The 121,602-nt window shown below is 48.1% G+C and overlaps 5 protein-coding genes across 7 annotated transcripts; 2 read left to right on the forward strand and 3 right to left on the reverse strand.

The window, feature by feature from the left end:
* Positions 1–27,094: 27,094 nt before the first annotated feature.
* On the reverse strand, positions 27,095–35,888 carry MRPL22 (mitochondrial ribosomal protein L22). Its single transcript, XM_084295601.1, has 7 exons — positions 35,795–35,888; positions 35,647–35,692; positions 34,253–34,388; positions 32,243–32,308; positions 31,679–31,756; positions 30,837–30,906; positions 27,095–29,609 (listed from the first exon to the last, which is right to left on the reverse strand). The coding sequence occupies exons 1-7, from the start codon at positions 35,856–35,858 to the stop codon at positions 29,398–29,400; spliced, it is 672 nt and encodes a 223-aa protein (XP_084151727.1). The 5' UTR covers positions 35,859–35,888; the 3' UTR covers positions 27,095–29,397.
* GEMIN5 (gem nuclear organelle associated protein 5) lies at positions 35,888–54,869 on the forward strand. 2 transcript variants are annotated; one of them, XM_084295599.1, is made up of 28 exons: positions 35,888–36,092; positions 36,238–36,392; positions 37,028–37,209; positions 37,977–38,128; positions 38,351–38,470; positions 38,661–38,793; positions 39,243–39,402; positions 39,930–40,142; positions 40,843–40,928; positions 41,377–41,471; positions 42,098–42,231; positions 43,364–43,437; positions 43,833–44,014; positions 44,116–44,255; positions 44,811–44,982; positions 45,242–45,469; positions 45,971–46,081; positions 46,498–46,626; positions 47,249–47,344; positions 47,638–47,775; positions 48,328–48,475; positions 49,025–49,144; positions 49,993–50,203; positions 50,904–51,161; positions 51,816–51,978; positions 52,401–52,977; positions 53,425–53,521; positions 54,246–54,869. In XM_084295599.1, the coding sequence occupies exons 1-28, from the start codon at positions 35,930–35,932 to the stop codon at positions 54,399–54,401; spliced, it is 4,593 nt and encodes a 1,530-aa protein (XP_084151725.1). In that variant the 5' UTR covers positions 35,888–35,929; the 3' UTR covers positions 54,402–54,869. The 2 variants fall into 2 exon arrangements, with proteins under 2 accessions (XP_084151725.1, XP_084151726.1); XM_084295600.1 differs by having other exon boundaries at positions 38,354–38,470.
* A 1,209-nt stretch (positions 54,870–56,078) lies between these two features.
* Positions 56,079–61,915, reverse strand: CNOT8 (CCR4-NOT transcription complex subunit 8). Its single transcript, XM_084295385.1, has 7 exons — positions 61,823–61,915; positions 61,110–61,311; positions 59,682–59,875; positions 58,844–59,005; positions 58,466–58,610; positions 57,718–57,828; positions 56,079–57,397 (listed from the first exon to the last, which is right to left on the reverse strand). The coding sequence occupies exons 2-7, from the start codon at positions 61,224–61,226 to the stop codon at positions 57,248–57,250; spliced, it is 879 nt and encodes a 292-aa protein (XP_084151511.1). The 5' UTR covers positions 61,227–61,311; positions 61,823–61,915; the 3' UTR covers positions 56,079–57,247.
* Positions 61,916–68,199: 6,284 nt separating this feature from the next.
* On the forward strand, positions 68,200–76,033 carry FAXDC2 (fatty acid hydroxylase domain containing 2; the record flags this gene model as incomplete). The annotated part of the gene is made up of 8 exons (XM_084295017.1): positions 68,200–68,247; positions 71,028–71,119; positions 71,222–71,325; positions 72,066–72,187; positions 72,518–72,723; positions 73,428–73,533; positions 74,550–74,716; positions 75,877–76,033. The coding sequence occupies 8 exons, from the start codon at positions 68,200–68,202 to the stop codon at positions 76,031–76,033; spliced, it is 1,002 nt and encodes a 333-aa protein (XP_084151143.1).
* Positions 76,034–76,869: 836 nt separating this feature from the next.
* LARP1 (La ribonucleoprotein 1, translational regulator) lies at positions 76,870–120,836 on the reverse strand. Of its 2 annotated transcripts, none has more exons than XM_084295346.1 (20): positions 120,337–120,836; positions 105,529–105,555; positions 93,954–94,015; positions 92,617–92,682; positions 91,535–91,703; positions 90,733–90,864; positions 90,427–90,570; positions 89,508–89,670; positions 89,130–89,274; positions 88,734–88,908; positions 88,049–88,218; positions 87,526–87,885; positions 86,428–86,551; positions 85,665–85,870; positions 85,466–85,572; positions 84,934–85,085; positions 84,515–84,659; positions 84,265–84,374; positions 83,674–83,801; positions 76,870–82,631 (listed from the first exon to the last, which is right to left on the reverse strand). In XM_084295346.1, the coding sequence occupies exons 1-20, from the start codon at positions 120,761–120,763 to the stop codon at positions 82,410–82,412; spliced, it is 3,234 nt and encodes a 1,077-aa protein (XP_084151472.1). In that variant the 5' UTR covers positions 120,764–120,836; the 3' UTR covers positions 76,870–82,409. The 2 variants fall into 2 exon arrangements, with proteins under 2 accessions (XP_084151472.1, XP_084151471.1); XM_084295345.1 differs by having other exon boundaries at positions 91,535–91,706.
* Positions 120,837–121,602: the final 766 nt, after the last annotated feature.

Consider the following 121,602-nt stretch of genomic DNA (forward strand, 5'->3'; position numbering starts at 1 on the left):
GCCCACCACCACCCCAGCAGAGAACGGTCACTGCAGAGCTTCCTCTCCTCACACCAGCGTCCATCTCATTTGCTGTACTGCAGTCTTCAAAATCCCTGCAGAGCAGCTGTATTATTTTTTGCTAATAAGAATGTGACGTTTCATTGTTGACTTCCACAGACACTTAAATATAGCTTTAGCAAATTAATTTTGCAAAAACAAAAAGTGACTAGCCAAATAAACTCCACCACAGCTTGACAGCCAGTGAAATTATACAAGTTAATGTTTAATTCGAAAACAGACCAAGAAAGCACAAGGGGGAGCAAGGAGGAAAGGAAGAATAAACTACTCAATACATGATTGACTTTTAAATCAGTGCAAAAGATGGGGAGGGCAGCCCCAGCCTGTGTTGTCATTGCTTTTCAATCAACAAGGAAGACAGCCATCTGCATGGGTTTGCACAGCAATTTGAACACCAAGTGTGAGCAAATGCCCTTATTTCAACCACTGGTGGTACAGGAATGATCCAGTCACAGCAGGAATTCCATGTCCCATGGCAAAACAGATCAGCAGTGGGGTAATACATGGTGGTCATTGCCTCCAGGACATGCTGCTGCCCACACGTGTAAACAAACAGGCGTATGCAGACATGGCAGAGGTTTGTTAGAATTACATCATCAGTAATTTACCTGCAAAACCTAGTGGTGAAGAAAAAACTCTGGACTAGCTATTTCTTGCTGTCATTTCGGTTTCCAAATATATACCGTCTGCCTTCCCTGCACAAAACCCAAGCAAACTGCCAGTCCCATGTCATTAAGAGAGCAGCAGCAGCATGTCCAAGACGACTCAGAAGTCAGCAAAGAGAGCAGACTTCATTAAAGGGGAAATTAACATAAACCTGTTCCCCAGAACCTTGCCCTAAGACTGGGATGCTTAAGGCAGGCGGTTGCACATTTGCTTATTTCATGAGGTACCACTGCAGGCTTTAAGAAGGAAAAAGGATGACAGATTAGGTTCACAATCAAGCAAATCTGACTCGGATAAAATGAACTTTGTTTTAGTGAGGAATGCAGACTGATATCTGAAAGAGGTTAAAAAAATAAGTCCCACAATTGACCTTCTTTAGCTCTGTGCAAGCACCATCCCTTATGACATTACCAAAAGGCACAGAGGCTTAGGAGCAGCAAACTGCATGTAATAGAGCTACACGGACCTAAAGGCAACCACAGCCCACCTCGGAGAAAGGAAATTAAACAACATTAGCAATGACCCATTTCCTCGCTCAGCAGGGAAGAGTGAAGCTAATCTGGCACCGAGAAGAAACACGCTGTGGGCTTTCCCACGCAGTGAGATCACTCGCTGCTAACGTGCACACAATGCTTTCACTAATCCACCTCGACCCAAAAGTGTTGGCCATTTCTGCTAAAGAAATAAGCGGGGGATTAAAAGGAAAAAGTCTGAAATGGTACAGACTTGAAATTAAAATCTGGCATGGAAAGTGAGCTGTTGAGAAACAGCAAACTGCACTGGGGAGGATCCACAGAGGTGCTGCAAGCTGGGGGAGTTTTATGGAGCGGGTGCAGGAGCAGATCCCAACGATCCCCTCTCCAGCATGGGTGTTTGGGGCTCGCCCAATTCTTTACACATTTGCCTCCAAGGGAACATGCTGAAACATAACTTGAGCCCCACAGCCAGGTGTTTTCACTTAATCTAAATTGCAGTGGCACCTACTTCCAGTGTTCGCTGTTATCTTTTCCCCCACCACACTTCTCCAGTTGTAAGTTTGGACAATTAAGCTAAATTTGAAAGGAGTTTAAAGCTACTCAGAGAAAATCCAACCATAGTAAACAACTGAAACAAGAAAGGGGACATGTTGCACACCCAAGCATCCAGCACAGAAAAGAGGGTTTCATTTTCCTGTTCTTCCTTCAGATTGCACAACCTTAGCATGAATGTTCTCCTATCTCTCAGTGGAAAAGACTGTGCAAGACAAGATGAAGAAAGGAAGCCCAGATTCCACTGAACATTTCTTAAACAGCTACTTTTTCAATACGAATATGCAGCAATTACATTCAAGATCCTGCAAGACTGCCTTCCAAGTACACATGGTCCAGCCTAAACATAGATTATTCTGTAATTTCTGTCTTTTGTAGAAGGGTAGACTTCTAGGGAGAGCTCTGCTATAGGACACTGCATACCATGTCTATACCCCTCTGCACATGAGTCAGAAAACAATGTTCTACAGAAGAAATACCTCCCTGGAATATTAAACACACTTAATCCTGCCACTTTAACCCTATTCAACTACTCTCACTAGAAGAGGCCACTACTATTTCGCCAGCAGTGTTTTTCAACACATATGAAGAGCCGCACGTGATGAGAGCAGCGCAGAAACCAGCCTCAAACCAGAGCTGTGCCGATGTCACTTCATGCACAGGCTAAAAAAGAGCCCAACCCTGCAGACACTGACAGCAGGTTTTCCTTACTAGAGAAATCAGCCAAAACCTGACAAATATAATTAACAGGTGAGGGAAGACATGCCCAAGACGACAAATCCATTTATTTGTATACTTATTTTTCCATTAAGATGATGTATTCTGGCATAACTTGCCACATCCAGCAATTCTGCCCCTATCTTTAACACATACACAAGTCTCCCTGCTGGCCTGGGAATATGAACAGAGCTCTTTTCCTAAGCAATCTCATTTCTTTCTTAGTTTGCCTATCACTATTAATGTCTTGGGTTAACTAATTGAATTCAAGTTGCTTAATTGAAACATGTTAAGTGCAGAGCCTGTTTCTAATACAGCAGAAGGAAAAAAAAAAGTTCCAGAGCTGTCTGCATTTGTTGGTAGTATTTATTTTTATTTTTATTTTTTTTACCTTGATATAGAATCGGGTGTTCGAAACAATATTACTGAGGCTATTCAAATTTCTGCCTAAGAATGAGAGGAGATATTCTTTTTGTACAACACCATTTCTGTAAATTTTGTTTAGCTTGCGTGGGATACAGTTAATTACAGTAATTTATCAAAGTGGCACAAGGTAGTATTCACACACAAAGTTTTTCCTGCAGTCAGAATCCCTAGTTTTATATGAGACTGGGTTGTGCTAATTGAATTTTCACTTGGGTAGATAAAATCTTTAACAACTCCGGAATAACTAAGTGCTCTTTGTTCACTGATGTGGATCAGAATGATTTACAGCACCTTTCACATAATCATGTTAATTTTGCTTTCATATGATTAATTAAAACAATATGTTCTTTCTTCGTAAAATAGAATTAGTGCACCCAAGGAGACAGGTTTTATTGCAAACTTCTTTTTCTGGTAATAAAAGCAATTTTCACACACCATCTTTTTGGCAAAGAGAAGTAAACATGCTTAAGTGGGCAAGAAAACTGCAACGGGGGTCAGATCCCTTCATGGTGCATCAACAATGAATTTAGCAGATTGCACCAAATAGGTTGTGAAGCAGAAAAAGGCCAGCATGAAGCTGGATATTGCAACTCCAAAAAAACCCTTCCCACCTCAGCACATCTAGAGCCAAATCAAACAACATACCTGCAACAAAAACAAACCCAGAGGCTAAATCGGATCATGCCTGTGGTCCAAGCCCTAGATTCAGCCCAAAAAATGATTTTCCAGCACAGTTTAAGCATACTTAGGAGGTTATCTGACCACAATGGTCATGCTGAGTCTGAACAATGTGAAGAAAAATAGGACTGACTTAAAACCCTCTGGTAGAGCAAAGCCTATGTGCCAACTCCTTGACTTCCCACTCAGCTGCCAGGGTGTGAAGCATCGTTGAGCCCTATAGATCAGCTATTGACAGGTCTACAGATCACCTCAGTGCTCATCCTATGCCAGACTGCTTTTGATGTTATATCGACATTTCCCAGCAAGACCAACAAACCCAGAACATTGTCAGCAGCATTAGAGTGCCACACCTCATCACATCAGTGCTCGGTAACAGAAAGGAATCAGCAAAGGAAAGACAATAAAGGAAAACTTCTGTGGAACCATGGGATGTTTTCCATGATCCGTCTCACCATTACACCGTGACTGTGTTCCTTGATCAGAGGCTGTGCAGGCACCTCTGTATTAAAATTCACTGAAGAAAGCAAGAGACTTTCAGGTCTGATCATCAGTGCATGGAGGCAGAGAGAAAAATATCTTCTGTCATCCATATTCAACTCAGCAACCTCCCCTGTGCAGTGCTTACCCACTCTTGGTTAAGTGGTTACTGAGAGCTGCTGGTTAATCTTACATAGGCACAGTGATTGATGGTATGAACGAACTAGGAACTATAACAAAGATGCATGACAGAGGCCTGAAACCACCCAGCTGCAAATGATCAAGCTCAGCACAGGTTAACTCACCCAGAAGAGAGCCCATGCTGAGCTGAAGCATCAGAACAGAGCAGCATGCTGTTGCATTTCACAACCCTTTCTGAGGCTAGCAGAGGGGTTTCTGCCCAGTGGTGTAACCTCCCAGGAAGGCAAACCATGAACTCCTTGTACTCCCCTAGCAGGCATGGAAACCAGAACCTAAACTGGGTTTGTGGAAAGTTCTGTGAATTAATAATTATGATTTCAGCAAGAAAACTAAGAGCAATGCAACTCAGCCTCCAGGCTGTGTCTGCAGGTACCTTGGTCATCACTGCCCAGGGTGGTCCAGGAACCCCCCAGCTTATCTCTACAACGGAGTGACACACAAAGCCGCCGGCTGTTACAAGACTGGAAATTTTGGACAGTGCTGGAGATGGCCCCAGGCAGCTCGTGCTATGCACAGATAAATTGATGGACACCACTTGTGGTGCAGATTAACCAGCTGCCTGGATTAACCCCCTGGGTGGAAAGCCTGGCAGTCCCCAGCAGTTCCTGCTGCTGAAGTGACCACAGTGTGCATAGGTAACTACATAGTCAGTAGGGATTCTTCCTGCAGATGCAGAAGTGGTCACTTAGGATCCATGCAGATGTCATAAGTGAAGGCAGAGGGGTCTTGCCCAGCATATTGGGTACCAGAGAAATAGAAATTGTTTTAAACATCATTGTTTTGTTGTGTGGCATGTTTCTTTTTTGTTGTTGTCTTTTTTTTTTCCCTGATTGTTTCTTCCCATTTGTATTATTGTGCCATGACAGGATTATTTATATCATCTCCTTAAGGTAAATACTAATGAAATACCCTGGATAACAAGACCTGTTACATGAGAATGGTGAAGCAGATCCCATGGGGGGCTCTGGAGGAGAGGCAGGTGCTCCAGCTGATGGCAAAAAGGGAAGAGGGAACCTTAAGAGACTCTTGAATGGCACCAAAGGGGTAATTTTGCAACCTGATGCATGAGGATGTAAACTCACAACTATCATTACCATTAGTGGCAATCATGTGGATGGCTAAACTCCCCACATACAGCACTGAATATTTACCTCCAAGTGCTCCCTTTGGTCTTATTTCACTTCAAGCCTGGACTGAGGTGCTAGCCAGCAAAAGTTACACATTTCAAAGTTTCAAGCCCACTGAGGTCAAGGTGTGACGTCTGACTACAGATCTGGACTGAAGATTTTCTTTAATGCATGAAACAGTTGCCTATAGGATTTTTTTGTTTTTGTTCTTGTATTTACTGTAACTGAATATTCTAAACAAGAGTTTATTTTTGCCAATCACCAAACGATCTCAATTACTTTGCCTGAAGTACACACACGTACAAGCAAAATGGTGAACAGCCTAGCAGAAATGGCAAGTCACAAAGAGCTACCCAGGTGTAATCCTTGGAGCCCAAATAACCAGAAATATCATCATGGCAGAAAGCATTTCAAGCAGGTAGCCCACAAACCACTTGGCCATACCACACAGAGAAACCTGCATAGAAACAGAAATACAAGGAGTGGAAAGAGTCAGAGCAATCACTTGGGGAAAAAAAAATCAGCACTGGGCAGATTGAAACAAACTATGAGTACTTGAACATAACATCAATGCTAAAATACAGCTGTAAGGGCTAGGCAGAAAACAAAATGCCTTCTAAAAAAAATGTGAAAAATTTAGACTTCAAATAGAGACAGTCCATCAGCAAGTAAAGGGACTCAAGAAATCAACAAAAATTAGGACAAGCTGAGTGTAGATGGAATAAGCACATCCACTGGTGCAAGGAAATACAAGTGCCCCCAGTGAACCTGGAAAAAGCACTTTCTCAGGAAGGCAGCAGTTAGTATGGATACTGAAATAATAGCATTTAGACCTAGTTCTGATTCTTGTAAAAAAACTGAAAAACAGGCCAACCAATGAATAAAATGAAAAGAGCTACATACGTGTGTTTCTGTACCTATCCAAAACTCTTCAAGAACTGTACAGGTTTTCTGACAGAACTACTAGTAAATCCTGGGACACTTCAGCTGGAGAAGAACCTCTTGGCACTAGAGTGCCCGACAATTAGAGGTAGCATGGCTTCCCCTTCTTTTTGTACTGTGTGGATTAAAATATTTATACTGATTTTAAATAACTAGACAGTATTTATTGTAATCTATACTGCTATATTTGTCACCTGACGGACTATCACTGTTTTGCAAAAAGATGAATACCCTACTTAGGTCAATGTGTTTAAAACACAATAATGTTTTAAACAAGTCAGATTTGAGCTCCAGCATGGGCAGACTTTTAAGAACAGACAAGAAACCATGCACACTTATGTGGCTTCTCCAAGAGCTTTGGCAAGCAAGTGGTTAGAGACCAAGGTATATGCAAGCCTGCAGTAGTTATGTTAGCAGTGATGCTGGCTTTGGTGGAACAGCCAAACAGCTTCACAGAAAGCAGGTTTATTTGGGTGGGTTAGATGTAGATGGCCATCTTCTCAGGAACTAATTAGAGCCTATGAAGTAAAATAGATTCTCTGTGACTAAGGGACCATCACCACACTCTGCTGCAACTATCTCCACGTTTCAGTTTGCTTTCTCCAGCAGAGATGGGTGCATGGTTGTTTAAAAAAAATAAATAAATGCCTACTGCTACAAATAACTCACTGTGCACACACTTGTCTCCCGGGCAGAGGATGATCAAAACAGCAAACAGCATGTGACAGCTCACTTAATGCATTTCATGGTGGTGCTCAGGGCTGTAGTCAAACTACCTACTATCAGACTAATTTAGGTGTCAGAACTCCTTCCCTTTAGCAGCTGATGAGCAAGCTGCTGTCTGGGAGCCCTGGCCAGCTCCTGCTCCTATCCTCTCCAGGCTCTCCTGAACTCAGGTGACAGAGCAGCTGCAGCAAAGGAAGATGTTGAGGCTGGTGCGGGTATAGCCCTTGGATGCTCTTGTGCTGAGAGCAGTGTAAAAACCCCACCTGTAAAAGCAAAGGAAGAACAGACCAAGGGGCTACTTTCAGCTAAGGGTGGTTTGGATACAACCAGTGGTTGGACACAGTGGTCCATCCTCATGCCCTGCCTGCCACAGGCCCACCAGAGCCAGATCCCGCCATGTGCTACAGGCCATAGCCACCTCCCCCAGAGCCTGGCATCCTCCGCTTCCATAAAATTAATTTGATGAATGAATTAAACTAATAATTGCCTCGTTTCCAAGTATGGTCTCCCAGTACACTTGACTTAAAACAGACTTCTCTTGGGAGGCTCCAGGGAGATCTAGCTGTATTACTTTATGGAATCTCAGCTAAGTTAATTAATTTTTGAGGGAAAGTGCTCAATTTCACAGATGGTAGCTGCCTGTTTCTTGTGTAGCCAGGGCCACACACAGTCACTGATATCTGTACTGCCACCAGCACCCAAAGTAGCCTTGAGGTCACTGCTAGGGCTTCCAACAAGCTCCCTAGGGAAGGCTGCTCTTCTGCTCTTTCCACCTTAGATTCCCTAAGGAAAAGGGCACATCTTCAATATCCAGATCATTTCCTACAGGTCAAACCACTAGGTACATACTGGACCCAGTGCTGCAAAATAAACAGGGGCTCTGATTTCACATGAGATTAGATACTAGTGTGACACGCAAAACAAAAATAAGCCAGTGTTCAGTGTCTTGTCACCAAACAGGGTGGAGAGGACCATCTCATCCCTACAGCTCACCAGAAACCCCAGCAGGTACTTCAGTCAACAGAGAATGAATCTCAGCAGTAAAAATGCATCTCAGAGCTTAAGACAATGGTTCATTCTAGACACTCATTTTCACTAATGAGGCTAAGGACCAGAAAATCCAAAAGCCAAAGAGTGAACCCACTCACCCAGCAGCAGCCAGGCAAGTCAATAGCAGCCGGCCTGGTACCTTACTGCAATCCACTTGTGGCTCCCCTTGGGACACAAAGGAGGGCTCAAAGAGGAGTTCTTCTCAGCAGTGCTGACATTATAAGGCCTCCAGCACACTATTAAATTAGAGTCATGGTACTCTCTCTAGGACCACATACTGTTATTTGCAATACAGTTGAGCTACACTTAAAATGAGGACTTGTGAAAGGAATAGGCTACCATAAAAAGAATTAATTTTCTGTACTTCAGATCAGAGCTGCAGCACTCAAGTGAGTCCTTTGGAAATGAATAACTGAAAAGCAATAAACCTATTAAAAGAATAAACTTTTACTGCACCAAAAGGGTGAAATAGTGACCTGTCACATGAACGGCTCAGTTAAATGAATACATTTTCTGTTTCACAAATCAAAGCACATTTCCTAGGGAAATGGACCTTTTTTGAACAAATGCCTCTTTTAGGATTAGGCAAGTTGAATCGTAGCTCCACTTTACAACATGGTTATGCATTAAGCAGATTTTTACTAGAGCAAAGTTATGGGTGTAGTTAGCAAAAAAAATTAAAAGAGGATGATCGGAATAGTTAGGTATTAAAGACTGAGTGAGACTATTCTGCATGCAAAGTGCTCAAGCTGGTGCCTTCGGTCCATGACACACTGCTGTTGGCAGGTGCCCAGGATGCAGGGCTTCAGGTGGAGGCACCGACCACTTAAAGACTGGTGCTCCATTTCCCAGGGATGCTATTGCTCTCATCTGTTCCTGGCCAGTGACAACCATGGAGTTTGCACCTCCAGCAAGGGCACATCCAGTTCATTTAAAGCTCTGCTGCCCCATTCCTTAAGTGTTACAGCAAGGACTGACCGCTTTCACAGTTGGTTCTGCCAACAGGACCTCCACCTGCTTACACAGGTCCTGTGCACCGGCTATTTCTCTCTTCAATATTCTCAATAACAGTACTCTAAAACTACACACACTTAAATAAGAAGTCCCAGGATTTCAGGACAATAAAAGTTTTGGTTCACTCCCAGCCTGAAGCAGACAGGTCAGATACTCTCAATCCAGCTACATAAATGAACGTAGGAGGCTCAGGCATTTAAAAGCAAACAGACATTTATAGGAGCTACAGACATCAGGAAGTCATCAGTCAAGAACTCAAAATGGCAGAATAAGCAACGGTTACATGAACTCAACCCCCGCCCCATGATGGTGAGAGTGAAGTCTGCCTTTCTCACAGCCCACACAAATTCATCCACTCCCCCTACAACAAGATTTTATTTACCTAGAAATTATGTGTTCAGATTTTGATGAGCTCTCACTGCTTTTTAATCCATTGCTTGAGGATTTTCTCTTGCAGGGAGCATTTGACACAGCAAGGGGCAGCACTGCCTGGCAAAACCCAACTTGCCTGTTTTTACAGGGGCTGTGTTTGAGCATCCATCAGGTGTGCTGCTCACACAGCCAAGACATGCTGCTACCTGGCACGTTTGGCAGATATCACAGTGCTGTCTCTCACTCAGAGAGAATGTTTCTTCTTCTGTCACTACCCACACGAAGGAGAAACATGAGGAGACAGCCCTTCCTCCTCACACTGCTTTTGTGCTTCATGGTAATGGCATTGCTGAGCCCTACAAAGCCTCCAGCTTGTTCTCGCTATGAACAGGGTAAGGTTCAACATTTTTATTCCACCTGTAATAACGTGGAAACTGGTATTTAATTTTTAATGTTGGGTTAAAACCCAGGTGGTTGCTAGACTTTACTTATCAGCGAAATCTGTCTCCTTTATTGAGAATTAGAGAGTTCAGGAGTCCAGCACTACTGCTTGCAACTAATGCTTTCCTCCCTCTCTTCCTCTCTCAAACATCCTTTCAATTTTGCTGGACTAAAGGCAGGGGTAAGGTCAGGCATCTGACAGGGCTCCTGGGATATTGCAGGGGCCATAAGCCAACAGGAATTAAAGCAGGATATATATACTAGATTATCAAGCCCATTTCCTGGCCAGTGCAGTTTAGCAGCCCATGACACATTCACGTGTGCTTTATCTGCAGGTCCTGAAGAGAGCTTGTAGCTATTCGTTCTGGTCACTAGGACTTTGCAGCTCTTCAGATGACCTGCAGGCTGGCTTGATCCTACACCTGCAAAGGCTGTATTATCTAAGGATAAAAATCAGCATATAAAGGAATAGATAAGAAGATATTCCTGCAGAGTTGAGTCCCCAGGGTTTTAGGGTTTCATGCACTACCAGCTAGTTCATTGTACTTGTGAGATGTGCCCATACCACCAGAGTTTTAAAACCCACATTAGAGAACAACCATTTTTTCTTCTTTGGATTTTCAAAAGGGAAAGATCTAGAGGCTGGAACGGAAGAAGGGAAAGAAAAAAAAAAAAAAAAAAAAAACACAAATAGGACCAGTTCCAAGAATATCAGCTACTTGTCAGCTCTGCAAAATATCTGTTAATTTATAGAGGAGAAGTGTGTAGGTTCTTTCAAAGCCATACGTCAAAGCTTTCTCCTATGATACCTAGCTTTATTCAGCTTTCATATTATGGACCAAATTGGATTTCCCTGGTTCCGGATAAACCACATAAGAGTGATGTACACTGTGATTTATTGCTGTAAGTGCTTAAAATGCCTCCCACTAAATTTGTTGTGACCTTATCACACTATTAAAACACGAAGTAAATAAGTGCAGCGAGTAAAGGTTAACAACACACCAAATAAAACAAACAGCAAGCAGAGGGGATGGGACCTACTCGCTCACATCACTGACACGCTCCAGGGAATGAAATTGCTGCATGGTCTGGCAGCAGCAGGGAAGAGCCCAGAGGATGCAGAGCCTTAGAAATGGCAGAGATACAGAACAGGTTTTAAATTCCCCAGCCCACAGCTCTGCAGCCCTCCAAGCACAACAGCCTTGCTCTGCACTTTGCAAGGACATATTTTCCCAGATCAGGCCTCAAAAGAAAGTGGCACCTCTATCTCCAGCCCAGGCATGTGGGTGAAGAGTAGAGCAGCAGCACAGAGGATCACAAGGCTACCTCCCTGCAGGGAGCCTGCATCTAGGATCAAAGGCCAAAACCACTGAGCAGAACCCATTACAAAAGCATTAAGGATTACACATATTGCCAGGAGGTAAGTAAGCAGCTAGCAGCCTCCAAAGATGGGCCTGATGGGGAGTGTACAATTTATTTGCTTGCATCAGCCAAATCCCTCTTCCTAATCACGGAAAGACGTCCCCATCATACTCAAAACAGGCAGGTTTCTGAAGACCTGGATGCCACAGAGAGCTCTTCACCTACTCCTTAAAGAAGACCCTCTGAGGTACAAACTCCCAACACCCCCAGAGAAGCAGCCTCCACATCCCACAAGCACAACTCTGGCTAGCTAAAGCCAAAGAGCTGAACCACTTCTACACAAGAGGTGAGAGGGCAGAGCTGCCCATTTCGGGAGCAGACTTAAGCCATCAGATAGAAAATAACACATCAACAGAAAAGTTATTATTGTCTCTATTTTCAGCACACCCGTTAGCAACCCTGTCCAGACAGAATATTGAATTCTTAAGGAATAGCTGTGCTTCTACAAGAAGAGCCTTTAAAGGAACAAACCTCACACTGATTTGAAGGAGTCATCAAGGACAAATTTACCACAACATTTTAAATGAGGGTTCAGTCTTTTATCCGTGTATTTTCTCAAAAATATTTTTTTTCCAGAAGACCCCACCTAGGTCACACATAGATTCACACCCTTCCAGTACCTGAAAGAGGCTGCAGAAAAGTTGGAGAGGGATTCTTTTTCGGGAAGTGTATGGATAGGACAAGGGGTAATCACTTTAAAACAGGTGAGATTTAGATTAGATATTCAGAAGAAATTCTTTGCTATAAGGGTGGTGAGGCCCTGGCACAGGCTGGCCAGAGAAGCTGTGGCTGCCCCATCCCTGGCTGTGCCCAAGGCCAGGCTAGATGGGGCTGGGGGCAACCTGGTGTAGTGAAGGGGTCCCTGCCCACTGCAGGGGGTGGCACTGGGTAGGCTTCAAGGTGCCTACCTACCCAACCATTCTGTGATACCTTCTATTGTCTCCTCAGAGATTTACAGGTTCCCAAATACCTGAATAAGAATAGCATCATGAACTAGAGAAGCCCTTGGAGAAACATGAACAACATATGAACAAACCCAGATTGACCCAAGAAAGTGAATAGTGTAAGCCACTGTTTGAAATTTTTTCCTTGCTGTTTTCCTGCTATCTGAGGGAGATAGTTTCATTTCCAGGTGCTTTTCATCACAGCCATCAATTAATTAAAAAAAAAGGGGATTGCACAACTCAGAGCAACAGAACACACACACACCAGAAGTCAGAACTTTTTCAAAGTAAAAACAAATTAGAAAAAATAAAAAAGTCATTAAGAAGACTCAAAAGGAGTGTTTGAAGTTTCCCAGACAAAAGAAAAAAAAAAGAAAAAAAATGAATAAGAGTCGAAGCAGGCTTTGTTAGTTGGCCTCTGCGTTCAGCACAATTACAAAAGGTTTCTTGTTCTGTAATAAATATTTCCCTGACATCCTAGGTAAGCATGAAGTTCTGAAAGTTTCCCCAAACATTAAACTGTTTGAATATAAGAATATAGTACTCCAAACCATGCTTTCTTCTGATAGATCAGTAAAAGCAAGGAAGAGTCAGGTCATTAGAATCTCCTTTTTACTTATTCTAACAGCAGCTGTGATAATAAATTCATTACTTCCATAATTACTCTATTATAATTTAGTAATAGGTTTGCATTAATTTAAAAAATCTTACTATAAGGCATTATCCAAACAAAATAAGAAACAATTAAAAATAAATTAATCTAAAGTCCTACTTACAAGGCATTACCCAAGCAAAAAAAGCAATATATACCATGAAACATATCAAAAATTCTATTAAAGATGATGACTTGGAGGCCAGAAAATATCTTACTTAGAAGCATATATAAGATATAACTAGCTTTTTCTGCAGTATTTTTGAAGTGGGAACACATTGCCAGTAACAGTGATAGAAGAGAGGCCAGGCAGTGAGAGAGGCAACAAGTCCAGCCTCTTATGGGCATAACAACTCCCCAGGACTGGTCCCAGACTCCAGCCCACAACGCTGTTTCAGCATCCCAAGGGTACTGAGAGAACTGGCAGAGGAGCTGGCCAAGTCACTGTCCATCATTTATCAGCAGTCCTGGCGATCGGGGGAGGTCCCAGTTGACTGGCGGCTAGCAAATGTGACGCCCATCTACAAGAAGGGCCGGAGGGCAGACCCGGGAAACTACAGGCCTGTCAGTTTGACCTCAGTGCCAGGGAAGCTCATGGAGCAGATCCTCCTGAGAGTCATCACGCAGCACTTGCAGGGCAAGCAGGCGATCAGGCCCAGTCAGCATGGGTTTATGAAAGGCAGGTCCTGCTTGACGAACCTGATCTCCTTCTATGACAAAGTGACACACTTAGTGGATGAGGGAAAGGCTGTGGATGTGGTCTACCTTGACTTAAGCAAGGCTTTTGACACCGTCTCCCACAGCATTCTCCTCAAGAAACTGGCTGCTCTTGGCTTGGACTGGCGCACGCTTCGTTGGGTTAGAAACTGGCTGGATAGCCGGGCCCAAAGAGTCGTGGTGAATGGAGCCAAGTCCAGTTGGAGGCCAGTCACTAGTGGCGTCCCCCAGGGCTCGGTGCTGGGGCCAGTCCTCTTTAATATCTTCATCGATGATCTGGACGAGGGCATCGAGTGCACCCTCAGTAAGTTCGCAGATGACACCAAGTTAGGTGCGTGTGTCGATCTGCTTGAGGGTAGGAAAGCTCTGCAGGAGGATCTGGATAGGCTGCACCGATGGGCTGAGGTCAACTGCATGAAGTTCAACAAGGCCAAGTGCCGGGTCCTGCACCTGGGGCGCAACAACCCCAAGCAGAGCTACAGGCTAGGAGAGGAATGGTTGGAGAGCTGCCAGGCAGAGAAGGACCTGGGAGTGATGGTGGATAGTCGGCTGAATATGAGCCAGCAGTGTGCTCAGGTGGCCAAGAAGGCCAACAGCATCCTGGCTTGTATCAGGAACAGTGTGACCAGCAGGGCTAGGGAGGTGATCGTCCCCCTGTACTCAGCTCTGGTGAGGCCGCACCTCGAGTACTGTGTTCAGTTTTGGGCCCCTCGCTACAAGAAGGACATCGAGGTGCTTGAGCGGGTGCAGAGAAGGGCGACGAAGCTGGTGAGGGGCCTGGAGAACAAGTCCTACGAGGAGCGGCTGAGGGAGCTGGGCTTGTTCAGCCTGGAGAAGAGGAGGCTCAGGGGCGACCTTATCGCTCTCTATAGGTACCTCAAGGGAGGCTGTAGCGAGGTGGGGGTTGGTTTGTTCTCCCACGTGCCTGGTGACAGGACGAGGGGGAATGGGCTTAAGTTGAGCCAGGGGAGTTTTAGGTTAGATGTTAGGAAGAACTTCTTCACTGAAAGGGTTGTGAGGCATTGGAACAGGCTGCCCAGGGAAGTGGTGGAGTCACCATCCCTGGAAGTCTTCAAAAGATGTTTAGATGTAGAGCTTAGGGATATGGTTTAGTGGGGACTGCTAGCGTTAGGTCAGAGGTTGGACTCGATGATCTTGAGGTCTCTTCCAACCTAGAAATTCTGTGATTCTGTGATTCTGTGATTCTGTTTTCTCAGGGAGTTATCACAGCAATCACTTACTATGGTCAGGACAGCCAAGACTCATCAGGAAACCCTTCATAAGTTCCTACTGCCTTCAAGCCCTGGGTGAAGAAGTTCCTCCTCTCTAGCTGCAAAGAACCAGCACAACTCCTGTGTTCACCCTTATGAGCCCCAGCAGGCTCTGAGTCCTCCCCAGGTGATCACAAGCATTACCTGAGCCTCCCATCCCCCTTCCAGTGTCCTTTACCTCCTCACTGCTGGGCTAATCTGACTTTTCAGCACCCTAATCACCCACACCTTAGTGGGTTTGATGTGGGTACTGCTTATTCAAAACCAGAGTGTTTCAATAAAAAAAAAAATAATAATAATAATTAAACAATCAGCACCCAATGCATGTGTCTGCTTTGTTGAGTGTCCGTGCACATCTCTTGTAGAAATTGCAGCAGGTCTAAGACTGTCATTTGTTCCCTAAAGGTTTCTGAGGTCTCTATGGCACAATCTTCTATCTTGAATCATAAACTGCTTTATTGTTTGCTACTTTGGGGAGTGTGTAGCTAAGTCCTGCCTTAGACTGCTCTTTTGAATTTCCCTCCTTCAGGTTATAGCAGCTCTTAAATTAAAACCCTCCAGATTTTGTGTTAAGTGTGTGTCAAACTATTCTTGCTGCAGAGACATATTTTCTCTGCAGCAACGGAACTCAGTGTGTTAGGGCAAAACAGCTGTGCAACAAAATACAGTTGTAACCCTAATGCACTTCTATAGGATGTCTCAATAACTCGGTCACATGCAGTGTTAAGAAAAATGCTACAGATCAGATTCCCATCTGCCATGCCCCACAGAGGGTCTAGGTTCTAACAGAATCATGGTAGATGAGTAACTTGATCCCAGTGTCCAGTTTTACATTTTAGAATGTGTCCATGTTCAGAAATACATAAAAGCAAACATTTAACTCTACCCTTGTCAGTTAACTCCTGTCTCTGCCTTCCTGAAAAGAGTCGTTAACTGCATTTCATCTGTTCAGCTCCAAAATCCTCAAATTCAGCTGCAAAAAATGGAACCCCTTTGATCTCAGATTGCCGCTAATTCATAATTGATAACCCAGGCTGGAAGGAAGGGAAAAGCTTCGTCCCCATTAGTTGTTCCATTTAATATGTTCTGGTGCTTCAATTATGCAAAACCCAACTTTAAGGGTCTGACTGCCTTCCAAAATGTGAGTCAGTGGGGGAAAGAGAAAAACCCAGATCAAATTATTCCAGCTGTAAATCTTTGTAATAGCATAGATGTCATGAGAGTGATATCCAACGTTGAACAATTCTGTTTGTTTTCTGAGCTGTTGCTTTGTAGAATTCCCAAGGCATCCATTAATGACTTCAGAGAGCTCAGCAGAGAAGGACTCATTCTCCCCCACTTACATTTTTTGGTCAGGTCATTATGCTGCTTGCTGTAATGACCCTTTTTGGCTGAAGGCACTAAAAGCCTTGGAGTAATATATGTCCCGGTAAGTGAGAAGGAATAATTAACACAAGTCATTTTGTCCTTTACTTTGGAGAAGGCAACTGTCAATTCTTTCTGGAGACATTTAAATTATAAATGTTAAGAAAATGAGTGCAATGAAGAAAACAGTAACATGCAGACAACGCTAGGCCAAAACTTGTTTTTCTGCTGGGAGACTGACAGAAGCAAAACTATGCAACAGGGAACTTGGTTAAAATGGCACAGATGTATTCACCACCTTGCATAAATAACAGCAATGAAAAATATTTATATGGCTGTACCTGTGTTCTGTCACACAGCAGGCTGTTTTGCTTAAAGAAATGTCACTTGATTTATATTTCTCTTGGACAAAACTATACAGCCATATAGCAAACTCCTAGGAATCAGAGGGCAATTAAAGAATGCCTTTGCACAGGTGCTGTTTAAACAAGGTGAACTCATTTATTAGACAGGATGTCCCAGTGATTACCTGGATTACCTGTAGAGGACATTTAGGTTTGGTGGTTCTGCAGAATTCACCCACACTAGCACGGAAAGAAAAGATGTAGTTTCATTTCCTCTTGGTTTGTGTTAAGTGACTTCTGGAGGTCATGTTCTAGGAAAATGTGAACTCCAGTAGAAGGTTTTCCTGAATAAGGACGGTGATAAGGTCTCTTTTCTGGAGGTCATCGCTACTTTTTCAGGGGTTTATAGGATCTCTACTCTGCCTATCACTGATTTTCTAGAAACTTCATGCTCTTCCAGACTTCTCTTCCATCTGTGAAATGTGGTCAGCAGGTTCTGACACCACTGAGGAGTTTGGGAGATATGCAGGCAATGCAATAAGCTGGATAAGCTTCCTTTCTGTGGTAAATTATGCTTAAGAAAAATTTGCAACAGAACTTCACATTCTCTCTTTTCTTTTTTTATGGTGAATTTCCCATAGTGACAGAGCAAAGTCAAAAGCTTAGAGCAAATGGAGGAAACACCCTCATTTGTGCTTACTGTCAGAACACGTCAAAGCCATCACGTCAACATCCTTGCATTTTCTGTTACATCTTAAGGGTTAAGCCGTTAACTTTTAAAAGGCAGAATCTACTGAGTTCTCCAGGCTTCCCTTGCTTTGCTCTTACATCCCTGCTGAAACCTCATCAGTACTTGGAAGTTGTGGGGTAGGCCATGTCCTTTATAGATAACCAGATGCTAGCCATCCTCACAGGTGGCTCTTTCTCTCCTTCCTCTTTGCCATGTGCTGCAATCCACCTGCTGTTACTTTTGCCCTCCTGGCATTCTTCTTCCCATTAAAATTTCCCCTTATTTCTCAAGGGAGAGTTATGGCTCAGCCTTATACCAGTTGATGAGAGCAGCAAACTTACGGAGGCAGCCCAGGCCCTTCCCCAGACCAGCAGAGGGACCACCCTGCACCTTGCATGGGTTTGCAGCTCTGACAGACTTTGGGAATCACATCTTGTGGCCAGCAGGATTGGGGCCTTTGATCCAGGGCCAATTCTTTCCTTGTGCTTTGCCTCTTCTGTTTTGCTGCATGTTCTCCTGTTGTTGCTATTTTTCCATAGACGCCTGGCAAAAGAAAAACAACTCTGCACCTCACAGACATTTTAATAATTCATACTCAACTTCAGTTCCTGCAGTTTTAATAAACAAGTGCTTATTAGAATACAATAATTTCCTTTTAGAACAGGCAGTTTTTAAGGAATGAAATAGCAATAATTGCCTCTAAGAGTGTATATGAATAACAAACATTCAGTCCTCCTGGTTTTGTTGTTTGGTTCATTTGCATGGAAACCTTTCCCACTGTGCCCCTTGCCTTTAGTTTAGCAGAGATTCTGCTTTTAATTGGACACAATATTCAGCTGGGTTCAAACCAAAATTTGTATGTAAAAAAGCTACACATAACAACCAGCTCATCCTGGAATCCATTAAAAATATCATGAGAGATTGAAATGAGATTATTTCAAGAACTCTCCTGCATTCATAGGAAAGCAGATTTTTGGCACTTGCAGAGAAGTTCTCAGGTAAGAGAGATGGAGGTGATAGCATTGTCCTCTTGGTTCTTCTTCCTGCCCACAAACTCGGGGTGAAATAGGAATAAATGTTTTTATTCTAGGTTAGGATTTTTATTATTTCTTTCACTTAAAAAAAAAAAAAAAGGCTGTTTTCACATAGAGCAGCTTTCATACACTCCCACTCCCAGCAAGAAAATGGATAAGCAACATGGAGACTTTAGGTTTCTCCTTCTAGCACTTCACAGGGGAAATCTCCCAGAAAGAAGGAACCCATCCTTAACGAGATAATGATTTTTTTGTGTGTTCTGGAAAGTCTTGTAGAACTGCTTAATGGAAGAGAACATGGGGGAATAACTTCAACCTTTGCAGCAGGGAAAAACAATACCTTTACAAGTCAGAGGCATGCTCCCTAAGGATACGTCTGGATTTTTGAAGGGCAAGTCCTCCTGTGAGACTTGTCTTGCTGGCTGCCCCACAGTGACCTCATAAAGCATTCCCAGAAGGGGTCTTGAAGTAATCAGGCTACAGTGTGACTCCTGAGACAGCCTGCCCTCCCACAGAGGACGTACACCCAACTCTTGCACTGCTAACAGGTGTCAGGGTGAAGCAGCAGCGTATTCTCCTGTATCGGGTAATGAATAGCCTTTCACTTTTGTATTCACAGCTGTGCATCTTCCTTTGGACCACTGAGTGTAGCTCCAGCTCAGGTTCTTGGTGAAAGGTCTGTGCTCGCAGAGGCCATGATTAGTGGCCAAACGAAACAGTCTCTGAATTTATCCCATCTTACTAACGATCACACTCGCTTAAGCGTTGAAAGTTTGTTGATCCCAAAGGTTTGGGACACTAAGCAGAAGTTACAGAGGTCAAGGTGTTTTTCTTTAAAGCCTTGTTTCTAGTTGCTTGCAACTTTCAGCTCCCAAAATAAATGAGCTGAAGTTTGGCTCTCTGTAGATAAAGACATTTGCACTATACCAAAAGGGCTCCTAGAGTTCAGAGCAATTCCTCTGCGCCATGTGGTATTCCTGTAAGAATTAATCACTGGTAAAGCACAGTGGGGTCTTTCGGTGAAAGGCGCTAAAGAAGTAAATTGCAATTTCCTCATACAAATTCCATTTTTCAAGATTTTTTTTTTCCTAAGAGAGAATTTAAATTAATTGAACGTTAATATGGCTCAGTTCTAAAGCAGATCCTTAGCTGATATAAATTAACATAGCTCTGACTCTTTTTTCCTAATCCATACCTTCTTGCCAAGCCAGGAATGGATCTTTGGTGAAACATAGCCAGGACAACTACAGTTACCAATAAACACCTTTCCTTCAAGAAGGTTAAGGACCCAGTTTCCTCTGATTTTGGTAGTACTTGCTCCAGGTCTAGAAGAGGAAGCAGACTTCTCTTTCAGCATCCCAAACTTTGTCCATTCGTAAATGAACTCAAGCATTTACAAGAGCCTATGGCTTGGGGCTTCTCCCAACTCATTTCCCCTGGTGTATCACCATAGAGCTATGCAGGGAAAACATAAAAATAAATAAATAAATGAATAATGACTGTGTTTGGATCTAACCTAGTTTGGGAATCCCTAGGATGCAGTAGAATTGAACTGGCTACCCAGTTCCAGCTGTGTAAAAAAGCCCTGGCTTCTTTTTAAGCTTATTTATATACAGATCAAACAAACAGACTTCCAAGTGCTTTCATTTAACTTTGATGCCAAACTTTGATGTCTTCACCATTTACAGTAATCATTTTTATGTGCACTTTTTTTAGTCCAAAATGTTACACATAAAAAGACCAACTTCATTTGAAATATGCAGCATTTTTGCTATTCAAAAACTCTGCATTTTTAATTTGTTTCTTATCAGCAGAGTACTTCTGGGGCAAAGAAAGAACATCAACTTTTTAATGCCTTTCAGTTGATTTAAATTAATATTTTATGTTTGTATTCAAAAGAGCTAGCTAATAGAAGGGCTCTGACATTTTTTCCGGACTTTTTCTGGCATGTCTTATATGAAAAGCAATGGTTATTTCTCAAATGTTTGGTGCTTTATTCTATGATGAGTCCCCAACAGATGACATATCTACACAGTTTAATCCACTAGGATCATTGCTCTTAAGTCCCGTGCCCAAACTAGAGAGAAGTGGTACCCCAGTGTCTCGAGAATATATATCAGTCCTTTGCTTTAAATGTAAAGGCCTATTTGTGGGCACTTGAATACATTCTCTCCCCCTCCCTCCCCCAAAAATAGGGTAGCATTTTGCTCCCTATTTGTGTATTTCCATCCAGCCCTTTTCCAAGAACATTGAAAGCCACAGATAAGAGTGAAGCTTTTAATGAAAAGGGGGCTGAATGGTTTCCATTGCATTTAATAACCACTTCATCACTGTCACTAGATGAAAGGGCTGTATTGGATTCCATAGCTGACAACAGTAGTGAGGTAGAGGATAGTCTTCAATTAGGAAGCTATACCCCTCTGTGTTTAAAACTGTTGGAGGAGGGCAGTTTTTGAATTTAGCTTTCCACTGCAGAACACTCCAGCTAGCTCTAATCTAGCTAGCTCAGAGGCCAGTAGCAGTCTAGCACCAGCAGGATGCAGCTCAGCTTGTATTTATCACTGTATTTATCAGAATTAAGGTCACAGTGATGTCACGGTCATATTGCCCAGGAATCCTCTAAGATTCTGCTTGAGAAGATAGTACTGTGTGACTGCTAAGGAAGCTGAGAAGTTTTTCAGTAGGCTATCCAGAAACTGGCTGAGCTTTTTCTGCTTTATAACTTAAAGACTTAGAATTAACCTATAGGAATCACCAAACACAGAGACAAACCCTGGACTTCAGCAAAGAGAAACAGCTCTTTAAGTTGGGATTCCTGCCATCCTACTCCTGTTTAAAGCATAACAGCTAACCTTCAGCTCACTGATCAAGAACATACCTTCAAGCAGGAAGAATTACCACTCTTCCTGGCATACTCACATACCACACCAAACATTTTCTTCCTTTGTATCCACATATATGCTGTTTTAGGCTTAAACTTCCCCGTGGGAATGACTACTCTGAGAATTCAATAGGCACAGAAACCTCTTTTTGAGTTCCTCAGTTGAAACTCCTGGGGTCAACCTGGACCAGCTGTGCAAATGAGTCAGCAGAAGGTCACCACCTTCTTATGCAAACTATTAACTGTGATGCTCTGAGGCAAAGAATTTTAGAAACGTTCTAAGCATTAAGTTTCCTATCACTTTGGTTGGCAGAAAGCGGCTGAACAGCTCAGAGAGGATTCAGCATGCATATAAGCTCTCAGACTATTCCTGCTACAATTATTATGGTCACTGACTGGGTCTACAAATAAAGTCTAGAAAAGGAGGGAATTTAGAGAAGAAATGTAATTACATAGCTGAGTCCCACACAGCACAGACCACTGCGGTGTTATCACCACATCTTTACAGAAATAATCCGTTTAGGCCATTATCCAAGAGGACAGAATACAGGGGAGAAAGTTTTCCTCTCTAGGGCAGATGAAGGAGGAGAGCACTGAGAAGCAATCATTAGTAAAATAATTGGCTGCCTGCTTTGCACAGTTGCCACAAAATGTTTGTGCTGTCAGTGCCACGAGTGTGCTGGCCTGCCAAAGTCAGAGCTCTGCCAAGCCTGCTGCTGAGGCTGCTGTTGCATTTCACCTTGTAGGTATATGATGCACCCCTGGATCACTGTCCCTATTCCCCTGCTGTTCCAGGCATGACATCGGGAAAATATATTATTGGCCTCCCTCCGAAACCTAGAATTTTGGCCCCAAATATAACATCTCAAACTTAGTTTTAAAAAGTGGAGGTATTATGCTCTCTGATAAAGGATCTGAATTATTTTTTTTAAGTATTAAAATATTATTTTTTAATGTAGCAATAAGTCAGTAGTTTCTGTATCAGAGAACAAGAAATATTTTAAAAGTAACTTACTAGAGAGAAATCATATTAAAGGACAGAGTCTAGCAAGGAAAGACGTGCACTGCAGAGTAACTTATTCACATGCTTCATGTGTAAAAACAGATACTAACACAATCCTCAAAGATGCTGCAGGCGCCCTGCAAGTTACCAATACTCTCAGTTTCAGTGGTGTTGAACATACTCAGCACATTGCAGGATTTACCTCTGCTGACTATCTGATCCAAAAGCCAAACTGTTAAATTTATAAAATCCCTGCATGCTAGATCAGGACATGAGAAGATTGCCTACGTTGCTGAGACATTAAGATTATCAAATGAATAAATCTAGCAGAGATAGATAAAACAAATACCCATTAAAAATATAAATCTCTCAACACTAGCAAAAGAAATGCATTCCCAGCACAGACTCAGAAAATCTTCAAAAAGGCAGACATAGCCAGAATCAGAACAGATGGAGAAGATGAACACTAACTGCTTTCCAAGCATCCATCCCCACAAAAGTAGAGAGCATAGCAAAAGAGATGGATAGCAAAAGAAAAATAAAAATTAAGAGCATCTTTGAAAATTCTATGACTTGAGAACAAGTGGGAATTTCTGCATTGAAACGTGACATGCTACAGACCTTTGTAGCTATTTAGCCAGTAGTTTAGCTGGTATTGCCTCGTTTTCCAGTAGAAATTGCCACAGACTTTTGTAGGTAAGAAAGGTGTAACTGTACCACACCTCTTCCCCTTATTCTTGACTCCAGGCAGCCCACGGTAAACCCAAGTTCCTCATCATTTTATCCCTACCACCCTTTGCTGACTTTGAAGTCACCTTCCCCTTTTAAGGGCACTACATTTCCAGTTGTTTTACATGCAAATGTCTCCAGGAATCTCTTGGTCGAGAAGGTGCCATTTGTCTTCCCTCATTCAAATGTCTGCAACCACATTTCTACATTTACCTAATGCCCTGGCCACACTAGGATAAAAAACTAAGGAACAGAGTATTTTTTTTTTAATATTTTATTTTATTTTATTTAAAATTTAATTTAAAAACAAAAAGAGGGGGGTTGGTTTTTTTGTTTTTTGTTTGTTTTGTTTTTTAAAAAGGTCACTGCCAGCAGATCTCTGGATGCTTCCACAATTCACATGAACAGGGCAGACAATACATAGCTAGAGCATAGGCACAATTACGCTATTCTAACATAGTTCTGCTACTCTAATATAACCTCTACACAGAGCTCTTCCCCAGTGACTGAACCTTTCCAACTTAAGGTTCAATATTCCCATTCGTCTTCTTCTTGCAAGAACCATGCCACAGGTTCAGGGCACGTCTGTCACAACACAGAGGGCTGCAGGTTGCTGCTTGCTGCCAGTGCTCTGAGCTGAGAGAACAATGTGAACTCATCCACGGACCTTCAGACAATCCCACCCTGCATAAGGAAAGTTCTTGCTTGAAGACAGAGCAACATTCAGGCTCACTGAACTGTAACACATTCCAGCACGTTCCAGGCCTAGGGAAAAAAAAAAAAAAAAAAAAAAAAAAAAAAAAAAAAAAGCACTTTTTAAGAACAAGAACCGTAAGGGAGAGCTGAAAGCTAAATCCACTTAAGTTATGACAAAACACTATGATAAAAAAAAAAAAAATTAATTGCTGGAAAAAATCTCCTGAGAAGCAGATATCCTATCCTCCATTCTGCACCACCACGGAGCTCAGCTGCATCCTCTTTCTGTTGAGAGCTTCTTTCCTGATTTACAGCCCTGTAAGAACTTCCCAGTACTCTTTACTCCAGGAGAGATGGTAGCAGGACAAAGCTCATTATTAATAACTTAATTAGCCATTTGTGGGGGTTCTCTGTTTGTGCCAACACTACCTTCAGAGTTTTAGGACACACGCTGTGTAAGGGGAAACAGGGCTTGTGTGCATGCTCTCCAGCTGTTCCATTACACCTGATTTATAGCATGACACTACTTGTTCTAGCCCATAACCTTGAGCTTGTAAACTACACAGGGGAAAATTTACTAACTACTGAGTTCATCTTAATGCACTATGGGGAATTTTAAGCGGGGAAAACTAAGGCAAGGAATCGGGGACATCTAGAAGAGCTGGTTTTGAACAGCAATACTTTAATGGCCCAGTGCAGTGTGCCTCACAGTCCACTCTGTTTTCTTTTAATTAAAGCTTTAATTTACATGGCCAGCATACAGTAAGGGCCTATGTTTGTCTTCCTCTGAAGAAGATAATCGATAGGAGAGATGTAGACACGTTTCACTGCTTCTTAGCTGCATACATTGATAGAGGTTAACCACAATAGCGTGTACAAATGCTTTTATTCCACTCTTAGCTAGCCTAGGAGTTTGATTAATAACAGAAGCCAGAAAACTGTTTTGCAACTCTTCTATTGGGAAAGAAAGAAAGATCATCGTCCACAAAACAAAACAATTTCCTGGTAGTAAAGGAGTCCTCATTAGTGTATACAGCAAAGCAATGAGAGCTGGAACACAGGTGCCAAAGGTACTTACTGCAATTTTGATGAGCAACCTAAAAAGGAGCTGGGAGTTGCATGAACATCAGGTTGAATGTGAGCCAACACCACTCTCCCGTCACAGATAGAGCAAACTGCATACTTGGCTCCATCAGAAGCACGGCCAGCACACTGAGAAAAGTCAATGCTGGTGAAGGACTTGGTTTTGGACTCCCAGCTGCAACAGAGTGGGGGAAACTGGAAAGCGTACGGGTATGAGGCCCAGAGAGCTGGGTTTATGAGGAGAGGCTGAAGCTAGGCGCGTTCATCTGCCACAAAGGTTAACACCAATAGCAACAGGACAGTCACAATGGGAGAGTCAACCATGTCACAGTAACACCAGGCAACAGAACAAAGGACAGCAACAAAGTACAGCTTGGGAGATTCAGGCTGAGCTGTGCATGAAGTTTGCATAGGGAGAATAGCACAGTATCAGTACAGGCTACCAAGTGGCAGAGGGATTTCAATTTTTGCAGGTTTTCCAGTGTTGTTAGACAAAGGCATAGGTGACCTGATGTAGTGTTGACAATGGTCCCACTCCAAGGTAATTTAAAATAAATTATCACATAAATCTACAGTTTAAGGCTCCAATTCATTATTTTTGGTGAAGCGAAAAAGGGAAAAAATCTAGGTTCATATATGACAAAATTAATTCTACCACACAAAACCCAACGGTTTTACAATTAAGCAATACACAGCAGCAGCACCCATACATGTGCTAGCTAATCAGATGCTCTGCCCCAAGTTGCCTTTAATTGCAAGAATGCTCAGTTCTTCAAGTGTATTTCATACTTTCAGGTTCATTTCCCCGGTTAATACTCTGAGGTGGACACATAATTTGCCCAATATAAAGCTACACTCTCCTTGGCTTGTTCTCCTCAATGGCAGCCTGCCCTCTCTATTAGCGTACAACTTCCTTGAAACAACAAGAGAGCATTGATGGTATAGAGCAAATATAAAATTAGCTCTGCATTTGCTGACTAATCCCAAGAGATATCTTGTTCCTGAAACTTTCCCTTCCTTTGAAGTTATTTTCCCTAGGTAAGGCTCCAGCACACAGTAACTTGTGTGATTATTATTGCTATTACGGTCTCCTATTTCATTTAATTAGTAATTATTTTAAATTACAGGGCTGAAATACAGCTGGATAGCTGTCATTCAGCAATAAAGACTCATTCTTTGAAAAGTGAGAAATAAGGTCATTTTCGAGAGAACAATAGATCATATGGTGAAGAATGTCACTTTGTTTACATGGTTCATTGAGGATATTAGGAGTAACCTTATTCCCATTTAGAGGAGAATTCTGTTTGCAAGTGACCTTCCAACATCCCATTGATGGGTTTTCATGGGGATTGACAGAAGGCAAAGAGCAATTCCTATTATTCCTATGCTCCAGTGAGTGAAGGATTTCCCCAAGCATCTCTGCAGTGCTGAGGTGGCAGTACTGCTAGCACAGCTCTCGTATTTGTGTAACCAGAGCTAATCAGAAGATCTACGTTGCACGACCTTGGTCTAGCCAAATTCATGTCAAGTACTGCAACACAGCTGTTGTTAACACCACACAGAACAGGCCTGGCTGCCCATTTACCCTTCGAGCCCTAACACTGTCGAAGATCAGGGTCCAATCACTGTTTATCACTCCCATCTTTATTTTCCATGTTCTTGAGAAGGTCTTGAGAAGGCTGATGAACACTTTTTAAGTAAGTTCAAAAGTAGATTTAGGAAGATCCATAAATAATCTCCTCAGTAATTGCTCTGGAGTTCTAAAAAGGAAAACAAACCACATACAACACATGCAGAAAGACATCAGGTTGACTGAAGTACTTTGACTTTCTCACTAAATACTTTAAAATGTTTATGAACAAGCCCAACAGCAGGTTAAGTTTTCCTCAATTAAATCTCACATTGCTGAGCACAGCTCAAAGTTCTGCTCTCTTCAGATTTCCCTGAAGCCTTACTACACCTTCACGCATACTTGCTCCTCCTCCTATTTCTGCAGTGTCAGCACATACACACACAAGTGGTGAGTTTACACTGCCCCCAGATGTTATCACCAAAATTAGCATCAAGTAGAGGCCTAGGTCCCTCTCCTCCTCGTGTCTGGTGACAGCTCATTTAAGAATAACCTCTTATTGGAGGGCACAGTAATAAAAACATTTATCTTTTGGTGAAGTACTGTTAACTGCAACAAGTCTTTCTTTCTGAATCCATATAAAAAAAAAAAAATCTAACTTAAGTGTAGACATACTAATTACTAAGAAAACACAGTAGAATCAAAAAAACATTTCCATAGAAAACTTGATGGTATAAAGTTTTATTACTAGATTTTACTGATTTTTTAAACAGATTCAGGCAGGTTCCCATACCAATGCTCTGGTACACCCATCACTGAAAACACTTCAGACACTCTTACCCTCCTATAAGTGAAAGGCAGGGATCAAGTCAGTTCAAGCTCCTTATCTCGCAAATCTCCCATTGTACTGTTACAGCCAAAGTTGTGGAGCTTCTTTAGCCAATACCCTAAGAATCCACTGTGGGTCAAACACCTTTAAGAAGGAAGACAAGGGTACTAAGGTGTAAGTAAGGTGGGGGCTGAAAAGTATGTCAAAAATGAATCCTCCTACTTTTTGTTTTGAGGAAAACAGGAATGACAAGCAGCCAAACTAGAATGCAAGCATCCTGCCTTCTGCCTGAAAATTTTTAGAAGACCAAAACTGTTTGATCAAAGGAGCGTCAGGGCCACCTGCTGTATCATGAAGCTGGAAAGGACAGTCACATTCTCACTTCTGTTTCAGTTTTTAGAGAAAACTAGAGTAATGAATATCCATGTATAGATTCAATCTTGTCTGGAGGTCAAGACGGGATCTGAAGGGAAATCTACAGTATGCAGTAGAAAGAAGCAATGGGATAAAGTATCCAGGAGCCAGGTTTTACATGCTTAGATGACAAGCACTGTTAAACATCAATTATTTTGCAATTCTTTAACGTTTTCCCAAATCACTGGCTTCCCACAGCCCCCCCAAAATAAAAGCAATTCAAGTTTGCTACAACTTTTAAGAGTCAATATGGCAAAAGAGGTAAGGGCAGCTGGCAGAGCAAAGCACAGTTATTATAGCGTACCAAAAACAGTTCCTTAAACACATCAGGGCCTACAGAAGTTTCTTCCATCTTTCAGACACACCTTTCAGATAAAAGTTACTAAATCCCTACAATAAAACAAGTAATGCTTCTGTAAGTGCACTACAGAAAAAGAGTGCAAGTAAGCACCCATTAGTGGTATGATCTATGCGTGTACTTCTTGTGTAACTTCACAATCCCCTAGCACTCCTTTTTCTTTGGTAGCCCAAAGAATCAGCTGTATGACACCTTCATTAAGACAAAGAATTTGTTTCCTTGTGGGAACTGTCCCTTGACCATCATTCAAGTAGTGGTGAAAATAAAGCCATATTTTCACCACTACTTGAATGTAGAAAAGCCACCACTAATCAGTGTGGTAAAATGATCCAAATGATGTAAGCAATTCATCTCCCACTCTAATGTTCCCAGAATGGAAAAGGTCTAAATACCAGATTATTTTCGTAAACAAGCAACTACTCATTCTGTTTTTATGCTGATGTTCATGATCTCTGGCCATCTGGGTTGAAAATTTGACTGGGTAAAGACAGATTTCTCCCTACTGACCTTTTTTTGCCCCCTTTTTCACTTCATAAAAATTAGATTGTTTTCAGAGAACTGAAAGCTTGGTTCATATATGCAACAAGCTATTCCATATTAAATCCATACAGCATTTTACTTGCCTCAGCATTACAAAAGCAATTTGTTCCCAGACACCACAGAATAATTAGCTCACTCTTCACCAAGATAAGCTTTCCTCCCTATAATGCCTGCTACTCTTATTGAGTTTCTACAGAGAACAGCTTGAGCTCCAAATACATATCGGACTATTAATGCCATGGTAAGAATCAAGAACAGTTTCAACATGCTGAAAGTTTTCACTGCCATGTCCTTCTCAGACAAACTAAACAATGCCACCTACTGACACTGTCAAAACCTGAACTTTACATTTTTTACTTACTGCCAGACACAATGCCTAAGACACATAACAGACAGTAAGGAATCAGCAATGCAGCCCAGATAAAGGAATCTGAAAGTGATGCATGATAATCCATGATTGTTGCCAGCTTTGTTGAAGTGTTGTAATTACTCTGAGATGTTCAATTCTGATCATTTTACTCGAAATCCTGACCTTGCAAGCTGTCCATTGTACATTTTTACAACAAAAGACCCAAATGTATATAACAAAAAGATAGCTGCATCAGTTTTGTGACAACCAAAGTTCCTGAGAAATTGTGTAGGTGCCCTGTATGCTCTAGATTTGATAGCCCGGACAAGGTTGAATGCTGTGGTCCAAGTAACTCAAGATCTGTTGCTGCTTTTCCAAGATTTTTCTCTATTGCTTGAAAATTAAGAAAAAAACTACGGTCATTCTTGCAGAATCCAGCTTCAGCAGCACTTAAAATACACCCAACACATGATTTTAATTATTATTTTATATAACTACACTGTCAAACAAGGAGTACCAATACAGTCACAAAAGTTTGTCACAGTGTATGAACAAGTGTTCTATTTCGGAGCTGTTGCACATATTCTTTTGCTTGATCAAAACCAGTCTTTCGTGGCTCTGGAGGAGGAGGAGGACCTTCCACCAGCTTCACAAAGTAGTGGCACCTGACTAATTTCATGATGCCAAACATGCCTTTACCATGGTAACGGATCCGTTTCGTGTATTGGCCTCTGCCTGTTAATGACTCAGCTGAAAGAAAAAAAGGGGGAGGGAGAGAAAAGACTATTTAAGTCTCAGAATAAACTACTACATATCTGCAATTAAAACATTGTCTCAGTGTATTTTTCATGATTGTATAGGAAAAGTTTTTCCATTCATGATTCTCCCCTCCAGCTTACATTACTTTTAGCAGATACTGCTACAGAGAAATCCAAGGGTTGAGTTTACACTCTTCAGGAGCACCAAAAAACTGTATTTAGAAAGCATTCACATGAATATATAGTAAACAAGAAAACCAAGCAAAGCTACATAGTTAGACAGAAAGCTTGCTAGCTCATATAGCTCTTACAAATGTGGTACTAATTCAATTGCTTTTCAGTACTTTGTCCCATCTATTCCTGGAAAAGTCTTAATAGACTTTATTTTTCCTCCGCTTGACCAATATTGCATTCATTATAAGTATTTTCATTATCTACACATCCAGTCCTGCACTAGCAAATAAGCTGTCTTTATGGCAGAGGCCTGGAAGGGTCCAAAGAATTCTAATCAAATCTCTACAATCCAGGTTTCTTTAAGCTGATGAGGTGAATTTGATAACACATCATATTTGGCAAGATAGCAGATTTTTTTCTTTGAGACTGAAAACACCTATACGTAAGTATTTCTCATGTTTCTAGGCAAGAAAACATGGTAGTTTTTACAACCTTATTCCATAATTTTCTGTAACCAGTCTTATTATTAAGAAGTCTCCTGTCAATACCGATTTACTTGCACACAATGTTTCTAAGAGAAGCCTAAATTTCTGATTCTTCAAAGGCAGTAGTACTATTCCAGGACAAATTTCCGTGACCTATGTTCACTGGCTGCATTAAAAAGTAATACCAGCTTACTTCCTGCTATCTAGTCTTTTATACTCATGTCAAGCAGCTTCCTCTTTGGGACTGTTTCCACACTGGGAACAGAAATTCCATTCACAGATGAGTATCTTTAAAAACAATGCATCTAGTCAGTGCCAGAACACCACTTGTCAGAAATCAACTATGAGAAACTGATGGTCAGAAAACCAACAACCACATTAACTTCAGCTCTGCTTAAAATAGGGAGCACATGCTTTTAATGTTTCGCTAAAGACATGTTTAACAGAAACTATCCATCCACTTCTACTGATTTGAAGCAACAGAACCTTTAATAATAAACTGTTTCATCAAGTACATGTAAGATGGTATTTTCGTGTACAGAAAAACAAAAAAAACTTACCTATATGTAAATTTGATTTGAATTCCACATTGTGATTTTTTACTGCCATTTCTTGAGCTTCTAACAGAACCTGTAACAAGAAGAGATAGAAGTATGAGCAGAAACTGAAGCAATGCTGTTTCTTATCTCTAGATAAGATGGAGGAAATTGCAAGTTTAAGTCAGTTATAGAAAAGTATTCTAGAGACATCAAAACTATTAGAAAATAGACATCCCTTACATAAATATGTTCTCTGCACACACATTGAAAAGCTTCAGGACAATTATTACACTTTCAGGGAGGAGAGGACATGGGAAAGATGGCTCCCACGAGCAATTATCAGTATTCCATTCATGGACCTTCATCTAATTAGACATCAGACTAAAAACAAACCTCAAGGTAGACAAAAAAAAAAATGCCATTCAATATTTCCAGCTAATGTTTGATTCTTCTTTGTTATTATGCCAGCAAACAAGTAATTTGAGACTCCTAACAACTACTGTGCATGAAAAACTTTTATGCTTTTACAGAACTCAGTTGTTTCCCTGACACTATCCCTCATCGTCTGTTTTTGAAGAACCAAAACACATTGATATGGTGGACAGTGACAGATTCTGCATTATTTACTACAAACTTAACATCAAGCATCATTACAGAGAAGATGATACCCACATGTTATTTGTTATCATTACAAAATAAAACATTCAGCACAAACTACTTCTGTATATCTTTGTCACATTACATAAATGTGGTTTGAATGTGTTCCCAGTAGACTTGATAGAAACATCTCCAAATCTCCGGTGCTATTTATTGATTTAAATGTTTTCTTGAAATTAGGAGGGTTAGAGAATACTACTGCATACCTCTTTGATCACCTTTGCTCCCTTTTTATCATTAAACTCCAACTGAGCAAGAGCCTGATCAATGGACATTCCTTTTATCTGCAATTATAAAGCATTACAGTTAACTTTTGCAATTACAAATATTTCCATTCTCTTACTCAGAAAACAGTATCTAAATTACTTTACCACTACAAAGAGCAAGTCAGAAGACTTTAGCTTCCTTAATTATCATCATCTCTTCAATGCAATACCTCATATACAGTACTTCTCAACCAAATATTTAATTTTTTTAAGTGAAAAAAACAGCCCATTAGTGTTTCAAAGTTCCCCTTGCCATCTACTGCTAGGCCAAAATTAACATGATAATTCTTCCACAGCGCATGAACTGTGTATGATCCTGGGTATGCACTGAGAGCACACTAAGATAAACAAAGCTAAACAAAATTACGAACAGCTGCTTGCCTGCACTAGTGCATGCTCTTCCTCAGGACTCTGTTATTAAGATGGTGATTACTCTGACTAAACTAGGCAGGTAAGGCAAATACTGAATTTCAGAATGCAAAATTTAATTGCACTTTTGCTTACCAGTTTTGCCAGATACCACATCTTATCTTTGCTGTATTTTATGTCCCTCCGACAGTGATATATTTCCTAGGTGAAAAAAAAAAAGTTAGAGGACTGGTAATTTTGCTGTGAAAACAAGAATGAAGCATACATTCACTCTGCAACATATGCTCATTCTAGGAATAAAAGAAGCATGGCTCTCCCTGCTATACCATGGACACACCAAGTCAGGCATACCTTTGCCATTTTAACCTGAAAGCATTATACAAAAAAACAGCACACAGTGAATTTTAATACAACCTTGTAAGAATTAAACTAGGTTATAAACAGAGGTCCCTGAAAAGCCTAGTCAGATTTTTCATCATCTTTTCCTCTCCTCCTCCCCACCTTTTGAAGCAGCCTAAAACTCACGTGCCCATACAGTCTTTATTACTCTGACATCAAGTGAACTTCCTGGGAGAGCAACAAAGCACTATTACCAGAATGAAACTAATTAGCTCTTCAGAAGTGAGGAGGGTTTCAAGTTTGGCTGGCATTGAGAGTTGTCTCCAAAGAGCGATTTAACATTGTTACTGTACCAACAGGGAACAAAAGCAGCTAGTAAAATTTAACAGCAATACAAATTTGAAGGACGTGGCATTCTTCACAGAAAGAATTTGATTTGAGTTGGTTGATAACTCTTTTCATATATATTGCATTAGTCACTACAGTTCACAGCATGCATTTCTAAGTTCTAGGCCATAATGTTGATAGAAGTGACAGGTGCTCATGGTCCACAAAGCACGTCAGAAAGAAAAAAAATCTGTTCTTTTGAGATGTAAATACTTTATTTTGCTGAGCAGTATGCCTAACACAGGACAAAAGAGATTACTTCCCAATGAAGTATGATTATGAAAATGGAAATAAAAAACATCAGCTTTCAGGAATGATGAAATACTGAGTAATTCACCTAAAACTCTGCCAGGTTGATGTACAGAGAAAGCAGCATTGCTTATTCCCTCCAAAGGCGCAACACTTAACTTTCATGAATGACTCAAAGGACTTGCTTCTATTCACACTTAACTGTACTTCGCAGTTTTAAAAGGACCAGGAAGAGGAGACATGGAGAAACTGCATAAACTTGATGTTATCAAAACCTAATCCCATCAGTTATGACTGCATTTTAAAAAGCTGACTTTTCCAAAAATTCTCTTGCATGACCAGCAAAAGGCCTTTATTGAGGATACAGGTAACAAAAGGATTTTAGATTCTTTGCTTCCATTTATGGTTTAGCAAACACAAGTTGCTGTTCAACAGATGGAAGAGCAACAGCCCCACTGTATTGTGTTTACAAAGTGGTTTCCTAAGGAAAAAAAGACTTTTGCAATCACGTTATGCTTGACTCACACGTCCATCCCCACACAACTTCAGAACCCTCCAGACCATATCAAGCAAATGAAGCAACTACTGTGAGAGCAGACAACCTACAAACAACTCCATTAAGAGGCAGGCCGCAGTAAGAGGCAAGCATCAGACCTCAGAATTTATAAAGCAGGAAAAACAAAAACAAACAAAAAAGAAATGGAGAGCGTACACTATTTTACTAACAGTAAAGAGGCACCATTAGTTCCACTACTGAAGAAAGTCACGTTTGTAGTTTGGTGCAGAAGCAGCAATCCAGCTGTCTTCTTCCCTAGTTAACTGCTGATGTTATGTACGGGACAAGTTTATAGTGGTACATCCCCGACAACTTTCATCTCTTTGTAGTTCAGAGAAATTTTACAAGCAGAGGAAGGTGGCATCTTTGTCATGAGCAACACATTAAGCAAGCAATAAGCTGCACAGCAACTTGCAGTTTCAATATAATTTAGAAATGGAGAACATCCAGAGAGATGTTAATTTTTCCAATATCAACATGCCAAACAAACTAAAATGTTTAAAAAAACAAATGAATAAACTACCAGAATAGTGCCTTGTGAATATATGCAGAGACAATCTGCTCTGAAACTGCTAAATATGAACAGGTAAAGAAATTCACAGGTGTATCCTTACAGCTGGTCTGCGAGGTTCTCCAGGCAGCTGCGGAGGGTAAACGATCCTGTTCTTTTTCTCCCACTTCCCAACTTTCTGTAGACATGCACTTGTGTGGATGCATGACAGGGGGAAAACACTACTGGATGCTAACCACCTGCAAGACAAAAACAGAGTCTTTCCTGCTGAACAGAAACGTTCTTGCTGTTCATTTTATCTGGAAAATTGCAAACTTACCCGTCACGATGAAGAGAACTGTCACATTTGAATACTTTCAAATAAAACTGCTCAAGTTCTTCATGGTTCGCACAGCAAAGGCTTTTTAATTCAACAGAAAGCTTTAGGATTCCTAAAGTATGCCAGGAACCTTAAATGCATTTGTGCAGCATAAGATTCTACAGTTAACGTCCCCTGTTCATCATACTAAGACACCATTACCTTTCTGGTCTTGCGAGGAGTTCCTGACTCACATAAACAATTCACATCTTCAGTTTTCCAAGACTAACCAATACTTATTTAACTTCTAACAACATTTTAACAGTAAACATTTCTACCTTTTCAAGGGACTAAGTACCAACAATATTAGAAGTGTTTAAGCATTCACCCTATCTGAAATTTGAAAGGGAAAACCTCAACTGCTTTCAAAATGCAAGGAAATCACTGTAAGATAGCTGACCTCAAAAATACTTCTACAGTTTTCACTCCATTTGCTCACCTCAGAGACCAAGCTGCATTTTGCCCCCTGCTGACCGGACAGGGCAGCACCAGGCAGCCCCTCACAATGCCAAGAAATAGCCGAGATCAAGAGAAGACACTGAGCTCTACTGAGGCTTGAGCAGCTTTGTCTGGGTTGCCAAACGGTGTAAAGCATTTTAAAAAGAGACTGACAAGCAGAACACAAATTGTTAATTTCAAGAAGGCATTGTACAAATTGGAAAGCTCTCACATTGCATCAGTAGGGAGTAGGACACTATGCAAATGTAAACGTTATGGGTTATTTTTTTCAGTTATTATCGAAACAACTATTTAGCATCACCAAATATAACATCACCTATCAACGCAGAAAAATACTTGACGAGTACATGAACGTCATTTCGCAGTTTAACAACGTAACCAACGGTAAGTGCTGCCCTTCATGCCTCAGCAGAAGGCACTAACGCCTGACGGCCTGAGGAATTCCACATTCCGTGCCTTAAGGCGGCCCAGCCGCATGTGGAGAGCAACTCTATTTATTTTTGGAGAGGGAAGAGGACACAAACGCGTTACAAGAAGTAACAAGCAAAAGTTTCTATACTTCACGCGTAGGGGTTTTTAAAAATATATTTTATGCTATATGTGTAAGGCTTTATAGGACGACTCATACACAAGTAAAAAGCGAGGGCAGCCCCAAACGAGCCCCAAGCACCCGCACTCACCTCTCCGGCCGCGCCCAGCCCAGGAACCCACGCAGCCAGGAGCCACCTGCAAGAGAAAGCAGCGGGGTGAGACGGAGAAGAGCCCTGAGAACCCCGAGAACACCAAAGGAGCCCAGGGCTAGAGGAGAGAAACCCCAACCCCGCTCACCGGCACCCAGCGGCCTGCCCGCCGCCATCTTCCCGGCCGCGCTTTGCAGGCGAGGGGCGGGCATTTCGCGACGCTTCGCGGCGCGGCGCCCGACGGCAGCGCCCCCGGCCTGAGGGGAGCGGCGGCGGGGGCGAGATGGCGGCGGGGACGGCAGCGGGCAGGGTGCTGCCCGCCTCGCCCAACTGGTACTGCAGCCGCTGCAGCGACACCAGCGCCGACGGCCGCTTCTTCGGCTTCGCCGCCAGGCACCGCATCTGCCTGCTGGATGTCAGCAGCCCCGCCGCGCCCGCCTTTTACGGTACCGTGGTGAAGCGGGGGGGGCTTCGCTGCTCCCCCCCCGCCGCCTCGCCTCGCCTCACGGGGTGAGGGGGTTTGGGGAGGGGGATGAGGGGGGACCGGGGAGGCTCGGGGTGCTCACAGGGCTCGCCTCGGTGTCGCTGCAGGGGAGCTGCTCGGGCACACGGACAGGGTGGCCGCATTCGCCTTCTGCCGGCACCCCGCGCACGGCGGCCTCTGCGCCAGCGGCTCCGACGACGGCAGCGTACAGCTGTGGGACGCCGACAGCCTGGGCCCGCTGGCGGAGCACGACCTGCACCAGGTAAGAATTAAGAGGCCCAAACCCGCCCTTTTATACCTCAGGTCTCACCCTAAAGGTCAGGGTCTCACCCTAACCCGAGGGAGAATCCCCAGGTGGTGAAGTTAGAAGGGGTGAGTGAACGCTCCTGGGCAGGTTTTTGTCCTAGCCTTAGGTCTGTGTGTTGTTATAACACCCTCACAAGCAGTCATCAGAGCTTTGGGAGCATGCCTGTGCTTGTGGCACGTGCTCAATGCCACTCATCCAGACCCTGCCTACCTCAAATCTTTCCATCAAGTTATCATCCCGCACAGGACGGGGTAAAAACGTACACATGGACAGCTGTTGTGTCTCAGGACGCTGGCAAATCAGTCAAATGTGCAAAAGCCCAAAATAATTGAAAAAGTTTAGAGCTAACCCAACTGATACTGGGGAGTGCTCACAGTATTTTCTGCTAGTTGTTCACTGTTACGTGATTTCTATGTCGTGAATGAAGGCAGGCTGTTAAGAGTATCATTGTCTGTTTTCCATCCAAAAGAAACCACTGCTAAATGCACTTTGTTTTATTATGTGCTTTAATTCTTTAAACCACCTACAAAATAAATTCAGTGGCCAAGCATACAAGACAGCTTTAAATGTATTCATTTGTCTTTCTTCAGAATGCAGTTTCAGCGTTGCACTGGTCACCCCTTGTGAAAGATTTGGTTGTATCCGGTGATGAAAAAGGGATAATTGTTTGTTACTGGCATAGCAGAAGCGACAGCCAGCAATTCTTCCCAGAGCCTCGGACAATTTTTTGTCTCACTTGTTCTCCTCATAATGAAAACCTCGTGGCTGTCGGGTAAATATGCTTTGCTTCCCATTCTCCTGAAAGATTCTTGTTTGGATATTTTGCTGCACAATTGTAAGGTTATTTTTATAGGTTTTGTTGGCTGTTTTTTTCTTCTGGCATACAACAACTTAGAAATAACATTTTGATTAGCAAATGTGCAAGATGTAGAATTCTGTAACAATTCACAGGACCAGGTTTGGTTTGAATCCCTGAAGTTACTGAAAACTCATCTTTCTTGAATAGACTTCATTGGTGTTTATCCTATTGTAGCTTACTTCTGAACTATCTGTAGCTTACTATCTGAATAGAGTTGTGTATCTTTTATTAGGCCATTGTCAATCATTGCAATTCCCATCCTTTGCAAACTTGAGACTGTATGGAACCTGAAAGCCCTTTAGACTTCATACAGTTCTCTTGAGGGATAACAAACACAAGAGAAGTAAGGGAATGGAAGTAACTTGTGGTAAAGAAAACATGTTCCTTTTATAAAAGCCACTGTTAATTTTTAAATTTCTGAGAGCTGTATTGCTACTAAATTGGTGTCATTCTTGAAGCCAAATGTACTGTGTGGTTGCACGTCTTGAAGAGAAGGCAGCTGTATGTATGCCAGTGCTCTGCTTAAGCCAGAGTTGACAGCTATTCTCATTTTGCTTGTGAATTGACATCTCTTTTTGTAATACGGAGATAGTGATCCTGTTAAATAGCTTGCAGTCAGGTTAGATGATATTCCACAAGGATCCAAGAATCTAGTTTTTAATTGAAATCTCTGTTTTTAGCTACAAGGATGGCATGGTGATTGTAATTGACATCAGCAGGAAAAAAGAAATTCTTCATAGGCTAAGAGGTCATGACGATGAAATACATTGTCTGGCCTGGTGCCCTGTGCCAGGTGAAGAAAGGTTACCTGCTTGGCAAGATGAACTCCAAGGTACGTAGAAGTGATTAATAGTTTGTGAAGTGCTTTTTAGTTCACTTAGATGTCCTCCTAGAGGACTGAATTCCTTATCCATAGAAAGTCAGTAAGTAGCTAATCAGAGGCAACTGCTGAGTTCAATTATTTTCTGATACAGAGCAATGTATTTTCAGGTAATTTTTACAGAGCTTTGAATTTTAGAGTATAATAGTTTCACTTCTGTGGTATTTCCTTCAGAAGCAGGTGAAGTTCCAAACGGGGAGCTGAGTCAAGATGCAACCACGAAGAAAGGTTGTTACCTGGCTTCAGGAAGCAAAGATCAGACCATACGAATATGGAGCTGTACTAGAGGCAGAAGTAAGTACGATTAATACTGTGAGATAAACAATAGCAATATGGGGGAAGAGCTCCTCTCTAAGTTCAGGTTTCATTTGTAACCCAATAGCTTAAAGCGTGGGGAGTGTACTTAACGCTTCAGGTTTACAGGACTTCTTTTTCTGTCAGATTTTGACGTACAAGGTCTAGATGATCCCTTTTGGTTTCATAGGTGTTATGACTTTGAAGTTGCCACCCACAAAGAGAAGAGGTGGAGCTATTGATCCTGCTGTCAAAGAACGTATTTGGCTGACTGTTCACTGGCCTTGCGGTCGTTCCACAGAAATTGTATCCAGCTCCTTTGGGTAAGTAGGACACACAGCAGTTTGGGTACAGACAGTAACTGTAGGTTAATTTATTCAATACTGAAGGAAGAACTGGGTAGGAAACACTGACTCTCCCATCTTTTTCTTTTGTTGATCTAGCTGGAGACAGGACGGGCCAAGAGTTAAAGTGGGAGTTCAGACTTCTAGAATAGTATTATTTGTCCCATTATTTATCTTATCTGAGTATCAACTGCTAATGGTACTGATTGTGGTTTTGCCCATTTAATGGGGAAAAATGGCACGTCAGTCTTCAATGTGGTTAAGTATGGGTATCTATAGGGTCTTGTATATCTGTATATAGGGACATGTAGTGCATGTGTGTCTAGATTTAGTATGGTATTACTTTTACTCTTGTAGCATGTTCACGTGTTACCATCAACAACCTATGTTACTCTTCTGAAATGAATAATGCACTTTAAATTTTGTAGAGGAGAACTGCTGCTCTGGGATTTGACCCAACCTGGAAAACGCAAGTGGACACTTTTAGGATCTTCAGAAGGACAAAATCACTCCCGTATTGTGTTCAATCTGTGTTCCGTGAAGCATCAAGACAAAGAGCTGCTTTTTTCCATTTCAATGGATAGAGATGTAAGAACCCATTTTGAAATTCACGTAAAAATAGCAGTAGCTATACAGTATGACTGAGTGAAAATGCCCCTTTTCTGGCTGTATATTGTCTCTTAAAGTGGGTTTATCTCAGCATTTTATAACATGGCTTAAAATTTGTTCTGAGCACAGACTGTGTGTGTTTTTGTTAGTTTGTAAGATCAAGCTTTTACCATCATGGACCGAATGATTATCCCCCTTGTACAGACTTGTACAGACTGAAGTTGTTTTTTTTGTTGTTGTTTTTGTTTGCCTTTTACAAGCAGCAGAGGGCCTCCTGTTTTGAGGTCAAAAGAGGACCATATTATTAAAGCATAGTCATTTTGTCTGTTCCATTACAGTCTTCCAATTATTACAGCCATTTGTGATGTACTCCCCTGGGTGGAAATGGCATACATTGTCTTGAATTTGACCCTCTGACTCTTCCCCTCACTTCCTCTCGCTTTGTTTTTTTCCTTGTCATACCGGTCACTACATTTACCATTTATTCTTTATTAAATATTCTTTAGGTGAAGTGCTGGGACCTATCAACTCTTGATTGTAGCTGGACAATGCCTTCGCTTGGGGGATTTGTCTATAGTCTTGCCTTCTCCCCTGTGGACCCAGGCTGCCTTGCCATCGGTGTTGGGGACAGCATGATCCGTGTCTGGAATACTTTGTCCATGAGCAATATCTATGATGTTAAAACCTTCTGGCAAAGCATAAAATCCAAGGTTACAGCAGTAAGTGTGCTTTTGATTCCCTTTTTTTCTTGTCTCTTTTCTTCCTCTTATTCTGTTTTTCTCATTGAAGAATGTCTTTCACTCTGAAAAAGGTTTTTCCCAATCAAATGCATATAAAGCTAATTTATGGGTTTTGTGCTCAATTATTCTGGTATACAATACATTTTGGAATCAAGCAACACACTTTTAGACCTTTTAACAGCTCTAGAAACTTCCTTGCTTTTTTGTTTTTATGCACCTTTGTGATTGTTTCTTGCTTCATCCATGGTTCTTGCTCTGCTGGGAGGTTTATGACATGCACAAAGCCCAACATGGATATCTTCAGGTTGGGTATGACTAGTGATTTGCCAGAGGCTAATCTGGTCTGGTAAAAGGTGGCAGCCTTAAAACATGGTAGTTGTTCTTGTTTGTGCCAAAAGATTTCTCACTGTCCTACAGTATCCCCCATTTCTATTCTGTAATGTAGATATCAAGTAGTATTTTAATGATTTTAGTACCTTTCATCTCATCCTAATAACTGATATGGGGAGAATCGTTGATACTCATTGTGGAGTGATCAAATCAAGTGGCTATAGTTGGAAGAGTGGATATAAGGGACAGTGCTTGCTTATCAGTTTCAATGTTTAACTTTTTTTTATTACTTAGAAATAAATTGTCTGTGGCTTGTGTAATTTTGGGTCCCTTTCTCATTTTCTTGCAGTTATCGTGGCATCCAACTAAGGAAGGTTGCTTGGCTTTTGGAACAGATGATGGAAAAGTTGGCATATTTGACACCTTTTCCAGCAGGTAAGAAAGAAGCGTTCTAGTTCATTAGTGTCAGATCTTGCTGGTGTGTCACTGTGCATTAGGTGATGTGGTCATTCCTGAGGTATATGTTTGCTATTAGGTAAGAGATAGGATTAAATGAAAAGCAGTCAGATGGATTTTCAGTGTATCTTTTCATCTCTTCATTATGTCTGGTAGCTCTTAAGTAACCTTGCTCAAATTGCATAACCATCACCTCTTAGAGGTCATCAGTCAAGGAAAACTTTAACTAAACCGATGTTATCAGAAAATGAAGAGCAACATGCAGGTGCAGTTCATCAAGACAGTTTTGTTCTGTTTCTAGCACTGTCCTACAGAAGGTGGTGTCCATTTTCACCACTGGAATACAGTGCTTTGATTTATTTTATTTTCATCTGTATTTCCCTTTGCTGAAATTTGATTACCCCTTCTTCCTTATATTCCTGCCCAGTGCAAAGAACAAGCCACCTCAGATCTCCAGTACTTACCACAAGAAGACTGTGTACACACTAGCCTGGGGGCCTCCGACTCCTCCTCTGTCTTCTGGTGAGTCTTGCAATGTCTCATGACAAAGTAGGACATCTGCACAGAGCCCACAGATGCCATGAAACTTGCACACCATCCTTTGCTTGGTAGCCATCCTTTCAAGCCACTAAGGGTGTGTTCTGCTAGAGGAATCGTTAATAGTTTTGCAAGGGAGCAAAACAATCAGTTCTAGTTTTTGAATTCCAGTAGCTTTAAAGGAAGTAAGTGGGAGTAGAGTACAGCACCTCTGCACTTATCTCAGGGTATTACAAACAAGTAACTTCATGGGCTCTCTGTTGTAATTGTTTAGGGTCAGATACGGGTTCTGTAGCTCCATAGGTATGTTTCTAGCATTCAGACTAAACAGAACAGTGCCAGTAGCTACTCTTATACAGCTTGTTTCTTTTTTCCACTGACACAGCTTTAAAGGGAGTGTAAATATGTGAAGCGATTGTACTATGGAGATACCTAGAAATGAGAGGTCATTTCAGAGGATTCTATTGTGAGAATTTGTTGCTGCCACATCTCAGGCAATCAAAGCACTTACACAGCTTTTTAAAATAACATTTGATTTATAGTGGGAGTAATTGCTTTTGCTAAGACTAATGAACAACATAATATATTTAGTCATTTCCTCTGTTGAACAGGAGAAGGTGAACAACCCTCTGTAACTTTATATAGCTGTGCTGGAGAAGGTATTGTTTTTCAACACAACCCTTGGAAGCTTAGTGGGGAGGCAAATGACATCAACAAGGTCATTAGAGACACTAATTCAATCAAAGTGAGTATGATTTTATCTTTTTCTATGGATCTGCAGTAACCGTGTCATAGTTTTTGTAGCCTCCGTGACGAATCTGTAACAAAAAATAAATAAAACCCTTAATCTCTACCCGTGAAACACTTTAGACAGTTTGTGTTTGCCACTGAAAGAGTCTTCTCTTCCCCAGTGTCAACATGGCACATCTGTTCCTGGAACGAGTTACTTACCTTTCTATTTTTCTTTTATAAAGCTGTACATGGCTCTTTAAAATAATTGATTTATACAGAGCTTTCCAGTTACAACACAGCTGAAGTAATATCCTGAGTGATGTCATAGCTTAGACCGCGTGGTGGGCATGCATGGGTTAACTACCTCAGTTTCTCTGGTTCTTTTGTTGCAAACATTGACTTTTTCATTTTTTAAAATAAACATAGCAGTAAGTAAAGGCATTCGTGATTCTGCAGGAGTCTATTTCCTGTTACACTTCTGCTAATGCAGAGCAGTTGGTGATAGCTGACCATAACTAGTTCTTTGGTATGATTCAGTCATTTCTTAGTTGAAAGGATAAAGGAAGTGAAGTGGGTTAAGTCTTCAGTTGCTGTAAGACAGCATAATTCGGCTGAAGTCAGTCAGACTATATTGATTTATGTCAGCTAGGTTGTAGCTTCATGCTTGAGTAAAAGACTAGCTGGAAGTTAAGAGATTAATGTCATAAGCAATGAAATAATCATTTTTAGGCATCTAAATCATAGTTGTATTGCAAGTCACTTGCATCCAAACTAGAAAGAATAGGAAGAATTACAGTAAACATTGATTTCTTTTGAAGGGTAGTAGAATTTTCTTAGAAAGTCTGGGGCTTTCTAGGGAGCATAAGGAGAATTGAGCGTTAATGTCTTATTGGAATCCAGACAGACTTCCTTTGAGACATTTCACTGAACTGATAAAAATAGTCACTGGTTCTTGCATCATTTTGCAGTCCTTCTTAATTGTTCGAGTTTATGTCACTGCTACATCACTCAACCAGCAGTTTTGTGACTTTCATTTTGCAGAGTAATCGTAACTCTGTCCAGTTGCCAGTCTTCTGTTGAATGCATCCAAAAGAGACTTAAGAGTTTGTGTGATTGTTGGTAATAGTTGTGTCTTATTTCCACAGCACAAACTGCCTGCACGTACAGAGATTAGCTGGAAACCAGATGGAAAACTCTTGGCTCTTGGCAATGAAGATGGGTATGTTTTGCTTGTAGGTTAAGGTTGCGTATGTGCTGATCCTGAGTCAAGTCACTCTAGTGAAGCAAAAGTATTTTTGTTATCCTGGTTTGTCTCTTGTTTCATTGCCAGTGTGCCTGAATTGTGATAATACAGCATTCTTTGCTGATGTTTAGTTTAGTTGCTTGTGACATTGAGAATCCACAACATCACGTTAGGTCACTTTTACAAGGATCTACTCTGATTGAAACACGCTTTCTTGTATATTAAACCAGGGTGTGACTTGAATCTGGAAAAGAAAAACTCATTCAGCTATTCTTTTTCATGGATTGTCGTTTTTATGCAGGATAACAACAAGAAAAAAAATCCCATTTTCACTGACATAAATTTCTTATGTTGCTGTTCTTACATTTCAGGTCAATTGAAATATTTCAGGCTCCAAGCTTGAAGCTGCTCTGCACTATCCAGCAGCATCATAAACTGATTAACGCTATTCGATGGCATCACGAGCATGGGAGCCAGCCAGAGCTGAGTTACTTGATAGCTTCAGGCTCAGTCAATGCCACTATTTATGTGCATAATCTGAAGAGTGTCGTAGGTAATAGATTGCAGATTATATTCCAAGTCTTGGCATCTTGTTTTGCTCTATTCCTGGTTTGTATTGCCAGCCATACTTTATCATTTTCATTCTTCTTTCAGAGAACACTTCAGAAAGTCCTTTGACAATAACAGAGCCTTTTCGAACTCTGTCGGGGCACACAGCTAAAATCACAAGTCTTTCTTGGAGTCCCCACCATGAGGGCAGATTGGTATCAGCTTGTTATGATGGCACTGCACAGGTATTGCTCTACAGCCACTCAGAAGTGTATTTGTTTTGCTTTCAAATCATCCATTCTGCAGTATTTTAGAACCAACAAAGCTTTTGTGAACTTAACTTTCTTAATGACTGCATATTTTCCCCTGGCAACAATCTCATTCTGGATAGCTGAAAATGAGAGATACATTTTGCCTTATGTTTATTTCTGGCTTTCCTACACACTGCACAAATGAGAATGTTGCAAAGAAGGCTTTTAGTGCAGACCTATGAGAATTTGTAGAGAGAAGCTGGTCAGTGAATGTGTTTTTGTGCCTCACAAACTGATTTTTAAGTCCAGTTGTTTCTGTTTTCATATTAGCATTTTTGGATCTTTTAAAAAAGAAAGATATTACACAGATCTATCACTGCAAACAAAGCAAGCTCTTGAGTTTTCTCCATTTACCTATCGGTAATTGAAATATATCTGCAAGCTCACTAATAGAGAAGATCATAAAATGCAAATCACTGAAGAGGAAATGCAGGGTTTTAAGGGAAGATGAGACTTCTTGAGTAATTGGGTTTCTTTCTGGTTCGTAAGGTATGGGATGTTATGAAGGAAGAGCCACTCTGCAACTATCGAGGGCACCAGGGCCGGCTACTGTGTGTGCAGTGGTCACCAGTGGATTCAGATTCTGTTTATACTGGAGCTGATGACTTTTATGTTCACAAGTGGTGCATCTCAAAGCAGGAACATACACGGCCACCTCAGGGTAAGTGTATTCAAACAAAAGATCCTTTCCTGAAGAGGATGGGGGAGCTGGGAAATAGAGGGTTGCTATGAAATAGTAGTGAAGTTTTTATGTTAAATTCAAGCCTGCCTGCTACCCGTTTAGGGATAAACTTTCCAGTTTTAAATAGAGTCGTATCTATTGGAAAACTAAATGTTGGGAGGCAGTTTTGGGAGGCAGACAGCTTGTACACTAAAAATCTCTACAAATAATATGAAAGTAATTTTTGTGACCTTTATAGGCAAAAAAAGTATAGAATTAGAGAAAAAAAGAAGTATCCAACCAAAAGTTAAAGCCAAGAAGAAGAAAAAGCCTATAGGAAAGAGTCCAGCCAAACAGGATCTAAGTGATGTCGTGAATGGAGATGAGAGCATGAAGGATGTGTTGCTAGAGGAAAATGGAGTGTCAGACCATGAAGGAGAAAAAGAAGCTCGGGAGATGGAGTTGCCTGATAAAGTTTCCGCACCTGGTAATAATTAACTTGTCTTAGTTTAATGGTTCCCAGACTGCTCAGCCTTCAGGGCATCAGCAAGCTTAGTACTTTCATGCAGGATTTTCTCATAATGTTGTTTTATTGAAGTAGTCCACTTGAAGGAAATAGGAAAGGTGTTCTGAAATCATAACTTTATAAACTAGTTTGGGACTATTTGTCTTTAACTAAGAGATTCTGGACTAGTGAACAAAATTAACCATGTCTTGAAAAAGCATCAATTTTGGTCAGTGTTGCCTTCTGATGATAAGTCTTGTAATGATAGACCTTCATTAGTGCCTTCTGACATCTTCCTTAGCATTCTGACAGTTCTGTAACATTTTCTTCTTATTTACTTTCCCTAAAATACTATTAAGTTCTATGGCAAAGCAAAGCTTATTTTCTTTGTATTTTTAAATTATTGTTACAGAATGTGTATGTCAGGTATCTTGCTATGGGTTTTTCCTTTTTTAATCACTTTTTAATCACTTAACTCCACAGCATCCAAGGATATATCTTCATCTGCATCTGAATCTCCATTCAGTTTGTCAAAGCCTTTTGTTACCCAGAAAGCCACTCCCGTGAAAAAAGATCCACCTAAAGAGAAACCAAGTTAGTATGTTTCAGATTGCTTTGATGTGGGACTGCTAGAATGGAGTTTGGCTGTAGCTTCCCTTCTTAATAAGACACCAAATAAGTGGTGGAGAAAGAGAGAATCTCTTAAAATCTCTGTAATGTTTCAGTTTTCTTCTTTTATTTTCCCTGCTTGTCAGGTCAATTGGTGTTTAATGTGGGCTGAGATCCTGCCTTGTAGCTGCTAGTTCTTGTCCAGGCAAGATGGGCAGAAAAATATGCAAAATGATCAGTGTTGAAATGTTAGAATTGTCATAAAAGAGATGCAGGTGGCATTTAAGAATCCGCTTTTTATTTTCATATTTAAGGAACAGGGTTGTTGTTGAGTATTTCTGAGAGCTCTGCTGTAGACTTGTAACTGTGCAGCATGGACTAAAATGTGACTGATTTTTCAGTTTTTGATGCCTCTCTGAAGAAGAAGAAGCCTCGCTCTATTCTACCCTTCACCACATCCATGGATCACAGATCAAAAGACGAATTGCATCAGGACTGCTTGAGGCTGGCTACATGTCTGAAAAACAAAGGTATTGATCTTAAACTGCAGCTTCCTCCATCTGATCAACTGGGTAAAATACTTAGGGGGTGACTGCTCCAAAGTATTCAGAAGTAAGTGTCTAAGGACTTGATTTGGACCACTAGGCATTAAATTTTGGATATTTTGGCCTTTGTGCAAGGAGGCTTTATAGCCTCCTATCTCGCTTCTCCTGAAGTGTTTCAGCATTCTGTAGACGCTCCAGACAAGTTTTGTGTAGGATCCTGTATAGTGGAGGTAGGGGTAAAATTGTCTGTAGAGCTGCAAAGATTTTTTTCACCTTCAGAAGCACGACATGTGCAGGAGAAAATAAGCCATGTGGGAGATGTTTTTACTCTCACGGTGTGATTCCATAGACTCAGCGAATGCAAGGGAACTTGCTACGTTTGATTTGGAATAAACGTTCTGCTCACACATAGTCCTTTTAATCAAGCTCAGGTACAAATTCTGAGTAATGATCTGTGAGCACGTGTTAAATCTCTGTATGTGTAAGAAAGTGGAAGACACGGATATTTGCTATAGTTGAGTGTAGTGGAGCAGAACAGTGACTTGGCAGGTCCTAGTTCCCTGTGTTGTATCAAATCTTGAATGTTCATTCTCTTTATCTGTGTTAGATCATAATGAAGAAGTGTCCCCTGACCTCGGGGATCGTATCCACCTGGGGCTCTTCGCAGACAGAGCTTCTCTGCACAACATGATTGATGTGGAAGGTAAATGGAATAATGAGACCAATTTGACACTGTCACCGTGACATTCAAGGAGAAAACAGATTAGGAAAAACGCTTGAATTTACTGCAGAGCACAGTGTAGGTTTGAGAATGCAGGTCTTTGTGAAGAGAACAAAAGACTTGCTTTTCCCAAACAGTTTTTATGGCTTTCAGATGCAAATCTGCAATGTCTTACGCCAGAACAAATCCATTTTTGCCAATGTATTTTGCCATGGTGAATAACACTGTTGCACTCACGCTGATAGGTAACTAGGAAGTGTGTTTACTTCGAACAGGAAAGTATCACTTGGAGAATGGACATCCTGAGCTCTATCAGCAGCTCATGTTGTGGAAAGGAGATATGAAGGGCGTCCTCCAGGCAGCTGCTGAGAGGGGAGAGCTGACAGACCAGCTGGTAGCAATCTCGCCTATGGGTATGTTTGTTCTTGTAACACTTAAGTTGGTTGAATTAGCTGCTAAGGGTCACTGCATTATGATTTCATGAGTTGGAAACTCATGTTTTTTCTGGATTGGAAAGAAGTTGCTTCTTTAACTGCATGATGACAAAAGTCAAACACAAATCCTGCTTATGACAGAGGAAAAGACCTGGATGTTCCCACAAGCACCCTTAGGTTGCTGTAGCAGAAAATAAAGTTATTTCCTTTGGGACTTCTCAGAGGAGCAGGCATTACTTATAAGGATAAAGTTGGTACTTTGATATATGTAGCAGTCCCTCTGGCTTGCTGTTGGTTTAAATACCTTTTTGTGATATTGAAGTCTTACAGTTGTGTTCAAGTCCAAGCTTTTCCCTGTCCCGTTTCCTCAGTAGTTTGTATTAGAATGATTAAAAAACAACAACAACAAAAACACTAATATGGGGCAGAGAAGAGTTACATGTTGAAGAAACTAGTGATTATGTCAATCTTGCAGGAATTCTTTCAGTCTTAAAACTTTGCATGTAAATTGTATTGCCTTTTCTTTTGCAGTTGGATATCAGGCTTGGGTTTGGACAGTAGAAGCCTTCGCGAAGCAGCTGTGCTTTCAGGAGCAATATGTGAAAGCTGCCTCCCATCTCCTGTCCATCCATAAAGTATATGAGGCTGTTGAGCTCCTGAAAGTGAATCATTTTTACAGGTTGTTGTATATTTATGTTTAGATTTTTGTTACTTTCTAGTGGGGTAGATTTCCTTTGATGGCTGTGGGTTACAGCCATTGTGCTGTAACATCTGCACCGTGGGAGCTGCATGAGAGTATGTATAGAGAAGTTACCAACTCTACATACAAGTATGATGTAAAAAAAATTACCTGCTGTGCTACATATTAATGCTTAAGACACAATAACTGAAAAAGAATAGAATAAAACAACATCATTCTTGTTTACTCTGAATTAAAACGTTTTCTGTAGAATGTTCCCCATGGTGGATTGTGTAGCCAGATACAGGTATTAGTGTTCTGGAGCTTCTCAAAGTGTTGGGTGCTTTTTAAATAAGAGATAGGATCTCAGATGTAATGGCATTGGTTTTCTGATCTAATGAGACCAGTTTTCTTTTTTGTTCTTGGACATAAAATACTTGAGGCAGTTTCTTTTTAAGTGCAAGATAAACTTCCCTTACAAAAGGAGGAGTTATTTGGTTTTTATACAGTCAATCAACTTTTCTGTCCGGTTTCTCTTATGTGCATTAGGGAAGCAATTGTAATTGCTAAGGCCAGGTTGCGTCCAGAAGATCCAATTCTGAAGGATCTCTACACCAGCTGGGCAGCTCTGTTAGAGAAAGATGGTCATTATTCCATGGCTGCCAAATGGTAAGTGTTACTGGTAAGAAGACAGAATTGGTTTAATACCTGAAACACCTGACTTTTTAGCAGTAGGATCTGATGACTGGCCTGTTCGTTATTTGTCTAAGGTGCTTTCTGAGGCTGATCTCACTAGACTGACTCCCTGTAGTGCAGTATGAAAAGAAGCACCAGAGGGCAGTTCAGAGCAGAAGGCCCAAATTCCATACTATAGTGCAGCCACCTCTTCTCAGAGACATTAGTAGAAGTCTTGGAAAACTCGTCTAGCCGAAACTAAAATTAAGATGTACACAAAAAATCTGTGTGAGCGTTCTAACCTTTCCACTGGAAATGTGCAGTGCAACAATTGACTTGAGTTTCTTGTTGCCTTAGCTAACATCCTAATCAGTGGGTCTCCCTCCTCTAATTAGAATGTTTCAAATTTGTGACTACCAAAATTACTAATTATGCTTGAAGTATATTGGCTTGGACTACTGTAGTGGATTTGCTTGATGTTGATTGTAGCTCTGGCATTTTTGGAGTGTTTACACTTCTGAAAAGATTCACCTGGAATCTGGAAAAATGCACTAATTTTTGTCTCTTTAATCTGTTTATTGTATTACTCTTCTAAGCCATGCGTGGCGTGTGTACCACCATCCAGACTAGTAGGCTGTGTCACTTTCCCTCTGGAGCTTTGCATTGGATCAGGCACCTCTGTCTCTAGCAACCTCTTTTAAAGCAAAGTGATGAGAACTCTGACTCCTTGTGGAAAATAAAAGTTTATCTTCATTTGTAAGTTTGTGCTAGAACTATTGCAATGCAATTTCTAAATGGTATCTTAGTACTAACCTGAGATCAATTTGCTTGTATCTCTTCAGTTATTTGGGAGCTTCTTCACCCTATGATGCAGTTAAGGTGTTGGCAAAAAAGGGGGATGTGACATCCCTTAAAGCTGCTGCTGAGCTTGCTCTGATATCTGGAGAGGAGGAATTGTCGGCAAGTTTGTCTTTCAGATGTGCCCAAGAGCTGCTGTTATCCAGAAACTGGGTTGGAGCTCAGGAGGTCCTTCAACAACAGAAAACGTTATTTGTGAGTCTGGTTCTTTCCTTTCTACTTCATTTTAGCATTGTCTCTCTCCAGATTACCTTGATGAACTTTGCACCTCTGCCCATATATTAACAATCCACAGGAAGTCCTGAATGGGTTTTGCCTCAAAATATTTTGCTAAAAGTTTGTGCGATAATACTTAATAAATAAATAAACGCATATTTGCAGAGGAAAAGGATATGTGGTGGAGAGGCACGTAGGCTCTGTGCATATTAGGTATGTAAGAGAGGTAGTGGAGGTTTTTCTGTGGTTTTTTTTCTTTCTTTTTTTTTTTGTCAATGATGTATTGCATTTTCTTACTCAGATTCATTTTAATTTATTTATTATCAGTACATAATACTAATCAGAAAAAAGAGGTAAAAGAAGGTGTTTAGTGTCATTCAAGTCATTCAGAACGAACACACTCGCTGTAACTCCATCTGCTATTACAGGTTTAATCCAGGAATTCATTGTTGTATGGATTGTGAAGCAGAAGGTTACTTTAACTCGTTATGAGGCTTCCTTCTGACCTTAGAGCCTCTCAGTCTGTCAGTACTTTTCTTTGGTAGCTGCTGTTGTGAAGCATCATCACCAGCAAGCTGCTACTAGCCACGTTTTTAACTTTGACCACTTCTGTAGTCAGTAAGGGATTGTTTTTTGTTTTGCAACAGCTCAATGCTTTTTTTTTTTCCTCTTTTTAAAGGGGCAAAGACTTGTTTTCTGCCTCAATGAACTGCTTTGCAAGTGCCTTAGTGAAAGAAATCCCTGTAACCGAAAGAGCCCTGTGCCTCCCTGTTACCACAGCTGGGAGCTGAACAGAGACGCCTCATTTTTTGACATGGTGATAGAAGTGTGGCAGAAGGAGCTGGGCATGAACACCACTGAAAAAGCCACGTGTGCACAGGAGCAGCTACGGAGTATTGAGCATCCTCCTTCTACCAGCAACACCCACCCAAAGCAGGTAATTGGACTGGATCTGTATACACACTAAGCCTCACTACAGCATGTGCAGTAAAACACAGACATATTGTGGTGCTGTGTGAGCTGTTTCCAGGGGACTGCTCTCTGCATCCTGCTACAAGATGAGGTTATAGTCAGAAAGAGGTAGATGAGAGGCACCTGGGGCAGCTTCCATATCTACCAGTTTGTTTCTGCACAGCGTAAGAACTCATGTATGGCGTCAGTGATGAGCACTGAGAGCAATGACGTGCTGGCTAGGTGGGACTGACTGGCATAGCTGACTGTTCTCAGCAGTGATATGTGGTTTTGTGTAGAACTGTCAGGAGAAGCAGGAATGCTTGTCAAAATATCCTGGAGTTCAGAAAGTCTGGTCATAAACTGGTGCTCCTGCAGTTCTCTGACCTCAGCGAGTCACTGACTTTTGATGTACAAATTAGTAGGACACATGCAAGCAGAGTTGCTGATTATTACAGTGGCAAGTCATGTAAAAGCGCTCTGATTTCCTACATAAAGGAAACTATGTAAATTGCATCATTGTGAAAATTGCTTTTGAGTCAGTCATGTGCTTCTGGACTTTTCTGTAATGGTTTTAACCAGTGAGTCATTCATGCTTAGCAGTAAAATTATTCATTGTGCTTTCTGCTGCTTCCTCTAGGTGCTTTTCCACATCTCCCATGACCTGACCCTTGCAGCACTGAGCTATCAGGCTGCTGCTTGGGATGAAGCAGTGAAAGGTATTCTTGGTGCTGTGACCCGCAGCTACGATGCTGGCAATTTTACTTTGATGCAAGAGCTTTGCAGTATCTTCCTTCCTGAAGGTAAGGCTTTTCTGGTACACCTCCTGGCACTGACAAACAAGGGGACCTTCAGAGCTATGTGCCCATTTTTATTACTAGGCATAGTATCAGGAGTAAAATATTCCTATATATAAAGAAACCTGTGACTTTCGGAAGTGTACAGCTCCCATGCTGAGTTCATTTAATTGTCTATGGAATCAGGGTGATTCAAGGCCTCTGAAAATTCCTGACTGGAAGGAAGCTCAGCAACGTCACTCAGTGTTGGTGATGTTAGAAATCCAGCACACTCTGATCTGTAAGGGAGATGGGCACACTGGAAAGCTGTGTTCCTCTCATAGTTACAAATCATCTGGACCGTTCTTCTCTTTCTCCTCCAGAGCATGTCATGCATTTATCCTGCAGCTCTTGATCTATTTGTAATCCTTTTTTTTGGTCATTACTAGGCTGTGAGAACCTGAGAGACAGACTGGACAGCACAAATTCTCAAAGCATGGCTGCTTGCAGAAGTTTAGAGGGCTTTGCAGCTTACGGACTGCTGTATGACCTGTGGTGGAACCCACCCAAAGATTCCACCGTCTTGCAAAAGACTGGTTTGGATCCTGTGCTGTGTCCCAGTGAGCAGCCAGCTGTTGAGCAGAGTTCCGTATCAGCTCCCTCCTCTCCTGAAGATACTCCTGATCAAACTGCAACTAAGATGGATGAAAATCTCAGCAGTACAACTGAATTTCAGAGATGTGAGCCAGAAAGTGACTCGAGAACTAGCTCAGTCGATTTGGTAGACAGACAGTCAAAACTGAATGGCTGCAAAGTGCTTCTTTCAGAAGCGACTGCTGCTTTACAGAACACGCAGAGAGATATAGCTGAGGTCCAGCAGATTTTAGCAGACATGATACACCAGCATCAGCAGCAGAGGAACAATCTCCAGGAAAGCACAAATGGAAGCATCCAGGAAGGCAACGTGCCGCAGAGTTCAGAGAATGAATCAGATAAACCAAGCTCTGACAAGAGCCAGATAAACGGGTAAGCTTTCAGAACATGAACAAAGGGTTTGAAAGGTGTTGCTTTTTTTTGTTTGTGCAGCAGGTTTTTTGTTTAGCTCAGATGCCCTCTGATCTCAAGCTCATTGCCCAGGGACACTTTAACATACTACTGCTCAGAAGTTTTGCATATCCCAGGGGCACCACCACATGCATGAATTTAACACAGCTCAACAACTTTCTGATGCACGGGCTGTGTTGATACAGTGAGTAAGCAGGGCAACTTGAAAAGGGGAGGATAATGAAAAGGACAAACCATGATCTAACAGTGCTGTCTCTTTGCTGAACAATTATTTGGGACTTCAGCAAGAAAGAAGGGTGTGCGTAACGCTTGTCTAACCCTCCTGTGCTCTGACTACAGTAGGGAGGCTATGTGGTCATTTAAGCCAAACAGTAATTCATTACATTACACCTGCTCTTTTCTTGACAGTAAAGATGAAGCAAAGGAAACGATTACCCTCCCTGAGCTAACGAAGCGACTTCTAGAAGCAAAGCAGAAACTAGCAGAATTTCCAGACAGTTTAAAGGTAAGTTTTCAGAAGAGGTAGTATGGTTCTGAAAGAAGACAGTCTTCTCATAAGGGCAGTCTCATCATATAATCCTCCCCCCCTTTTTTTAACATAAGGTAAGGAGCAGTGACTTCGTGCCATGGTTGCATTCCAGATTTGTAAGATAAAGGTGTCTTACTCTGCTGTCTTGGTGCCAGCAGTGTAAATACAGGCTGGCTCACATACATGAGCAGGATCGTCCTCCTTTTCACTGAATTGATGCTGCGGCAGCTTTGAGAGTTAACAGGTCTCCATGCTGGTGGAGAATGCAGATAAAGCTTCTCAATGGGATATCCTGACTGAAACTTTCTGATGTCTTTTAAAAGTAATCCCTTGATACTTACTATGTTTGCAAAAACAGGTTTGATAGTTGAGTTGTGAATATCAAGTATAAAATGACCTGTACTGATCAGAAACTGATGAAACCACACCATGTGCTGCAAAACCATGTCTGCTAGTCTGCCTTGTCCCCTCTCTTCTCTAGTCTGTAAGATAACTAAAGGTAATCACAGTGATAGCACATGGGGCAACAAACTCGCTTAAACATGCTAATGTCCTAGAAGAACAGGAAAAAAAATCCATCTGACTCCTGACTGTCTCTTACAAGGCTACTGTAAAGCAGTTTTTAGAGCTGGCTGCTTGAATGTATTGAACTATTCTAACCGAAAGAGCAGACATCACTTCACCTTTTTTTTTCTTCCAGTTCTATCCCTTCCCTGATGTGCTGGAGTGTTGCCTTGTACTCCTTCACATCGGATCCCAGTGTCCTCCTGAACTCCGTGAACAGGCATTGGATCTCCTCCGGAAACACAGTAGTGCTAACGTTTACAAGAAGGCTGGTGAGAAATTCTTGACATGACGTTGTGAGACCAGGCACAGCTCCTTAGAGCTACCCTCAATTGCTTAACACCAATTAACACCGCCAAGGCTGTTCTTCCTTCAACCGAAGGTTTGTTTCTATGGATGTGGTTATTGATTACTACGGTTTTGGAAAAAAATACAAAAAAAAATCAGGTTTATATACAGACACTCATGGTCATCGACTACTATTAAAGAGACTGTTAGAGAACTGAAAAGCAGTAGACTATGGCCTTGAAACGGTATAGAGGATTTTTGTATTATCTTTTTTTATTTGTTGGAAGTTAAGCCAAGGAAAGCTCTTGGAATTTATGTTTAAGATAAACAGTTTTGAGCAGCTATATCAGTCTTTCAGCAGAGGAAGAAAAAAATAATGGTTCCTTTAAGTAGTCTGACCCTCCAACCAGTATTGTTCTTAAGAGCATTGTGAATTTATTTTCCCTCCTCTAAATAAAGTCTTCTACAAGCAGGAATTGGCATTTAATTTGATGAATATAAATTGATGTCAATCAAGGGTGAGTGCATTTAAAAACAAGTCTTTTTGTTGTTTTAAGTACAGGATAAATTGAACATGCTAGATAGAGTGAGTATTGTGTGCTATGACTTAAACCGTGTGGAATGAAGCCAAGTATACAAGTTAAAAGGGAAGGCAAGAGTTGTTACAGTTGATTCCAGCATAACTGGCAAGAGATAAGGGACTTTTCCAGGTCAGGAAAAGCAGAAGTACCTGTTCCTGAAACTGTTTGTGCCTAAACTTTTTTTTTCCCCCAACTATAGCAAGGGTAAAATAAGGTGCTAGTAAGTTCTGTAAAGGTGCTTTAACTTACGTGTCTAAAGCGATATCCCAGATTATGGAGTCTTGAACATGCAACATTTTTAACAGTCTTAGAGCCTACTTAAGGCTTCTCCCATCTTAACATAAAAACTAACTCTTCCTGACAAAGCAAGCCTGTGAAAGCCTTAGTGAATATAGCATCTTAGTAATTTCTAGAAGCAACTTAAGTACAGCAGAAAAAAAAGTCACAGTATAAGAGGACATAGATTTAGAAAGTTGGTAAGCACAAAGATTTCTCTTAAAAAAAAAAATTACGATCTGTTCTAGATTCACGTAGTCAGAACACAGACTTGACACTGATACATTTCCTGCTTCAAGGCAAGTACAGCATCAAAACAGTTCAAATAGCAGTAGATAAAAGTAAGGGGTTAAACGAAAAAAAGATTAATCCACCTGCAGAATAAGCTGGTGATTCAAATTTGCTTAAATTCTCTCTACCATGCACTTAAAAAACAGGAGGGGGAGCTACTGCTTAACCAAACAGCTCTCCTATTAAGCAAAACAAGTAGTCGAGATGAAGCAGTAGAACTTCACAGGAGCAAAATGGATTTGTCACTTCAAGTGGCTAAGCTGTGCTGAAATAGGCCATAATACTGCTTCCTGTGCTGACAGAAGAGTAAAAAGGGAATGAGTACATTTAAACTCAAAATTACTGTATAGTAGCTGACAAAAGTTAAAAGCCGATTTTATTAAGAACTACTGCGGTAGCATATCATAAAGAGTCAAAGAAGGAAGAAACTTGAGCATCTTCCCTCTTTAGGATGCAGGTAGCACTAATTCAGCTTACAAATCCTCAATTCTGAGGAATTTTAGTACTTGATGGAAAATCCAAAACAAAGCCTGTTTTAAAAAATTTATTTTACAAAAGTTAAAAACAAGTACTATTTACAAGCATTTTAAATACCAGCTCTAAACCGTCACTCCTAAGTAAGAGTTAAGCTTGTTTAAAATGCATTTTACGTTTATCATGTTCAAAAGATTTTTTAAAAAAAAGAAATGCCATTACAGAGCTGTTGGGGAAGAAAAAACTATTATAGAATGGCTTGCGTTTTAAAAGTCAGAATCCCATACTCTTCTTCCATCCTCTAGCTGCTTTTCAGCTGTTTATAATGAAAAGGAAGGAAGCTACTTTGTCACTTGTTAAGCATATAGTAAAACTGGGGACTGGAGGAGTAGGGGAGAAGAGGGACAAGTGTTTACCCACGTGCTGAACTAGCTGTGGTAGAACAAGAATAAAATTTGTAGGTCTAGCTGAAGAAGACTGAAGTCAGAATATTGGTCCTGTCAAGAGGTCCTCGAGCAAAGGTTAACTTAATCTACTTCCAGAACAGTTTATTAATGCCTGTAAGAACTAAGCCAAAGCCCAGCATGAGTCAAACCTGTACCATACAGAATTAGAAACTATGGAGCAGATCAAATCAATTCCAGTAATATCCATCCCCAGTGTTGTTAAAGCAAATCTCTGAATAGTTTTAGCTGCAAGGATCATTTTTAATGTTATCCTTTCCGAAACCTCCGCAGTGATCAAAGGGAACAATTTCCACAGGCTATACAAAGATAAAAGAAGCGAACCATGAGGTGAAGCTGTGACCCTCACAACATGCAGAAGTTTTAAAATAAGCTTTCTAAAGCACAATTTGCAAATTCATGTGCATGTCTGTGTCCGATTTCATTGGATTTCCAGACCCTTAGCTTTACTGGATATTCTACTCTGAAGTCCTCCTTGCAGATTCTGTACAGTATAAAGAGGGAAAAAAAAGAGGTATACACAGTAGTTGGTGTCTTTTGCCCTTCGTATTAAAAAGATGGCAAATCACAAATGCTGGCATTAGGAATTCAGTCAACTCTCTCCTTCTGGTTTTCAAATGAAGATGCAGCTCTTCATTCAGCAAAACTGAAGGTCTTCTGCAGACTATGTACTTTAGATGCCCTTTGAAACACGCTTAGGGAAAATAGTTGAGGACAGCAGCTGCCAATACAGTAACCATGTCCTGCTGAGGGGTACCCACTTGTCATGGCTGCATGTTGTTGATAATAGCCAAAATACTCATTTTTTCTTGGGCTGAGTCCACATCTTCATTTTGTTTCTGAGCCACTCCTGTGCCAAGGCCATACAACCGCCCGCAATACTTTGCATCATCGATTGTATCCTCAAAAAACAACTGCAGAGGGGAGAAAAAAAAAAAAGAGGCACAATTAAACAGTTCCTATTTCTTCCTAAACTGGAAAGCACCTAGCCTTAATCAAGGAGTTTGTCTGAAGTCAGCCACCTCTAGGATTCAGCTAGGGAAGTAAAATAAGGACTGGAAAGAAGCATGAACGGAAAAAGTGTGTGCCAATATCAACATTTCCTGTTACTGACATTTTGAAGTGTGCCAGCCACAAGGCTCAAACAAAAACCAAGAACGCCAACGACATCAATTGTATTGGCACTGGTGGATAGGGACTGGAAGAAGAACCAGAAAGAAGAATAACGCACTACCTCCTTCATTCTGAAGAATGCCATTCCTGTGAGAAGAGAATCCGATCCTGCCTGGTGCTGTCGTCCAATTCGCTGCAAATCCAGCTGATCTGCCACCTCTTGAAGGCCGCCCTGCAGTGAAAACAGACCAGACTGTTTTGTACAAGCCCTGTCTTACCAAAATCGCCACACTTCTCCAAAACACAAATTTCCAGCAACACATATGCCACCTGTGAGTGAACTCAAATGGTGACAACCATTAAAGAATGTAAAAAACTCTGCCTAGATTTAGGTACCTTGCTTTCCTGCTGCAGATACTCGAGATGACTGTGGGTATATATTCAGAGATTACAAATGCTGCACCTTTCCCACCCTTTCCTGAAACAAGGCTGTGATTCAGTAGATAAATTACTTTCTACCCTCTGAGTGTCTACCAGATAATGAAGTCATGCAGGTCACACAAAACAAAATGCCCCACCTTGCATAGGAAAGAATAAAGGATACTGAATTACAGCTGTCCTCTGAAATTAGATACAGAAGGTTATGCAAAAGTCCCCTACATGTTAAACGTACTTGGTATGCTTAAAACTGGGAAGGCAGCATCTGCTAGATACGAACTTAGCCTAGGTGTGTATGCATGGCTATTCGCTTTGATACGCACTCCAGTTTAGCGATGATACGCGTAGCAGTTCTGTCATTTGCCTTATTCCCCATTTGCAGCACTGCTATCTATCTATCCATCACTTGTTTGCTGGGGAGATACAAGTACCTTGAGGTTTTTGCAGCTCTTCATTAAGTACTTCACATCGTAGATAGATGGAAAGAAAAGGTTCAAGATATGGAAAAACTCGTGTTCCTCTTCTGGCAACCTGGAATCTGTCAACAGCTTCACCATGTAGCCAAAGTCATAACCACTGAAACCAAAAACATACAGGAACTAGATAAACAGGCAGCACCTGTACTCATCAGTACTAATACCACATTTTTCACAAGAAAGTAGTTTTCAGTAGTTTGGAGTTTGCTTTCTAATATCCTATAGTTTTCAAACCTTAACATAATCTGATATTCATAAAACTCCAGGCAACATGGAAAAGCAGAAAACCCTCTGAGGAAACCCTCTGAGTATCATTGATCACCTCCAACCTACCTGTGAAACGACAGCCATTTCACACTGTCACTAAGGACGACCCCTGAAGTCATGAGCAACTCAGCAAAATGCAGGGTATCGATCCCTTCTTCTTCGTGCTTCTGGAACTGCAGCCCAGAGCTTGCGAGGAGGTCTATGGAATCCTGAGAGTACATATCTTCCCTGAAGGAGAAAAGCAACTTTTTCAGAAAAATTCCCCACCCACTGCATTTTGAAAAACTGGAGTGACCATTAGGCTGTCTCTCCATACCTGTGTCTCTAGACAATTCATATCACATCACTTTCAATATCATCACTGCACCCTCCTAAATATGTAACAAGCTAATCTGCAATCTTAACTGGATTGCAGTTGAGATTTACACTCCCTTTAACAAGATTCATTCCCTTTAACAGATGTGACAATTCCACTGTTTTTTCTTTAGATGCCAGTTTATATTTTAGCATGGATCTGCAAAGAGAGAGATTTTCCTTTTTGCTGCAAACAGTATATCCATGTCTTTTTAGCAGAAAGAGATAGATTTAATTGTTTAAATGATTATATAATATATAGAGACAGGTAGATACAGAAAGCGTACAAAGCTTAAGGCACACAGAATTACTGGGCACAGGCTATTTAACAAGGGAAAGGGTGTTAAGGACAGCATTTTAGCATGGCTTTGACTTTCAGAAATATTGCAACTCCTGCCATGCCAAAATAGGGTCCCATAAAATCAGTATTAGCATCTGAATTGTTATTGCCCAGAACCAACCACTGATGACGAACATACAGGCTTCTGCATTTCCCAAAGACAAGCACCACTTCAGCAGCAGAGAGCAGACTACTCCCTAGAAGACTCACGTGAGGTTGAATTTGAAGTTAAACTGCCAGGTGTTGATCCCAGAAGGATATTCTCCTTTCTCATTTGTGAAAGTGAGGCCCAGCTGGATAATTTTCAGAAGGTCAACATTGCACCGAAGGAGCTGATACTGATAATCGATGGAGCTGCGGAATTCACCAATCGGCCTTACAACAACCCCCGGAAACTCCGTGTCCTGGGAAAGAAAAGCAAATCTTATTTCATCACTTGTTCCACTAGGACTATGTTCAATTCCACACTTGCAGGTCTCAAACGCTGCATTCTGTGACTTCTTCTATAAAAATCACTTATTTTTTAATCCTGTTTCATATTCTATTATAGATATTAAACTGTTACAAGTGTTCTATCATTTCCACCTATTATATAAAACCATTATTTTTTTTAAGGCAGTGATTGTCTGCTATCTTTGCTGAAACCCAAACTTTTAGACTATTTTTACTCTTAGATTACATCACATAACTTCTACAGCATACGCAAAAGCTTTCATAAATAACACAGTCCTGCATATCTTACAACATTTCTCTCTTGCCCAACATCTTTTTGTGTCCACTCCTACAACACAGCTATTAAAACAGGTGATGAACACTCTCAATGAGATGAAACAGAACAACAATTGAAGCGAAAGCTCATTTCCTATCAGTGTATGGCACCAAAAGATTCTATTTATTTGCACAACTTTGTTCTACATTGGATTCTACAGACTCTGACGTGTATTTTTATGCCACACTTTTATAAGGGACTTGTCACGTCTTTAAGTTCAGTATCCCCAATCAAAGGTGGTATAACTTACAGTACCATAACTAAGAATACGTATGTAACTGACCAGCTCCTGCCAAGTGAACAGAGACTATTAAGAGCAGAGATTCCTCCCAACTGAAGGATACTCTGGTCTTTTTAAATAAAACTTCCTGGAACACACCATCCTATCTACAACCAGAGCATTTTTCTTCCACAAGAACCAACATCTGACCACACCAAGAAAAGGCACTCCTGCTAACAAGCTTTCACTGGCAGGTTTCTTGTCCTACAGTTCTGCGTCAGTTTCCATAGCCAAAAGGGGAAGGAAATTCAAAGGACAAATAGGGCAGCAGAACACTAAAGACTTTGTACATCTGACCCGTTCCACTTTCTGTTCCATAAACTAACACACACTGAATGACTAAATATTGAATTAATTCAGTTGTTTCAGGTGCTCTCCCTCTTCCCTGCCTATCAATCAATAGGAACAGAACACTGCACATGCACCACATTCTGGAAACGAACATAAACAGCTTTCTGTTTTTTCACCACTTCTAGCTTAGTTAGATCAGGAACAGGGGAAATCATTTCTTGCCTAAGAACCAGCTTATTCCCCTTCCCCACCCAAAATCCCTTCACCGAGACAAATAGGTCAAGTATGAAACATTTACCATCGCGATGTAGCTGTAACTTAGCACGATCTCTCGAATCTTCCTCATCTCCTCTTCCAGGTTGTTTGCCCATACTTCGCAGATAACCTGGCTGTTCTCTGCAGGGGCTGCTGGCATCTTGCAGCAACCAGGGCAAGGACAGCTGACGAGCTCCGATGGCAGGGCAGAGCTGCAAACTGTGCGGTCTGATCAGTGTGCTCTGCTAAATAGGAAGAAGAAACGGTGTTTCACATGAAGATCTACGTGAAGGAAGGAGCGATCCGGCAGAGCAGCTCACGGCTCTGTTTGCACCTCCCGATAGCCCGCGTGAAGTTTATTAGAGGATTTGGGGGATTTTAGGAGCCTGCAGACACGGCGAAGGAGAAGCTGAGGTAAAACCCGCGGGGCGCACAGGTAACAGCGCAGCTCCCGGAGCCCCTCACCCCAACCCACCCCGGGCTGAGGCACCCGGCAGGCCGCTGGGCGAGGCCCGGCCTCACCCTGAGGCAGAGCCGGGCCCCAACCGGGCCCTGCCGCCCCCACAGCCCGGTTACGGCCCCGGGAGCGCCTCGGGGCGGCCCCGCGCCACCGGCCCAGGCCCGGGGGGGGGCTCCCGGGACAGGCCCGGGGAGGCTGTGGGGAGCTCGGGCAGGGCCGGGGGGGCTCCGAGGGGTCCCTGAGGCGCTCTGAGGCGCTCTGAGGGGTCCCGACCTCTCCCCTCCCCCCGCCGCTACCTGCCCGGAAGCCGGGGCCGGGCCTGTGGCGCCCCGCGCAGGCGCACTCAGGGCCTCCCGCCGGGGCTTTAAGGCGGGATTTCCGCCTCGCCCTGCCGCCGGGTCTCGCGAGAAGCGCTGGGGAAAGCCGAGGGGAGCGGGAGCGCGCGCGCCGCAACGTGCCCTGTGCCGCGCGCCCGCCGCGCGCGCCTGCAGGGGAGGGGAGTTGGGAGGGAGGAGCGCCGCGCGGGGAGCTGTGCGCATGCGCAAAGCCGCTGCCCTTGGGCTGAGGCGATGCCGCGATTCCTCCCCCTCAGGCTGGCGATGGACTCGCCCAAGCTCCGCGCTCTGTGAGCGCCGGGCGAGTCCAAAGGATGCGGGCGGGGGGGGGGGGGGCAGAGGGGTGCGGGCCTTTGTCACCCGGCCCGGCCCTGCCCTGCCAGCGCCGCCTCGCCTCAGCGGTCTCTGTTCCGGCCCCGTGTGGCAGCACTCAGCTGCTTCTGCCCCAGACACGTTATTTAAGTCCCATTAACACCAAAACTTCCCCAAAACAGCCCGACACGGCTTCTGGTGTCACGCAGCTGCCAGCACCGTTGCTTTGCGGGCTGATGGCAGATCCGTGATTGATCTGGAAGGTTCTCTGGTCACAGCGCTGCCATCGTATTGCCTCACGCTCAGGCTGCCAGCCTCCCCGGGCAGGGTTGCATCTGTTAAAAACAGATTACATTCCTCGTAGTGCTGCAGAATTACTTCTGCCCACCATTCGGGGTCAGCTGGAAGCCTTCACTGACTCAGCTGCCTGCTTACCAATCAGATAAATAAAAGTACCTGGAAAAAATACATAAATCTTGGTATCTATCGCACTCCAGGCACAGTTCAGTCTCCCAGATTTAGCATTCATGCCTCAGCAGAAACGTAGATGTAAAACGAGAGGGTTTTTTCTGGACACTGCTCTCTATCAAGCGACCTTGATGCTGTCAGCATCTTCTGAGCTCTGTTTTGATGCCACGTTTATCTCTGTAGGCGATAGTTCCCATTTTGCCTCCTCAGCTCAGAACTTCACTCAGGTTGTGCAAGTCACGCAACATGCTAAATTGGCAGAAAGTTATCACCTTTAACAGAGAGAAGTTATTTTATGAAGTGTCTGATCAAAAAAAGCATTTCTACTAAGAGAAAATCAGATTTTGTGCATTCCTCAGAGCTGAGCCTTGGCAGGGATTGCATTAACTGGAGGGTTTCTGGTGACGGTACCAGTTTAGGGCCCAGGCTAACCAACAGAAGCAGCTTTCAGGTTACTGCTGACCTGCACTAGACCCAGACTTGCTGCAGCAGGTAAATTAAGTTTACATCCTTATGACTAATGCTCTAATCTGTCTGTTACTACTGGGCATAAATCTTTCAGATATAACCCGTGTCTGAATAGAACAGAGGTTAAAAAAGAACACTGAGGTCTGTGAAATTCACGGGCTTATCACAGTCTTTAGCATATTGGATGAACAGCCCTCCCAGTGCAAGATCAAGTCCAAAAAAAGGACGGGACAGCGTTCATTCTCCTGAGATGCCAATTCCCACTTCCTCCTCGGTACATGTGCAAATAGTTTGGAGGAATTGCGTTACTCCCTGTTGAGTCTGCTGTCTACAGTAAATAACAATTAGTAGCAACAGCTGAGAACTAAAAAAACTCCCCACCAGGGAATTGATGCTATGAGTCAAGAGAAAGTGGCGATGAAAACAGCAAAGCTTCTAAATCTGAAATGAAACAGCAGCAAACGTGTACCATACTGATGACACACAGCACTGGTTGAGGGAGGGGGAGTTCAGGAATATTCCTTCAAGAAAAAGTTAATTGATAAAAATATAGATATAATGGTAGGTGCAAGAAGTCAGGCAGAGACAACAAGGCACCATCACTATTCGTGCTTGCAGATCTACTATTGTGCTATGCAGCATTAACTACTGCTAGCTTGAGATGTTGCTTACAACAGCATATATTGCTTCACACATGTATGGCCTTGCAAAGCTAACCGTGAGGGAGAGGAGATGGTCCTTGTCTTTCCTTGAGTGGAAAAATAAATCTGGTAATGTATGTCAAGTAACACCCTCACTTCTTCGGTTGGACTAGATGATCTTGGAGGTCTTTTCTGACCTTAATGATTCCATGATTCTCAGAGTTTAGTTCATAATAGGACACTGTATATTAGATAAGTAGTAGATTAGGGCCACATCTGCATAATAAAGACAAATACTACTGCAAATTACATCTTGCAATACTGTAATTACAGACTTTACGGTCTGTAAGCATATTTAAACACAACTGAGCCCAAGCACATTCTAACCTATTTGCGTCTCATCCTTACAGATAGAACCAGTACCTGCAACTGACTGAAGACACTATGCAGCAACTCATGGTGAAATCTGTAGTTAGGCCAACACAACGAAATCTTGGACTGCTGTTTTTGGCCATGATCCGCAGTAACCCTCGTGCTTTTAAGAAATACATCTTTGACTCATTCAGTTGCACTGGCATTAGCTATTTTGTGCTTAAAACATGAGTTAGGGCATTGCAAAAACTATTTATTTTTAAGGTGTATCTGCCTTCTTTATTCTCAGACACAGTCATTATCTCTTGGTGAAAAACCCTTACCTGCAGAGATGTATTCTGAATGCTGAACCGAGTGACAGCATGTGCAGGGAACGCTGCCAGTACTGCCAGTGACATGGCCCTGGCTTCACATGACTTGTCTGGGAGGGGACAGCCAACTCCTGCCTGGAAACACACCCCCAACTCCTTTGCCTAAACCCTCATAAAGTTTCCGCAGCAGTAGTGAAAGGTGAGGAGTTGAACTCTGGGCTCTGGATAAACACAAAGGACCTCTCCTAGGCTACACTTAGCAGGAGGTAAGCAAAGAGCGGGCAGCCAGAGCTCAGGGGCATAGTGGCTGGAAAATATATGATTGAAACTCTGAAGAAATAATTAAAAGGCAGTGTCATATGTACATTTAAAATAGGAACGGTAGTTGCCTTCAAATCTGTGCACTGCTTGGCACAGTAGGAGCCCCACCAGACACATCTAGTCTTATCTCTCTCCATACAGCGTGGCTGATATGCAACTTCAGGGGTGACCAGGTAGGTTATCCTTACTTTTCTCCTCTCTATAGGTTCTGTACTTTCACAGTCGTACTCTTACTTCTCCCGGGCAACATTTCCGCTGTCTATGTACTACAAAGGTTGATTCCAATGAAGTTCTAAAGTAGAAGTTTCAAGCAGGAAGGAAAAAAATACCAAACAACGGGGTTGGCAGCCACTCCATCACTGCAGACAGTTATCCAGCTGTACCTGACAGCAGCAGGACTTAGCTGGTGTCAGGAGGATGCGATGCAATAGGAGACTGGGTACAGTACAAGGAGAAGCAGGCGCTTGTGCAGTCTCAACTTGGGACTATCTGGGCGTCAGGAACTGGAAGGGGACAGCAAAGATGGGACTTGAATAATAATGTAAACTTTAAAACAAATGTAAAAAGTATGGCAGTTCCTTTATTAAAGCTGTGTAACTGTTTATTTTATTCCAGATTATTTTATGGATTTTAAAACATGACTTAGACAAACTAGCCTTTTCTGATAGTTGAAATGGAAAATACAGTGAAAGCAGATCTGATACACAGTTGTTGGAGAAATGATAAAATACATAGAAATTAAAAAAAAGTTTGTATTGGAATTCTTTACTGCCTGGTGCCTGTTTCCCTTTTGCCATTAAGAGCATGATCAGAAAAACAATTACATTTACTGCAGGATTTAGAATTTGGTTTGATCAGATTTTGTGTTAACTAGATTGAAAAAAAATAAACAGAGCCTTTATTTTACATAGCACCAGTTCTATCTAATGCTAGCAAATAACTGCAGGCAGCTGAGGTCCTCGCTGTTTGCTTCGGGGCTGTGTAATATGCCAAAAGAGATCAGTGCCAAGTACTTGGAAGGATTTTTTTTGTTTGCTGAAACAGCCGTGGTGACATGAATGCTTTTGTTTATGTACTTGGTGTATTCTGAATCAGAAAAGATATTATCCAGTGAAAAAAGGGGTAGGCAATGAGATGCTGGGGAAAGATATGGTCCATCAAAATTTGTCTTGTTTTAATATAAGTAACGTAAAATTTTATTCTGTAAATGTGACAGTAAAGGTAGCTGACTGAGATTTGGGGGAGAGGAAGGGAGGAAGGTTAAGCAAATACGTTTCAAACTAGAAGGCTTTGCCCAACAAAGACTTCTATCATAATCTGATTATTTTAAAAAGGAGGAGGACTAGAAATGCAATTACAATTTTAACTCCTTCCCAAACTCACACCATGTGAGACTCAGTCAAGCACTGGCTCTTTCTCTTCCCAGGAACTCAAAGCAGAGTCATGCTCTCACCTGTGCTCTGCTCTTTAGCCTTTGACATGCAAAGATTCAGCAGGGATTGAATCAGCACTGCTGTATGGTGCTGCAAATAGTAACTGAGATATCCACCTCTCTAAGATCTAACGTCTATTATGAGATTATCTAGGAGTAGAATAATCTCTTTTATCACAGATAACTACAGCCAATACTATTTTCTGTACTGCTGTAGCAGAATAATTCAGTGATGCTGTTTTCAGCTCCCTGCTGGGTGGTTGTAGGGAAGACAGGGAGGTGAACAGCAAAAGGACGAGGGATGCAAGTTATAACAGGGGAAATTCTGATGAGATATTAGGAAAAAAATGACAGTAAAGGTAACACTACAAACACTACAACACATTTCTTGGAGAAGCTGTAACATCTCCGTGTATGTACTCAAAGGTCAACAGTTCAAGGCTCCAAACAACCTGATCTAACTTTGGACTTGGCCCCATACTGAGCAAGGGGTTGGACCAAGGGGTCCAGAAGTTATTTCCAACTGATGTTGTGATTTTAAGTAGTGAGGTAGAGCATCCTTGAAGAATAATGAGTGTTAAAACAGGGTCTGGAATAGAGCAAGGTGCCCAAGAAGTAATGGATTATTTGACTTATTACAACTATTAGCAGTGTTTTCATAGAGACAGCAGGCACACCTGCACCGAGAGGACCTGTGTGACAAGATGGGAACACACTGCACATTGCATAACAGACTGCTTCATCATGATCAGGAGGTCTTTGCAAATGAAGATAAGCTCAGTTTGTCCGGTGGCAAATTATTTACCCTGCTCTATTCAGACTAGCAGGTTGCTTGTTACTGTAACTCTTAGGCATTCTGCATCAGATATGTTAGAGTCCCACGATATTTTATTAGTAAGATTGTGGCTGGGAAACTAGATATAATGGGGAAAAAACATACAAAAAAGATCTCACAGTCTGGCTCTAGTAGCTCACAAAGTCTAATAGAGGAGCTCTCGATCTGGGGAATGACAAGATGTACTAGGACATGGGGACTTCCCTAACGCATTCTGATTTTAAGCAATAGCACCTCTCACCCATTTATTTATTTTTTTTTTATTTATTGGCAAAGGGAGACAACATGAAGTTGTTTGTTTTAAGGTTGCTACCAAAAATTAGCATTTCCCCTTGGAGTATTTGCAACCCTAGTGTTGACATAGAGGGCTGGGAGTTGGGGCTTGTGGTTTCCAGTGTCAAATCACTTTTTGTCTGATTTCTTTTGTCTTCCCAGAACTGTTTAACATCAGTAGTAAGCAGAAAAGGCCTCACCTTTTTCTGTCCATGAGTAAGCAGGAACCCAAGCAGGAAGAAAGTGTCCAATTTTTCTGTCTCCTGCCCATTGACCTGCACACTAGCATGTTGTAGGGAAACAAAGCTGGAAATGCTTGTAAATAAACAGAACTGCATTTGGAAGACTGTACCCTGAAAGCTATCACTAATCCCTCTGCTCCTATGATGGTTTCTTTTTGGCAGTGCATTCCCCCTTTCTGACAAGCTGCAAGAGGAGCGCTCCCAGGAGGCCTGCTATCATCGTAAAGGTAATAGAATATCATCTGTCTAATGAATCATTTTCTGATTTTCATTGTACCTTAGACAGATGCCTTTGTATCTTCTCTCCACTTTCCTTTGTTACCTTAGGTAACACAGTGTGCCTGTGTTTGAATATTCTTCCAACTATGAAAAGCAAAATAGATTAAATTCTGCAGTCCTCAGTAAGCTGTCACTTACACTATTAGACTTGATGTGTTCTGTTCATAAAATACTAATACACATCGGGAAATACGGGAGGTGTGGGGGCTGTAAGACTTAAAGAGCTCGGTTTTGTGCCATGGACAAAAATGAAGGAGGGACAGAGCATAGAGGGTAACTATTGTACAGTTTTGCAATTGAGCTTGAAGTGATTTGCTACGGTCAGCATTGTGTTCTTCCACCCTCCAGCTGTACAAAGTTCACTTGTATCACTTCTTATTTCAGATGAAGACAGACTCTGGATACTCCACCATGGCTGCACAGCAGAAACAGGTAAAGACTCAAAGTTCACCTTTTAAAGGAAGTGTTATGCAGGTGCTTTGGAAAGCTGGATGTGTTGAATAACCTCCTAAGAGAAGTGACAGACAGATATCAACACTCCAATCGCTTTAACACAACTAGGAGTTTATTGCTCATCACTACAGCAACATTTTCACATTTTTTCACTTCCAGTGCACTGTGGCTACAGCACTATGTGGTGAAGGGCCTGTTACCTCTGCTTGTATGGCAGGAGACCACAACCCTCTGCTGTAGCCAGCAGCTCTGCTACCTAACCAGGCCCAGCGTGGTGGGCCAGCTGAGCAGTCTTTCCCAGCTGGTGCACCTCCTTCTCTTTTACCTTGCAGGCAGCAACCCTGCTCTGCACTTAAGGAATTTGTCACCTTGTACAAGCCCTTTAAGGCCAACGTCTCAGGCAATCAGTGGAGCAGAATTTGGAAACCGCTGTGCCGGAGCCGCTGGCATGAAGAGAAACAGGGTGTTAGCACTTGGACCTGATGAACAAGATTTTTTTTTAATGTAAACTTCTCTGCTTCTACAGCTCATGTAATTATACTGTGTGGGCTTCATTCACGTAATTACTTCCTCACGTGCAATAAAAGCACAGTCTCAAAACAAGACAGTTTCTGTCCAAATGGCTTTTAAAATTGCTTAGAGTGCAGAGCTGTGGCTGCTGTCTTAAAGCAGGGCATACGTGGTCTCTGATGTGTATTAGAAGTTATCAATATTTGAAATGATTTGAGATCTTCTGGCTGGAGGATGCTAAAGAATCTGAAATATTATTTGGTCTAACTAAAAATTCTGACTTCAAAGTTTTTCTTTGGTGTATTCTTTTGTCATCCTATGAAAAAGAAGGATTTAAAGGATACAATTCTGTTAAAAGGCTCAGAAACGTTTATAGCTTTTAATATTTCTTTCTAAAGAATACCTAAATGGTATGCCAGGGTTTAAATATTAAGAAATTCTTTTCTTATATCAGTATACATTAGGCGTAACATGGATACAACTGGAAGTCTGAAACTTGAGGGCAAACCTGCCGACCAAAATTGAGCATGTACTATCTGAAGCTGGAATAGATGGCTCTTTCACCAGCCTTGCATTTTCAGTTGAGTACACCTAGCCATAACGCTGGCAACTGAATGTATTGCTTCAAATACAAGCCTACAGGGTTCACAAACATGAAGCTGTAGGGCAAGAGTCCTGTAAATTACTTTCTCCCCAGTTGCTAATGTGATAAAAACTGAAACGATAGGAACAAATGTTTGTTTTAATGAGGAAAGTTTCAGTGCTAATGAGCAAAGTTCTGTCCTGGGACAGATAAACACTGCTGACAAGTTCTGGGCAATGATTAATATTCTGTAGCTGTTACAGAATCTTAAAAAAACTCTTCACACTGAAAGCTATGTCGAGAGGGTTTCCCTGTATTGCATTGCCCTACACACACCTGCATTCAACATGCATTAGTATGCATTAGTGAGCTGTCTCTCGTTTGGCCTCTTTGACAGGAGACAAACAGGACAGCAACTATGAATCATGCTATTTTTACTCCAGTCTGCTTTTGCAGCTAAACAACACAGTTAAAAAAAAAAACAGGAAGGACAGAACAAAACACTAGCTGGTTATTATGCTATAGTATTTTAGAATTATAATTTCTTTTTAAATCATCCTGCAGATAAATATAACATGTATTCACCCAAGAAAACTCAAACTAAGATTTCTGAACTGCACAACCAATCTGGGCTATGTTAAGACAGTTAATTATATATTTGTCGTATAATTGATAATCATTTTTGCATATTTAATTGTTCAAATATATCAAATACTGCTTTTTGAATATTCTTATTCCTAGAATCAAAAAGTCACACTGGTCTGATTGTTTTGTGTGGTTAAAATCCTTACTGTCCTAGGAGTCCTGTTAACACCACAGGTGCCATTATGCTGTACACGGGGATATTTGTTTAGTAGGTAACACTTCCATGACTGAGAACAGGAATGTAGTGAACTTCATACTTCTGTGAAGTTGTGTATTTTAACTTCTTGTTATAGGGCAGTTATTCTGTACAAATCACACATGGTACCTTCTAGACAAGTTGTACTCCCAGTACTAGAATCAAATTGTATCTGTGATGGGCTGTATCTGCAAGGCAAAGTATTATCCTCTGTTAGACCTCTGTTACAGTTAGAGGGGAAAAAAAAAAAAGGCTAAGCTTCTTCAGAAGCACTCTTCAAAGGTAAGAAAAAAGTTGAGAGAAGTGGTTCTGAATTAACTGGAGCTATTAATCAGATCACCTGACCATAACAGTTCTTCATTACTGCTGGAGGATAGCGTATTGGATACTGGGAGGGAGAATAAACTGGCAGAGTGAGGGAGATGTTGAGATGGAGCACGGTTCCTTACCCCCAGGTCTTCCATTGCTACTGTTCTGAGTTATCCAGAAGCCCTTTATATTACAGTCCTCCAGGTACTCAGAAATATACCCAATAAAAATGGGGAGGGAAAGATCAGTGGCCCATCCTCTCCCTTTGATTACACCAGAGAAATTCCACGTCAGTGACACTTCAGGGCTCTGTGAAGACATCAGGTGGATGTGGGTGAACTCTCCCCCCCAGTTACACACACTATCCCAGAACAGCCTGGTTACCGCATTCTTTAGAATCTGTAAAGCAAAACAGACCATCATAGGACCACCTCTAACTCATGCATTTCAAATACAAGAAAGCCTAGGACGGGGCCCCGCAGCACATACTTAATTACTCTTGTTGCTTGCTCACAGGAAGAGAAGCTCTGGGACGCCGTGAAGACCTCTGCCATGGTCCTTGGTACAGGCCTGCTCATATTCACTGCCTTCGTGAACTCTGCTTCTTGGTGAGATTGTTAGAACAAAGGGGCTTGAGGAGAAGCATTTCTGTGGAGAGGGGATAAGCAGATTGTGAAAAGATAAGTCACTAACAACACTTACTCCCACAGGTATGTACAGAAGATCTGGGAGACTTCAGGCAATTTCTGGCAAACAGCATGGCTAAATCTTTACAACCTGTTCGAGGGAAACGAATGGTCACTCTTCCTCTTTGGTGAGTTACTCAGATTAACAACCCTTTGCTGTACAAGGGCACGTATTGTATTTAAAATGGGACATGGATGTTCCATCCCAAACTGCCCGCTTTCCCTGCTGAAAAGCACACATAGGCTTCAAAGCCAGCTGTAAGTGACAGTGCAACGGTGCCGCCTCTGGAGTGGCTCCTCATTAGACCTACTACAGGGATTAAAAACCTGATCTTTTTGCTGCTTCTGAAAGTACAGAACAGCTTCCCTGTGTAAACATACTCTCTGCTCCTGTGAGAAATGAATGACTCAGTAGAACTAATTACTGAAAATTAAAGTTAAATTAGTAAATTTTACGCTCGCCGTAGTGTACAACCCTACTCTGTCTGTGATTAGCAGTTGGTGAACAGGCTCGGTAGGGATGTTGCAAGGTCCTAGGAATCAACTTGATCTTATCCAATGTGTATTTAAAAATAATGCGTGACAGAGGTTCCCCAACCTCCTAGAAAAATCTTTTCTTAGCGTGTTGTGGCAGGTTTTAGCCTATGGGGCATTTGCGCAGTTTAACCTCCTCACCATTCCCTAGATCTTACTTGGGTGCCAGAACCTACCCATATTCCATTTAAAAGCATCACAGGGCAGGGATTATGCACCTGGTATACTTAGGTCCAAGCAAGGTCCTCTGGATACTAATCCATTGTATCTCTTTTCTGATTTAGCCACAGCTCTCAATGTATTCACACATCTCTGACCTCTCCTCATGTCACAGGGGCTGCGTTGGTTCCTGCCCTTGCCTTCTGGTGCTTCAATGGAATCCTTATGGTGGCTGATGTAACAGGAAAGCCAACTTTCATTACTCGGTATCGCATTCAGCTGGGCAAGAATGATCCTGTAAGTAATTGTCACTGTGCGTCTTCTGCTGGCTAAACACTTCCTGGAGTCTCTTAGGTTAGGAGAGGGGAGAAGAACCAGTTATGCTTTTCTCTTCCAACCAGATAGGATTCAAGGAGAGTCAAGATGAGTCTTGTATATCCACTGCAGAGGGGAAAAATGTTCTTGTAATTAGGCTACGGATCAGATCTTGATAGATTGCTTGTTAAAAAGTTGACCCCTAAACTAACTAATACAAAAACATCCTATAAATCTAAAAGCTCTTTATTGTCCCTAATCAAGGACCCAGTGCTTCTGATGTAGCCTCAAATCCTGACTTCTTTTTTGCAGGTGGACACAAAAAAATTGCGACAAGCCATCTACACAGCGCTATTTAATCAGTTCTTTATCTCCTTGCCCATGCTTGTGCCCATGTTCCATGTCATGAAATGGTGGGGCAACACCTTCAGCGAGGAATTACCCACCTTCCAGTGGTTTCTTGTCGAGCTGAGCATCTTTACCGTAACTGAGGAAATTCTCTTCTATTATTCACACAGGTGAGCTGAGCACTGGAACGGGACTCGGTGGTTTGTCCCTCTGCCTTTAAGGTTATACCCCTCTCTTGAAACAGCAATAGTCCTAGGCCACCCTCTTCCAACAACCTTGTATTTGTATGGAAAACTCAGGTCCTGGAGCTTACTTATAAATTCCTATACTAGGGAACATCCATACTACATGAGGCTTGGCTGCTGCAATGCTGCTACAGTAAGCAGAAACGGATAAAAACTACAAATGTGGAACAGGTTAGAGATTCAGGAATAAACTAAACAGCTTTATACAAAAGCTGTTAAAAAAAAAAGCATTTGGACAAAGGCACAAAAAAAAAAAAAAAAAAAAAAAAAAAAGGAGGGCCATTTACTATTCTTTCTCTAATAGTTGCCAGTAGGAAAAGTCAAAACAGCAAAAAATATAGTGAGTCTTCCCCTAAGGGGAAGGTTTGAGTGAATCAGTCTTTCAGAGACTTGGATTTATGGGATGTACTTGAACCTAAGTTCAACATCAACCAACAGACATTGAATCCATTGAACAAAGACTTAATGATGAAGAAAGAGAGAAGCCAGGAGTGCTGCACTCATTCCCAGCTGTTCTAAAATCCATTTTCAAGAGGAGACATGAGACCGGCCCGAGGAAAAGTTGTTACATTACTCTATGTTCCTTTCTCAGGGGGCTCAAAACCTACATTTCTGTTTTCTCTACTTAGACTTGTTCATCTTCCCCTCCTGTACAAGCACATTCACAAGAAGCACCACGAATGGACAGCCCCCATTGGCGTGGTCTCCATTTACGCTCACCCGTTAGAGCACATAGTAAGTGATCTCCTCATGGTCACCTTCCACTTCCTGCATGGAGTGTGAGTTCCATGGGAGGAAGAGGAGTGGTAAGAGACAAAAATCAAATGCTTCCTTAGAATCTTCTTTCTGAGAAGAAGCCTGGCTGTGGAAGTATTGCAGTGCCTGTTTATACCAGACTCTATTAGCTTTAAGAATAGAGAAAGAGCTGGGAGCACAGACTGTGCTTTCAGCAAGAAACGTAACATTTACACAGGCTAGGTTACTGCATGGACTCAATTCTGTCATTATTTTCATGCTGGTGGCTGGAATCAGTGCTTGCAAACCCCCCTTGAGTGTCTCCCAGCCTTGCTCCAGCCAAGACTTCTCACAAAAACGCATCCCGCCTTCAGAAGATTCCTCTAAATACCTCTAAATACCACCTCCTGTTAATAACAGGACTGGGCTGCAGCTCCAGCTCTGTGAATCTCCCTAACTGGCAGCCTTTGGGTAGCAGAGGAGCTTGTTAAATCCAGGAGTCAAGCTGAGCCCCATCCGTGCAGTAAGCCTCATCTGGGCCATAGCAGCTACCAGTAGCACTGGTAGGACACAATGAAGTGCTGCACCTGGGATCATCACACCACTACTCTTGTCTGCTAACGTCCATAGGCCAGTGCCCCTTTACAGCTAGGTTTCCCTAGAGCAGCTTCAGCTTTTTTCCAAGAAGCTGCTGAAATTCTCACCTCTGACTCCAGGGTGAGGTACTAGAACCATGCTGCCCTCACCCCCCTAGTTTGCTCTCATGTCCAAGTTTTACTACTAGTTTGGGGAGCTTGTACTGTGACTATGTTTCAGAGTGAGTAAAACTCAGTTGGCTCAGAGCAAAATTATTTCTTTGGTGCTAAGTATGTACTTTTAGCAAGATGTTTGCAGAGGGATATGCCCTTTGTGCTGTTTGCAGAGAACTAATGCACCCCAGCGAAACAATTTGGCTCCTAGGCGAGAACCTGCTTGTTGTGGACCCATTAACAAGGCAGTTTGCTTCTCATTTCCAGCTCTCCAACACGCTGCCTGTCATGACTGGCCCGATGATCATGGGGTCCCACATTGTTTCAATCGCAGCGTGGTTCTCCCTTGCTCTTGTAACAACCAGCATTTCGCACTGCGGCTACCACCTGCCCTTCCTGCCGTCGCCGGAGTTCCACGACTTCCACCACCTCAAGTAGGTCCCCGCTCCCCTTCCCCCTCCTTCCTGCGCCCTGTCACTGCCGACAGGCAAAGCTCCTTTTGGAGCATGATTTGTGTATAAGCAGAGAAGCCTGTGCAGCTCACCTGCTGGCAGACCAAAATCAGTTCTCAGAGCAGTTAAACAGAGCTTTGGTCTCACCGGGTTCCTGCTGACTTCCCACCCGACTGCCAGCCACCTCGCTGACTTCTATGCTTCTCCATCAGCTGACTTGGAGACCTCCAAAGCACAAACACACAGCTGAGGCTGCATGGTTCAGGTTTCCCAAAGTGACATGGGAGGGAAGCAGACAGTGCTGGACTTCCCCCAGCACAAGTGCAGACAGTTCTCTGCAAGGCTCTTCCTGGAAGCTCAGAAGACACCGCATATGATCTGGATTCAAGGCAGCAAGGACAAATCACATAGCAAAACCAAATCTGCTGCAGGAGCCTCCCTGTCTGTCCCTTTCCTATACACAGGGATTAGCAACAGTGCTCAGATAACACCTTGCACAAACAATCTCAATTAACCCTTCCTGGCAAAGACTCCCAGCCCCCTTTTACACAGGAGTATCGTTTCAGTAGGTTGTTCAGGGATACATACCAAAATCGTGGAAGAGTTGTCCCCATCTGCCGTACTTCTTCGAACGCAATTTGCTTCTCCTGCAGAAATAGAAAATGGGGATCGTTCTGTTGCAACCTAAGCGCAGGGCAACACCCAGAACATGGAGCCAGTTCTTGTTACCAGTCATTTCCTCTGCAGCTCGGCTCATGTCAGGACACGGATCGCCGCAGAGCTCAGCTGCTGTCTGGGCAGAGCTGTGCCAGCATCTGCAGTGCTGGAAGCGCGTCAGCTCCACGTCTCTGGGCAGCCTGGGCTGGATGCACAGACATGGCGAGGTGGCTGCCCCACTGCTCCCACAGCTCCGAGCTGCTGTGGCCAGGGATGGCTGTTGTTCGGCGTCACCGTACCTGGATAACGAAGCAGCAGGAGGGGAGCTGCATAGGTTTCACCCAGGTTTCATTAGGGCTGCAAGGGAAACTGGTACAGCAGCAGCAATCACACGGATGGCTTATCAGGGCCCTGAAAGAAGATAAATAGGACGGGCAAGGTAACCTCAGTAACTTCCAGTGCTGTTTATTCTGTTTGGTTTCCAGGTTCAACCAGTGTTATGGTGTCCTGGGAGTACTGGATTATCTGCACGGAACAGACACGGTGTTCAGACAAACCAAAGCCTACGAGAGGCACAGGATCCTCCTCAGCCTCACACCTCTCTCAGAAAGCATCCCGGAGACACCCAAGAGGGCAGAGTGACCTCCAACCCTGCAGCCTGCATTCTTGCAGAGCCCAGCAACAAGGAGAGCTGGGGACAATTCATGCCAAATAGTACCTTAATTGGGAAACAAGTTACTGGGCACGAGTAACAGTTCCCAAAACTGAACTGAAACATGCGACTTGAGATGACCACAGTCACCGCCTGTTATTTTCTACCTAAAGCGTGAAAAAACTGCTCTAGAAAGCTATTTTTAAACTTGTATTGTTTCTTGGTTTTAGCCGCCTGCACATAAGCCACATGATTTTGGGGGTTACTGAATCCTCATTAAGGTTATAATACAGATCACATTTTGGCCTCTTTCAGCAGCATTGTGTGGACATACCAGGAAGATCACTACGGCTACATACTGTAGGAATTACAACCACTGTTCCTCTGAGACTTAGTGTTACCCAACCTCAGACGGCCTTGCATGTGGGCCTTACAAAAAGTCAGTGAAGCCATGGCTCTAGAAATACTACCTTACGCACACAGGCCTGATTTGCCCTCAGCAGTCTTTCATTATGCAAGATAGAAGTGCATCTGAGGTCAGGGCTGTCTCATCCTCATGGCCACTCCACAAACCAACACGAACAGCACTCACCCCTTTATGCAGATCCACAAGTACCTATACAATAAAAATCAAGATATGCTGCAAAGTTTTTTGTAGAGCTGACCTGCTCTGCACTTACCTGCTGTCAGCCCATGGAAGCCAAGTCTCTTCCTCCACCCTCCTCCAGTTCCTTCAACTGCACCTGCATCGACCCAGCCCGTCCGTCCAACCCACAGCCCTCTGGGGAGGGCACATCAGTTAGCAGAACAGACAGCCCAGACTGCATTGTCTTTTGAAGTTTTTATTTTTATACATTTTTTTTTGTATTAAAAAGGAAAAAGCATAATTACCACAAATTACAAAGGACTAAAGCATTACTAGAATAATGAATCACATCAGCCTAGAAAGCAGATACTCTGAATAATATTAATGTTATAATACAAGCTCTCATTCAAGTATTTTACATTTGTCTCTTTTCCTTTTATATGTGATGATGATCCTAGCACATGGGTCAAAGATTATGTACTATCGACAGAAGATGGATCATGTACAGCGGGCCATATTAACAAGATTTTCCTCCCAAGTGATAAATGGTCTGTGATGAGTCATTTTAAGTTTGTCTCTACGATAAATGCAGCTGAAGAAGGTTGCACACACTTTCTAGTTTTGGGAACAGAAGGCTGAGGTTGGGACACACACAGTTTGAGAAGGGCCAGCACATCGAACCATCACCCCTGTTGCTCCAGGCGAGCTATCGGAGGCCGAGCTCTAACCCACACCGCCCGAGCAGCTCGGAGCACACCGCCACCAGCGCTTGCTTCCGAGTCACAGATCTGAGGATTTCCAACCCCAACGGGAGCGGGCCAGGCTGGGAGAGGAAGGGGGAGCGGGATGGCTGCCGTCCCTGCAGGCACATGAAGCTCGGGGGGGACCAAGGGCTGCCAAACCCCATCCCGGCATGGGTGTCACCGTCCCTGCCAGCCCACGTGTGGGGCTGACGTGGTAGAGATGGGGACAGGAGAGGGAGCCAGAGGGACAGCAGGGGGACTTTGGGGTTAGCCCAAACACTGCAAGGGGGTGGCTGACGCCCGGGCCAGTCCACACTCTTCTGGAGCTTCCCACCGAGGGGATGTGCTTGTCACAGATACATCGGTCCTATGTTCAAGTGTCTGCAGAAAGTGAAACTGTAAACTACTCATTGAAACACTGCCCTCCATCCATCCACCCACTCCACGCCACTGAGATGAGAATTTTCATTTAGAGGAAAAAAAAAAAGTAAGTCAGTGAGGCATTTAACATCAAGTGTAGCAACCCTCTCTGAAGAAGAGCCTAGCATCCATTTCAAAACAGTGACAAAGTGACATAACCAGTCTCAGAGGAGAGACAGGAGAAAAGAAGCATTGCAAACACAGCTTGCTACATTTACAGTTTTCCTTTTTTTTTTCCTTTTTTTTTTTTTTTTTTTTTCCTTTTGTTAAAATAACTGGAAAGGCATTAACAGCTAAAAGGCCCCCTCCGCACCACGATGCTGAGCGCGCAGACACGTGGCAGGACACCGAGGTTAACGCCTCACCCCGGGCGACCTGGCCGAAGCAAAACGAGCAGTTGCCAAAACTCGAGGGAACCCAGGGGCTGCAGGGCAAGGCTGCTGACGGGGAGGGGTCCGAGGGACACAGCAGGGAGCAGGACAGACAAGCAAATGGAGCATCAGCAGCATTATTATTATTTTTTTTTCCTTTTTCAAATGAGCGTGGCTAAGCAACGAAGCCTCCTCTGAAACACACCGCCCACCTCCTCCACTGACCCGTGCCAGAGGTCTGGACCTGTCCCAGGTGCCTGGGCCCCGAAGGGGGGTGGATGTACAGGACCTCAGTGAGGAGAGGGCTCACACAGCAGCCAGGGGGAGACAGGACACGCTCCCCTGGCTGCCCCAAACTTTGCACCAGCAGCCAGGGCTCCCTCCAGCCATGCTGGGGGCTGGGTACCAGCCTGGTGCTGCCACCACAAGCGGCGTTGCAGTCCCGGCAATAAGCGTGCCTGATCACCCAGGCCATTAAAATTAAAAAAAAAAAATAATAATAATCATGAAATATGATTGTGGCGAAGCATCCAAGCTAAAAGCAAGGCCAAACTCCTTCCTCAGCTGGAGGGCAAAGCTTCCTCGAAAGCAAACCCCTCTCCGGACAGCTGCCCGCCTTCCCTGGGGGCGCAGTGCGGCAAGCGGCGTGTGCTGCCTGATGTGTGGCACCAGCACGTTTTGTGAGGGAGGCCAAACACCTCTGCAGCCCCACAGCTGGGCCCTGACCACACCACAGCAGTCCTGGCCCCATGAGGTGTCCACGTGCCATGGGGCTCACAGAGCCAGCCCTGTGTGGGGCTGGGCCCGGCAGGCACCGCAGCCCTGCTCGGTGGCGGCCTGCAGGCCCTGCTGCCCCGGGAGCCAGCTACAGCCGCCTGGGGCTGCTTCTTTCCCTTCTTTCCATCTCCCTGTGGCTCCCTGCAGTCGCTGCTGTCCCACAGAGGGCAGAGCGAGGCGCACGGCAGCACGTGGACGCTCACCCAGGCCGCTGGCACACAAACCCGGCCGGCAGCGCCGACAGGCGCTCCCCAGGGCCCTCAGCCACACTGATGCAACAAACCACTGACTATGAGGGGGGGAGAAAGGTCTTCTGTGCCTAGACTACACAGTCTCGGCCTTTGAAATTAAAGGAAGAATAATTTAAAATCAATTCAGGATTTGGGAAATTCTCTGGGACGTTCCTTAGCCTTCTCTACCACCCCGGCAATTCCCCAGCCTGCTCCACAAGGCAGAGCTCCGCAGCAGGAGCTCGCTTCTCCTCCTTTCCTATTTCGTTTGCTGCTCAAAAGCAGACCACTGGCTTCCAAAGAGAACACGCACCAACGAGAGGAATACAGGGAACACAGCAGCAAGGACCACCTGTGGCACATTCGAACCCGCTTCCACTTGCCAACAACCAGCAAAACATCTCCAACGCCCTCAGCCAACCCCCGGCTTCAGCCTCCGAGGTGCCTCCTTCCCAAATCAGGGCCGAACCCTGCCAGGTCCGTAACGTGAGAGATCTGACTCCGGCTCACAAGAGAAGAGAAATTTGGAGGTAACAGTCAAGGCCGCAGCGCTGTACAGACATTACTCGCCAGCCCGGGCCGGGTACCGCTCCGAGCCCCCAGAGCGCTGCTGCGGATTCGGAGCACGCCGATGGCTTGGGCACCTTCGTGCCCTGAACGGGGCCTCCGAGCGGTACCGAGCCGCGGGATGGCGTGGTAGGGGCAGACGGACCAGAACGGGATCACACTAGGAGGAAATGGCGAAGTAGCAGCTACCCAGCCTCGCTCAAACCCAAGCTGTGCTTTCAGTTACTAGCAGCAGGTCACGAAGCTGCTCCCCGCGGCCCAGCCCCGCTCCTCTCCCTTCCCACCTGCTCGGTGCAGAGGCAGTTCGGGAAGGTGATAACAGGGCCCAGCCAGCATCCGCAGCCACCCCTGACCTCCGGCTCCCCGCTGGCCGCTCTGGCCAACGTGCTCATGCTCAGCACCCCAAGTTCTGCTCCCAGCTCCCGGCTGCTCTTGTCCACCAGCCCCGCAGCCGTACGGAGGCAGCCCTGGAGGGATGACTCCTTCCTCCAGCTACCAGCTGCAGCACCGTATGGAGCGGATACTCGAGGAAGATGCTGTTCGTTACCAGCTTTGGATTTTGCCGAGGGTAACGCGACGAGCTGCATCTTCCAGTAGCCCCCACGCACAGAAGCACGCTCGTGGTACATGAGGCCAGCATGCCGGAGCCACAACCGAGCCAGCTGCAAAGCACACATCCCAACCCAGGAGACAGCACAGCAGCAGCAGCGAGGCCAGCACAGCTCGCTGAAGAGGGGCTTCCACCCTCACAGCAGGCACACAACCTCCCAGCGCTGCTTCTGGACCCTGGGCACAGATTTCACCCTGGAACTCGCCCCCTCAGCCACGCGCTTTCAGGGGAGCGCAGCTCGGGAGGGATTTGCCGGCCGAATCCCCCCTGGTGCCGCACGGAGGAGCCCAGGACACGGTGCAGCAGCTCTGTGAGCACCCCCTCGCCTCAGCCGAGCAAGGGGCAGCAGCAGGGCGTTGTCACAGCCCTCGGAGGGCTCAGCGCAGCCTCCCACTGAGACGAGACGTGCGATGAACCCCAGGCAAGAGGTCCCCGCAGCGAGTCCCACTAGCAGCGCCCCAGCCACAGGAGCCGCGCCATTCATCAGGCTACAGACAGGGCAAGGAGTCCCCAGGGTGCCCGCTGGATGTCCCTGCTCGCCCCCCGAGGCTGCCCGCAGGAGACTGAGCGAGGCCCCGAACGCAGTCACCGTGGCGGGGAGGATGCTACAACGGTATATACACAACAGAGCGGCTTCAGCTACGGCCCGAGCACAAGTCTTGGGTTTGACAGCCCTCAGCACCTTCCCCTGCAGGAGCAGGGCCAGCGGGGATGGTTCTCCACAGCAGGGTGCAGCTGAGCGAGGTCCGAGCGAGTGCGGGGCGGAGGAGAGGCCGCGGGGAAGCTCGGCAGCGGGGCCGTGAGGAGTCTCTGGGCGGGCGGGGAGAGCACCCAGCGCACCCCGGGGTGCAGGAAGCCAGCGAGCCTCCCTGTTCCAGCTCCACCGTAAGGCAACTTTTTTTTTGTTTTGTTTTTTTTTTTGTTGTTGTTTTCTTTTTTCTTTTTTGTATTTTTTTGTGTTTTTTTTTGTTTGTTTTGTGTTTTTTTTTTTTTCTTCAATTAATATTTCCAAGGAAGAAAGCAAAGGGAGATGTGTCTTTTCAAAGTTTTTTTTTTGTTGTTTTAGGGGGGGGTTATGTGTTTGTTTTTTTTTTCTTGGTTGTTTCATTTTTCCAAGGGAAAAGGAAGAGAAAGCCTCCTTCGGCAAAGTCCTGTCTTTGCGTGCGACGAGCAGCCCCGGGGAGGCGCACTGTCCATGCAGGCTCGAGTCCAGGCGCCTGCTGGCCCCCCCAAGCCATCCTCGCAGGAAGGAGTCAGAACAAACCCATCCTTGGCAAAGGTCCTTTGGTTGCTTCAAAACGTCCGTGATGGAAGGGAGAGGCGGGCGGAGGGAGAGCCAGACCCCGGGGAAGGATGGAGACGAAGACACCAGGGAGGAGGAGGAGGAGGAGGGACGGGGAGGACGAAGAGGACGCGTTCCTTCTGCGGTGGTCGGTCCCGAGGCAGCGCCGTGCGTGGAAGGGGAGCCGCCGGCGGGGTCACGGAGATCAGAGGCTCCGCAGCACCACGACGCGCTGCGGCTTCGGTCCCCGGCGGGGAACCTCGCTCCTCCGAGCTTCCTGATCGGGCTGCCAGCGGTCCGAGGGGGGGGACACAGAGGGGAGTCGTCGGGGCCGCAGAGAGCAGAATTGTTTTGGTAAATCTGGACAAACTTCTAGCAATAATTTAAAACTTGATATATATATATAATAATAAAAAAATCTCCCCTTTCCAACCCAGCCAGAACATTTGTTTTTGTTTTTTTAAAGACACTAAGACATGAGTGTGTGCACGAGAGGGAAGGGGGGCGGTAAAGAAAAGCAGAGGGTGGGCCTGGTGGGGGTAGGTCTGGCTCTGGTCAGGTTTGTAATAGCAAAACGGTGTTTTAGATGCGGATCGTCTTTGCTTTCCAGCCACAAGAGAAAAAAAAATCGTGTGCGTTGAAATTTCTCCCCAGCAGCCTATTCCTGGGCACCCACATTCCAACTCCCTTCCTGTCCCACCCCTCGGGGCTCCCCTTCTCTGAGCCAGTCCCCCACCACCCCACCCCGTCTCCCCGAGGGAAGCCAAAGCTGCAGCCCCTCTACTTCCCCACTGTCTGCAATTCTGCGGCTGCAGGGGCAGGGACTTGCTGGCTCAGGTTTTTGGCATCCTCTTGTGCAGGCTGGCTGGGCGAGGCGTGGGCTTGGCTGGCTGGGCACTGGCTGACCGTTTTGCTGGAAGACTGGGATGGGTAGCGCTTCCTGCCGTCTCCCCCCGATGTCGTCGGGTATCTCTTGTGTCCACCTTCCTCTCCCATGGGTGGCTGGAATGGAAGCACCCCGGTATCAGCACAGCCGCCTCCGAACGCATTTCCTCCCCCCGGATTAGAAGGCAGCCCTGCTGGAAGCCTGTCTGCAGCCTCTCTGGCCCACAGGGATCACGCGTACCCGCCCCACGCACACAGGACTAGGACAGCTGCCCCTCCTCTCCACATCTCCCACTGCCAGATTTGCTGGCAGCCAGCCTTCCAAGAAAGCACAAGGGGGACACCTTGCTCTTAGGCACCTCCCTCCTCCACAAAAGGGGCACGATCCAGAAGTCTGGGAGCCAAAGTCTGCACGAGGCTGGCTTCACTCAAGCCATTAAGGCTCGCTTTCTTCCTCTCTCTCCAGCTCATCAGGGAAGATGCACTCATCCTTTCCTCAGAGAGCTGCCCTGAAGTGGATGTGCAATATTCAGACCTTGAATATTCAACTGCTTTGCTTTAGAGACAGCGAGGCAGCAGTGACCGATGGCTCAGGCAGCATCCGAAACACCCAAGGAGCAGCAGGAAGAGACCCAGTGTGTCAGCACGGGCAGCACATGCTGCTCTGCTGCTCCATCCCAACCAACAGGCATCCTCCTTCCCCCACCGAATGGTTTTCTGCCCCAATCTGTCACCTCTCCTAACCTTCACCCTTGTCTGCTCATGTCCCTGTGCTCCATGGATGCTGTGCGAGCCTCAGCACCTGATCAGAAACGTCAGCACAACCCTGCCATGCCCAGCCTCACTCACTGCCCCGCCATGGCACAGGGAAAGGCCCTGGGGAAAGGAAACCACGCAGGGCTGCTTGAAAAAAAGAAATCCCAGGGGCTAAGCAGGGCTGAACATCGCTGTCTCAGCGATGAAGCTGCTGAGGAATGACAGGATTCAGCTGAGGCTGCTGGTTCCTGGCCCAGCTGCAGTGATGGGGCACGACACTAGGTGTCACCCACCCCCTGGCCAGCACTGCTGGGGACCGGGCCCCTGAAGCCCTCTGTCCTCGCAGGGGCTGCGGGGTGTTCGTGGGGGCTTTCAGCGTGGTGCGGGCACTGCTTCTACTCACGTCCACTCGGAAGTCCTCGAGGCGCTTGAACTTGCTGAGGTATTCTTGCAGTTTGCTGTTGATGTCCAGGTTTTTGGCTTTGGAATATTTTAGGAAGGCCCAGAACTTTTCCAGCCCGTAGAGCTGACCTGAAGGGGGGAGAAAATCAAACCAGGAGTCAGAGCTCTCTCCTCAAGGCTTACTGCTCGCCCCACAGGCCCTCCTGTCCCACTGGCTGGCACAACCAAGGCAACGCAGAGAACCTGGAGCAAAGCAACCTACACAGGCACTGGGAGCCCTCTCGATGGGGGTGTCCCCAGGCTCTGGGACTGGGTAGGTGATCGTGGTGAGCTGTGGGAAAGCCACAGCTTTCCATTATCTACCTCCATACATACCCCCAAGAGCCTTCAGGCCACTGAACACCCCCCATTCCATCTCAGAGCTCTGCATAGGAGCATTTCTCACCACCAGCAATGCTGAGGGACAGCCCGTCACTTCACACATCACCCAGCACTCCGTGGCTGCCATAAAGCCAGGAAAGGAGGCACGGGGCAGCCACACATCCAGGCTACGTCTCTGCTAGGCACAGCAGAAGCCAAAGGAGGCACTTACCAGCTTCGTAATCCTTGATGGTCTCTTCTTGAAAGTCCTTAAATATGTCTGGCCGGAATTTCTTCTCCAGCCCATAGCTGTAGTATCTGAAAAGGCACTCCAGACCGTACCTGGGAACGGGAGAACACGCGGTGCTCAGACACTGGTGCACATGATACCTGGGTCCTGCTGTGTATCACAAAAAAACAAACCACACCTCTTTTCCCTCACTCCCCTCCCAGGAAAGGCCACTCTGTCCCTCCTCTCCTACCTGTATCCCTCCTTTCCATCCTCCACAGCCAGCTGCTTGAACTCCTCGTACATTTTCTTGTTGAAGTGATCTCGTAGGAAGAAGGACCAGAATCGGAAGAGCGTGTTCATCTCCTGGGACTGACCAATGCCCAGTCGTTTCCGCTCTGTTTCGGGGAGAGGGACTCATGAGAAAACCGATCAGTGCACGGGGGCTCGCACACTGGAGGGCTCTGGGACTACACCCAACCCCTGTTGTTGGACACCCCGAGCCACAGCTCGCTTTTCTAGGCAATGAGGAAACACGAGCTACCAGCAGGGCTGTCCTGTAGGACCCCATTTACCTCTGTGTGCAAACTCTGCTGCCAAACCCTGCGCCCCAGCGCAGCAAATCAAAGGCACCCGGCCCCAAACCCAGTGGTGCCGGCATCCCACACCTACCGTTAAGGCAGCGCCGACGGTACTTGTGGTAGACGTGTTGCGTGAAGCCGTTCTCCTTGAGCAGCTCGTGGGAAGGGTGTTGGAACTTGGGCAGGGACTGCGGGGTGCAGCCGTAGCTTCCGACAGCTGGGGTGCCCTCTGAGGGGCTGGAGCTGTGCATAAAAGACCCCAGTCAAGCCCTTTCCTTGCACCCAGCCAGCAGCACAGCAGGATCCTGCTCCACCCCGCTGCACTCCTTTGTTGTTCCCACCAGCTCCCTGTGACTGCTTCTGCTCTGGGTTTGGGACCTGAGCTAATGGGGATCCTATTAGGACTGGAACCAGTGTTCCCAAACGAGTTTCTTACTGTTATTGCAAAGCCTCAGACTTCCCTCAGCTCCCTCCAGGAAGAACACAACAGGTCCAACCCCGTCTAGAGCCTAACAGGAGATCTCCCCTGCTAGACCAAACGCTGCCCTTTCCCTTCCTTCCCCTGCTCCCTCCCTTTCTTGTTTCAGGAGCCACGGGGTTGTGGAGGGACCTATCTCCAGTACCTGATAGAGGCGGTTCGGGGCCTGTGCTCCCGTGAGTCCATCACCCAGCCCACGTGGCACTCCATCGGGGGGTTTGAGCTGTGCCTCGTCTTCCTCTTCCGTGGGGTCTGCAAGACAAAGGGCATCAGGAACGCGTCCCCTGCCTCTCCAGGCCCCACCTGGGAGCTTCCCAGCCCCAGCCTCCCAGCCCTGGTCCCACCTTGGCATCTATTGTCCTGCCCTCCTTCACCACCGGGTAGAACCGGGGGGTCTGGGTCGGGTCCTTCAGCTGCGGCGTGCGAGGGGTCCGGGGGGTCCTGGCATTGCGGTAGTTGGGTGATTCTGGTACGGTTGTAGGCAAAGACCGGGCGATGGTGGAAGGTTCGGGGACTCCAAACAACTTGTTAGCCAGCGCGTCTGTGGGTACTGCAGGGATAAACCCCCCGCCGTGTCAGACGGAGCTCTGAGCACAAGAGCACCACCACAGCCAAGGAACGGGAGTTTTGGGGGGGGGGACAGGAACTCATGGGCACATCCCAACCCTCCTGCAACAAGCAGCTTGACACCCAGTCTGTGACCAGCCTGGCCAGACAGCCCAAAATCTGAGCTTCCAGGGCCCCTGCAAAGTATTTTCTAGGAGAAGGGCAGGCCAGCAGCTCCGCCTGGGCACCAGGCCCCACGCAGGGGCAAGCAAGGCCCAGCAGATCGGGTAACCCAGCGAGGGAAGTGCGATGGGAGGGTCCAAGAGGGAAGTCACATCCCTGGTGTTACATGGAGGCGTGCCCCAGTTTCCTCATGCAGTGGGGACGCTCCTGCTTTTGGAACTCCAAAATGTTCAGCTGGGACAACAACACTGCTCTGGGAAGGATGGTTCCCTTGCCCAGAAATACCCTGTGGCCCTGCTTCCTTCCTCCCCCCAGCTGCTGTTGAAGGAAGGAGGAGACAAATTCAGCCCTGCTTGTTCTTGTCCCGCTGTCTCTTACCTTGCTGGAACCTGGGGGGGCCAGGAGGGACCTCCTGGTTTGGATCCACGGGGGGCTCTGGGGTCAGGGTGTCGAACTGCTCCCTGCTGATCATGTTCACCTTCTTGAAGTTCTCCACCTCTTGCTGCATTGGAAGAGGAAGACGATGAAGCAACCAACTGCCCTCTTCTCCCCTCATCTCAACAGCTCTTCGTGACCACTGCTCTGCTTGTGCAACAGCCGCAACGGGGCCCGGGTGCCCGGGAGGGTGCCACGTTGCTCAGAGGTTAAGAGGAAACAGTGGACACACAACAGGGCCCTGCACGGACCATATCCGAGCTGCTTGCTTCTCCCATTAGGCCCAGGCTCCCGTTTCTCTGAAGCACCCTCACAGCAGCCCCGCTCACTTGTTCCCCTTGTACCCGCAGCGTCAGCCACCCCCAGGAGCAGCACGGCTTCAGCAGTGTGCCAGGGACCAACACGGGGACACGGAGCCCAGCTGGAAGCTCCCACCGGCCATTCCACCTCGTGGCCAAATAACCACGGTCACTGCAGGCTAGGCAAGTCCCTGACTGCGAGTGCCACCAACCTGGGACTCGAGTATTTCAGAGAAGCAGATGGGCTTTGTATAAAAAGCCCAAGTCTATGGAAACTGGCAGAAAACCGGGGAAGACGAGGAGCCAAGCGTGGCCCAGTCGTCAATGAACACATCCCCAGTCAGCGAGGTCTCAAGGGACTGTGTCATCAAGAGCTGGGCACTACAGACAGCCGGCTCCCTCCAGCAGGCTGGCACTGCCCGCACGCTAGCTGCTGGTCTCCAACAGCCCTGACCCTGGCAGACTGCACATTTTCCAGGTCACCTCGTTACCAGCACCTCGTCTAACTGGCTGCGGCCTTACAGCACTTTGCTGAGCTGTATTTATCCTCCGCATAGCAGAGCATGACACTGGGAGCCAGGAATCCTGAGCTCTGCGAGAGGATTAATCCCAGCTGAGCTCTACCCTACGCTCAGGCTGGGACCTGCTCTATCACCCCGAGCTGCCAGCGAGGCCAAGGCGCTGCACACAAGGCTCCCTGCGAGGAGCCACGAGCTCCATTCCCCGGATCAGCCGCCCTCACCTTGATCTGCGAGTACTCTGGCTCAAACTGCTCCGTCCACAGGTCTTGCTCGTAGTAGTACAGCCCGTCGTTGATCACCTTGGCCAGCTCTGAGCTCATTTTAGCCCTGGATGTATGGTTGCCAGTCCGGTCCCCGCCAGGATGCCGGCGCAGGTAAGGAGGCGTCTGCGTCACGATGAGGATCTTGTTCACATCCCGATCGTCGATTTCATAATCCGAATCCTCGTCTGACCAGTCGGTGAACGTGTTCTTGCGGCCGTCCATCTGCTCCATCTCCTCGTCGAAGAGGAAATCCAACTCCTCGGGTTCATCTTGGTCCTTTTGCTTCTGCTGCTGCGGGGTTTTCGACTCCTCTGGTTTCTGTAGGTGGGGGAGGCAATGGGGATGCAGTGAGTGGGGACTGGAGAGACCAGGACATCGCTCCCATGACCAATAGACATCATGCTGTGTGAAAACTGCTGCTTGCCTGCAGCTAAAGTCACTCAGACAACTGGCAGCCCCCACCCCAACAGCCGCTACACACCTTGGGCCTGGCAGGAGAGGGCCGAGGCCTCTTCTTCACTTCGATCCACGTCTCTGAATCCAGGTCGGGCAGGCTGGCGGACAGGCCCTTGGGCATCGTCTTCAGGTTACTGACCTCCTCCGTCTTGGTGGGCACCGGGCTGGCAGGACGCGGGGAGCCAGGAGCAGATTCTGGAGTTGAGAAGAGCCACGAGATGTTTTAGGAGGAGGCAGAGAGCCTGGGGAGCTGTATACTTAAAGCACCCAACCTAGATGGGGTTGTTTTGACAGCACAGCTTGTGGGACACGTCAACATCCAGCAGCCAAGGCAGGATCAGCCCTGCTTACCAGCGCATTGCCCCAGAGTGCAGAAAAACAAACTCTGGTTAAGGCTGTGATGCTGGTGGTGACCACAGAACTCTGCGGGCGTGGGTTTCCCAGAAATGCAGAGAGCCCTAAAGCAGGTGGTGACTTTGTTGCTCCCAGGGAAACCTTCCTGTGACAGCCTGGAGCCAGTGAGACCAGATCTAACAGATCTCCTGCCAAAACAAACTCTTACGACACCACCAAACAGATCCCCTGCTTGGCCTCTCAAGCCCAGACCCTGAAACGAAATGGCAGAGCCCTGACTCGGGGAACACTCGTGGCTCAGTCTCTCCCATCAGCCGTGTCACCAACGCTGGTCCCACACTTCCCCCTACACTCACCTGTCTCCTTCTGGAAGCTTTGCCGGGGCACAAACTCAGGGCAGTTGATGAACTGCGAGAAGTCCGTCTGTGTGTAGTCTGCCATGGGAGGGCCAGGCAGAGCCCATTTTTCTGGCTGCTCTTTTCTTCTGATCTTCTGGTCCACGATTTCCACCACCTTGCTGTCCTTCAGGGCCTGCAAGGAAGTGATACCGAGTTAACTCAAGGCCCTGCTTTGGCCCGCAGAGGCTCAGCCCCAGCCTTTCCTCCCTAGGTGGTCTGGGAGGAGGAGGGAGCAGGTGAAGGACAAGGGAAAGTGCCACTCAGATCTCACCCATGACCCAGCTGGAAAACAGTTCTCAGACAGGGACAGTAAGAAGCCAAAGAAGACAGAAATTCAGCTGTCCTTGCCCTCACCTTGATGATGAGGCTGATGTCAGTGGTGAGCGCCTGCACCCGGTGGAAGCTGGCAATCAGGGTGATGGGCAGGAAGCCGTCCGAGTCCATCTTGCGGCGCAGGAAGAAATCTCGCTCCAGGTTGTCCACGCTGAAGTAATATTCTCTGCACGGACAACACACAGTGAGAGGCACTCCAGTTACCTTCCTCGGGCCACCCCCATGGGGACAATCCCTCCCACGCCTGCTCGAGGCTGAACAGAGACAGCCCATGGCAGAGAGCAAACACCCCTCAGCCCTAACCCTGCCCCAGGGATCAGCCACAGCCTCGAGGGAGGGCAGCGAACAACCCCCCCCCCCCCCCCAAACAACGTCCCCATGAGGAGAGGTGGTGCTTACATCTGGCGCTTGATGTAGTCCTTGAGCAGTTCCTGGTCCACGCTGTAGAGCTCGGTGCTGCTGATGTTGTCGAAGTAGTAAGTGATGTTGCTTGCGTACTTCTGGGTGCGGGAGCCGTCCGAGCCCTCAAATTTCCGGTACCCATACTGGTAGTCGAAGTGCGCTGCAAAACAGCAACGAGGGAAGCCCCCCGGTCAGCACAGGGCCCAGGACCTGCCAGCTGCTACGTGGGGCCAGGCTCCTGCACCAACAGCTCCCTCAGCACCATCCCTGGGTCCCCGTGACAGCACAGAACAGGGCACTGCCGACCCATCCCTCAGCCTTTGCTGCAGAAGGGATCCCCGCACAGCCTCACCATAACGCAGGGAGGCCATTTACCCTCTCATCCAAGGGCACCTGGCTAGCCTAGATAACACGGCAAGGCTCTGCGCTGAAGCTCTGTCAGGGTTTGCACAGGCACAGCCCTACCAAACGCTGCTGCAGACGCTCTTCCCCATAAAAGCAGCGCCTCCTGCTCGGCTCTCAACGTGACAAAGCCCGTGCAGAGCACCAGCATGCTTTAACCGCTGCACAGGGCAGAAAACAGGTGGAGGAGCTTGGCCCGAGTAATGGAAAGACGTTTGCCTTTATTAAAATACTAACAGGAATAATTTGCTGTTAGTAAAATCAGCTCAGCAGGATGCCGCCTCCGCAGCAGCACGGAGCTCCTCGCGGGGGATCTCACATCTAGAGCCCTCCTTGGCCAGGGAACAGCAGCTCGCTGCCCAGCTGGGATGACCTGCCTCAGCACTGCTCTGCCCCCTGCAGCGCCCTGCCCTCCCAGCCTGCTTCAGAGCCCGGCTCACACGCACAGCCCTGCACGCTTCGGCACGTGTCCTGCTCTCTCTCTCTGCCATAAGGCAGCACAAACAGCAAGTACCTCCTCTGCCGCGGCCCCGGCCCCTGCCACGGCCCCTGCCTCGGCCGCGGAAGGCTCCTCGCACGGCTCCCCCCTCGCTCTTCACGCTGGAGGTCTCATCGTGGTCCTGCCAGCTGCGCTCGTGCTTGTTGTCCGGGTGCCAGCCTGCAGCAGACGGGGAACAGAGAGGCAGGAGGGGTGTTACAAGGGGGAAGGCAGCTCCCCGGATCAAGCCAGCTGCTCTCGGAGCTCTTTGGATGCACAAAAAAGTTTGGGTCCCTCCCCGTGGCCGGGGAAGGAGAGCGGGGTCCCAGCCTGAGCGCCCACCTTTCAGCTCGCCGCGGTTGTTGGAAGGGTGCCTGTGCTGCTCGTTCTGCCGGTTGTTCCGCGAGGCCGTTTTGTCCCGAGGCACCTCTGACTTCATGTCTATCTGCAAAGGGACCCACTTGTGTTTGTTGCCTGCAAAAGGACAGAATTTGGGTGTGACACAGATTCAGAAAGCGGACGCTTCTACCCCACAGACCCTTTCCTCCACACACACAGTATGGGAAGCAGCAGGGCCAAACCTTTCCTTGGACATCCCTCAGGGCCTTGCTGTCACCAAAACTGTACGTGGGGCACCACGAGGATGCTGAAAGGCTCCAGCTGGGGCTCTCAGGCTTGGAGCAGCACGGTACAAGACTCCACTGTGGCTTTGTAGCACTCGTCCTTCCTCCCCTCCCTTCCACTCGAGGAAGCTCAGGCTAAACCAAGCCCAAGTGTCAACCACAGGTGATGCAACCCAAAGCCAGAGGCTTTTCTGTGCCACTGTGGAACACACACGAGAAGGCAGACACTGCTGCCCTGCTCCCCAAACACAGATGAACCTACTGGGCCCGTACTCATCGCCACCCCACGCAGCCATCCGAGCCCTCAGCACCTGCCTGAGCCTCTCCAGTCACCGAAACAGCACTTGGCTCTGCTAAAACCTGCAAACACCTTCCCACCACAGCTATCCCTGCACTGAGACCGTAACCCTGAGCCCATAGGGTATGCAGCAGACACTTCCAGCTGGCTTTGGGCTGCAGAGAGGGAGGCAGGCTAAGCCCAGGGCCGGTCTGTGCCAGGAGTCTGCATCGTCCTGTGTTACCTTTCTTCTTCTGGGCTGACTTCTGGTTGTCGTCGTCACCATTCTTCTCCTCCCCAGACTCATCCGATTTGGTTTTCAGGCTCTCTTTGCCATCGCTCCCATCTCCTTTCTCCTGTTCTTTCATGTCTTTCTTGACAGGCAGTTTCCGGAGGGAAGGAGCTTTGTGTGGCTGCTGAGATATCAATACAGGAAAAATGTGAGGGGTGCGAGAAGCTGGAGGCAGAGCCCAGCAATCCTGGTCAGAGCAGGAACAGAAGGACCTTGCCCTAGGCTGGGGGCACCCCAGTTTCATGCTCCCCAGAGCTATCCTGTTCCTGGGGAAGGGCTCGTGTCTGAGCAGAGCAAGGTGCCCCACGGATGCTGGGAAGTGCCCAAGCAGAGGCACAAGTCCCAGGCACAGATGTTACAGAGAAGGGCTGCCAGGGAGGCCTGGTGCTCCCAGACGGGTGGTTCCTAGAAGAGACCAGACAGTGACAGGGGCAAGAGGGTGAGTGACCCTCATGCCCTGACACACGACCAGGAGCTGGCAAAGCAGCATCCCAAAATAGAAAGGTTTCAACACCACCCGTGTCTGCAGTAGGAAAGCTCCCCCTCTCCCCGTGCCCCAAGCCCTTTCTCACAGCTCTTTCCAGTTTCCCCACTGCAAGTCGCAGCTACTGCCCAGGCCCCCTTTCGCACTGAGCAGCCCCAAGGAGATCGGGTCCGGGAGCTGCCCTACCTGCTCTGCCAAGCCCAGGGCTTTAGACCGGGCTCCGTGCTCCCAGAATAGCGCCCAGGGAAGGAGCCCGATGCGCCGGGCAGCCCTAAAAGGCAATCCCCTGCACCCAGCTATTCCTGGATGCCTCCGCGCTGGCACTAAGCACCCCGAGCAGCCCGGCTCAGCAGAGTTCCCAGTGCCACAGAGGGACAGGGAGGTCTGTAAGGGCCTGATCCTGCTCAGCTGAGCAAGCCCCTGGTGCTGCTGTGTTGGAGGATCAGCGTGCAGAGGCGCCTGCCAAGCACGCAGCCTCCCTGGGCACACTACAAGGGGAACGAAATACTGGAGCTCGGTCAGACACCAGCTGAGGGTTGTGTGTTCTCACCTGGACGCTCTTGTGGGCTATTTCTCCAGGCGTAGGCCAATTTGTAGCATCACCAAAGTCACCAACCTTGTAGCCAAAGAGAAAGGTCTCGTTAGTACACAACCTGCGGGTGCCATTCCCTGGATCAGCAGCCAGAAGCCCTCCCAGACACGCTGCCACTGCCATCACCCACCGGTGTCCTGCAAACAGCTGTCCCCAGGAGGTTTGGGCATCACACCCAAACTGCACAAACCTCCCTCCCCACCCATGTAACACCCAAATTAATCCCCGATAGCTGCAGGTAAGGTTATGCCCATCACGGATTGCTGTGGGGCTGCCACCAGCCCTGTGAGCTTCCAGCTCCCACCAAGCTTTTTGCCTCAGCAAGAGCTTAAGGCACCAAGCTGCACAAGGTAACTCATCGTAGTCCTTGTCCCTCGGACAGGGAAAGCACACAACTTTCAGCATCCTTAATCCACCTGAAGCCCTGGCATCCCACCAAAGCAGCTGTCTCCACCTGGTGGCAGGTTACAGCCAGGCTTAGCTTCATTTAAGCGCCCAGCTGCAACCACGTGTTGGCAACAGCAAAGCAAAGGGATCTGGCAGCAGAACGACCAGGCCACCATCACCATTTCCACCTCCCCCAGTTTTCGGAAGAAACATGCTGCTGGAAGCAGGATAGAGATGAAGAGCTGCACAAGGACAGGGCCAAAGAACAGCTGCTGGGGTATGCAATGAATCACAGCTGGGCACTGAATTCACAATGATCTGGGCACAGAAACTCCTCCTCGCCCTTGAGGGGCCTATTATTTCTAATTTCATTTGGAGTCACCAAATTGCCCGTAAGACCACGTCTCTCCGTCCAGGTGCCACGCTTGTCTCCCCGGGAGGCAGGTTCCCTAGCTGTGCCCCAGCTGCACGCAATGCTCTCAAGGAGCAACTGTTCCTCCACCACACGTCGAGCCTCTGGAACAGATCGCCCTGCTTCTTCCAGAGCAGTTGCTTTGTTGCTCAATTTCCCTAGCTCTCTGTGTACCAGTAAAGAACAAACTGGAGAGGGATGAAAGCAGGCCTGCAGACACAGCCTTCCCACATCCAGCACCACGCGCTGAGTGCTCCCTTCAAGAGGGGACACGAACAGCTCTCCCCCAGCCCAGGTGGGAAGGAACCAGTCCATGTTGTGCAAGATGCTAAAATGCTTAAGAGGTGGAGAGTGAGGATGTTCTCCTGCTTGCTAACAGCCCGGTGAGCATATTAACCCCTCCACAACTGGAAGGGGTCTCCTTGCCAGCCCCCCGAGGTGCTCACACAGCACCGACACCCGCAGCAGGAGCTGGAGGCAGCAGGCACACACTTACCTTGCTTCCCTTCCGCTGCCTGGGGTTGGCAGCCCTCACCACTTTCGCAGGAGTCGTTTGCTCTGCAAAAGGAGGAGAAGAGAGAAGTGTTAACACCCAGCTGAGGGCTGTGGAAGCAGGCAGGGGGAAAGCGAGCCACCTCCCCCTTCAGCACAGGAGGGCTCCGAACAGAAAGGCGAACAGCAAGGAGAGCTTCAGAAGGGCCCGTCAGGATGAAGGGAAGGTGCCCAGCACACAACCTTGCTACAGAGGTTCGGGGCGAACCCATCAGCCTAAGCTGCCCCTCCTGCTTCACCCAGGTGGCCGATTCCCCAAGCAGACGGGGCCTTGAGTGAGGCCCTGGGCACCCCGCGCTCAGCTCGGCCCTGCCAGGCAGGGAAGAGAGGTGGCGAGGAGTTGAGGCTGCTCCACGCAGAGCCCGATGTGCTGCTGGGTGCAGCCAAACAAACATGCCCTTGACCAGGCGAGGCGTCTCCCCAGCACCACCGGCCTTCCCCGTGCCTGCAGCCACGTGGCCCAGCCCGCAGCACGCGGACGCCGCTCGCCTCGTGCCCCGCTTTGATCTCCGGTGCGTCCCAGCACGGGGCAGCGAGTTCACGAGAGGGAACGGCCGGAGAAGGAGCCGGATCTGAGAAGTTCCTCAACCCTGCCGCAGCCAGGAGCAATTAGGTAGCCGAGCGCCTCTGGGGTGCTTTGAGGTTCGTAGCCTAAAAGCCTGGCGTGGAAACTGCTGTCGGAACTGACCCTGCCAGAACGGCACGAGGTCAGGCGGCGGCACCGGTCCCAAAAAGGCTGGAAGGAGGCTCAGAGTGAGGCTCGGCCTCCACAGCTTTTCACCCAAGTTTTGTTCCAGGCACGGTGCCTCCCCTGGGCCCTGGCAGGACGGGGGAGGGAGCTCAGCACCAGCCCCTCTGTGCCCTGTCCCAGCCCCTGTTCACACACCACCTTCTCAAAACCAGGAAAAAAACTCCTCTCCTGCCTCCTGCTTTTGGCTGAAGGTCTCTGAGCAGCAGCAGGGCCGAGGGGCTTCGAGGGGCAGCCCGAGCCAGGTGCCAGGCACCCGCTGTTGGTGGTGCCACTGCTCAGCCCGGGGCCATCCCTCTGGCAGCAGGGAGCGTTTCTGCACAGCACCAGCAGCCCTGCAGCACCAACTCCGCTGGCTTTGTTCGAAACAAAAGCGCTCCAGAGCAGGGCATAGAGGGGAAGGTGAGGAAAAGAGCCCCGAGGAATTACTGGGGCTATCCGGGGACACCCCGGGACCCACCCCGGATAGCCTACCCAGCTCCATTCAAAGCTGGCTTTGATCTGCTGCATAAGCCAGGTCGACTTTGCCTAGATGATCAAAACCGGTCCCCTTCCTTGCCTCGAAACGTGTGATTCATCCCGCTGGCCCTGCCTTGCTCCGCGCTGGAGGCTTTGAAGTGTCACTAAGGCCGAGTCAGGCATCGAAGTACAGAGCCATCCACGCTCCCACTCCCCAGCCCCCTTTCATAAAGCTCCCACATGGCGATTTCACCCCAGGGAGAGCCTGAGCTCCCAGCTGGGTCCCCAAATCCTTTCCCTTTCCCCCAGGAGCAGCACAACCTGCTGGCACTGCCCCCGCCACCCAGCAGCGGCGATCCCACGTGCGCCTCACTTATTCCACGTGCACCTCAATGAAAATCCCGGCTCCGCGGCGCAAAGCCTGCCACGAGGCTTTTAAAACTTCCCTACCGGCGTAGGAAGAAAGAGCGCTTCCAAACCAGCCCCGAAAAATCTTCCACTCGCCGCCCACAGATGTCACCAACTAAATATAGCTTCAAAAGGCGCCGAGCACTACGGCACAAACCCGCAGCCAGCCCGGCTTTCCGCAGGTAGGGAGCACCTGCCTGCTCTGACACAAGCACCAAGGGACCTGGCACTGCTGAAAAAAATAAAATAATGACTGAAGTCAGTCTGCAGCCTTGGGGGTCCGCAGCACAGGGCTGGGGGGCAGCAGGGCTCCCCAGCCCACTGCAAACCTCCTGCTGGACGCCTGCTCCCACCCCACTGCAGCCCCGTGGCGATGGGGACGGCCCCCTGCCCTCTTCTCCAGTTGTTTCAGCTCCAGAGCTTCGCAGGCAGGGATATTTTTGAGCATCTTTGGGGGCAAGATGCCCTTTTGTGGCCCCAGAGCCCCCTCACCCCGTGCCAGGACAGAGGGAGGCAGCGCAGAGGGGTGGGTGCCCCGGACTCCAGCATCTTTGCGGGGGAGAGAGGAGCAGATTTAAGGCAAGCAGCAGAACTCGTTTTTATCAGCCAGATAGGCACAGGGAGCCCTTATCTGGCTGAGAGGCGCTGGGAGGACTCATTAGCGTGTGCAGAGCGCTGGGGAAGACAAAACACGCCGAGCACAGCACTGCAGCAGCGCGGGCACTGCAGCCCCATGGAGGGATCGATCCAGGGAGCGCAGCCAGGCCAGCGAGGATGGAGCCGAGACCCATCGAGATCTCTGACGGGATCAGGATGGGATCAGGGCTGCTCACACGAAGGCAGGAGACAGAGGGGGTGTGACCGTGCTGGCAGGCAGGCAGACAAGGCTAAGCCACGCGCTCAGGCTAGGAAAAAAGAAGCAAACCTTCCCCCAAGGACAGCAGTGCATTGCGTGGCACACGGCTGGGAGGGCCCCTGCTGAACCATGCTGAGGAAATCCTGCTGCCCTCTGTCACTGCTCAGCTGGGCAAATGGGGAGCAATGGGGTGTATGGAGGCTTCCAGGACAGAAACTTAAAATGAAAGAAATCAGAAAAAAAAAAAGGACACTTCCCTTTTGGTGCTTGGGACCACGTAAAGGACTGGCGGGACACCCCTGCAGGTATTTGGGGCCACACTGACCCCATCCAAGGCAGCAGCAGTGCCAGGGAGCAGGGAAGAGCAGGGGCAGCGAGGGTGCAGAGCACCCCCAGGCACCCTGCAGATGGCCCTGGGGACACCCAGCCCCACAGAGGTCGTCTCAGATGGATGCTCAGGGCACCAGCTCCTTGCTGAGCAGAGCAGGGGGACTGCGTGCAGTCAGTGGCTCTGCTGAAAACCTGCCTGAGCACCCAGGGGAGCTTTGGAAGGAGACAAACCATCCTCCTTCCCCTTCCCAGGGCGTGCAGAGCCTGCAGGTTTTGACTGCTGTGAATACTTGCAGGACATCGACCCAGGAGGTTTGTGCCCCAGCACACCCCACATCTCCTGTTGTGTTTATTGGGTTGCAGTAAGGTTCAGGTGCATTAGCACTGCCTGGAAACCTACACAAAGACCAGGGTGCCCCTTTGCAAGGGGATGGGCAGGATGGTTGCAGAGGGAGCCCCTGTTTTAGCTGTGCAAGCTTGGCAAGGAGACAGAGACCAGAGAAGGAAGCCTGAGGTCAAAGAGCAGATGCGAGGGCAGCCAGAAATAGAAAGCAGGTCCCAAGTTTTGATCCCGACCGCTGCCTGCAGCCTCCTGCCTCCTCCCTGCTCATCCTCAGCAGCCAGGCTGCCAAAACTGAGCCCCCCAGGCTGTGCCTGCTGCTGTCTGTGGCACCGAGGGGGGATGGGATCATCCTCCCAGCTGTTTTTGGAAGCCTCAAGGCAGGAAGGGAGCATCCAGGCGAGCAAACCCCTGGCAGCTGGGAGCAGAACAAGGACCAGGAGCCAGCACAGCAGCTCTGCACCTGAGGGTGCTCCCTTGCGAGGGAGGTGCTGCAGGACCGCTGCACGCAGCCTAGGAGCCGCCTTACCTGGGGAAATCAACCCCTCCAGCAGCCAGCCTGCTTCCCAGCCACCCCTTACATCCACTGCAGCTTGTGAAGAATATTTAGAAAAGGCAGATGGAGAGGGGGAACAGATCTGCAGGGCTGGGGCATTACGCAGCAGAAATATCTGCGTCTCCAGCAAGTGACTGTCCTGCCCGCTCCTGGCACCCCGCTCCAGCCTCTCAAAGGCAGCTGATGCTTGCAGAAATGCGGAGTCCTGGGGCTCTGCACATGCCCCAGCCCTGACACAGCACATCCTTCCTTCCCCTGGATCCAAGTCACCAGGACTCAAGTCCCCCCAAAGAGAGCTTGCCTGCCCCAGAGCCTTGCTAGTCCGCGGGCTGGCATCTAGGGAAAACTGCTGATGCGGGCGGATTTTCAGCCAAGAGCTCGGACTTTGTGCTGCAGAGGCTGAGGCAGGGGCAGGGGCACGGCTCCGTGCTGCGGATCCTGCCGGGGCGGAGGCGACGAGCTGGAAGCCCCGGATTCCCCGAAGCAGCCTCCCTCCTTCCCAAGCTGTGCAGGATGCTACTTCACTGCTCCATCACGCTGTTTTTCTGCAGACTCATTGTGCAGGCACAGAACAGCAGCCTGGGGGTAAGCTGCTTGCTCTGGCGGCAGCCAACACCTTCAGAGCCTTTTGGAGCAGGGCACGAGTCCCTCCAGGGACACGAGGTGCAGGGCAGACCCACAGAGCAGTTCCCACAAGAAGCGGGGATCCAGCAGGGATCCAGCCAGGGCCAAGCCCAGCTTGGTGCAGGAGCCTGACCGAGCCCAGGCACCAGAGGCCACAGCCGGTGATCTTTGTGCCCACCAGCACCACGCCTCCTCCAGAGAGGTTTATAGGATCAGTCCTGCAGGGCACACGTGCCCTGCAAGCTGACAGCAGCCTTCCCCTTCCCAGCGTTACAAGTGCTGTGACACTTGTCCCAAAGCTCTGCACACAAAGGGAAATTCTGGGACTTACAGCAGCATCTGGCTTTGCGTGCCCACATTTTGTTGGGGACACCATCAGGTGCACGAAACCCGCACGGTTCAGGGCAAACTGGGACAGAGAAGGCACCTCCTCCAGGTTCACAGCGCTGCTCTGCCTGCACCGAACCTCAGCTGTAGCTGTGCATGAGCGTGGAAAATCAAGGGAGCACCAGAACAGAGCTCGGCAGGAGTTTTAAACCAGATGCTGCCGCAAGGAAATGTTCCAGCTGTTGGCAGCTGGCATCTCCTGCTCCGGGACTGCAGGGAAGCGGCTGCAGCCAGCACCACGCTGCCCAGGGCAGCGGTCACACAGCTCCCAGCACACCTTCATGGCCAGGGCCAGGTGCTAGGAGGGATAATTTCAACAGCCCTGCAACTGAGAAGCTTCTCGCACGTGGAAGAAAAGCTGCTGTGCACGGGCAAGGATCAAGCAAAAGACATCAAACTGCAGAGCGGAGCAGGATCCCGCAAAGCACGTGGGAAGCACATTCAGCAGGAGCCAGACAAGCTGCAGGCACCACGGCTCAAAGCCTTCCCAGCAATTTTCTGCAGCTCCTCAGCAGCCAGCTCCACCTCGCAAGCCCTGCTGTCACAGGGAAGGAAGCGAGGAGCTGCCTACACTTCTCCGCAATGGAAGCTCTGCGACGGCTGCAAAGATCACTGGCTAAAAATAACTTCAAAAAGGGCATCTGACAGCGCTGCAGAGAGCACGGCAACGCTCCTACCTGCGTGTCCTAAAGCAGGATCCCGGAGCACAGGGGCTGGCCCAAGGAAATGCAGAGGGGCAGGCTGAGGGCAGGGTGATGGGAGGCAGCGGGACGGAGCCAGAGCTCCGGGCTGGGAGCACGGCACCAGAGCTGTGTTCCCAGCTCCACAACATCTTGCATCCCTTGGCTGATGCCTGTAACTGAGCTACCAGCTCCTGCACACACACATCCACAGCGTCTGACTCCAGTTTGCTTCCAGGACCGGTGTGGATTTACCAGCGCTGCCCAAACCTCTTCCGCAGCCCTCCAGCTCAGGGCAGGAGCCCCGCAGCTCGCAGCCAAGCTGCCATCAGGAAGGAGCGGGTAAGGAAAACGCCACCGGGAACAGCACCACTGAGGACACCGTGCGTTTTTTAATAGCTGACTGCTATTAAAGGTAGCAAATGAACCATCTGTAGGGCAAGTGACATCTTTCAACCACTTTTTCAAGTGACGTCCTTCCCCCAAGAGGATTTCTAGGAAACTTTCACTACCGACGACAAACGCGCACGCCCCGCACCGATCCCTGGGTCGCACAGGAGGAGACAACAAGAAATTCCCAAGTTTTCTACAGAAAGCTGACTTCTCCCATGGTCTTTGCTGCAAGAACTGGTGGAGTTTGGGAGCTGGTGGCTTCCAAACTGCGGTGGGGACTCAGCCAGGGCTGCCCAGCTCACAACCAGGGCGCAATCCGGAGCCCCCTCGCTATCCCTGGGTGAGGGGAGCAGCACCCACGCTACCACACAGCTCCAGCCCCAGCTCCTGACCCGGCTTCCCTGGCACAGGCACGTCCCTGGCCGGCAGAGCACGAAGCCAGCAATTCCCCTGTCATCCCGCGGGAGAGCGACGCCAGCCGCCCCCATGCCTCCGAGGACATCTGCGAACGCTCCCCGGCGGATTAAACAGTTAATGGAGAGGGCTGGGAAAGCCGGCGGCGCCCGCAGCAGATGCCACACGGGTCCTGCAACCTGTGGACGTCCGTCAGGGGCAGGCTGGGGCTGCAGAGGCCGAGCCCTGAGAAAAGAGGCGAGTGGCTTCAGCTGCTGCTGCTCGGGGAGCCGAGGCACAGCAAGGGCACCTCCGCGGCGGGGCGGGGAGGGGAGGACGCCGCGGTGCGACCGAGACGAGGCCGCAGGGGCCCGGGGGAGAATGAGGGCAGGCAGAGAAAGGAGCCAAGTCATGGAGGAGCTGGGGGTCAGGCTCTCCTCCAGGGCAGCCCGGAGCCCAGCTGATAGATCATGACCTGAAAAAAAAAAAAAATCAGCGGCTGGGGAGAGGGAGGGGCGACGAGCAGGAAGTACAGGACGGCAAGGACAGACGCGCAGGACACGGCAGGACTCCGACTACTCGTAAAAGGTGCAAGAAAAACCAACCCACCCACCTTTGGGGGCTGCTAATTTGCAAATTAAAGGGGGGTGTCCTACCGGCACCGGCCTCCACCCTCCAGGACAGACCCAGAGGGGTTTCCTCCGCTCCTGCTTCCCTCCTCCGCAGCACCGCTCTGCCTGTTCTGCCAGCCCCTAATGAAAAGCTAGTTAACAGTTAATTATTACCCATTCAGACACAAGATCCCCTACTCTGACTGACTGCCGGCCAGGAGGGATAAGACAAATCACGTGACGCCAAAATCCCAGCCTTATGAAAGCGCAGGCAACTATATTTAGTTTGAAAAACGATGACCCAGCGAGGCCGCCCCTCCCGAGGAGCCGACCTCCGCGGCGCGCTGCAAGCCCTGCATCCAGCCGGGTCCTGGCACCAGGACCGGGGTGCTCAGCACACGAGTGATGCGGGGTGCACGTGGTCACGCAGACACACGCAGACACACACAGATGTGCTGTGGGTCCCAGCAGTGCCATCCCAAAGCACGGCACGGGTTGGGGAGACCTTCCCTCCCGCCCGGTCCTTGGTGCCGCAGGTCACCTTGTCAGCGACCGAGAGCTGATAAGCAGCAAGAGCAGCAAACAGGGCCCAGCCCAAGGTCCTGGAGCTTATCTTGAAAGCAGGAGGTATGCCGGGAAGCTGACCAATGTGTGACCAGCACGGGGAAGGGGGGGAACTGGGCAGAAAGGCTGCAGCTGCTGGGCTGGCAGCGAGAAGCGGGGCTCTGCTGCGGGGTCCAGCCCTGGGTGGCAGGAGGGTGGCGATGCTCGGAGCTGGCAGCGGGAGCTCTGCCTCGCCTGGATCAGCCTGTTCCTCCTTCTGTGGAAGCCAAGGAGGCAGACAAGGCCGTGCCTGGAACAAAAAGGGGGGCAGAAGCAGCCGTGCAGGGGTCAGGCATGTGCTGTTGCCACGCGGAGCCAGCCCCAGAAGAAAGGTGCGCGGCAACAAAAGGCCGGTCCTGCGAGAGCAGCGCCCGCTCCCCCTCCCGCTGCAGTGGAGGAGCTTCAAAGAAAAAAAAAAAGCCCGAGGACCAGACATCATTAATCTCTTGTCATCCGCAGAGGGGTGTTCTCCACCCGCAGCCCGCTGCAGCCGATGAGACAGCACAAGCGGCGGGGCCCGCGGCGCGAGCAGCACGAGGTCACCGTGCCGCAGCCCCGCACAGATGCAAGCCCTTTAATGGCCGTCAGCCTCGCCGCAGCTGCGACCGGGGACTTGGAAGCTGACAAAAAGCCTTCCTCAGAAGCATCTGGTACGTCTCACTGTAAATATTTAACAGGGATCAGACAGGGAGCGAGAGCCGGGCGCTGCCGCCAGCCCCCTTGCAGCAGGGACCGCCCGGTTCCCACCGCAGGCAGCAGCCCAGGGAGGCGAGGGGGTCGCGCAAGGAAAAGGTGCAAACTTGACACAAAGCACACCTCTGGAGGAGCTGTCACCTCAAAGAGGAGATCCAGAGGCCGCGTTTTTAGAAAGGAGACTGAGGTAATCCAAATAACATCGCTCTTAAGTCTTCCTTGCTGTGATTCCTCTGCCCAGCCCTGCTCCTGCAGAGCCCTCCCCGCGGGACCAGCCGCCTCCCTTGGGCACCGGGCACTCACAAAGCAGCCACCAGACCTTGTGCTCGAAGCCTGCATCAAACCAGCTGCAGATCTGCCTCCCCGAGTCCGTGTAACAGCAGCAGCTCAGCTTGGGGGACCAAGATGACAACGGCACCAACAGGCAGAAACACAGCCCCGTCTCTGGGGGCAGGGGAAAGCAGTTGTCCTGTGGTGGCTGGACCAGGAACGGCAAACACTGAGATTTGGGGAGGCCAGGCCTAGGTTTCCCTCTAAGCAGCGTTTCTCCAGAAATCAGCTGAGCCGATTTCAGGGTACGCTGTCCAGGCACGGAATAAAACACCCTCACTCGAGCCCCCACCTCAAGCAGTGCAATCCAAGCCTCTCAGTAACCTGCTGTAACAAACACTATTTCTTTCCAGGGCTCACAGCCCCGTGCATCCTGCTACACAAACCACGCTCGCCCATCCAGGCGACTCCAGCGCCGCAGGCGGCTGCCTCTCCTTTCTCAAGGCACAAAAAAGTAAAAAGAGCAAAAAGCCCTTAATCAGAGCGAGCCTTCCCAAAGGAAGCTGAGAGCAGCCGGCCACAGAAGGGAGAGCAGCACAGCACTTTCTGTGCTAATTTAGAGATCCGTCTCCCCTCCTTTTCTTTATAAATGACTAAAAACCGCTTCCTTGCAGCGGGAGCATCACCCACATCTCTTTATGAAAGAGCTTCAAGAGCGTTCAATTCAAAGTGGCGTTTATAATTCAGGGAAGGTGGATCAGGCCCTGCTGACAGTTCTCCAGTGATCAGCTCAGGATGGAGACGACCAAAAAAAATCATCAGGAGTAGTGAAAATGAGACAAAGAGCATCACTTGCTGCTGTATGAAACCGAACCCCGCAGTCAGGTCTGGTCTCTGCATTTCAACAAGGGCACAGCAGTGTTACGGGTGTACAGAGGAATTCAATTGAGCAGAAGCAGCCCTTAGGAGGTGTGACCAAAAAGGCTGGGGCTCTCCACTGCTGAGGGAGATGGGCTGATTGCAGCGATGTCGGGAAGGCATCCCCTGACAAACCAGCAGCGGGAGCATCACATGAAGCTGGTAGATGTGCTCGGAGCAAGCAGAAGTTCTTCGTTGAACAGCAGGCAGCAAGCTTCAACACCTCCTGCACAACACGGCCTGAGAGGTGGGCAGCCTCGTGGGGCGTTAGATGTTCAAGGCTGACACATCCACAGAGCGGAGACATCCTCAAGGCCCTCCTCTGACAGCAGAAGTGGGGAGCCCGAGTGGGAGGAAGCCTTTCCTCCTGCTTTGGCAACACACAAATGAGCCCAGCATGCGTTTCTCAAGGGTGCTGAGATCTCTCCGAGGTTCACCTCAACTCCGGATCACGAGGTCTCAAGTGGCTTCTTCTGAAAAGCAACTGGAGCCTGGCTGCTGAGCGTGGGAGAGGCCTGGGAATGGCTGTGCCAGACACGAGGCAGGCCCCCGGTACTCTCTCCGAGGGAGCAGCTTCATTTCCAAACGCTGTTAGGTAACCAGGATGCAAACGCTGCTCCCTTTCCACCTCCATTGTGCTTGCCCGTGACACCAGGCTGAGGGCACAACGCCTCCAGCAGCCTCACACCAACAAGCAGCCGCACGCTCTGGGGCACGCTGCTGCTGCCGTGCCTACAAAATGGCTGGTGCTTCGGCTCAGGCTCCTGGCCCGTGCAGGTCCCAACCCTTTTACCACAACGCAGCACCTTCGGTCACTGTGCTAAACGCTTCCTTGGGCTAAAGGACACCAGATTCTGATCCGGGAGCACCCTGCTGGCAGCACCACCCTGCCCTCAGTGTATCCACTGAGCGTGGAGCTATTGGGGCTCCCAGGGCGCACGGCAAGAAGCGGCGCAGCACCAGCTTTAAGGCTGCTCTCGAGAAGAAATGAGAAAGAACTGTGCAGTGTTAAAGCTATCATTAAGAGAAATCCTGCTCCAGCTTCCATTTATCTACTTAAAAATACAGAGGGGTGTCCCCTGGCTCTGCAGGCAATGTTTTCTGCGACCCCCCTGACACACAGCGCACGCTATCGCCGGCCGCAGCCGCACGCCTGGGCTCCACCCCAGAGCCAGCTGTGAAGGTCCCCAGCAGCTGCAGAGCATGGAGAGGTGCCAGCCAAAGGCCATCTGAGTCTGCAGCACGGGCAGGCAGAGCACAACACCCGAGGAAGGCAGGGCAGAGGAAAGCATCTTACGAGGGGAGGGAGGAAAAAACCTCTAAGTCATGGGAATTTTTCCGTGCAGTCATTGCTGCGTCCTGGCTTCAGACCTGCTGTACTCAATGCATGGATAGACCCCTTTCCTCCTTCTGCACCGTGCTTAATATTTCACTTTCAAGCATGCTCTGAAAGTGATTAAAATTGTGAAAAGCAACCCAAGCATTTGTAAGCTTTTCTGAAACCCAGAGAGGCATCTTCAGCAACTCCAGGGGATCTAGTTGTGTGTGACGGCCCCGTTAGCTAGCTAGAGCTCTAGAAACAAATCTACGTGCACAACTCCCGACCCTCTGTGCAGTTCATGAACCAAGTTGTCTCTGATGACATACCAGACCCCTCAAAAATAGTGTTCGTTTTTTTACTGAAACCAGCTTTAAGACAACGGAGCTGATTTCTGTACTCCCAAACCCCGATCATGAAGAACTTCACCATCAGCAGCCATTTATCCTCCCACTATTGCTGGGAACTTGGAAAATGGGATCCCACTGCAGAGCCTGAAACGTGGGCAGGAGGTGGACACAGTGATGCGACCGTGGTCGCACAAGGCCACTTCACAAACTGCCCCAACTCCCAATGCCTTTGCTATGGGACATCCAAAAGGCATTACAGCTCCTGGGATCACAGAATCTGCCCCAGTGCTATCACTGGGTAAAACAAAAACCCCACTGTCAGTCCTGGCACCACAACGGTATTAGCCAGGAGGAAGAGCCCAAGACCATCACTACAAGAAAGCATGAAGATGCCACTTGCCATACAGAAATAACAAAATTGTAGGTTCCCCCTCACCCTTTCTTTTTTTTTTAAATAACATCTGTTGCATATTCCTCTACCAGTCATCTAGATTTGGTTAATGCTGACTCTGCAGAAGGAGAAGCGCAGGAAAGGCAGGGGAGAGGGAGGGCTGAAGAACTCCATTTTTAATTAATACATACCAGACTGGCCGTCAGCTGGAAATATATCTGCAAAAGAAAGAAAAAAAGAAAATATCAGTATTGGTTGCAGCTGGAGTGCAAATCACATTTAAAAGGTCCCTCCTCTCTTGATTTGTTTGCTTTAGCTAAACAGAGGAAGTATTTTCTTAGTATCCCAAGTTAAATATCAATCTTGCTTGGAACCCACCTCAATTCAACCACTTGTTGCGAGAAAGATTTTGAAGAAGTTAGTGTTTACTTGAGTGTATTGCTCTCATTAATAACCTTCTGTGTTGGCTTCTAGTGAGGAATAAAAAGCTCGGGAGATGTCCAAAGTCCCACACCACGAGCTAGCTGGTGACAGCCCCCTGCCCAGCATTACCAAACAGAGACCTGCACAGAGCACAATGCTGTGACCAGCCAGGGGAGGGCAGGGGGCAGCCAAATCCAGAGCTGGCACCCACCTCAGCACCCCCAGGGTGCCAGGGTAACATCACACATGGCCCTGGGCAATCGCCTTCCCATTTCAGATGGCTCTCAGCAAGCACAGCCCTTGGAGCAGAGGTACTGGGATCTGGAGGGGTTCAGGCCCCAAAATAACAGCCTACTCACCCCTCCCACCCCCGGGCAATTCCCAGTTAGAAGCAAACACAAAAAAGGAGCCTCCTAACGGAGCCTATTTGTCACTGGAAGGACAACATGTACTGAACAGCTGGGGAGGATCAGAGGTAAGATCCATTCTCTGGAGATGCAGGCAGGGCAGGCACCACATGTGGAGAAACCCTGTAGATAAAGGCTTCCTAAGAAGCTACGAAAACAGCGTATTTTTGGGAGCAATACGTTATATTTTCTTCAAGGAACTTGGAAGAATAGGGGGAAGGGAGGCTGCCAGCAAGCCAAGGTCCTCCTAGGACAGGGGGCAGGCCCCTGGCTCCAGCTTATCAGCGGCCCAAAACACACATTCAGCTGGAAAGTCACAGCAGTTGCTGCAAGGACTCCCCCCGGCAGGGCGCTGCTTTCTGGCCAGGGCTCAGCCAATGCAGAAGCGGCCGAAACACACCCCCAGCCGCGAGCTGCTGCTTCTCTGCCCCCAAAAAGCACAGTTCAAGGCGTCCTCGGGCAGGGATGCTTCCATCCCACTTGGGGGGAGCAGAAGCAAGTGGCAAAAAAAATCAAAAATCCCTCTGTCATCGTGCAGAGGGCTCATGGCCATGCTTGGGTAAACGCCAAAGGGTCCAGAAAAGCCTCCAAGCACCAGGCTGGAGCCCGTGCAGACTGCAGGTGCTGCTGCAGCCCTCCCACAGCGCTTCAGCCAGGCACATCCGAACAGTCTGCACTTCTGTGAGGACTGCTGATGAGCTCAGGGCTCCCACAACAACCAGGAGGAACACCCTGTGCTCCAGCCATCAGGTCCCAAAGCAGAGGCCATTTCTCTATTCCCCTGCTCGGGCAACTCCCAGCCGAGTTGTCCGAGGAGGACTGGGATGGAAGCGGTGGTTACCGCACATCCCACCCGCTTGGGTCAGCTGGGGGCACTGGGTACCACCAAAAAGATTAACAATTGAGAAAATAATACTGAAAAATACTGGTTGAGGAGAGGAACTCCTCTGTGCCAGCCAGTGACTGCAGGCCTTGGCACACAATCCCCTCGGTGCGGCCCTGCCAGACGCAGCTCTCCAGCCTGTGTTCCTGGCAGCCCGGCCCACCAACTCTTCACCAGAGGCACCTTCAGCCCAGCCAGACACTGCAGAGCCCACGAGAGGCCCAGGATGCCCCTTCCAGAAGCCACAACTGCTGCAAGGTCCCCTTGGGATGTTCCCTACCAGCTGTGCCACCACCCCGAAGCAAAGCAGGCGCCGCTCAGCTCGCAGCCAAACCCTGGGCTCAAGGACACCAAGGCTCACCCGGCCATCACAACCCGAGAAGGGGTGGGAACACCTCAGTGCCTTATGGCACTAAAAAACGAGGGGCCACATGTGCTGGCCAAGGGCGGATAAAGCTCGTGTTCTCCCCCAGAGGTGCCAGCGTGACCCCTGTTGAGGAATGGGGCTCGCGTGTCCTCCAGCCCTCAGCCCTCATGGCATGGGGAGGCTGAGCTGAGCCCACCCAACTCATCACACCAGTGGCTGGGGAAGGTCTAAATCCATGCACAGATTCAGACTGCTGGGCTCGTATGCAGCTCCTCGCCCTGCAGGGAAGGAGCACGGAGCAATCTGTCCCTGGGACTCGCTTTTCTGAAACACAGAGGTGCTCGGAGGATGCGCACAAGGCAGGGCTCGGCAGGGACTGCCAGGCACGACATCCCTTTGGGACGCCTCCTTCCCTGCAAGCACAAGTGACTAGATTAGAAATTAGCCTGCCAATTAGAGGCAGCACCTGGTGTGCCCAAGAGAAGCCTAAATCGGGCAGCGCTTTCTTCCCCAGAAAAGCCACGGAGGGGGGGGAAGGAGGCACAAACACGCCATGCCAACAGGCCACAGACAGCTCACTAGGGTTGCCTCCAAGGAGCCCCTTTAACATGCTTCAGAACCAAAGCTGCCTGCCCCGTTCAGTCCCTGAAGGTTACAGATCAAGCACAAAGGACCCGAACATGGTGACCACACAGCTTTTTGCTCAAGCAAAGCCTCAGTGTTGAAACCCACCAGCCCCAAGGATTTCTCCAGCAGCGTTTCCCCACCCGCTTCCCTCCAAGGCTCCCAAGGCAGGCGCCCTACCGCAGGCCAGGGGATGATGCTCTGGAGCAGCTCCACACCACTCGATGGAGGTTTCCCCACACAGGGGAGGCAGGGAAGGCCCTGCTGCCCCACAGCACCTCACTACGCCCAGCCTCACCGTGCCAGCTCAACGCCAAACCATCCCCAGGCAACCCCACGGGAAGGGGCAAGACGGCGCCGCTATCGCGATGCGAGAGAACTCGGGCCCTGTGGTCTCGCGTTTCCTTCCCCTTCTCGCAGGCAGGCTCTTTCGTTTCTCACCCTGGGCCCAAAAAAAAAAACCAGGAAGGCCGAGAGCCGGTGCCTCAGCAGGAGGATTATAATTCCAACAGGCGATGATCTCTCTGTCACAGCGCCCACCTCCGCCGAGCCAGGTGTTTCCCCGGCACGTGAACGTCCCACTCGGCTCCACGCGTTACCCTCGCTGCCTGCATCTCGGGGGAAGCCAAGTTTTGTGCCTCTCCCTGCTATCGGTGCAGGGGGTGGAGGAAAGGCGAGAGCAGGAAGAGGTCAAGGATGCGTGGCAGCCGGCAGGATGTTTGGGAGGGCGCTGAGCATCCCGTGCAGCACCGGCACACCAGGGCATGGGCACGGCGCGGGGGTACCGGCTCTGAACACCACCACCCAGAGCTGCAGCGCTGGAAGCCCAAGAAACGTAACCAAATTGAGGCCAGTCCTTCCTATTTTAGGTGCGCAGGGGGTTGGAGGGGGGAATACGGCATCGCAGTTTTTGCCTGGTGGTATTTTTAAACAGAGGAGGAGACCGCGTGTTAAACTGGGGCATTTACAGAGAGACGCTGCTGCGTGCACACACAAACCCCCTCCCCGGGGGCTAATTGCCCACCGCTGCCATCCAGGTATCTGGGACAGCTCCAGGCAGGCTAGCCCATTATTTAGGAGCCCACACCTCCCCCCGCTGCACCCCCAAAGCCACAGCTGCAGCCTGAGGACCAGCCCCGTGCACCCCAGGAAAGCCCCAGCACCTCGTGCCACCACGGCAGGGTCCTCAGTCATCCCCAGCAGGACACAGGATCCATCCCTGCTGCCTCTGCCTCCCCACGAGCAGCTGGGCAGCCCGCGTCCTTCACCGCTTCTTCCCAGCTACGGGAAGGCACCGGCTGATTTGTCCCAGCTTCAGGCCGTGGAAGTTGTAACTAACTCACCCCTCACGGTTTGCAGACAAAAGACTGGGATGCGAGCACAAAAATGACCTCTCCAAGGTCACACAGGGACTCGGCAGCAGAGCTGTGACCAGAGCTTGGTCGTGATGGCTCAGAGGCTGCTCTGGCTGCCCAGGAGAGGGACGGGGCAGGGAAATGCTGGTGGACAGCAGGACCACTGGGGGCATCTCCCCCAGACCAGAGCTTCCACCCGCTGGGGAAATTCCACTTCTGCTCCTCTGGCTACGCAGGCAATCCTCCCGATGCTAACAGCACTGGTAGGGAAGAGGTCCCAATTACGCAGTCCAGCATCTGCTGCAGAGACCGGCGTTCCTTCAATCTCTTCTCCATCCCCAGGCGACTTCTCAGCTCGGATCCCACCCCCTGGCGTCCCCTCGCAGGCCCACACGGTGCCTGCACAGGTTCCTGAGACAGTTACCGGCCACTTCAAAGCAGCAGGGAAGGGGGCGAGGTCTGCTAGGAAAAAGCAGCAAAGCAAGAAACCCAAAGCCCGGAGATTAGCAAGGCCAATTAGGTCCCTGCTGAGATCTCGCTTCCTGCTCCCCTCCTTCCTTACCTGCTGAGCCTGCTCGGGGAGGGTCCTGCTCTTCCCCACCCTGCCCCGCTGCCAGCTCCAGCACCTCCTAACAACGCCAGGAAGGAGGAGGCTCCTCACCCCCGCAAAGGGAAGCTGAAGCTGGAGCTGGGTGGAAGATGCAACCCAGATAAAAGGTCTTGCTCACCAGCGGCGGTCAGGCCCGAAGGCACCTCAAAGGTCAGTTCAAATAAAAGATGGAAGGGAAAAAAAATGCAGAAGCACTCGTCAGCTCCCAAATCCCTTCTTTGTAAGGGTTAGACCAGGCTGTTAGACCCTCTGAAGTGTTTTCTGATCTCCATCCAGAGCAGAGGCTCGGTTCCTTCTCTCACAGGTGGGCCACTACCAGGGGACGCCCCAGTTGCCTGTGCTGAGGCTGATGAGCTGCAGGCAGGTTGAGCTCTGGCACTGATCTCCCACAAACTGCAATGGGTTTTCAGTGCAGAAATGACTGAGGCCTTGGCGGAGCTCACCTGGGGCGCCCCAGCTAACTTCATGTGCTTGGAAAGGGACGGAGAGCTCCAGCCTCAGCGAGCTGCGAGGGGAACACCCCCTGAAGAAGTCCCCTGCTGCAAAATGAGAGCATTATTATCTGAGAGAGCTCCCTAGCTTTTGAATCACACGATGAACCCTGCTGAATTGGTGCCTTTTGCTGACTGTGAGCCTTTTCCTGACTGCAGGGGAGAGGAGCCCACTGATGCCGTGCGGCACGGACCCGAGCACAGGCCACCGGTGGGACCCGGCCAAAGCACCTTTCGGGGACCTGCTCGAAAGATGGGCCCAGGTCTCCTCGCCAGGTGTCAGCGATGCCAGAGGGGTTCGGAGGAATGTGCCTGGTCAGCCTGACCACAGAAACCGAGAGCTCTCCAAACAAACAGCCCCGCGGACCCACCGCTCACATCTGCGCAGACACACAGAAAATAACTGTAAGGTCACGGCTGTTTTTTCTCCCATCCACTTATCAGTGCTTGTACTGGAGAGAACAAACACTGATGTTCCCTGCCATTAACCCCTTCTCCCCTCTCCCCAAACGGGTAAGCAGCACGGTGCTTACAGCCCCAACCCCTCCACTCACGCATCAGACAAGGAGCCGTGGAGAAAGCACGCGGCACCTTCAGGGAAAGAGCAAAAGAGAAGTCTGATTGCCATCCCCATGAAGCAGCCGGTGACCCAGCTCTCTGCTTCGTGGCCCTTAATCACCTGTAAGCCTGGAGTGACACTGCTGGAAGCCTCCAGCCCTCCAGATCAGCCCAGAAGGAGCCTACACCAGCCTGGGTCCGGCACAGGCAGAGTCACCCTCCCCAAATTGTTCTTGAAGCTACTGGATGTTGAACGGGCAGTGAAGTTTCAAGCATGACCAGGCAAAATTAAGGGGCTTGAAGAGACTCTTATTGAGCTACAGGAGCCATTTTGGCTCAGCCCGGAAGCCAGCTGGATCCCACCCTATGGCAACTGATAAAGGATGGGGTTTCCCTATAACAGGCTTGTTGCACACTGCCCCGCTGCTCGCTCTGCGTGCACACGAGGGCAGGCAGTGCTACAACACACAACAGCAAAGTTTTGCCCAAGGACAGCACGGTAAATAGTGAGCGAGGCACATCCTTCTCCCCATGGAGAAGGAGAATCCCTCTCCCACCCCAGTGGGCAAACAGTAGTCAGAAATTCATCCCCCAACAGCCCCAGGATCAGAGATATGCCCACGACACCAGGCAGGGATGCCATAAATCCCCATGAAAGCCCCAGGACTGAAATCCAAGGCTCTCACCTCGGTGCTGCAGGTAGAGGGTCAAGCAAGGGGTCTATAGGGTGCAGGAGGCAGCAACATAAAGACAACAATTAAAATCCTTAACTGAATTAGAAAACCTCAGGCTCACAGCCTATTTGAGACATTCCCCGCTCCGGTCCAGGCTACCTGGTCGGTTTTAATTAAACTCAGAGCTTTCCTGGTCACCCTCCACCTTTGTCCTTCCTTGGTTCCACTTCTCTGCTGTTAATTAGCTTAATGTAGATGTCAACGCCAAGTCAAGCACTCGAGCTGGCTGCCGTAATCTGGTACGTCCCTTCCACATCTTCTTCAAAGTTGTGTTTCCAGGTTTAATTCTGTGCTTTAAAGAGGAGGGTCACCTGCATCAAATTCCTCCCTGCTCAGAGTGCAAGTGTCACACCCACCATCCTCTGATTTGAAAAAAAAAATAAATAAAAACCACCACCACCAACAAAAAAACAGCGGTGTTACAGTTCACTTGGGATTGGGAAGCCAAAAGGAACCAGTCCCCCTTTTGCTCAGCTCAGTGCAAGACCCTGTGCAGTGGCTTCCCGCGCACCCAGCGGCATCAGATCCCATTAGGTACTCCCCCGAGCTTTCAAGGTTTAGCAGGGAATTGGAAACTGCAATTTAACGTGATTACAGCCAGGAAAGCCTCATGCTTTGTCATCCGAGCACATGGCGGAGCCACCTCCGTGATTCGCTTCCTGTCCTACTGGGTGGGATCTCCAGCACAAACACCCTATCGCTTCTCTTCCAGTCAGAGCAAAACCTCCTAGCAGCGTTTTTAGGATTCATTTTTCCACATTTCAGTACCTGCTGCTACGGCCACATCATTTCTCTGGGTTAGTGTGTACCGGTATCAATCCTCACACTTCCTTTGCTCTGTTTTCCCCTTTGTGGCTGCCTGTCGGCACCCAGACACAGCCAAGCACCTCGGTCACCCCTTTAAATCTCTCCCTGTGCTAGACGAGACCAAGGGCATTGCCATCCACAGGCACGCAGGAATTTGGTATTAGGGTCTTTATTTTCAGGAGGCTTGCTCGGTGGGTTCAGGGGGGTTGACAGAAACGGACCTTGTTCCTGCACTGTGCTGACTGCGCAAATATCCACAAGGGCTCCAGCAAAAGGTAGAAGATCCTTGTAAGGAGAATCTGAACGGCCTTAAAGGAATAAATTCAGCGCCGCTTTTGCGACATTCCGTACAAAAAGAAAAAAAAAAAGGAAGATCTGACCTTGAAGAATCTGAAGAAACTAATTTCCTGTAGCATAACGCGAGCATTGGCTTATCAATCGTTAAATCTTGCTTAATTATAAATTCGATTCCGTTTGTTCACCAGCCTCTTTCATCTGTAAGCGTGCAACCCAGGCAGTTTGGTAACCAACATTCGGCACATCAGTAATCGCTCATTTGCTCCCTAACCAGGCTCTTCCAGAGGCAGGGTTAGGAGGGGGAGGAAGGAAGCAGGCTGAAAAGATGTTGCAAACAAGCCAGCTGAAGGGATTTAACACCGTACCCCCCATCCGGCACCTCCGAGTTAGCGGGCAGGTCCGGCACCACCCCCAAACCTCTCCGGTCCTCCTCCCCACGCACCTTCCTCTCCCTTTCCCACCGCCCGAAGCCTCCCCTCCCTTCCCCTCCCCTCATTTTTGTGGCTTTTCCAATCTGATACTCGTTTCCCCGCATACTTCAGGCAGGAAAAACTCACCTCTTTTCTCAGCGGTTCAGACCGACTCCTACCTCCCGAATCTAACCCTGATCCCCCCCCCCCCCACGCCCCGTTCTCTCCACCTATCACCCGACCGGCGAGTGGGGGGAGAAAAAAACCCAACCCAAAGGGTGTTGGGAAAGGAGGAGGAGGAGAAGCGAGGCCGTCCCCGTGCCCTGCCGCCTGCTGCCAGAGGGGCTGCTGCTGCTCCTGCTGCTCCCCGCCATGCAGCCATGCCCTGCAGACTGCAGAGTCACTCTGCGGGAGCGCCGCCGCCGCCCGGCTGGAACAACGCGCTCGGCACCGTGCCGGGGACACCGATGCTGCTTCCTCCGAGCCCCCCGCCCTGCAGAGACCCTCGGGGATGTTCCCCTGTGGCTGCCAAAGCTGGGGATGGGCTCAGGTCTGTGGATTTGGATCGGCACCGGCACGGAGCACGTGTGTGCCGAGCCCTCTCGCCGCGTGTTTCCACCCTCCCTGCCCAGCTCTCCTGTCGCTGCTGGCGTGGTGAGGATGTGAGCGATGTTGGCGAGCTCCATCTGAGCCCCACGGCTCTTCCAGGTGCCCCAAGGACCCGCCTGGCTAGTGCTGTCACCCCCTCCAAGGGCTCTCTCTGCACCAAAATTGAAAAAAATAAAAATAAAAGGCTGTGGAGCAGCAGAGATGCTTCTCCTCCCCGATCGCCCTCCTGGGGCAGGGACTCTGCTCCTGGGCCTCGTCAGAGGCTCAGCCAGGGCTCGGCCATCTCCGAAACAAACGGCAGCTTCCAGCTGACCCAGGGCTGCCACCGTCACCTCCCACAGCCCGTCAGCACCAGGCTATCTGCAGCTGAGATCTCCGCCAGTCCTTCCGACTTGTGACCATGGAAAGAAATAGGCTGGCTCAAAACACAACACCAAAAAAAAAAAAACCACCTCGCACCCGCCGGGAAGCACCGCCTGCCACGTGTTCCCACGCGCCGCTACGACCCCAAAAGTGTCGAGGCAAGCGGCTGCTCCTAAGTCAGCTTTGCCCCAGAAGGACGCTGAAGGTAAAGCACTGTTAATGCAGGCATCAGTCCAGCAACTCACGGCCCTTCCTCCCTCTCCGTGCAAGTCACGGAGAAACGTCCTCGAGCGCATGGAGAGCTCCTGACCCCAGCAAAACCCACAGCGAGCTTCACACCTGAGCTGGGTGCTGGGGATGGTTTCTGCGATTCCATCATCAGCCCGCTGGGATCCTGGGTTTGGCAGAGCGACCCCGTCCCCAGCACCGATTTGCTGGGCAAAGGCAACACGCCCTGCCCCCAGGAGCCCCCCAGCAGCGCTGTACAAACACGTGCCCCGATAGAGGAAGGTCAGGCAGGAGGGCTTTCTGGGAACCTGCGGTTACAGGATGAGCCTATGTTTGGAAACACGGTGACACTGTACTTGGCCACGCTTTCCACAGCCCTTCCCAAAAAAACGTACGTCTCGTGCAGCACTAAAGCTGCCACCAAACCCGCTTTGCTCCAAACGCCTCGCGCCAGGTCGCACTCGCTGCTGCAGCACCCCCCGTGCGCCTCTTCCAGCCACCCCAGCCTGACCCTGACCCGGGACTCTTCCCACAAACAGCCCCGATAATTGATTTATTCAAGGGCAAATTCGGTTCCCATTTGTTCTGGTCACCAACCAGCGTTGCCTAAATACACAAACCGCTGCGCTAAGTTCTTGTAACACCGCGCTGACTTCTAAGAAGCCTTCCTTTCTCTCCTCTTACCTGAAGCCACGCAGCTCGACCACTTGCTACTGGAGCTTCACATCAGCCACTTTTATTTCAGTGCACGGAGAAAAATCTCCCAACCCCACGTGACAAGATCCAGGCCCTACAGAACGAGTTTGGGACTGAACACAGCAACAAAAGCAGAGCTGGCCACGCCGGAGAACACACGGCACACAGATTTAAGCTGCCGGTAGTACATCAGTTCAGGCTCCAGTGCCAAAACGACCAGATAAATAACATTTCAAAGGCCATCATGGAAACGTGCATTACGGCTGGGAAGGAACAAAGCTCACCGCTCCCAATCAGACTGGGAGGGCAGAGCAAAAAGCCTTCCCAGCTCTGCCCCTGGTTATCTACGAGCCCCACGGCGAGCGAGGCAGCTGCACCTCGGTTTACCTCGTTGCTGAGCTGGGAGCAGGGCTCCTCCGAGAGCTGCATGGTCACAAAGGACACCGCAATCCTCCGGCAGCGTGCAAGTGTATTTAGGTTTTCATTAAGGTGATTATATTTTTAACGCTTGCTGTTTGCAGCTGCGGTAACTGTAAGGATTACAATATCTAATCTGGTCTAGAGAGCACGGCTTTCTACTCAAACGCCCGTTCCTTATTTAGCCAAACGAGCTACCGCTGAGGTGGGATCGGAGATTCCTTACAGAGTAGTTTCAAGCATGCAAGGAGAAACCTAACTCTATCCAAGCCGGCATTTGGCATTCCCCTGAGGACAATTTCACACTATTTGAGCGTAGTGAAAGGATCAGGTGTCATAATTTGGGAGCCAGAGCAGAGCACTGCAGCCCGGCGCCCCGATTCCCAGTCCTTTTTGCACCCGATTTGCCCTCCCTCCGCCCAGCCCCACGATCCCAGCACAACCCCCCCGTGGTATCACAGGCAATAAAACCCCTAAAGGAAGGGTGGTGGGGGTGAAAGAAGGCTGGTGAGGATCACCCGGCGATACCTCGTGGCTGGCAGTCGGGAACGAGAGGTCCAGGTAGAAAAAAAGCTCCAAATCCCAGCAACCACAGCCCATGAGTCAGCTCTCCAGCAGCCGCGCCGCGCTCCCCAGCCTTCCCGAAACAAACAGTGCACAACAGGGCAAAGGTCCAGCACGAAGCTGAAGGGCAAAGGCATGCGGGGGAGGGAAAGCACCAACCTGCCTTCACGTTTTGGGAGCAGGGAGTTCCAGCCGCCCTCGTGCTCCCCACTGAAACGGGAAGCTTTACTCAAAGGCGAGTTGCGGGATCGGAACAAAACCGTATGGCAGAGAGGAAACTTGGGGGCGATGGGGGGAGGACTCCTGCTGCGATAGCAGCTCTGTTGCAACCAACAGCCCCAAGAGCTCCACAATTACGTGCCACGACAGAGCAAGAATTGCCCAACACTTTGGAAATAGGTGTGTGCAGCTCTGCCCTGCTGGATACCCAGGCAGGCAGATGTGCGTGTCTGCTCCGAATGTGAAGAAATGCCAGGGGTAAAACAAGCTTCCCATACAGCTTATCTCCTGTACTGGAGGCTGGTTTCAAGGAAAGCCCTTTGGGGAGTTAGTCAGCGAGGGGTGAGAAGCTCCCGGATCGTTCTTTCCCTGCCCTCTCCTCGGTACCAGCCATAAACCACCAGGCGCTCTCTGAAGTCAGCTCACCCCCGGTGCCTGCTGCTAGGAACCGAGGTGTGCCCTCCGCAAGGCGCTGCTTATCCTCCCCGTGCATCTGCCAAATGGCAGGCAACAAACTCTCTTCAAGAAGCTAGAGCACCTCCTGCACCTCCGCTAGGAGATACCGGCTGCTGCTTTCTCACGGCAGAGCGTCTGCAACCGGGAGGAGAAACTGCATAGGAGTCAGCGCAGCCAGAGCTGGCGGTGCCAGCCATTAAAACCTGGGTGTTCTTCCTTCCAAGATGTGAAACGGCTTTAAAAATTAAGTGCCAAGTGCCTTGATGCAACGTTTCTTGAAAGAAATCCAGAAGGTTTTCAAAACGGGGTGCTGTTAACACCTGCCTGCACCAACGCTTGCGTCACCGCCAGCGCTGGTGCTGGGCACAACGGAGGAGCACAAAATGTTCCAGAAGGTCGAGCTGTCTCAACTGCAAGCCACACTTCTCCTCCTCTATAGAAGGATTTGGAGAAAATATTTCAAGTTTGGTTTATAGCCAAAAGCACAAAGCTGTTTTTGTCAGAAAACGCTTCCTTTGCTACTGCGCGCACCCTCCCTGCCGTCCTGCCTTCACACGTCGGGCTCTGGCTGCGCTGCTTTATGTGATAAGGGAACGCTCAGCCAGGGGACGGTCACACAGCCCTCACCACCTGATCATCAGAGAGCAAAAATGAGGAGTCATCACTAGCCCTGTCAGCGTCCCTCACGAGCAGTATGTGCTAACGCAAGCCTTGCTTCTTTGGCCGTGTTCCTGTGTGCCATGTCCACGTGTCCAGCTCCAAGGACCCCCCCTTCCCACCCCAAGCTCACCAAGGCGGCGCGCACCTTGCCAAGCACCAGGGAGCTTTCCTGGTGCTCCTCTCCGCCAGCGCCCGAGCTTCCAGCATCAGCAGTATCGCTGCTGCCTAACCCGACCTAATGGTTGCTCCACTTAACGCCACGCTGCCGTGCTTTTGGGAGGAGGGGCTAAGCAGCGAGGAGAGGCTTCGCTTCAGCAGTCCACCTCCCTGAGCAGGCAGGAAGGTTGACTCCAACTTCCCACTGCAAACCTCGCTGCCAGCCCTCGGCGTATCCCATGACTTGGTACGCGAGCCACCAGACTCCGAGGATAAAGCCTGGCCCACCGAATCCAGACAGCTCCTCAGCATCAGCCCCCACCGTGCAGCCAACCTTCCCCGGTGGCATTCAGCAGCAGGGAGTCAAGCGGCTCAGAAACCTGCACAATCCCATGGACTTCCAAGCTTTTCCACATCTGTGTTCAGACACGGGCAGCAGAAGCTCAGGATGATCTTGAACACGGCCGTTTTATCTGTGGCAGAGCTCCATCCCTTCACTTTTACAAGCACTACTTCCAACACACATCGGGTGAACACCTTCAGGAGCATGTCTCGTCCATTGAATCTGCTCTACAGGCCTATGATTAATACAATCATTATAAAAAAATTAGGGCTTTCCAAGCCTGTAAAACGAGTCACAGAGGGATCTCCGCATCTTTACAAAGCTGACCTGATACTCGCTGGCTCCTAGGTCTCCTCACTACCCCTGGCAGGATCAGGGTTGGAAACATTTCAGATCTCGGCACACAAGCACTGCACTGGGAGTGCTGAGATCACAACCCATGGTTCTCCATGCGATGCTTAAAAAATAAAACCATTCAGTAATACCCTTCCACAATTTATGAGCACCCCACCCGTTTCAAGCATACAGAGAAGTCACGTTTCTTGGGTGATCTCCTGGAGGTCACTGCAAGACCAGAGCTCACCTCACCAGCACATCTCCTGCATAAACTCACGTTCGAGTCTCTTTCTACAAATATCTGCTATCAGAAACCCTCCGCCCAACGCAGCGCAGACCTGGCAGGGGCCCGCAAACCCTCCAAGAGGGCACTTGGGTAAAAGGCCACTACGTTACCCTGCCTCCCGTGGGAGCGAGCCAGCCGTGCTCGCCTGACACGTCTTCTCCTCTGCTAACGAAGCAGGCGGCCGAAGAAACAATGCCCTGAGTGCGGGAGAGCCGAGCGGCAGCGTCTGGGGCACCGCACAAACCAGGCACCGCTGCCAAGCGTCACAAAACCAATTCCATTATTGAAACACCTCCGGGAACAGCAGCACAATCAGGCCGGGCCCAACAAAACCCCGTGCGCTGCGGGATCAGCCCCTCACCCTACCACAACAAAAATCACCTGGAGGACCACAAAGCCACCACAGTGCTGGCTTCCACCCCGAAGCCCTGACCTCCGAAGGGCCTGCAGCCGCCTGCACGGGATTTTGAGGGACCTTTTCTTGCGTCCCTACAGCTTCGGGTTGATTTCCAGGGAGCGCGGCGGGGCCCGGCTCCCACACAAAGGAGCGATGCGGCCAGCTGCGTGTCACGGCGCACCAGGCCGGCGACAAACCCAGACCTTTACCTGGCACACCGAACTTCTCCTCCTCGCCACCATTACGCCGCCAGCTTTCCGGCTGGAAGCCGCCGAGCGCCCGGCGGGGATCGATCCCCTCCCGATGAATCAGCGCGGCCGAGCCCCGCGCGCCGCTCTTGCAGAAAATAAATAATAAATTAAAAAAAAAAAAAATAACCCCCTCCCCTACCCAACACGGCGGGGAGCCTGATGTCAGATCTGGCTGGCAGCCTCGCGGGGAGGCCGAGGAGAATGAAAAAGTGCAAACTTCAGGCTCGCCACCCTGCTTCAAACGGCGGCGATTTCGGCAGGGGCGAGCGATGGAGGCGGCGGTGGCGGCGGTGGAGGCGACGCCCGTGGAGGAAAATGGAGTTCTGCAATCCCAGCCCCGCGCCAGGGCCCTGCTGCCGGGGCTCGGGGAAGCCGTGGAAATGGGAGGAAGGCTCCCGAGGGGGGTCCTGATGGTGGCTGGGAGGCAGCGCCCGGCCCCCACAATACCGGGAGGAGGAAAAAAAAAAAGAAAAAAAAAAAAAAAGGAGGAAGGGGAAAGGGGGGAGAGGATAAAAAGGAGGAGGAGGGGGCGGGTGGGCAGAGAAAGGAGCCGCGCACGTGGGGAGGGCCGGGCGGGGAGCCCCCCTCTGGGAGAGGGGGGGGTGTGAGGGTAGAGGAGGGGGGTGAGGATGAGGAAGAGGAGGAAGAGGAGGAGGAGGAGGAGGAGGAGGCCGCGCTCTCGGGGAAATCACATGCTCGCCGCCAGCCGGGGCAGCAACCACGTTGCCTGCGCGGCGGCGGAATGCTGGGAAGGGGAGGCCGCCGCCGCGTGCCCGGCCCCAACCCCGCCGGGCACCCCCAAAATCCAACCCCCGGCACCCTCCCCGACCCCCTTTTTTCCCCCTGAGCCCCCTATTTCCCCCCCACGCTTTCTCCCCTTTCCCTCCGCCGCCCCCTTTCCCCCCGGAGGCCGCGGCGGGGCCGGCCCCACGCTGTGCCGCATGGCGCGGCCGGCCGGGGCGCGGTCGGCGCTGCAACCCCCCCCCCTCTTCCATACCCCTCCACCCCCCAAAAAAAAACCCCAAATCCCCTCTAACCCCCAAATCCCCTACCTGGAGGCGACTGCCCGTTGACCGCCAGCGCGGCGGCGTTCTTGGTCCAGGGGTTCACCTTGGGCGGGGGGGCCTCGATGAACTCCCTGCGCCCCCCCGCTCCTCCTCCTCCTCCTCCTCCTCCTCCCCCGGGGGGCTCGGCTCCTTCCTCGGGCTCGGCGCCCCGCAGCAGGCTCTCCTTCTCCTGGTTGTTGCTCTCCTCCTTCTGCTGCTTGGCGCTGGGCGGCCGCGGAGCCGCGGGGCCGCCGTCGGGGCCCATGGGCTGAGCTTGGGCTTGGGTTTGGGTTTGGGGCTGCTGCTGCTGCTGCTGCTGCTGCTGCTCGCCCTTCTCCCGGCCGCCGTCCTGCGGCGGCTTCAGCACCAGGGCGCGCTCCTCGGCGGGCAGCAGCGGGGCGCCGGGCAGCAGCGCCTCCACCTGCGTCGCCATCTGCGCGCCCCCGCGGGGGGAACTCCCCTGAACGCGCCCCCGAGCGCTGCTGCTGCTGCTCCTGCTCCTATTACCCGGTTTCTCTCTCTTTCCCCCCCCCCCCCCCCTTTACCCGGCCGGCCGCAGCAATATGGAGCCGCGCGGGGACCACGCGACTAGCCGCGGGGGCGCGCACCGCGCCGCCCCGGCCCGGCCTCCGCGTGCCCGAGAGCGCGCGCGCGCGCCCGCCCGGCGGCTAAAGGGAAAGGGAGGGGAGGGGAGGGGCGGGGAGAGAGAGAGGGAGAGGAGAGGAGAGGGGCGGGGCGCGCCCCCGCGGGGCCGGCCGCGCGCACGTGCCTGATGCAACGGCTGGGGGCGGGAGGGGGGTGCTTAAAGGGGCCCTTTTGGGGTGTGTGGGGGGGGTGAGGTAGGGACCTGAAGGTGTCTGTTGTGGGGCTGGGGGAGGTGGGAAGGGGTCGCCCACTGTGGGTTGGGGGTGCCCGGCCCTAAAATGGGGGCTGCTGGTGGTGAGGGTGTTGGGGGGGGGGTGAGGAGGAAGGATGAAGAGGGGGGGTCTCAGGGATGGGGTTCCATGCCTGACACCATAAGAGGGGTCTCTAGGGTGGGACTACACGCCTGACACCATAAGAAGGGTGTCTGGAATGGGGCTCCACACCTGACACCATAAGAGGGGGCTCTAGGATGGGACTACACAACTGACACCATAAGAAGGGTCTCTAGGATGGGGCTCTGCACCTGACACCACAAGAGGGGTGCGCTCCTGGCTGCACCCCGCATGGTGACACGGGGCCCTGCGTGGGATGGGAGCGGGTTGTGGGGCCGTCAGGGATAGGTTACAA

The sequence above is a fragment of the Netta rufina genome, assembly GCF_964035555.1.
Source record: "Netta rufina genome assembly, chromosome: 14".
Taxonomy (NCBI): Eukaryota; Metazoa; Chordata; class Aves; order Anseriformes; family Anatidae; genus Netta; species Netta rufina.

Coding starts and splice junctions, on each gene's coding strand:
- MRPL22 (XM_084295601.1), bottom strand. CDS start 35,858: ATGCCCGCCCCTCGCCTGCAAAGCGCGGCCGGGAAGATGGCGGCGGGC. Junction 34,389..35,646: donor GGCTGGGCGCGGCCGGAGAG/GTGAGTGCGGGT, acceptor TTTGTCTTGCAG/GTGGTTAGCATCCAGTAGTG. Junction 29,610..30,836: donor CAAATCAAATTTACATATAG/GTAAGTTTTTTT, acceptor TTTTTCTTTCAG/CTGAGTCATTAACAGGCAGA.
- LARP1 (XM_084295345.1), bottom strand. CDS start 120,763: ATGGCGACGCAGGTGGAGGCGCTGCTGCCCGGCGCCCCGCTGCTGCCC. Junction 92,683..93,953: donor GGCAGCGGAAGGGAAGCAAG/GTAAGTGTGTGC, acceptor TTTGGCTACAAG/GTTGGTGACTTTGGTGATGC. Junction 84,375..84,514: donor GATGGAAAGGAGGGATACAG/GTAGGAGAGGAG, acceptor TCCCGTTCCCAG/GTACGGTCTGGAGTGCCTTT.
- GEMIN5 (XM_084295599.1), top strand. CDS start 35,930: ATGGCGGCGGGGACGGCAGCGGGCAGGGTGCTGCCCGCCTCGCCCAAC. Junction 38,471..38,660: donor GAGCTGTACTAGAGGCAGAA/GTAAGTACGATT, acceptor TTGGTTTCATAG/GTGTTATGACTTTGAAGTTG. Junction 49,145..49,992: donor TATTCCATGGCTGCCAAATG/GTAAGTGTTACT, acceptor GTATCTCTTCAG/TTATTTGGGAGCTTCTTCAC.
- CNOT8 (XM_084295385.1), bottom strand. CDS start 61,226: ATGCCAGCAGCCCCTGCAGAGAACAGCCAGGTTATCTGCGAAGTATGG. Junction 59,876..61,109: donor GTTACAGCTACATCGCGATG/GTAAATGTTTCA, acceptor TTTCTTTCCCAG/GACACGGAGTTTCCGGGGGT. Junction 57,398..57,717: donor CATTCTTCAGAATGAAGGAG/GTAGTGCGTTAT, acceptor TCCCCTCTGCAG/TTGTTTTTTGAGGATACAAT.